The 136,323-nt window shown below is 48.3% G+C and overlaps 3 protein-coding genes across 10 annotated transcripts; 2 read left to right on the plus strand and 1 right to left on the minus strand.

The window, feature by feature from the left end:
• The first annotated feature begins 1,011 nt into the window (after window positions 1–1,011).
• ATOH8 (atonal bHLH transcription factor 8) lies at window positions 1,012–34,937 on the plus strand. 2 transcript variants are annotated; one of them, XM_061211085.1, is made up of 3 exons: window positions 1,012–1,896; window positions 11,150–11,341; window positions 34,044–34,937. In XM_061211085.1, exons 1-3 carry the CDS (start codon window positions 1,141–1,143, stop codon window positions 34,047–34,049), a joined length of 954 nt encoding a protein of 317 aa, XP_061067068.1. In that variant the 5' UTR covers window positions 1,012–1,140; the 3' UTR covers window positions 34,050–34,937. The 2 variants fall into 2 exon arrangements, with proteins under 2 accessions (XP_061067068.1, XP_061067069.1); XM_061211086.1 differs by lacking the exon at window positions 34,044–34,937 and having other exon boundaries at window positions 1,012–1,933; window positions 11,150–11,307.
• A 7,158-nt stretch (window positions 34,938–42,095) lies between these two features.
• On the plus strand, window positions 42,096–60,944 carry LOC133105014 (basic proline-rich protein-like). The gene is made up of 6 exons (XM_061210900.1): window positions 42,096–42,108; window positions 42,438–42,520; window positions 57,237–57,342; window positions 57,986–58,044; window positions 59,343–59,371; window positions 59,486–60,944. Exons 1-6 carry the CDS (start codon window positions 42,096–42,098, stop codon window positions 60,942–60,944), a joined length of 1,749 nt encoding a protein of 582 aa, XP_061066883.1.
• A 16,575-nt stretch (window positions 60,945–77,519) lies between these two features.
• ST3GAL5 (ST3 beta-galactoside alpha-2,3-sialyltransferase 5) lies at window positions 77,520–131,764 on the minus strand. Of its 7 annotated transcripts, none has more exons than XM_061210519.1 (7): window positions 131,550–131,764; window positions 102,988–103,111; window positions 99,188–99,299; window positions 88,517–88,860; window positions 84,977–85,163; window positions 83,347–83,505; window positions 77,520–79,370 (listed from the first exon to the last, which is right to left on the minus strand). In XM_061210519.1, exons 1-7 carry the CDS (start codon window positions 131,638–131,640, stop codon window positions 79,122–79,124), a joined length of 1,266 nt encoding a protein of 421 aa, XP_061066502.1. In that variant the 5' UTR covers window positions 131,641–131,764; the 3' UTR covers window positions 77,520–79,121. The 7 variants fall into 7 exon arrangements, with proteins under 7 accessions (XP_061066502.1, XP_061066503.1, XP_061066505.1 ...); XM_061210520.1 differs by lacking the exon at window positions 131,550–131,764 and adding an exon at window positions 131,013–131,088; XM_061210522.1 differs by lacking the exon at window positions 83,347–83,505.
• Window positions 131,765–136,323: the final 4,559 nt, after the last annotated feature.

The following is a 136,323-nucleotide window of genomic DNA, read 5'->3' on the forward strand; positions in this document are numbered from 1 at the left end:
CCTCTGTTATTAATAATAATAATAACCAAAGCTTCCATTTGACCGGTACCCCCTCTGTGCCTGGGGCTGAATTCCCCACAGCAACGTAGCGGGCAACCTGGGGCGAGGTGACTTGAGATTCTCCCACATGCTGCGTCTAAACTCAAAGCTTCCACGCTGCTCGGCCTCTTTAACTCGCTGCGTGCCCGTGGGAAAGCCCACTCCTTTTCAGAGCCTCAGTTTGCCTGGCGCTTAGGCCTTCTCTCTGCTCCAGCAAGTGACCCGAGCGGATGGGGCTGCGGTGCAGGGGGAGTGAAGGTCTCGGGCAACCCCAGAGCCTTTCCCTTCCCTCGTCTACCTACCCCCATCCCCACCCCACAGGAGAAGTCGCCATTCTGTTTCTTTCTCGATTGGCAAGGTGGGGTGGAGGGCTGGACGTGGAGGTGCTGGGTGCGGAAGGCGACGCTGCGTCACCGAGAGGTCAGCAAGGCCAGGGAGACAAGGCCCGGCTCTGATCTGGGGAAGGGCCGAAGGGCCCAGAAGGCACGTGCTCGGGAGCGGACTGTCCTCTGGGGAAAGAGAAGCGCCCCGGACTTGAGGAGGGGGCGGGGAGGGAGAGTCAGAGGACGCAGGTTCTGGGCAGAAGGGATGGGGGTGGGGGGAGGTGGAGAGGACGCGGACAAAGGAGGCGGCCGGCAGCCCAGCTGTTTTGAAAAATGCTTCCTGTTTCTTTAAAGGCGCTCGCGGCTCGGGCGGCCGGGGCTGGGGAGGCGGCGGCGGGAGCTGCCTCCTCTCCGGGCGGCGGCGCTGACTGATCTAGCGAATTGGGCTTCTGTGTAAACTGAGGCTAAACAAACACAGATGGAGCGCAGCGGGCGTTCTCCAGAAATGCTGGCACGGCGGCAGCGACTTCAGATGACACTCTGAGCGCTCCGGGAACGGACAGCCCGGCGGCTTCGCGGAGCCGGCGGCGCAGCTGCCCCGGACGAGGGGGAGAAAGGGAGGGAGGGAGGGAGGGAGCGAGCAGGGGGAGAGCTGGAGACTCCGAGGCGCTGAGCGCCGCGGCCGCCTGGGCAGAGCCGGCGCGCAGCGTGTAGAGCGAGCGCGGCGGGCGCGCTTCCCGGGCAGCCCCACGCCCCTGCCTTGCGCGCTGCCCGCGCCATGAAGCACATCCCGGTTCTCGAGGACGGGCCGTGGAAGACAGTGTGCGTGAAGGAGCTGAACGGCCTCAAGAAGCTCAAGAGGAAAGGCAAGGAGCCGGCGCGGCGCGCGAACGGCTATAAAACTTTCCGATTGGACTTGGAAGCGCCCGAGCAAGGCGCCGCCGCTACCAACGGGCTGCGGGACAGGACCCAGCGGCTGCAGCCGGTCCCGGCCCCGGTGCCAGCCCGGGTGGCGCCGGCCGTTCCCTCAGGTGGGGGCGCGGACACGGCCGGGGAGCGCGGGGGCGCCCGGGCTCCGGAGGTCTTGGACGCGCGGAAACGCGGCTTCGCCCTGGGCGCAGTGGGGCCGGGACTCCCCACGCCGCCGCCACCGCCGCCGCCTCCAGCGCCCCAGGGCCAGGTACCTGGGGGTCCCGAGGCACAGCCTTTCCGGGAGCCCGGCCTACGTCCCCGCATCTTGCTGTGCGCACCGCCAGCACGCCCCACGCCGTCGGCGGCCCCTGCTCCCCCGGAGCCCTCAGTGCGCCCGGCTCCCCCCACGCGCCCTGGGGAAAGTTCTTACTCGTCAATTTCACACGTAATTTACAATAACCACCCGGATTCCTCCGCGTCGCCTAGGAAACGGCCGGGCGAAGCTACAGCTGCCTCCTCCGAGATCAAAGCCCTGCAGCAGACCCGGAGGCTCCTGGCGAACGCCAGGGAGCGGACGAGGGTGCACACCATCAGCGCAGCCTTCGAGGCGCTCAGGAAGCAGGTACCGGCTCCCAGCCACACACCCTCACCGCGCCCGGGTATGACTGCGGGAGTGGGTGGGTAAGTGGCGGGGGGACTTTAGGGAGGATGAGGGCGTGGGTAAGCAGCAAGTTGTCCCCGCCCGGTCGGCCCCAGGGCCCAGACAGGTTTGGGTCCTCCTGGGGCAGTGACCTTTGCCACAGCGTTGGTACGGCTCTTAGTTTGCAAAGTGGGGGTGAAGGTTCGAGATCTCTGGCTCGGGCACGCCCTGGTTACAGCCACCCCCATCCCCCCTGGGGTGACCCTGTCTGCGCGTCTGCCTTCACCCCTCATAGTTCACTTTTATGGCAGCGAATATTTGTCTCCCGAGTCCCTTGGGCGCGGTGGGGAGTGGAGAGGGGCAATGTGGGAATCTGTCTCCGGCGGGGAAAGGGGGAAGACCCTTACCCTTCCGGCAATTTGGCGTGGTCTTGGAGGCCCGGAATGCTGCGGAGGGGTGGTCCTGGTTTTGCCAGAACATAAGGGTCCCTCACTCCGCGGGAACCTGTCAGTCCCTCCTCAGCCCCCACCTCCCAGCAGGGGTGCCCCCGAACTCAGGTTGCTTCTGCGCTCTGCACCCCTCGCTCCTGGTGTCCTTAAGGACCCGGGGTACAAGCCTGAGCCCCCTCTGCAAGGGTGGCCTCAGGAATTGGCTGGAGAGAGCCTTCCCAGGAGATCCCCTCCACTGCTGCCCTTCGCCGCCCGCCGCGTGCTGAAGCAGGCAGGTCTGCTGAGGGGACTGATTGGTCGGGGAATCTTCAGAAACTAGTTCTGGGGTGGTTAGGGGCTTCTTAGTTTGGGGCAGGTGGGGGCTGTCCTCACCAGACACTGTCTTCTGGGGCCGATGGGAAAGAATATTTGTGCAAGAATTACCCATAGTGGGGAGTGGCAGTTTTACAATTCCACTTAGACAAGATTGAGACTGCCCTGGGATTCTAGGCTGCTCATTTTCACAGAGCGGAGATCTAAGAAGAGTGTGGTAAGTGCCCCCTGCCCCCACCCCACACAGGGCATGGGGAAGGGTTGGGGGGGGTGGATGTGACTGGTTTGAATGGTCAGGATTTTTGCTTGCTCTGCAGCTGACTTCCTGTGTGACTTCAGGAAAGTTACTCACCCTCTCTGGGCTTTAGCCAACAACAAAGGATTTCAGAAAACATGATCTTCTTTTTGGATCACACTCTCTCCTCTTCCTCCTGTGGGTGGGGCAGGGAAGGTGCCTGTGTCCATCCATGGGAAGGGAATTAAACTCCTGGGGAAAAGAGTTTCTATGACTTTTGAGCCAAAGTGTCACATTTGGGCTTGAGTAAGATGATTGGTCAATGAGGTAGAGTGGAGTGGAGGAGTCAGATAACTGTCATAGACAGTTGGGACCTTGGGCAGTGGGCCCAGTGGAGAATTCAGTTTCACCCTCAGGCAGTGGCTCTGTGTCAGAGGGTGGCAGCCTGGAGGGCATCCTGCTACCTACCGCCCAGGATGGAAGGATGAGATAGCAGAGAGATGACTGTCCACCTGCTCACCTTGCAGCTAGGGCAACCCCTCTCAGATTGGGGAGGCCACGTGCCCAGAGCATCACAGCTGGTGAGAGGAAGGGCAGGGCTGGCACCTAGGTCCTTTAACTGACAGTTCAGGGTCCTTTTTACTCCTCCAGCTGCCTCTTTCAGTTCCGAGAAAGTATTCACGGTCTCTGTGTGTTCAACTACATCTCATTTGTCCAGTGGCTTTAACTTCTTTCAGTAATAAATTCCATCTTATTTGATCTTAACATCCCTGTCGGTTGAATTAGCTTTCCATTTAATGGAATGGAAAACTGGAGCCTGGAGAAAGAAGGAAGGAAACGCTTCCAAGATCACCTAGTGGGTTAGGGAAGATGACAGAAGTTTCTGGAATGTCTGCCTGGCCAAATGCTTCTCACAGTGTCAGCTGTATCAGCGCTGTGGGCCCTGCACTCGCGGTGTTGTTAAGTCGGAAGGTGGGCGTACACATGGCTGACTCTCTGAGATGAGATTGTTAATCGTGGTTTCCTTTCACTTTTGTCCTTCTTGTGTGGAAATTCTATATAAGTGGGACAAATTCAGGGAGAAAGTGTGCACACACACACACAGGTACACACAGCTGTACCTATACACACGATCAGTACACGTGCCCAAGAGCACACACAAATGCGTGATCAGAAGCGCCTGCTCCGGTTTGTTCCCCCCCTTGCCCAGTCCATCTGTCCCTTCCCCAAAAAGGCTGCGGGTGGGCACCGGTCTATTGTCTGGGAGGGAAAGAAATATCGCTAGGGCACACTCACCATGTCCACATCACAGCCCCCATCCGATGGGGAAAGTCCTGTGTCTCAGAGGCGCTCCTTCCTCCTCTGGACCTCAGTATCCCACCTGTAGAAAGTGCGCACGTGAATACACACACACACTCGTGTGCGTATGTGTGTGTGTGCCCCTATCCAGGCAGGCTGTGACTCTGGATCTAGGCTTAGGCTTGACTGTCTGAAATGGACCCTGGGAAAGGAGGGTGAGGAAGAAGGACGGTTTTTCCTGAAATGAGGCCATGGCTGTTGCAGCACCGAGGTCAGTTCTGGGACTGTGGCTCTGGTCTGGGGCTTCATTTCTCTGAGCAGCTTCCCGGTACGGCGAAAAGAGCACTGGGCAGGGAGTCCGGAGGCCGGAGTTTGAGTTATACCTCTGCTGTATGCTTTCTGTGTGACCGTGGACAAGTCACTTTCCCTCTCTGAGCCTCAGTTGCTAAAGTTGGAAAATGATGATAATGCTTACCTCATACACCGCTTCTCTGCAGAGAGCGAATGAAGAAAGGAATGGGGGCCGTAGGAGGAATGAACATTTCTTGAACGTCTGCAACGTCCTCAGTGCTGGGCAAAGGCCTTGACCGATGTAGAAATAAGAATTCTGTAATCATTTTAATAATAATCATAGAAACTGCCATTTATCAGATGCTTCCTTTGTACTGGGTTGTGTGCTAAGCGTGTTATGCGTATTAGTTCATTTAATGAAGTAGGTATTGTTCCCACCCCCCATCCCCCCACCCTCATTCCCACCCCTGTTTCACGGATAGTGAGGCCGAGGTTCAGGGAACTTCTGTAAGTTGGTGGAGGTCTCGCAGCCTTTGGCCACCGCATGAGGCCTCCTGGGTTTTGCACTGCATGCCTCCCCGGCCTGCCATTCACCAGGCTTCAGGGTGCCGGCGCCCTCCCGGACGTGGTGCAGTCACAGCCTGCGTGGCTGTGTGCCGCTGTCATTGCAGAGCCTGGATTGAATCGGAGTCAGCGAGTCGCTCCAGGGCCCAGGCTCCTAACGGCCCCGCTCTTCAGCCTGGTGACCACCCCGGAGCTGTCCACCCCCAGCATGGGGGAAGCCAGACAGTCTTCTGTGTTGTCCAACCCATCGTGCTCTCAAGCAGGAAGGGAATGGGGTGGGGGGCTGCTTGGCCATGAGAAGTGCAGGTGGGGGAGAGGGAGGCCCCCTGGCAGTGGGGCCAGGGGGTGCGTGTGCGGGGCAGATGGTCAGGCCGCAGCACGTGCCACCAGCCCAGCTGCTCGGGGCCCTCCCCGCCGTCTCACGTGAAGGCCATGTGTGCATAGCTGGGCCTGGCCCATGTGCAGGTCTGCTCCGGGCTGGGTGGGAGAGGGTCCAAGGGAAAGCCTGGCCTTGCTGGGCGGGTGAGGGGAGGGGCCAGAGCTGTGGGCCTCGGCCTCCCCCGCAGAACCTTCTGGTTCACAGGCTGTGCTCACCCTCGGGGCATCTGGTGTGTGTGCCGATTTGTGCAGATTTCCTCTCTCCCCAAGAAGCATGAAGCCCCTCAGCATTGATGGAGGAATGGCAGCCTAGCCAGGCAGAGGCCTGGGGCAGCAAGGAGGAGCCCTCAGGACCTGCTGAAGTGCCAAACCAGTGGCCCCCTCCTCTGCTGCCCCTGGAGTGTCCCAGGGAATCCTCAACAAGTGAACCCAGGATGGCCCAGGAGGGGGCATGAGGATGGCACCCCCAGCCCAGCACCTCCCTCAGTCTCAGACCCCATAGGATGCCAGGGGCCCATGGCCCCACTGCAACCTGTACCCCCCTCCTCAGGGAATGGGGGACGGGCCTGCTTGCATCCAGATGGGAGAGGGGTGACAGAAGCCTCTCTCCTGCCCCCTCGCATCCACAGTCACCAGGACAGCAGCTTGTTGAGCCTCATTGCACTGGGCGAAGTGCCTTACCTGGCCCTGTTGTCATGCTGCCTTCCCATTTCACAGATGGGGATGCTTACAGAGGTGGAGTGAGTGACCAGGATTTGTCCCGTCTGGCCCTGGGCCATGGCTCTTAACTACTCAGACCCAGGTTCTCAGGGTCCAGCCTCGTTGCTGTGTAGCAGGTTGGGATTTTGTTTAAATAGAACTTGACAAGGACCTTGAACAGCTCTGTGTAGAGCGGCTTCACCCCAGGGAGCCAGCACTCACTGACACGAGCTGATTAGAGAAAAATTTCAGATGGAATGAAGTGCTCGGCTGTGTGCTGGGGATGCAGTGATGTTGGAGCTCTGCGGGTCCAAGAGTCTCGGTGGGCATCTTGGGCTGGGTCTGAAGGGTGGGTAGGAGTTGGCACAGAGGCAAGAGGGCGGAGGGCTTCCAGGCCTCCCCTGCATTGGCTGGTTGGCTCCTGGCTTTGCTTCTCTGTAGCGCCTCCCTACATCTGCCCATGGCGATTCCATTCTGAGGTAGCAGGTATTCTGATGCCCATTTCATTGGTGAGGAAACTGAGGTCCCCTAAGGTTGTGGACCTAAGATCACGTGGATGGCCTGGAGTAGAATCCCAGGCCAGTGCCCTTCCTGCTTTTTCCCGCTTGCTGGAGCCAGGAGAGGGTCCAGCTTGGGGTAGGTGGGATGGAATCTTTTAGGGGCACGTGGGACCTGGTGAAAAATCCCCATACTGCACCTGCTTCTCTGAAGCATAACAATTCTTGTGGGGTGAGCGTGAGGCAGGTCCTTTTACTTTACAGGAAGTTTTGCTGCCTGTCAGTAGCTGGAGCCGAGTGGCCCTGCTGCCTCCTTTGGCTTCTGTCCTCTGCCCAGGCTGAGCAGATGACTGCTGTGTGGTCCCCGGCGGGTGGTGGGATGGCTGGGCTCTGGGCCTCACTGTGGATGCTCAGAGAGGTAATGCACCAAGGCTGGGGTCCCATGGAGTCCAGAACTCTCCATCCCCTGCTCAGAAGCGTGGGCTGCCCACCTCCCCACCATAGGCTATAGATGCTCATCCATCCCCCCAAGCCGTTGCTTCTGGCTGATTGGAAAGAGCCCAGCTAAGGTGTGAGTTCAAAACCCAGCTCATCTTTCATCAGTTGAGAGATACAGGAAGTTCTTACACTCCCTGGGCATCAAATGCTTCTCTGTAAAGTGGAAGTCGTCATTTCTACCTCATGGTGCTGTTTAAAGATGAATTATATTCACAACACCCAGCCCTCTGCCTGGCCTTAGTAGATCACAAGAAACAGCAAGGGGATGGCCTGGTTCCAGCAGTCATCCAGGGTACCCAGGCATTATTCCCACTCTCCAGATAAGAAAACTGAGGCTCAGAGAGGTGAAGCTACCTGTCCAAAGTCACCCCGCTGTTTGGAATTCAGACCAGCTCTTTCTGCCTTACCTTGACCTCCTAGAATCAGATCCTCATAGGCCAGGGTGCCTCTGAGCTGGGCTTTCGGGGGCCCAGCTGCTGCATCCTGGGCCGTGGGCACCAGGATCATCTGGAATTAGCCAGGTGAGCTGAGGAGCACACCCTGGGGAGCGGGAGGAGGTAGAGTGAACTGGCAGAAGGCGCCCTTGGTGTCCCATATATGGCCACCGCTGGTGGTGGGAGTTTGGAGAGCCCGGTGGCCAAGCTCCTGGTGGGAGCTTGGAGAGCCCGCCTTCCTCGGGCGATAAACACACGAGCTTCTGGCTCCAACCGGGTCTTAGCTGAGTGACCTGGGGCCCAATATGTCACCTCTCTGTTTCCTCATGTGCAGATGGGGTAACAATCTTTATTTGGGGGAAAGTTTCAATGGGCTAAAACTACCTGTAAATAGTGACCACGGTGCCAGGTAAACAACCAGAGTTCAATAGATGGGTTTTTTTCTTTAAACTCCACAGTTGCTTCTTAATTTATTTAATTAATTTATTTATTTTTGGCTGCGTTGGGTCTCCGTTGCAGCGTGACGTAGGGCTTTCTCTAGTTGCGGCGAGCGGGGACCACTCTTCGCTGCGGTGCACGGGCCTCTCATTGCGGTGGTTTCTCCCGCTGCGGAGCATGGGCTCCAGGCACGCGGGGTTCAGTAGTTGTGGCGCACGGGCTTAGTTGCTCCATGGCATGTGGGATCTTCCCGGACCAGGGCTCGAACCCATGTCTCCTGCATTGGCAGGCGGATTCTTAACCACTGCACCACCAGGGAAGCCCCCTCAATAGATGATTTTCTTGTTAGACCTGGACTTTGACACAAGCAGTGGGACAGAGTGACAAATCTGGGGCACAACTGGCTCAGAACTTGGCACGGGAGCCCCTAGGTCGGCCTTGACCTCATCTGTTGCTCTGTGGTCCCGCAATGACCCTGGATCCCCATGTGCAGATCCCTTGCAAGATCCCTGCTCCCTGCTGGGCCCAGGGCTCAAAGAGCTGGGTAACTCCCAGCATGGCCTCTGGGTAACAGCACACTAGAGCCTGTGTCACAGAGCCACGCCCGGTGTCCAGAGCCTCCACCAGGAGGGCACTCCCTCCCTGGGTGCAGGGGAGGCAGAGGTGCTAGGCTGGCCCCTGAGACCCCTGCTCCTGCCCCAGGGAACCTTTCTGTCCCACAGACCTTGTTTATTTGTTCAGGCTGATAAAGCAGGATTCTCTGGACTCTGGATGAGAACAGGCAAAGTGCATTGTTCTGCAGGCTTTTCTCAGATGGGTTTGGAGCTGTGGCCAGGGCTGGGAGGGGGAAGGGGAATGCACAGGAGTTGGTGGTCCCTGTGTCACCTCCCTGCCCCTCCCTGTGTTTCCTGGCCTGGTGAAGGGCAACTCCTTGGCTGCTAGAGGATTTTGAAAGGTGACAGCAAACCTCACCTCGGGCTTGTGGTCTCAGGACCCCCAGGGGGTGGGGGAATGATCAGGCAATATGTCCTGGCTCCAGATCTCCTGCTTCTCACCCTCTCTGGAGCCCCTCTTTGGAGACCCTCTGCAACACCCACCGTAATAATGTCACTGACGTGTATCAGGCCTTACTCTGTGCAGCGCATATGCCATCTCCTTTAGTCCTTACCACGCTGTGTGGTCAGTCCTGTTAGCAATATGACAAGGACACCAAGGCTCAGAACGGTTATGTCTCTTGCCCAGGGTTTGTAGCTAGAGCCAGGAGTTAGCCCAGGTGACCAGAAGGTGTACGAGCTTCACCTCTGCACCAAATAACTAAATCTTTATCCTCAGAGAATTTTGGGAATTCCCTGGCGGTCCAGTGGTTAGGACTCCATGCTTCCACTGTAGGGGGCGCGGGTTCAATCTCAGGTCCGGGAACTAAGATCCTACAAGCTGAGCGGCATGGCCAAAAAAAAAAATAAAAGAGAGAGAGAGAGAACAGTTTTTGAACCCAGTTCTAAACCTTCTGGAGTCACCTGATAGATATGGAGGGAGAGCATTCATTTGTTCATTCATTCCCTCAGTCAACAAACCCTTTGGAGGCCGGTGATGGGCAGGACCTGGGCTAGGCTCTGCATACAGAGGCTTTCCCCTGACAGCTCACACAGAGACTGACCATTAAATGAGTCACAGTAATCAGGAGTTAAGGACAGATGGCGGGCTATTAGAGCACCGTCAAGGGGAGGCAGCCCTAGTCCCCGGGGTAGGGTTGGGTGGAAGGTCAGGGGAAGCTCCTGGAAGAAGTGAGCTTTAACGTGAGATCAAGATGTTGACGCGTTTAGGGTCCTCATCTGAAGCGGCTCTCTTGATTATGCTTTCTGGAGCACAGCGCTGCTGACGTTTTGGGCTGGGTCATTCTTTGTTGTGGAGGCATCGTAGGATCCTGAGCATCGTAGGATGTTTAGCAGCATCCCTGGCCTCTGCCCACTACAGGCCAGTAGCCCCTCCCCGCCTGCTCCCTGGTGGTGACGATCAAGAATGTCTGCAGACATTGCCAGCTGCCCCTTAGGGACAACATTGTCCCTGGTTGAGAACCACTGGTCCAGAACAGTGCCCGGCATACTTGTTGAGTGGTCCCTGCAAGGCGCCCCACTCTCTGTGGGCTGAGGGTTAGTACCAGGTATCCGTGGTGGGGATGGATGCTGCATGTAGATCCTGGAGAGCCATAGAGAGGAGGATGCCACAGCCTGGGTTGCAGTGTACGTTTGGGCCATTTAGGTGAACGACGCATCAGAGCAGCTCTACTGGTTAGCGCCTGTCAGGTGGATTTTGTGGTGATGTCCCCGTGTTACGACACAGAACTCTGCTGCAGTCTTTGTAGCTTTTTGCTCAAGCAGCAGGAGCATTGGTGGACAATGTTAGAGACTCCATCGCTTCACCCATACAAATCCCTGTGCCATTAGTGAGTGTCTAGTTGGTGATGAATGTCAAGGCTGTCAAGTCTGGTTGGGGCTGTCCTGTTGCAATGCCCAGCAGCACCCCAGGTCCAGAGGGCAGAAAGAAAAAGAGAAAAGCAAAAGAAAGCCAATCAGGTGTGGGCCCCCCAGCTGAACACTGGCACTTTGCTTCTGGTCTGTTCCCAGAGTCCCAGGCGCCTAACTCTGCTCTGATGTTATAACATCACTCTTGAGTGTAAGTTCTCTGATGGCAGACCCGAGTTATTATTTGTTGTCAGACCCCAAGTGCCCAGCAAGACAAGTGCCACTGAATGAGTAAACAGACCCTCAGAGCTAAAAAACCTCTGTTCTCTCTGAGAGATTCCTTCTCAGGGAGGGAGGGTGGTGGAGCTCTGTCCTGGGGGAACTCGGTGTGCTTCGTGCTCACTGACATTCGGGCAAGAGCTGAGTCTCGATTTCTTCGCCTGTGACATGGGAATGTGGATGCCTCCCAAGGTTGTGAGTGTGGAAACAGCGGGTGCTTAGAACAGGGAATAAAATCGGGGTTGAGGGATTAGATGGGCCACCTCTGCCGCCCTGCAGTCCCCTGTCCGGCGGTGCAGATGTCAGTGTGAGGGGCCCTACACCTGCCTGGCTGAGGTGCCCCCGGGCCGTTCTCAGCAGAGACCCTGGCAGCCCCTCCTGACGCCTTCTCACCCTCCAGGTGCCATGTTACTCATATGGGCAGAAGCTGTCCAAGCTGGCCATCCTGAGGATCGCCTGTAACTACATCCTGTCCCTGGCGCGGCTGGCCGACCTCGACTACAGTGCCGACCATAGCAACCTCAGCTTCTCCGAATGTGTGCAGCGCTGCACCCGCACCCTGCAGGCCGAGGGCCGTGCCAAGAAACGCAAGGTACGTGCCAGCCACGCAGGCAGCAGCCTCCTGGGAAGACAGAGAGGTGGGGACAGGAACTTGGGGAGCCCCTCACTCCCCCAGGCTTCCAAAGGGACCGGTGAGCTCGGCCTTTAGGAGCTTTGCTGGGGTTCGTGCCAGCTTCAGGGCTCCTCAGGCCCCTGGGATTGTGTGTGACTCTACTCCTGGTAATGGGGCTGCTGGGGACCTGGGACAGTCACCCTGGGCCTGCGTTTGTTCATCACTCAAATGAGGAGGACAGCTTACCTCTGAAGCTCTTTCTGGCCTTACATGCTCTTAGGATGAATCCCCCATGCGACCCCTGATTGATGTCATATCAGGGTGAGATCTCCTGAACTGGTAACAGCCCAAGAGAGCCCTTCGGTGTGTTTTGGTAATGTGACTTGGCCTGTGGGTTACCTGAGGCCACGCATTAAGGCAAGTGATATTCATTCATTCATTCATTCATTCTGAAGAGATTTACTGAGCCCCAGCCATGTGCCACGCTTGCCGGACAGGGGTATAAAAATGATAAACATATGGTCGCAGCACCCCTGCAGCTCACAGGATGCTCAGAGACCCTCTTGCCTGTGGATAAGGGCAGAAGAGTGTAGGAAAGGAGGCCCTGGAGGCCTGTGCTGGGGCAGGGGAAGGCCAGGCGGAGAAGGGACAGGTTACCTCTCCTGCCCAAGGGAGTTTGAAAGGTCATCTTTGTGTAAGTGGTGTTTGAGCTGGCATCAGCAGGACAACCAGGAGGTCACCGGGCAGTGAAGCAGGAACAATATCTGAGGCAGAGGGAACAGCCTGTACAAAGCCTGATGTGTTTGGAGAAATACGGGCAGGAGGAAAGGTGTCGGGCACAGCTATGCTTCCCAGATGGCCTAGGCTTCCAGCATTTCCAGTTGGGGGTCATTGCCAGGCAGTGCAGAGCAAGGCTTATGGCAACCCTCTGGATCTCTGTGCCCACGAGGCTAGAGGGAGAGAGACAGAGGGTGGGACCCAGTCTGCATCCATGAAGAGGGTAGAGGTGGTTAGAGATGCCTGACTCCCCTGGGCATCCAGGGATGGGGAGCGGGAGGGAGCCAAGTGACTCTGGCATCCTCCATTCATTCCTTCCTACCACCTCCTCCTTCCTTCCTGGCCGGCCCCTCCTCACATCCCTGACATTCCTCCCCCAGCCCCCCCTTTCAAGGAGGCCCCTCTCTGGGTTCTCCAGGTTTCCCAGGGGCCCCTTCAAGAGGCTTCCAGCCAGGGAGGCCCTCTGTGGACTCTCCTGCCCACAGCAGGGAGGGCCCCGGCATGTCCCCACTGCCAGCCACTGCCGCTGCTGCGGTGATGGCACGTTGGGATCCTGGGAGTGATTTAATGTGGACCAATTAGATGAAATCGTCATCAAGTGGGTGAGAGAGGAAGCGCCACTGGCTGCTCACAGGGCGGCTTTCCTCTGGAAAGTGACACGGGTAAATTAAGGGCGTGATTGATGGCTCCATGCAGCGCTCTGTGACAAAGGAGGGTTGTAAACTCTCGGTGAACTTCCCCTGGCATTCGGTGGTGGTCGGTCGGAGGTGTGGATGGGCAGGGTGGGCAGGCGCCATTTCCCCTGTCTCTGCCCCTCATCCCCCCCTCCCCAAGTCCTCCCGTCAGCCACCGAAGGCCAGAGTGCTGGGCCCCCCTCCTTCCCTGTTCTTTGATTGGAGCAAGTGCCCTGGGCTGGGGAGGAAACTAGATGCTTGGGAGGTGAGGGAAGAAGAGGGGTGGTGGGGTGACGAAGCCCAACAGAGACGAGCTTTTGGCTTCCCCTGAAATCACATCAAATCTAAGACACCTTAGAGACCATCTGGTCCAGCCTCCCCATTGTCCAGATTGGGAGACTGAGGTGTTAGATTGTGGGTAAGAGCATCAAACAGCCCTGAGTTCAAGGCCTGGCTCACCACCTACTAGCTGTATCATTTTGGACCCATTTCTTAACCTCTTCTTGCCTCAGTTTTCTCCTCAATAAACAGGGATGGTGGAAACATCAGAGATTTCCAAGGCCCTTTCTAGTCTGACTCTACAAGCAGAGGTCCTGCCTCACCTCTGAAGGGCAAGGGGCCACTTGCATCCTGTAGCCCCTCCTGCCGAGCGGGCTGTCCTGAGGCTGCCATCTCCCGAGGACCATGCCTGGACAACCACCATTGCCCAGAGGACTTAGAGGGAGGGATGGGACAGGGTCTTGGAGCTGCTGGGACATCTGAGGCCTTTTGGGCCCTGTAACTGCCCTGGTAGATGATTGGCAGATCACAGCACCACCCCACTCCTGGTGTGTGTGCCTTCCTGCATCTGTCCCCATGCAGGTAGGTGAGTTTCAGGGTGCCCTCAGGGATGGTCTTCAGTGACCCGCCCAGTGGCCCTGAGTGCCTGGGATAGGCCACCATTTTGTTAACCAGAACCAAGGGAGCTGGTGTCCCTGGAGACGCATTCCTTCATTTGTTCATACATTCATTCATTCAGTGTTTATCGAGCACTGGCAGTGAGTTCCGTGTTGGGCAATCCCATCCTGAGCACATGGGCACTGTGATGGGTATTTGCGATGGGGAGGGCTTGGCCCTCCCTAGTCCCTGTAGACAGGGCAGGTGGATGTGAGGCTGAAATCAAGCCCCTGTTGCCCCTCCCCTGCAGCCATTCAGGGCAGCCTGAGGGTTTGGGGATGGGAGTGAATCAGGCTTACATTCTAATAAAGGATAAAGAAAGGAAGAAACTAGAAAATATGCTGATGTAAGTGACCAGCTGAAAGGAAGTCCTCCATAAATGATCATCACCAATGCCACTGAGGGCGATCTGAGCTGTCCCAGAGAGCGTGGCTCTCTCACAGTTCATGTGCCCCAGAGGCTGGGCGACCCTTTTCCAGAACACCTCCTTGACAGATTGTACTCAGTGTCCCCTGATGAGCAAGCTGCCTTGTCCCTCCAGACCTGTGTTAAGAATGGGATTTAAAGTGATCTTTACTTACCCTCTAGGCCCCAGGCACATCCTTTTGCCCATCTCAGCCCTTCCTTGCTGGGGGTGGGGACCCATATCCCTTGACGGGTGAGTCCTCTATATCTGGGCCTCACAGGAAGTGACTTTGAGGGTCCAGGGTCCGTTTGGAAGCCCTGGTCGTGCAGAGAGGCCCGTCGGAGGCTGCCAAGCAGAGAGACAGGTGGGAGGAGTGGAAGGGCTCTGCAGATCTCAGCTCGAGCTCCGGCTGCAGCCGGAGATAATGCACATTAAGCACCTGGCTCTGGGCCATGTTTCCGCAGCTCCTGTTTTTAAAGCAGCAACTCCTGGGAGCTTCTGAGGAGGAGAAGGAAAAGCAGCAGAACTGTTCCACACCCGGGCAGGGTGGGCATTGCCGGACCTGTGGGATAGGAGAGGACCAATTTCCCACAATCTAGGGCACTGCCTTCCAGTGAATAATAATAATAATAATAATAATAACAGCAGCAGCAGCTACTAACACTGATGGCATAGCTTAAGCCCTGGCGATAAATGGCCAGTAAGTTCCTGCCCCCAGGTTTCTCACAGGCCCCGGGGTGGCGGTGCGGGGGAGAGAGAAGTCCATTACGGTGCGCTGAGCTAAGGGCCCTACCAGACGCCTGGGCACCGATTGGCGACCCCGGGGCTGTGACTGTAGCCGTGTGTGCCAGCTGGGCAGGGAAGGCTGGCTCTGCAAGGCCAGAGGCTGCTCCTCACCCTGTGGGTGGTCCAGTGCCAGAGGAGGCACTGAGGCTGGCGTAGCCCGACCGCGTCTTCTCTCTTCCTGCTGCTTTCTGGGTAGGGGAGGCTTTTCGTGGTGATGGCAGGTTCGAGGGTAGTCGGACTCCTGTTGGGAAGAACATCTTGGGTGCAGACTTCTGTATTTTTGGTGCTGGGGGCGAGCTGAGGTGGCACATTGGTTTTGGGTTGGGGGGGTCAGTGGGAGCCGAGAGGGTTCTGTCTGGGTGGCTGAAACCAGGCCTCGGACAGGACCTGGTGGCACCTGCTCTTTCTGTGGTCTGTTCTGGAGCCCCAGAGTATGTGAGGCAGAGTCTCCAGCACCTGCTCTGGCTGGATCCAGCCCCTTGTGGGCAGGGTCTCCTGCATCCCCAGAGTCCCCAGTGAGGGACACTGTCCTGTCTCTGTCCCCACCTGCCACGTACACAGTCACCCCCATTGGGGCTTTGGTCTCCACTTCTGTAAGGTGAGTTGACCCCAGAAGTGATTTCTAAGGCCCCTTCTGGTCAGACTTTCCGAACTGAGGTCACCTCAGCTCCTTTTTCTGTCTAAATGACAAAAGGCGTTTACTCTCCCTTCCCCTCTGCCCATCACGGGCATTTCACACAGATCTGAAAGTTGCTTATAGAGACTGTTGGGACCCCAGTGCAGTGCACCCGTAGAATACTGATACTACCTGACGTTCTTAGAGCCTGGATCCCATGCCAGGCGTGGTGCTGGGTGCTTAGTACTTCTGACATATCACCCCGTTGACTCCTCCCGCCACCCCTTCAAGGTGGATCCTGATGTTGTCCCAGGAACCATGAATCTGAGGCTCAGAGGCCCGAGGAACTGGCCAGTAGGAGAGGTGCCCGGGGCTCCTACCATTTCCCTGTCCGGCCCCCCGCATGGAAATGTGGTGGTGAGAGGAGGTCCTGTTTCCACATCCTCCAAGCCATGTTACTGAGTTAAATACCATGTGCTTTCAAAGCCCATGGAGTCCGTCTATGCTGGGAAAGAAGGGGGGGTGGGTGGGAAACCACCATCAAATTCCCTTCTCGTCATAAAAATGGATGCAATTTATTTTTTCTGGCATTCCAATTACATAGACGTTTGTCGCCAGCTGTTTGTTCTAACACGGAGTGTTCTCTCAGCTGTGGTTTCTCCTCTCACAGTTGACACCGTTAGTCCACACGGCTGGCAGGGACTGGGGTGGAGGGGTCGTGGGCTGGGGAGCCCCCCAGGTTAGCTTGGAGCTGCCTTCTTTGGAACACAGAACTTGGCCCTCTGCTGTTCCCCGGGTGGTCCCGAGGTGGGGGAGAGACTGGGGCGCCGCTTTCCCCTCTCCTTTCACACTGTTTTCACCTCCTCCTCCTCTCCCCTCCCGACACGCACTCCCAGACCCCACCCTTCTCCCCGCCACGCTGTGTATGAATGAAAACTTGGGGTCTCGGACAGTGAGAAAGAACCAACCTCTCATGCTCAGAAAGTCAGAGACGTGAAAAGTCCCCTCTGATGCTCTAACCTCCAGGGCACCTCTTCGAGCCAGGGTGCCCCGCTGGAAACCCCTTCAGAGGCTTGGTGCTATAGGTGGGTGTTGAGTTGAGAGAACCCTACAATTCCTTTCAATTCTCTCTGGTGCTGTCATTTAACTTTAAGGCACATACAACAGGGAGACCCTTGGCAAGACCATGAGATAGGGCAAGTGTAGGCTTTGGTGCTGGAGACCTGGGTTTGAATCATGGCACTGGTACTTCCTACCCATGTGACCTTGGGTGTGTTACCTAACTTCTCTGATCCCCCGTTCTCTCGTGTGTAAAGTGTGAGCTTGTAAACCTTCCTTGCCACCTTGCTGGAAGGATTAAAGGAGATCCAGTATGAGAAAGGGCTGGCCTTTTCTCAGTGCCAGAAGGGAAATCTCATGAATTTACAGCCACGAGGTAACAACTTCATATGGAATCCCAGGAAGGATCACCTCAGGAAAGGGCAGTGCCTGGAATGGATGAATGACCAGACAAAAGGCAGATAAGGGCAGATAGTTCTGAATGGGGGACTCCTGTTTGTCCAGCATTCAGGGCAAACCCCCTGGCCCTGCATCCTTAAAGGGGGGCGAGCACCTAGCCAGCCCAGAAATCCCTGGGCTTTCAAAGTTCACGGATTCATACCAAAGAACATGCATGACGTGTGGTTGTACATGGTAATAATGCTAATAAACAGACTCTCACCAACAATCGCGCTGACCGAGTGGGGAGTGCCCATTGCGTGCCGAGCACCTCCCATACTTTATCTCTACCCTTTATGCTAACCCCACAAGTTAGCACCACTTCCCCATTGCACGGAGGGGAAACTGAGGCCAAGAGAAGGGCAGTAACTTGCCCAAGGCCGTGCAGCGAGGAAGTGGTGGAGCTGCTTTGAGCACGTGTCTCTTTGGTTCTAAACTCCGAGCTCTTCAGCTGCGCCCGGGCCCTGAAGCTCACATACCGCCCAGCAGGGTGGCCTGCGCCCGGGGACCCCCAGCAAATGCGGGTGCAGGGCCTTGTCAGGAGCAGGAGCTCTTATGTAAGCAGCCGGGCTGCGGCGCTTGCAGGCTCCATTTAGCCGCGGGGAGCCAACAGCCCGCTGGGGGTGGCAAGGGGTGGGCCGGGCCGGTGTGTGGGGGGGTGTCAGCAGCCCCCCGCCCCCAGTGCCGCCGCCAGCGAGGCCTGACACCGGGTTAAGTCGCCCTGGCGGCCTCTGGCTGCAGCTGGGAGCGCGCCTGGTTCCCATTCGGGCGCTGTGGTTTTGATTAGCTGTTCCACAAGGCAGGCCTGGTGGCGAGGCCCTGGGAGCTCCGCTGGAACAGAGGGTCCCCCGCCCGGCCGCCGCGGCCCCCCCTCCTGGCAGCCCCAGACTCCAGATGTTCCGAGCGCTCGCTGGGAAGGCCTGCTGGCGCCACGGAGGGCAGAGGGCAGGGAAAGCACGCGAGCTGGAAGCCCAAGCACTCAGTCACCGCAGGCCCTGGCAGCCCGCCCAGCGCTCTGCTGGCACATTCCCCAGCTCTCCCCTGGCCATCTGTTCCCAAAAAACCCTTTCAGAGCCTCATCATCACTCAGGATACAACAGCACAAGCAGCTGGTTTGGAGGCAGCAGGGAAAACCGTGCAAAAGGTCCTTTGTGAGAGAGGAAACTCGCTTATGAATAACAGGGCTGGACGCCGTAAAAGTTGGCGGCTGGAATCCGTGTTTCTCAGGCGCCGCTGTTTTCTCTCGACTCTTTATCTGTGCTCTTTATTTGGTTTCCCCTTGTTTTCTTTTAATGGTGTTTCTTCCCCTTCTTGCACCAGTTGTGACTTTTCTTCCTCCTCTAAGGTGCCTGAAGGCCACCTAATTAGGTATCCTGGACGCTGCCGAACCGTTTTTTTCTTTGCAAAGCTCTTAAAATGGGAGATGGTTAGGAGTGACTGTTTTCATAAAACCTGGGCTGGAGGAGACGGGGCAGAAAGAAGGTGCCCGGGAGGGCACAGTGTGGGCAGGGCAGCAGAAAGTCGTCAACCCGGGGAAGGGTCGGGGGCAGAGAGAGTGCAGAGACCACCATCAACTCATCAGAAGGCAGCACGGAGACGCTCTGGGAGAGCAGTGGCATTAATGAAACGCTCAGCGCTTGGCGCCTCAGCTGATTGCAGTATGACAGGAAGCCTTTTTTAAGAACCGCCGCCACCGCCAGAAACTTCTGGGAGATGTCTGCCTGGAATCTGGGCACCTCCTGGGAGCAGTCACCGGGTGGCCTGAGTGGGGCCCTTAGGGTGTGCTGGGGCAGGGCTGGCAGCTGGGAGGCCAGCATTGGCGGGGGTGGGGAGGGGAGGGCAAGGCCTGGCCACCTTCCTCACACCCCCTGGACCCCTGAGGGGGAGCTGAGAGTCAGGCCCAGGGCTGCCAGGTAGGGGTGAGGAGAGGGACACCTCCCAAGTGTCAGATGGGGGTGACCTCATGGGGGGTCACGGGGCAGGGGCAGGGGACTGGGGGCTTCCCCTTTCCTTTCTCAGTTCCGGCACCCCTTTTTCACTGCCTGCCCCAACACCGTCCCATGAGACCCAGAAGCTCGGCTGCCTCTCACCCCAGCAGTGGAAAAAGCCTGTCTTCCACATCGCTATGGGTGGCCAGTCCTCACAAGCTGAGGCTCGGGCTTCGGAGGGCGTTTCATCTGCGCTCTACTCAGGCCCCGTACTTCACTCCTTTCTCCTCTCTTCCCAGTTTTGGTTGGAGAGGGGGCAGCTCTGGCAGGACAAAATATATATAAGTTTATCACAGTTTCAGGGCCATTAATCTCCCCGTCTGAAGGGCTGGGCATGGGCCAAGATTTCCCCTCCCTGCTAAGGCCTTGGTGGGCAGCTACCTAGTCTGGACTCTGAGGCTGGTCTCGGCTCTGCCCAGGAGGCTGCGTAGCTGGGTGGCCTTGCTCAAGTGTCGTATCTGGGAGATGCCAGCCTGACTGCCCACCTATCCAGGGGTCAGTGGCACAAAGGATGTGAAACTGTTTTGTGAACTCTGTCCTCCCTCCCGTGTCCCCTGCCTGAGAAATTGGTCCCCGTGGAGCCAAAGGTGAGGAGGGCCTGGGGAAGGAGGAGTGGCCGCTGGCCCCAGGCCCCTGGTGATGATGTGGGGTCCGACCAGTGACCATAACTTGCTTTCCAGCCCTGGGGCTTCCAGAGGAGCAGTGGGAGGAGATGTCTGGACAGGACTGACTGAACTGGTGAGGAGAAATGCTCTTCCCGGCGAGGCCCTGCCCTGCCTTGGATGTAGCATGTGGATGAAGTGCTCAGTGCTGTGGCAGCCACTGTGCAGTCATGAGGTAAAGACCAAGAAAGAAGCCCGAAGCCTTAGCATCACCAGAGCCTCAAGGATGAGGAGGGAGGGCGGGGCTGCCCTCCCACTGGAGTGACCAGGCCTGTCCTGCCCACTGCCCAGCCTTGAGCCCCTGCTCCTGGCACAGTGGATCGCCTGGCACAGGGGGCGCCAGCAGGCCCTGGTCGTCCTTTTTCTACCTGCCCCTGCAGACCGGAGGCTGGTTCTAGGGGAAAGTATAAATCCCTACCTTCTTGACCTCCTAGTATAAATGTTTCTAGAGGGCGAAGGCACCTGCCTTCAAGGTGCTTAGTTCTCTGCCCAGACTTCATGGCCACCTGGGGCCTGGCCCTGCTGCCCAGCTGCTCCCTGGCTCAGTTCATGCCCACCTGAGCCCCTCCCAGCAGCTCTGCTGAAAGCCAGGTCTGACTGCCTCACTGCCCTGCTCAGGACCCCTCAGGGGCTCTCCACAGGCCAAGGGTAGAGGCCAGACTCCCTTACAGGGCACCTGCCCCTCCCCCTAAGTGACCTGGCTCCAGCTGGTCACTCCCAGTGTCCCAATTTACACTCCAGCAACGTGGAACTCCTCGCCCAGAGGGGCTATTTTTGGCCTCTGTGCTCATGCCGTCCCTTCTGCCTGGAATGCCCTTCTACCATGTCTGTCTGGCTAAGTCCTGCTCATTCTGGAAGGCTTAGCTCCTCCTGGAAGCCCTCCCTGACCCCTACCCCAGCCTCCACCTCAGGGCCCCATAGCATGGCCACCTCCCTGCCCTTACCATAGGGGTGTGTAGAGTCTAATTCAGGAGAGCATCCTATGATACAGTATGAAGTAATGACATAGTATGTGATACTCTATTATGTGATATTTTAGAGCTCATTTTATGTCATTATATTATATTTTTAGGTGATATGTTACCTGATAAATTATGTGATATTAAAACTCTATACTACATTACATTATGTCACACAATGTGTGTTTAGTACACCTCTCTAGCTAGACTGTCAACCCTTTCATCTTTGTGTCCCAGCTCCTGGCACAGAGGAAGCTGCCAAATAATGCACAGCATTCCTTCCACGAAAATCCACACACGCTGGGGCTGAATATTCCTGAGCTGAAGGCAAAGACTCTAGGGAAGAGTGAACTAGGGGCTTTAGGACACAGACAGGGAAGTGCCCCTGGGCTCCCCCAGGCTCCTGTTTGGGGAGTTTGGGCTCTTGTTGCCTTGAATCAGTGCAGAAAGCTTTGCATTTCAGATCACAGAAACCCCTCTAGCAGCAGCTTAAACTAACAGGGCTTCTGTTTCTTACAGTTAGGAAAGGTGACGTGAGGAGACTTGCCTGGCTCCAAGGCTCTGGTGATGCTAAGGCTTTGGGCTTCTTTCTTGGTCTTTACCTCATGACTGCACAGTGGCTGCCACAGCACCGAGCACTTCATCCACACACTACATCCAAGGCAGGGCAGGGCCTCGCCGGGAAGAGCGTTTCTCCTCACCAGTTCAGTCAGTCCTGTCCAGACATCCCCTACCTGCCCTGAAAGAAGGGATGCTCTCCCTGAAACCGAGGAGGACATTGGGGCCTCTCATCTGGGAGGACAGCAGGGTAAACAGCCACGTGGCTCATCCCTGGAAAGTTGACCCTGATTTTTGACAGAGTGGTTTTCTTCCCAACGGGGCTGACCAATGTCATAACCTCAACCACAGTGTCAGAACCCCATCTCTGCGAGTTTGCCTACTCCTCCCCCCAGCCCCGCAAAGTGAGGGCCAGTAGCCCTGTTTTCAGTTGACAGCACTGAGGTTCAGAGAACCTAGGTGACTAGGCCAGGCCACTGGTGACCTGGTCCCTCTGCACAGTGCTTTTCAGTTTGCAGAGCCTTCTCATGCCTCTTGTCCTCTTGAGTTTTGCAGTGACCTCCTGAGATCCACATCACTAACCATGGGAGCTAGGTGAGGAGGCTGGGACCCAGGGGGATGAAGTCACTCAGTGCCACACAGCTGGGTGGGGCCGGGCAGGACCTAGGCTCATCCAGCCCCGTGAAACAAGCGCTCCTGAATCTAGACCATCACTGCCCTCTGTTCTCCCAAGGTGAGGGGGTCTAGCAGTGACGCGGGTCTGTCTCAGCACAGCCACTCCTGAGCCCTGTCAGCTCGGGCACTTGCCTTCTCCAAGCTTCGCTTTCCTCATGAGACATGGATAGAAATGTCCATGGGTGAGGAGGGTTCAAGGAAATGATGGCCATGAAAGGGCCATGTCAACTGGATGCACTACGCAGTCACTGGGGCTCCTGGAGGGCACTGCTGTCCATCCGGAAGGTGGGCAGAGGGACCTTGAGTGTCCCCTCCCCACCCAGGGGCTTAGACTGGGTGGACTTGACTCTGTTGCCAGGCAGCAGACACCGAGTCTGTCCTTCTGCCCTGTGTGTGTGTGTGTGTGTGTGTGTGTGTGTGTGTGTGTGCACGGGTTTGTTGGGGCATCTGTAGGCACTGTCTGCCAGGATCAGATGGAGGGCCTCCCACATGGTGGACTGAGTGTCTGGCACTGGGGAGGTGCCCGGAGGCCTTCAAGGGTTTCAGAACTTCTCCTCTCCCCCAGGGGTCAGGATCCACTTTGGCCACCCACCCCCTCCACGTATACACGCAGTGGTGCTTCATTTATTCAACAGAAGCAGAAAAAGATGAATTAAGCTTGAAGGACGCAGTACATCTATTTAAGAATAAACAGTTTTGAGTGTTTACTATGTGCCAGGCATTGTTTTAGGTGCTGGGTCACTTTGGAGAACAAAACAAAGGCCCCACCCTTTGGAACTCAGGCTAAATGACACAAAGGCCAGGCAGGAAAGCTCACGGGAGAGCCCTGCAGGACCTTCCTCGGAGCCCACCGTGCTTAGCTCTGCACACAGTTCTTACAAGCCTGACTCCCGGGAGGCTCAGGTCGGAGCAGCTGAGCAGAAGCGACCAGGAGGCCAGCTCCTGGAGCAGGTGCAGTGACAGCCCCCAGAACCGCAGCCAGTGGCCTGATGGCGTGGGAAGGAACAGAGAACAAAAAGAGCAACACCAGGGGCTCAGAGGAGCCAAGAGGCTTGGAGCCATTTAGTGTCGGGCTAAAGGGCCCCAGAAGCCTCAAGGACCTGGGGAGTCTTCTGTAGACTGACGTTCCCGGGCTTGACCTTGAGTTGTCAAGAGGAAGCTGAAGTACATCCAGTAGCGTCTGACGGAGAATGCAGGGAAGTGCATCAATTATTGGGAACTGGGACCTGTCCAAGCTGTTTGGGCACAGAAAACACACGGCTTCCTTTCTCTAGGGAAACTCGCTCCTGCTCAGGGGCTTGTTCTCCTGCGGGGGCAGCGCTGGGCGGGTCGTTGTCCTTGTCTGTTTTGCTCACTGCGGGGGGCCCCCCATGCTCCGAATGGAGCCCGGCACGGTCTGAACACTCAGTACATGTTTGCCGAATGAATGGAAGCGTGAAAGCCCGAGCAAGTGAGGTGTTCCTAGCTGTCTTCCACACTATCTATCTCATGGGCAGCTAACACCTCTCTGCCGTGTCCCCAGTGGGGCCCTGGCCACCTGATGGGGAGACACAGTTCCTGCCTTGATGAGCTGACATGCAAATGGGGGGAGACCCCCCCCCACACACATACATACACACGTGTGTGTACTGACACGTGGCTGCCTAACCCTGAGTGCTTGGCTTCGCAGCCTTTGTGATCGTTAATCCTCTCTTCAACCTCAGACGGTAGACTACTGTTATTACCACTTTATAGGTGGAGAAGCCGAGGCACAGAGAGGTTAAGTAACTGCTCAAAGTCACACGGCTGGTGGAACGGGGAAGTCAGGATCCAAACAGAGGCTGTCTGACGCCATAGCCGGCCCGTTTAACCACTGCGCTGCACTGCGTCAGTGAGGGTGCTTGTGCGTCAGGGAATGTGTGTACGTGCATTTAAGTGTGTGTGTGGGTGAAAGATCCGTTTCTCTTCCCAGTACTTTTGTGGTGTCACTGACGGTCACAGTGGTGGTGAGTAAAGAGCCCTGATCAGAGATGTCCTACCCTTTCCCGAATCCCACGGTAGCTCCAGAATCTAGCTATGAGGGGCTTAGGGACAATGGGAGGGGCTTGCACACTGTTTTTTCGGAAATCATTTGGTTATTTGGGCTGTCCAGGGGCCTCGTGGCCTCTCCCAGCCACCCCATTATTGCCCCCACTGATCCTGAAATAATCCACAGCTAGACTCTTACTGGGGATCTCCTGAAGACATGCTGCGGGCTTTGCAAAGGCTTGTGGGCCAGCACTTTGAGCATGAATTGGCTTGTCTGGTTGGTTCCCCATCACTCTTGCTGTAGCTTTGCTACAAGGATTGGGAGGGGAGGGGAGGGACTTCCCTGGTGGTCCAGTGGCTAAGGCTCCGCGCTCCTAATGCAGGGGGCCTAGGTTCGATCCGTGGTCAGGGAACTAGATCCCACGTGCCACAACTAAGAGTTCGCATGCTGCAGCTAAAGATCCCGCATGCCGCAGCGAAGATCCTGCATGCCACAGCTAAGACCCGATGCAGCCAAAATAAATTAAAAAAAAAAAAAAGGATTGGGGAGAGGGGAGGCACGGAGGTATGCAGAAGCATGATGGGGGCCCCAGGGACCCCTGACACTGTGGTTGGGGGTGTGTGTATACGTGTAGTGTTGGCGGGGTGGGGGAGCGTGTGTGAGGGTCATGAGTCGGGGCCCGAGGGACGCTTCCAGGGAGCAGGGCCTTCCTCACCTGGCTGGGCCACCTGTCTGCCCAGCTGTCTGCTGCCCTCCAGCCCGGGTGCCTTCTCTGGCTATGGCGCGAGGGCAGGAGCTCCTTGAACTTCTGGGGTCTGGAAGGGTAGCGTGCAGCGAAGTGGAATTGGCTGGACAACCTCACAGGATGGGGAGCAGATGGGAAGCTGCAGCAGCTGGGCCTCAGGCCTCACCCAGGCCAGCTCGGCCCTTGTTGTGCCCTGTACTGTGGGCGGGGTGAGGTGGGGACTCAGAAAGGCAGATAGGCTGACAGACGTGGAGAGAGAAGCAGAGGGGAGACCAAGAGAGAGCTGGCACAGAGAGACGGGAGCACGGAGAGAGAAGCAGAGATTGTCAGCCTGCAGCCCGAGAAGGGTTGGCACGGCGGCGCCTGGGGTCTCCGTGCCTGTCCCCTGCAGGCGCGGGTTCTCCCTCTGAGCTCTGGTCCGGCTCTGCGAGCGCCGGGCCTCCCACCTTCCCTTAGGCCCCAGGGGATGAAGGCTGAGATTTTCTTAGAACCAAGAGAGGTGGCAGCTGGGGGGATGGCTTGAGGACTTTCTAGTCCCGATTGCCAGTGAAGAAGCTGAATCCTCTAGGGGCTGAGGGGTCTGCCTTGCTCTGCTGCATCCTAGCGTGTGACCTAGGGCCTCCATTTCCCCATCTGCAAAATGGAAGCAGCGACAACACCTCCCAAGGACTGTACAACCGCACGTGCAAAGGAGTGTGTTGGGCTCCGGACGAGGCCGCCCTCAGCCCATTCGCCGACTTCTGTCCCCAGGCCTGGGAGGACAGGGAGCCGAGGATGACCTGGCCCCCTGTCTCAGGAGCTCGTGGTGGAGCTGTGTGGGCTGAGCAAGTGGGCGATGGCAGTTGCACCAACCATAACTCGAGCACAGAGGGGTACAGGAGGAGTCGGTATGAAGTGCTTGGAGGCTTCAGAGGGGAAACACATTTCCCCAGACTGCAGTGAGGTGGGTCTCGGGGCAGGCAGCTGGACCGGAGCCCCCGTTGTCCTGGACTGGGGACACAGCTGGCAGAACCCTGCCGTCCTGGAGCCTCCGTTCCCGTGGGCGGAAGTAACTCCGAGCAAGGCTGTACTGGAACAGAGGGGACGCCTGGGGCTGGACGGGGCTCTCTTAGTGCTGGCCCGGGTGCCTGGGTCCCAGCTCCAGCTCCAGCATCTTAGCACAGGAGGGGTCCCCAGTGTTACTCAGTGGTTGCTTCCTACCGCTAGGGAAGTTCTTCTGTATGTCCTTGACTGACCCTGAGGTTTGAACATAAATGTTGGCCTCAGTCAGCGAGCGGTTTAGACTGCTGGACCCGCCGTTCCTCCTGACCTGGGCCGGCAGGGCAGGACGTCCTCCTAGCATCACAGGCAGCTATCTGCACCCTGTAGCCGGGAGCCCCTGGCAATCGTATTCACTTCTCTGATGAGTGGCCTGGAGGGACACAACGGGGGTGGGGGGGCAGGGGGAAGAGGTGACTTGACAGCATTTACCAGGATAGCATTTTGGTGGTTTCTGCTTTGCCCTGGGGTTAGACTGTAAGCTGCTGCAGGGCAGGGCCTCCAACCCCGATGCCTGTCACAGAGCTGACAGGAGGAACTCAATAAATCTTTGATGACTAAATGAATTTTTCCCCCAGTTCATGGTCCCCAGGCGGATTCTCCTGGCTCACAAGGGGCTCTGGCTATAACTTTGCAACTCTTAGATCCTGGCACCTTGAGAGCCCTCCCAGCCTGGACAAAGTGTGGTCGTTGATTCACACCGTGTTCCCGCCCTCAGCAAAGAGCAGCCAGCCCCAACTGCTCATAAATTTCCTGCCTGTCACCCGTGGCGCCCAGGCCAGGCGAGGCGGGAGGCGCTGGAGGTGGGCTGGTCCATACCTGCTTCCAGTTGCCTGGGAAGTTTGGAGGCCAGAAGCCCAGGCCTATGCTTGTGCCCAGAATAACCTCAGCAGAGCCTGGCCCTTGGAGATGTGGAAGCAGATCTGCCAGATGCAAAGATGTATGGGCTGGAGTGTTGGAGAAAACACAAACACCAGCTTGCCGTGCAGTTTGCACAAGCTGATTTCACTCCCATGAAATCCAACATAGGTCTGCCTACGCATAGGAAAAGCATGTGGATGGATGGACCTAGAGATGATCATACTAAGTGAAGCAAGTCAGACAGAGAAAGACAAATACCATATGCTATCACTTATCGGTAGAATCTTAAAAATGATACAAACGAATTTATTTACACAACAAAAACAGACTCAAAGGCGTAGAAAACAAACTTATGGTTACCGAAGGGGAAAAAGGTGGGAAGGGATAAATTAGGAGTTTGGAATTAACAGATACTCACTACTATATATAGAAGAGATAAACAGCGAGGACCTACTGTATAGCACAGGGAACTATATTCAATGTCTTGTAATAACCTATAATCGAAAAGAATCTAAAAAGAATATATATATATGTACATATATATGTATATATATAACGAAATCACTTTGCTGTACACTTGAAACCAACACAGCATTGTATATCAACTAGGAAAAAAAAAAAAAGGAAAAGTATGTGGAACAGCAATCATCCAGCACTATCATGGTTTCTCTCAGTGGGGAGATGGAGGTGATTTAAATGGTTTTCTTCTGTTCACTCTTCTGTATTTTCTAACTTTTCTATAATTAACATATACTACTTATGCGTTTACAAAAATTTTAACAGTTTTTTTTATTATAAATTTATTTATTTATTCATTTTTGGCTGCGTTGTGTCTTTGTTGCTGTGCGCGGGCTTTCTCTAGTTGCTGCGAGTGGGGACGACTCTTCGTTGCGGTGCGCGGGCTTCTCATTGCGGTGGCTTCTCTTGTTGTGGAGCACGGGCTCTAGGTGCGCGGGCTTCAGTAGTTGTGGCATGCAGGCTCAGTAGCTGTGGCTCATGGGCTTAGTTGCTCCGCCGCATGTGGGATCCTCCTGGACCAGGGCTCGAACCCCTGTCCCCTGCGTTGGCAAGCGGATTCTTAACCACTGCGCCACCAGGGAAGTCCCAAAAACTTTAACATTTTTATTGAGATTATAGTTTACCCATTTAAAGTGTACAGTTCAATGATTTTTTAGTTTTTTCACTAAAATGTGGCCATCACCACAGCCAACGTTAGAGCATTTTCATCAGCCCCCAAAGAAACCCCATATGCTTTAGCAGTCTCCTTCTCCCTCCCAGCCCTAGGCAACCACTAGTCTATGGATTTCCCTGTTCTGGACATTTCATGTGAATGGAATCATGTAATACGTGGGCTTTTGTGTCTGGCTCCTTTCACCTAGCATACTGTTTTCAAGGTTCATCCAAGTTCTGTCATGTGTCAGTACTTCATTCCTTTTTATGGCTGAATAATATTCCATTGTATGAATATACCATACTTTGGTTATTCATTCATCATGGATGTGACTTAAGTAATTTAAAAGTTGTGCTTATTTTTTAAAAAAAATTCATCTAAAGCAGATTGGTCAAGATGACAGTTGGTTCCATATGACTATTTCTGGTTACTTCTTTTGAAACTTTTCAGCCTATGATGCCATTTTATGTTTTCAAACACCAGTGAATCACACCAAGGACCCAGCTCTTTGCAGGAATGGGAGCTGGTGCTTACACTGTGTACCAGGCCCTGCTGGGAGTGTGGCTCTCTTGTCCCATTGATTCTTTGCAACTGAGCTAGAAAGTGGATACTATTACTGTGCTCATTTTATTTTTTTAATTTTTACTGGAGTATAGTTGATTTGCAATGTTGTGTTAGTTTCAGGTGTACAGAAAAGTGAATCAGTTATACATATACATATATCCACTTTTTTTCAGATTCTTTTCCCATATAGGTCATTACAGAGGATTGAGTAGAGTTCCCTGTGCTGTACAGTAGGTCCTTATTAGTTACCTATTTTATATATAATAGGTGTACATGTCAATCCCGATCTCACAGTTTATCCCTCCCCTGTGCTCATTTTAAAGATGAGTAAACTGAGGCTTTGAGAGATCAACCAGCCTGCCCAGGGCCCCAGAGTCCCACTGACTTTGGGGCCAAGATGAACCCTAGTGGTCAGCATTTAGAACCAAACCCTGTCTAGCCCATATATTGGTGTACATAAAAGTGAAAGGTAAAATAATGCCTGATAGTGTGGGTCTTGAAAAATACTTCTCCCATGCCCTCCCTGCTTGTCTTTCATATTTTAGTTTTAAAGTAACTTTGCAATCTGACTGCTCCTTTTAGGACAAACCATAAAAAACAAAAACCTCAGGATTTCAATCCCATTTGACATCTTTTTCTGCACCTAGAAGGCTGTATACAAATTGCTTAAATACAGAAAGATGTATGATTTGAAAACAGTCAAAAATGGTTAAATAGGTGAAGTGACTGAAAATGAACTTTAAAGGTAAAATAACTTATAGGCAGAAATAATCGTTTTTTTAAATGCCCCCAAAGTGATAAAATTACCCTGCAGCACACAGAAGTGATGAGGAGAGGAAACCAATCCACTTAAAGCCAGGGACAAACTTAGTAAGCAGAGGAGGTATAATTAGAAATTTAAAAACTGGAAGTGAACAAAAGCAGAAAGATACAACATTGTTCCTGGGTTCACAACAATTACCAAAAGTTCCCCTAAAGCATAGGCACAGTTACAAAAATGCTCAGTGTTACATTTGAAATAGGAAGCATATCTGGTGGCACTTAAATGCTACAGTAAATAAAATGCCTGGTAACTGGAAATATTTATTCACATGTCCAATAAATAACAAATATTTATTGAGGTGCTACTGTGTGTCCAGACTGTTCTAGGCTCTGGGGCTACAGCAGCGAACAAAACGACCATGACCCTGCCATTGTGGACCTGACATTCTGACCACAAATGAGTGAGCAGATAAAAAGATGATTTCTGGGAATTCCTTGGCGGTCCAGTGGTTAGGACTCTGCGCTTTCACTGCCGAGGGTGCGGTTTGATCCCTGGTTGGGGAACTAAGATCCTGAATGCCATGCTGTGGCCAAAAAAAAAAAAAAAAGATGATTTCTGAATGTTATAAACCCAGACACTTTGTCACCCTGACCAAATCACTTCAATCGGACCCAGCACGTCAGACCTGCTGAAAGGGACCTGGGAGGCATCATGTCTAGTCATTTTCAAAGTTTATATTAGTGAGCAGCATGACCTGTGTTTAAAGGGCATCATTTAACACAGATGTGTAGAGGGGCCATGCTGCAGGGGGTTCCTCAGGACGGTGAGAGCCTTACCCAGCCATAATCAGAGTCTTGGCCGCAGTGGGAACACCACCCACAAAAGGCCAGAGCCAGAGGGGATGCAAGAGGCCCTTTCAAGCTGTGCTTCTCACATGGACCCGAGCAGGATGTTGCCAGGAGTTACATGAGAAGGGGGTCTGTGGTGTGGTTGTCACAGTGGGGAGTATGTCCAGCCCTCTCCCACGTATTTGCAGTTGTGCTTGCATGTGTGTGTACACACACACACGTCCACACCTACACCTACATACACGCGCGTGCGCGCACACACACACATACCCCACCTCTTCTGAAGGGACGGCATAGGTAGGTTTGTCTGCTGTCTCTCAGCCACACCAGATTGGTCTAGGGGAAGAAATCTGACTGAGGCTGGACCAACTGACTGCCTTCACTGGGCGTTTGGGGTTGGGATGCTGAGAGATTGGGCCAATGGGCAGACAGGCATGAAAGAAGCAGAGCCTGGAAGTGGCTGAGTGATGTTGCTGGCAGGCACCTGGAGGGAAGGGCCATAGATTGCCCCTACTGAGGTTCACAAGCTTTCCTGAGACTTTCCCCCGGCCCCTCTGAAATGCCCTTGTGCAGCCTTAAGTAACGGGAAGAGTAGAGTGAGTTTCTACTCCTCACAATGCAGTTGCAGTCACACAATCAAATGGGTTGGGAAAACACTGGGTAAGTAAAGCCACACGAATTTCTTTACTGTAGGACTTTTCCGAGACTTTAATATGTTCATATACACAGTGACTTTCCAAGGTAGGGCCAAGGTCTGTGATGTTTCCCAAACTCATGGGATATACCTCACCTGGCTAGTATTCTGAAGAGCACCCTTTGGGGGGTGCTAATCCATGTACGTGTACTTGCCGTACAGGTGAAGGAATTAAAGCACAGAGAGGGAGAGTCAGTTCCCCAAGGTCACACAGTTGGTTAATTGCAAAAAGGGTCGTGGCACCTAAGGCCTCCCAGTGTTCTTCCCACCACGCTCCAGTTGACATAAGGCTTCCTTGGACGGATGATGCACGTGCTGGGATTCCTGGACCAAGGTGGGTGGTGGGAACGCAGGTCCCGTGTAGACGTTAGGGAAAGGGTGGGGTTGAGAATTGAAGGTCAGGCCTTGGCGAGAGAAACCCCTGTCTCCCTTGCTCTTGGGTGGTAGCCATGGCTTCAGTGGAGTCTGAGAGCCGACTGAGGGCTTGGGGCTGGGCCCGGCCAGGCGGCCGCCTTTACAGGGCAGCCAGTGGGATGGCTTCAGCTGCCCCAGCCTTCCGTGCCTTCCCTGACCGCAGGCAGACTGAACAAGGGAGGAACTCCGGGCCAGTCCTCGGCAGGGCCCGCCCAGGCAGCCAGCGCCGGGATGACGCGGCTGTAAATCACCCCGTGGACCACAGACCCAGTGCCATCCCCACGGGTTTCCTTTCCGCTTCTTAATCCTCCTCCTCAGACTCGGTAACAAAAAGCAGATTCCTGCTGGGGCCAGCCACGCACCATGGGCTCGGAGAATGTGAGCCTGGATTCACCACATCAAGATGCTCCCTCCTCTCACTTTTCCTTTTCCCCTTCTTAGCCTCTATTAGCTGGAAGACTCTCCCTCCTCCTGGCTGGGCTCCCTCGCCCTCCCTGGACCCCACTTCCAGCCTTGCCCCGGCCTCGCACCTTGGCTGCCTGCCCAGCGCCGCCCAGGCCTGAGGCTCACTAGGGCCTGTGGTTAGCAGCCCCTCCAGCCTCGTGGTTTGGCTCCAGCCGGCTCCCCGAGCCTCCCTTTCAGCAGGAGCAGGCTCTGTGTGGTAGAATAAACACTGCCGATCTGGATTCAAATCGTGCTGCTGCCAACTCGCAGCACTTACCTCCGAGCTGGGGATGTGAGGAGCTCCCTGGCATGTCAGAGGTGCCTGACAGATGTTTTGCTTCAAAAATAAGTGCTTAGCTGTTTGTTCAGGGTTGTTGCAGGAAACAGGAGAGAAGGATTTGGAACTGCGTTATTAGGGGTGTGCTGTGCCCAGTTAACGGATGGCTGTTATCCTCCTGCGTGTTCTGGGTGCACTGGGAACCCCTGAAGAGCCTCCCCACCAGCTCTGACCTCCCCCAAAGCTAAAGCCCCGGCAGCCCCAGGACCTTTTCGCATCTCCTGTCCCTTCCTGTAGCAAATCACGCCCTCCGGTCAGTTTTCTCACGAGCAACACCAAGTTCAGCTGCCAGAGTGAAGTTTCCGAAAGTCAGGACTGCAAGGAACTGAAAGACGGTCTAACCTGGGGGTTTTCCAGCTTGCCCCGTAGCGCCTGGGTTCTCACAGCCATCCCAGGCTGCACGTTGGAAGGAATGCTGTAGACTCTGGGCTCCCCTCTCTCTGTGTCCCCTGTTCTCTCCCGATCCAAATAGACTAGAACCATGTTCATCTGTTTTCTGTGTTAGAATTCCCAGGTCAGACTTCATTTCTACTACAGCTGAGGACACTGACCTCTTATAGATGAAGACACTGTCATTTTATAGATGGGAACACTGAGGCCCAGCTGGTGGGGTGATGGGCTGCACCTACAGTCAGCCTCTTGGCTGCTGGTGTAGTGTCTTGTCTGAAGGGTGTAGGGCAGGGGTCCCCAACCTTTTTGGCACCAGGGCCCGGTTTCGTGGAAGACAGTTTTTCCATGGACCATGGGGGAGGGGATGGTTCAGGAGGTGTTGTGAGCGATGGAGAGCGGCAGATGAAGCTTCCCTCGCTTGCCGCTCACCTCCTGCTGTGCAGCCTGGTTCCTAACAGGCCGCAGACCGGTACAGGGGTCCCGGGGGTTGGGGACCCCTGGTGTAGGGAGAAGGAGGTAAGGATGCCATTCCCGTGGGGGACAGGGCTGACTCTGATATCCCTCAGAGGTGTGACCTGGGGGATTGTGGTGTCAGGACCAGGGGTCCCTGAGCTTCCTCTACAAACCCGCCCATCCCCCAAACCAACAAAATCAGCAGTGGCTCTGAAATGCAGCAAGGTAGGGGTGGGGAGTAAGGGAACAGTGTGGGCTCTGGCAGCAGCCAGTCCGGGGTCCAGATGCTGGCTCCATCCCTTATTGAACCTTTCAAGATTCAGTCCCTGCCTGGGCCGTACGAGTCCCTCCCGAGTCCCTCCGCGGGCAGCTGCGAGGACTGAGTAAGAGGAGGTGCCATGGGTGCCGGCACCTGGTACAGGTCGGCCTTCTGGAGTCAGGACCAGTAGGGGCTACTTCTGACCATTGGTTGTTTTTCATTTGTTTGTTTTTTGGCTTTTTAAAAAATTTTATTTGTTTAATTTTTATTTTTGGCTGCGTTGCGACTTTGTTGCTGCACACGGGCTTTCTCTAGTTGTGGCGAGCAGGGGCTACTCTTCGCTGCGGTGCGCGGGCTTCTCATTGCGGTGGCTTCTCTTGTTGTGGATTCTCATTGCGGTGGCTTCTCTTGTTGCGGAGCACGGGCCCTAGGCACGTGGGCTTCAGTAGTTGTGGCACGTGGGCTCTAGGCTCGTGGGCTTCAGTAGTTGTGGCGCACGGGCTTAGCTGCTCCGCGGCATGTGGTATCTTCCGGGACCAGGGCTCGAACCCGTGTCCTCTGCATTGGTAGGCGGATCCATAACCACTGCGCCACCGGGGAAGCCCTTCTTTTTGTTTGTTTGCTTGTTTATTGAGGTATAGCTGATTTACAATATTATATTAATTTCAGGTATATAATATAGGGATTCAAAATTTTTATAGATTATATTCCATTTAAAGTTATTATAAAATATTGGCTATAATCCCTGTGCTATACAATATATCCTTTTAGCTTATCTATTTTATTTTATTTTTTGTTTGTTTCTTTATTTTTATTTTTTAAAAACATTTATTTATTTATTTATTTGGCTGTGCCGGGTCTTAGCTGCTGTTTCTTTATTTTTTTAGTTTATTTTTTTATATTGGAGTATATTTGATTTACAATGTTGTGTTAGTTTCAGGTGTACAGCAACGTGATTCAGTTTTATATATAGATATATAGAGATATCTATTCTTTTTCAGATTCTTTTCCCATATAGGTTATTACAGAGTATTGAGTCGAGTTCCTGGTGCTCTACAGTAGGTCCTTGTTGATTATCTATTTTATATATAGTAGTGTGTATATGTTAATCCCAACCTCCTAATTTATCCCTCTCCTCCCATTGGTTGTTTCTTTCAGGAGTGACCGGCCATGGGCTCGTCCAAGGACGCTGCTGTGGGCCCTCTTTCCAGTCAAGCTTGAGGAGAAGGTGAGCTCGCCAAGTCCAGCCTTGTCGTCCTCTCTAAGTTGCCACCGGATGCTCAGACCACCACCAGGACAGGAGCTTGCCTGCCCCCCTCTCGCCCTCCCCCCGCCCCAACCACTCCACAGTGACTTTGCACTTTGCTCTCTGCCTGGTGGGACGGGGAGAGCAAAGCCTTCCCCTTGCCCGGGCCTGAGGCCCACCGTCTGGCTGCAGAAATTCATTGCCAAAGATTCGACAGAGACACTGAACAAAATGGGGTGAGAAGACCCCATAGTGAAAAGCCACACTGTTGCTCTGTGATGTTTGCTCCTCCTGTTGCCCGGGTCCCATCTCACGCCAAAGAACGAGTCAGCAGTTCCACTAGGAACTCGTGGAAAGGATGGACGTTTGGTGACTGTTGGAAGCGCTTGACCCTCTGACCTGGAACTCCCTTTCTACAGCTGGGCCCCAAGCTGGCTGGACGCAGATAAGCCTTCTGGGGGCTGTGATAGGGAGGCTGGGGGCGCCTGTGGGGAGTGAGATCTGAGATCCCGGCCCCCCTCTCCTTGCCGCTGGCTGCCCAGGCCTCTGACCCTGATTTTCCCATGTTCCCTGGGCCCAGGCTCCTTCTTGGGCCCTAAGCATCATGAGAAGTGAGTGGTGGGGTGGGGGGCAATACTGACCACCCATACCTCACCCCAGGGACTTGCCCCAAGGTGACCCCCAGCCGGTCCAGCCAGCCGCTCCTTGCCAGGGGCCCGCCCTCCGGACTGGGCACACAAGGTGGCGCCCTGCCTGGGGGCCGGCGGTCTGTGATGGTTGTGCAGGGGGGCAGAGGGAGGAAGGGGCCAGGGGAATGGGCCAGTATGTGGGGAGGCGGGCATGTTCAAAGTCAAGGCCTGCTCCTTCCCTGTGCTCACAAGGCCAACGCTGTTCACATCTGTGCTTAACCATCTGCTTCAAATTGAAGTAAAAGCCCCAACATGTAAAGAAAACACTTGCTTGTGTTGATGGGCTCTGTGGGTGACCAGGACTTTGGCCGGTCAGCTGGAGAGGGTTGTGGGGGGAGGGAGAGGTTGAGAACCCTTCAGGAAGTGAGCAGTGTGTGTGTGTGTGTGTGTGTGTGTGTGTAAGGGGGTGGGGCCCTCGCCATGGCCTCGGCCTGGACTAGTGACCAGGAGGCCAGGTCAGGAACATGTGAGGAGCGTTCTCGGCTTCGTGCCTCATTTACTCCATACTGTGAGTTTATAAGGTGGGGACTGAATTTTTAATCCCATTGTACAGATGAGGAACCTGAGGCGGGGAGGAGACAGGGCCAGTCAGTGACAGAAACAGTTCTCACATCAGGGCGGCCTCACTCCACTGCCTGTGCGCTTAGCGCCTCTCCAGCCCCATAGGCCAGCTCCTGCCCGAAGTCTTTGTGTGGCCTTGGCCTAAGATGGGGCAATAATGGCTCAGTGGGGATGGGGGAGCGTTAATAAGAGAAGAACTAGGAAAGGACTGTCAGGGCAGAGGGCTGTGTAGGAGGGGCAGGGCTGCCCAAGGAGAGGGGAGGTGATGAGGGAAGGAGGCTGTGCCCTTGCAGAATACACACCTGTCCCATGGTTCCGCCCAGTGTCGTCCTCTCTTGTCTACTCCCGGGCTCCTGGGCTGGGGCTGCAGTGTCTGCACCTCCTCTTGCACCAGTGTTTCCCAGACATGGCTCTGGCCAGGGACCGAGCTATGCGGGCTGGTCCTGGATCTGGGGCAGAAGCAGGGGCCACAGGCTGCTCATGGAGCTCCTCAGACCAACAGTGCCCTGGAAACAGGCCAGGCAGAGTGGGCTTGGAGTGGGGCAGGGGGAGGTGGTCCGTCACCCCAGGCCTCTAGGCACAGATGACAGACTCACTCTGGTGTCCCTCTGAGCCTCTGAGTAACACTGGTGGCATTTCCTAGGGAAGCAGGAAATGTGGACCAACCTGCAGCAAACTTGTTGACATAAAAGGACCCTGTTACTAACGGTTTGGGGAGATACCCCCATCCTGCTGACAAGGGAGCAGACCCGTGGCCTTTCTACCCAGAAACAATAATGGTCTCTACTCCCCACCCCTCTCCTACTCATGGCCTTCATTACGTACTTCCCTTCCATTCTGAAGCATCTATTGATCACCAGCCGCATAGCAGACTCTAAGCTGGGTATCAGGAATAGAGAGATGGACCCCACGCAGTGTCTTCACGGAGCTCAGAGTTCTGAACAGAAGATGGGACGGACAGATAGACAAGCAAATAACTGTGATACAGTTGGATGACTAAGGTGTTGTTGGGAGTTTCGGGAAAGAAAAAGGTAACTCTCCCTGGGGAGGTATCATGAAGGGCTTTCCTAGAAAGGAGCTATGTGAGTTGGGTCATGAAGGATGAATAGAAGTTTTCTGAGCAGAGGAAAGGAAGAAGGACTTTTACGCAGAGAAGTATTCAGCCCTCGAAAGACATTGGAATCACCTGAGGAGATTTTTAAATACTGACATAAAGTATTAATACCAAAGTTCCATCTCTAGAAATTCTGCTATATTGGCCTGGAGTGTGGTCTGGGCATTTGGGATTTTTAAAAGCTCCCCAAGTGATTCCAATGTGCAGGCAAGGTTGAGAGCTACTGGTTGAAGTGGGCTGAGATCTCTGACAAAAAAGTGATTTAGAATCACTGATATGGGATACAGGCTGTGCCAAAAATGTACAGGGATATGTGTGTGTGTGTGTGTGTGTGTGTGTGTGCGCGTATACAAATAGACAAGCTAATAATTGTGATACCGTCAGATGACCGCATGAATGTACGCACACAGGTATGTGTGTATATGAGTGATTGAAAGTCCATGCTTTTCTTTCCTTTTCCAGCTTCTCTCCCAATACAGCAGCTTGGGTTCTTGTGCACACACATGTACACACACACACTCCTTCTTGTGTGCATATGCACACCCAGATACCCACTGCGTACATTCCCAGGGAAGGGGAATCCATTTCACATGGATTCAGATTTCATCGGCAGCCTTCTCAACAGTTTGTGTAAACAACCGTGCAAGAAGGCCCTCACCAAAATAAAAGTTATGAAGAGCCACCCTCATGGGGCCTTGACAGCGCCTGTCCTGGTCCAGCCGAGGGTGTGGTCACAGGGCCCCGGCAGATTTGTTTGCACACACACCCTCTGTGCTCCGTTGTTTGCTCTGGGTCCTGGCTCCACATGCCGGGGATGGCTCATCAGCCACCAGCCACAGAGGGAGGGTGTCCCTGTTGGAGGCCACATGTGTACACACGTGTCTGCACCTCTGGTGCATGCCTGGCTCCTGCAGCATGCTTGCTTCCTGCTCTCCAAAGGACAAACCCACAAAGAATGGCTCTGCGAGTCGGAGATCTCCCCAGCTCAAGGCTGAGCCCTCCAAGACTCTTCAAAAACTCCATGCACACGGGCTGCCCGCTGCTTCCTGGTTCCGGCCTCGGACAATGCCAGAAGAGAGGTGTAAATTCTGGGCAGGGCCTTCTACGCGTCCCTGGGCCCCTTTTTGGTCTCACAGCGTGGCCAGGGCCCCGGTGGATTCTGTCTCCCCACACTGTCCTTCCTTCCGTCCCCATGGCCCACCGCGCTGTCCTGGACCTCTTCCTTCCCCTGCCCCCCTCCACCTCACCTTGTCCTGTGCTGTCCTATTTCTTTTCCTGATCCCTCCCACGCATCTCCCCTTCCTTCCAAGCCAGTGAGAGGCAGGAGCCGGCAGGTCTCAGGGGCTGGGAACTGGGTAGCAGAGCCGTGAGCAGGGACTGTGTAGGGAGCTGAGGTGCAGACAGGGCTCCTTTGTGCCCGAGATACAGGGCAGAGACCTGGGTACTGCTAATTAGGCTGAGCCGTACTGTAAGGCAGCCAGGGCAGGCCTGCTAGGGGGCTGGAGCAGGGGTTGCACTTGCCTCCCACCTTCCACGCTGCTTCCTGGGCTAAAAGGGACTGTTGCCAACAGCCCGGCTGACAAATAGCCTGGCCTTCTCAAAGCAAGACTCAGACATCTCCAAGTGTTTCCTTCAGCGGATTTGTGTTGCCATTCTCCCTCTGTCTCTCTGCCACCTGCACAGCTGCCTTCTGTATCCAGGCTCCAGGAGGACGGGGAGGCATGGAAGAGACCCTGCCTAGGCGAGGGGTGGAGAGGAGGGGGCGGCTGGCTTCGCCCTTTGCCCCAGGGTCCTCACCTTCCCACGGGTCCCCTCTGGTCCCCTGGACCCCAGACAAGCTATGCCTGCCTCCCTGAAGCCAGGCACTCCAAGGAACTTGGATTTATAAATAACAACTTTGTTTTACGGCTATGCGGGCATGTGTCTAATCTCCAGATGGCGCTATGAATTCCTAGAGGGCAAAGATTAGGTCAAATACATCTCCAAATCCTTGAAAAGGCCTGGCAAAATGTATATGTTGGTTTCTTTGTTGAATGAATGGATAAAAATGAAAAATATGGTAAGTCACGCATGTATTTTCTTCCTTCCACAAGTAACTACCAAGCGGCTAATTTATTCAAGACCCTGAGAGACTCGGACACAGGCCTTTGCCAAGGCTTCAAAGAGGCTCAAAGGGAGAAGGTCCAGAGCAGAGTGGAGCCCAGGCTTGGGGTTTTTTGCTCTTTCTGTGGCTGAGCCTTTGAGAACTGCGCTCCAGCAAAGAGGAGCGCTTCATAGCACCTGCACCTGGCATGCAGTAGGTGCTGAATAAACATTTATTGAAGGTGTGTGGATGAATGAATGAACGCTGCCCCACCCTCATGCCCCTCCTCAGACATCTCTAATCAATGGTGGCTCTTTTTCTCCCTGGTCCCTGAAGCTGCCTGAGTTCAGGACAGTGCTTCAGGCAGTCACTATTAATCCATTGAAGAGATGTGCTCTCTTGGCCATCTTGGTCTCAGGGCCATCCTGGAGTAAGTGGTAGGTGGGGACACCCTCAGACCAGCCTCCTGGGGCACCATCAGGATGATATGACTGAGGGTATGTTAGGAGGTCGCCTTCCTTATGCCCATAGGGCTATGCGGCCACCTCCTGGCTGGCCTCCCGCTTTCTGATCTGTTCCCTGCTGCCCCTCCCTCCTGCTGATGGAGGTGTGTCCTGAAGTTCCTGCCCTGGGCCCATCGCCTCCAGGCAAAGTCCAGACTTGTCATGGATGGTCACATCCCCTCCTCCAGTGACTCCAATGCCTCCCCAGACTCAGTGACCCCCAGTTTGGGCATCTAAGGATGCTGGCTGAATCCCATCCCCAGGTGTTAATAGCCCCTCTTTCTTAATCATGTCTCAGTTCCCTTTCTTCTGGCTGCCCACAAAACAAGATTCTTTCTGGACCCTCGTGTTTACTGCAATGGAAAGAGTTCCTGTTTAATCTAACTTTCCTCTGTATTGCATCCACCCAGGCCCCTGGTTCCCTAGGGGAAATCTAGGTTTCTCAATCCCAGAACCTGCGCAGGTGGAGAGGCCCTGCTTAACCCAACAGCAATGGCCTGGGTACATGTCCTCCTATCCTAAGGACTCGTCTTTCCTGTTCATATATATTAATCAGAACATCACTTTGCCGCCCCATCTTCATTGAGAAGCCAGCATTGCCCCAGATCTCTGAGGATTCTTGAGGGGCTTACATCCCCATGGTTATCTCTGCTTTGATCTAATTATCTCTCTCTCAATCGCCTCCTATGGCTGATCCCTTCTCTTTACTCTGCTTTAGAGGGAACACAGCCACCATCCCTTGATTTCCCCAAAACATCACTCACACAAGGCAGTTGTGTATAGAGGAATTATTTTTCTCCTTCCTGATGATTTTAAAAAATGTTTACACTCACAGAAAACCAAATAAGACCTTGCCTTTTTCTTCCCAATTTATTTAGCTGATTTCATGTATTTTTGACAGGTTCATCATGTTTCCGGCAGTTATAAATATTTTCCCCTCTGGCTTCACTCTCTGACACTACATTTCTGGGCTGTGACTCACCGAAGTTGTCCCACAGCTGGGGATTGAATCCAGTCTTTTTTCTTCAATTTAACATCTCCCTACCCAACCCCAGGTCACCACCAAATCCCAGCCTGAAAACAGGAGACTATAAAATACGATGCCCAGTGGAAAGGTCACAGGCAAATATGACAGCTGGCCAGGCCTCTCACCCACACTCAGCTGAGTAGGCATCCAGGGTCTTGCCTCTGGGAGGAGAGATGCATGACCTGGAGAGAGGCACATTCCTTTCCCCAGGCTCTCCTATAACCAAGGGCAGCTGACTGGTAATACCATGGGGAGGAGGGGACAGGACAGAGCCTGCCCCCTCGCCCAAGAGGCAAGCAGGGCCCTGAACTTAGCCCCGTGCCAAGCCCATACCCCAAACCACATTCAAAGCCATCTGGCCCACAGACAACATGCGTTCCTCCTCCGGGATTTCATTTCCATCCCCACAACCAGAAGTTTCTAGAGAATTTTCCTCTTGCAGGCACACATATGCATGCAACTCACACACTTTTTTTTTTTTTTTAATAAAGAACTCAAAATCCTTCCAAGTCCCAGGAAATAAATTTCTATTTTTGGAGAAGAAAATAGAGCAAAAAAATCAAGATTCGGGTACGCTTTGGGATAGCTATGCTATGCTTTATTTTCTAAATAAAAATCAGGACAAAGGGTTTGATGAATATTTTAGTGCCTCTTTCAGGTGTGAGAGGCAGCCTAGGAAGTCAAATGTTGTAACTTCGGGGGCAGCTCTAAGATTAATAGGGGGACTTCCCTGGTGGGGCAGGGGTTAAGAATCCATCTACCAATGCAGGGGACATGGGTTCCATCCCTGGTCCGGGAAGATCCCACATGCTGCGGAGCAACTAAGCCCGTGCGCAACAACTACTGAGCCCACGTGCTGCAACTACTGAAGCCCGTGCGCCTAGAGCCCGTGCTCCGCAACAAGAGAAGGCACCACAATGAGAAGCCCGCGCACTGCAACAAAGAGTAGCCCCGGCTCGCCGCAACTAGAGAAAGCCTGCGCACAGCAACGAAGACACAACGCAGCCAAAAATAAATTAAAAAAAAAAAAAAAGATGAATAGGCTTTCTAAGAACAAAGTGTTCAGTGATCCTCTCCACTGGGAACCATAGCTAATATTTCCCCTTCATAAAGGCTCTGAAAAGTCCTGCACAAGGAAAACCCATTTAAATTTTTTTTAATTTATTTTTTATTGAGTGAAAGATTCTTTAAATTCTATAGTGCTTTACAATTTTCAGAAGTTTTACACACATGATTTCATATAATCCCATAACAACCCTTTTAAAAAAATATATTTAATTAAAAATTATTTATTTAAAAAATTTTTAAATTAAAAAATTGTTTTATTAAAAAAAATTTAATCCCCTACCCCTGTACTGCCCCTCCCTTTAAATTTGAGGACACAGTGTCTCCCAAAGTTGTTTGAGCACTTACTCTTTAAAAAAATTTTTTTATCGTGGTAAAATGTATAACATAATATTTATCATTTAAATCATTTTAAGTACACAATTCTGTGGCATTAAATATAGTCACAATGTTGTGTAACCATCACCACTATCTATACCCCAAACTGTTTCATCATCCCCAACAAAAACTCTGTACCCATTCAACAATAACTCCCCCTTTCCTGCCTCTACCACTACACCCCTGGTAAACTCAATTCCACTTTCCGTCTCTATGAATTTGCCTATTCTTAGTACCTCATATAAGTGGAATCATACAATATTTGTCCTTCTGTGTCTGGCTTATTTCACTAAGCATAAGATTTTCAAGGTCTATCCATGCTGAAGCGTGTATCAGAACTTCATTCTTTTTTTATGGCTGAATAATGTTCCGTTGTATGTGTGTGCTACATTTGGTTTACCCATTCATCTGTTGATGCAAGGCATTTATTCTTTATTTCATGCCCCAATCTCTCGCTGGACACCATGTGGGGAGGTCCACGGAACACAGTTTGGGGACTGCTGCTTAATGGGGGTTTTGGATAGGCCAGGATTTCCTTACCCACATGGCGGCCCCAGGTACTGCCAGAGGCGCTCTGATCGGCTCAGTCTCGAAGCTGAAGGCAGAGGCTAAAGCCCCAAGAGGTGAAGCTGTCTGGGAGGGACCCGGGAGGGGTGATCAGTGATCAGTGCTGGGGGAAAGCCAGGAAGAGCTCTGTCCTCCAACCCTCACAGGATGGTGGCTGTGCTGAGCAGACCTGCTGGGATGACTGACAGCTCCGTGCTGGTGACATCTGTCAGGGCGGCCTCCCTTGGCTTTGATGACAGGACTGGACCAGAGCCAAGCCTGAGGGAGGCCCCAGTCCCCTTTTGGCAGCCTCACAGGTGCACCCTGTCCTGCTCCTCAGGGAGCTGGACGGACTGTTCCAAACCACTGCCCCTCCCTGCCCTTCCCGTCAGCACTTCCCACGGGCAGACCTGCTGGGGCAAAGTGAGTGCCCTCTGGGCTCACCCTCCTCCAGAGGGCCTTCTGCTGTGCATTCTTCTCCCAAGCGCAGGGATCTGGGAAACGCAAGGGAGGAAACACCCAGAGCCAAGCCCCTTGTGACTGGGGGAGAACGCGGTCCTCTGGGAACCTGGGGGCCTGGGGTCCAGCTTGGCCAGACCTACAACTCCCCGTGTGACCCGTCTTGAGTAGACAAGTAGACAGTGGCTCTGTGACCTCCAAGGTCCCTCGCAGCTGATTTCCATCCTGGGTTCCACACTGCCTTGTCCTGCCTGCATGCCTCAGTTCAAGGCTCAGATTACAGCTCCCCACGTGGGCTCTCCCACCACCCGGAGCCTGAGGTTCTTCCTCCGTCTTGCTAGAACAGCTGTATTTCTCCTGAGGGATTACCTTTTGAACCAGAGAATTATTTGAAGGAGCAGATACCTTCCAGAGTTGTTAAACCAAAACCAACAGAGCATCTTTAGAGAAATTACAAATAAACAAGTGGTCATCCTTCTAATCTGGGTACAGGTCACCTCCCCAGACCCCCAGACTCCTGACCTGCTGCCTCAATGAAAGGTCCTTTAACCTTTGTCCAAACTCCACATGCCTTGGGCCTCTCAGGACGCCCACTTTCCCCCTTCTGGCACTGTTGCTTGCCTCTCCATCTATCTTTCTGGCTTGGTTGTGGGCTCCTGGAGGACAGAGGGTAGGTCTATCTGTCTACACATTGCAGGACAGTCCTAGGCCCTGTGGCCTCGATGTACAGCTCTGCTGGCCTGGGCTGGGAGGGCTCCTGGGGTTTCTTTGCCCTGGTGAGGGGCTGCAGGGTGAGCCCAGAGGGTCCTGCCCATCCCACTTCAGCCCAGGTTGTCCTGCAGAGCCCAACAGAGATTCAGGCAAGGGAGAAAGTATTAAACAGGATGAGTGTCCTCAGCATGAAATAAATAAGGAGCGGGAGCCAGACGGAGCACACAGGGAGTGGAACCCTGGGAGTACCTGAGCTTCCCCAGCCCGAAGGTATTCGGAGGATTGAAGTGAAATTGACTTGCCCACAGGCCGAGGTGCAGGGTGTTCGTCCCGCCCAGGGCTTGTCTGCCCCTCCCTCTAGGTCCTGAGCCCACTGAGACCCACCTTCTCACAGACCTCTAGCCCCCTCTCCCACCTGGGCCAGGCTGTTCCCAGAGTCTTCCCCGCTCACAGAGCCTGCTGCTGCTGGGAGCCAGGCCTCTGCTCTGCTCCCTCCTCTGCCCATTGGCTTCTGATGTCTCCTCCTTTCCCCTCCCCAGCCTCCTTTCCTCAGTACACGGATTCAGGTGGCAGCCACATTTCCCAGGCACCCCCTGGCCTGCAGTTTGTCACAGGTGCCAGGGGCCCTGATGCTGGTTCTCAGCCTTGCTGCTCACTGGCTGTGTGACCCAGGGCAAATGCCTCCCCTCTCTGAGCCTCAGTTTCTCCATTTGTAAAATATGTGGTTTGAGGACATGACGACTAAAGCCTCTTCTAGCTATATAGTTCTCTCTCTCCAGAAAATATCACTCAGCACCAGACTGAGTTAAAAATCTGTTTCATTTCTATTTTAAATTCGCCATTTTCAGCCTGCCCTGCCCCACCAGGCATCACCCACAGCAGGAAGGAAGAGGCATTTCATTCCATCTGCTTTTCTCACTCAGGACTGGCCTCCGCTGGCCTGGCCTCTCCCCAGGCACCCGGGCTCCTCCCAGGGCTGTGGCCTTCCTCTGGCCGGGCTCTCCGTCAGGGACTCATTTCCTCCTTCAGACCTGAGCACTTTTCCGAGGAGCCAGTGCCTGTCCTGGCGGCCTGGATGCTTCCTTAGAGGCAGGACCTGGATCAGGCCCCGCCCGGCAGCTTGGCAAGCACCGACTTGCTGTTGATGGGACTTAATTAACGCGGGGATCCGCTTTCCTCCCAGCCCTGGGTGAGAGGCGCCCTTCTCGGAGCTCAAGGACACAGGGCACTCCATTGTTCTCTGGAGCCGGCCAGCTGCCCCTGCAGCCCCTCATCAGGCTGCTCAGCTGCTGCCTCCTGATCCCCTCTGCTCTCGCTGTTCTTTCCACTTCCCTTCCTGAGGGGCTTGTACAAGTGCCCACCCTCAGTGACCGAAGTCCTCCGCCGGGGCTGGACCAGCCCGTCTCCTTCAGGATGTTGGTCCTTAGTCCTCATCAGACTTGACCTGTCGGCCAGCACATTTGACGCAGCCCATCCGCCCTCCCTGAAATGGAGCCCCGTCTCCCTGGGTTACTCCCTACCTCTCTGGTTGCTCCTCCTCAGCCTCCTTTGCTTGTTGGGATGCCCTGCGGCCCAGTCCTCAGTTCCCACAATCTCGCCCTCCTCCTTCCCTCAGGGCTGCATGCCCTTTGTAGGCTGTTGACTTCCAAATTCCTATCTGCATCCCAGAGACGGCTAGATCCCTCTCAGAGTAAAACCAAGTCCTTGCAGTGGCCTCCAAGGCCTGTACCACCTGTACCTCTATCTGGTTCTTGGACACACCAGATCCAGTCTGCCTCTTGGCCTTTGCATCGTCTGTTCCCCCACCTGGAATGCTCCACTCCTGAATATCCCCATGACTTGTTCCCTCCTCTTCTTCAGTTCTTTGATCAGATGCCACCTTCTCAGTGAGGCCTTTCATGATCACTCTGTTTCAGAGTGCAACCCTCTTCCCCCCACCCCACATACTCCACTTCCCCTAGCATTCTCTCTGTCTTTCTTCCCTGTTTTATTTTTCTCCATGCTATGTCTTTTAAATGTATCTGGTTTTTAAATTGATTCCTCCCTCTGCAAGATAAACTTGATGGGATCGGGGATGTGTGTTTGTTTTATTCATTGTATTCCTAGTGCCTGGTACGTGGTAGTTAATCAACAAATGTTTGTTGAACAAATAGGTGGGTGTTTCAGTAGATGTCCTAGTACATGTATCTTCATGTTCTGGGTTTTTTACTTCTGTAGAGGAGATCCTGGAAGTGAGGTTGTTCTAACAAATGTACATGTAGATTTATTTTTAATTTTCATAATCAACTCTAGATTACTTTCCCAAGAGGCTGTAGCAATTCATGCCCATTGCCCTGCTTGTGCTGGATGTTCTGGCTCTTGAATGTGTGATGTCAGCGTGCTGGAGGAGGGGGAAGGCATCTCCTTGTTTTAATTTTCATTTTCCTGACTGATTAAAGAAGAACATCCTTCTTATTTATTGACCTCATGAATTTTTATTTCTATGAATTGTCTCTTTTATAGTCTTTGCTCCCCTTTTTTTTTGTTGTTGCTGTGGGGAGAGGTTTACCTTTTCTAATGAGTTTGTAGAGGGAATCCTCATTTCTTAAAAGAAAATCCTATACAATTCTGATACTTATGGAGGTTCTGGAGCGATTGGTCTAGAGTGAGCATCTTCCTGGTTTGCCATTTCCTGACATGCTCTGGGGTCCCCTGTGCATTTTGGAATTAAAGACGTTTTAAAGTTTTTTTCTTGTTCATTCTTTGTCTCTTCTACAATGTACTTGTGTTAGTTAAAAAAAAGAAAAAGATACTAAAAAAGAATCATAGGAAAATCCTTGTGCTGTATTGCCAAGTGGAAAAAACATTTACAATTAGGATGTACTTTTTGATGACAGCTACATAAAAAGGCTCTCTGTATATAGAAACTCTAGCAGTGAATCAGCCAAAGTGAAAAGGGGGGGATTATGGATAATTTTTCCCTACTATGGGAGACAGGCAAGTGGGGGAAGAGGGGGTGGTGCTGAATCCCAGCAGAGAAGGATAAGCTGTTGGAATCACGGCACTTGGCCTACACTCTCCTCTGGGCCTTGGCAGACATCACCAATCAATCACTTCAGTGGTTCCTCCTAAGCCCAGACTTAGCCTTAGAACCTCTCTCAATCCAGGAGTCCAGGGAGCTGCTAGTCATAGGTCAGAGCTGGCAGGCAAGATTAAACCCATTCACCCATCCTTGCCCTGGCAGGAGGCAGTGCAGTCAGCACCAGCACCGCAGAGACCTCTCTTGCTGGGGCAGTAGCATGCTCCCCGGCAGCCTCCTGGTTGCATCAGGGCTGCCAGTTGGCTGCGTCTCCCCAGAAGTGCCCTGGCTGAGTTTCCAGCAGTCTTTTCAACCTGCATTGGCTCCCATCACTAATACCAAGCATCAGTTTCTGAAATCTCTTTTCCTCTTGTTCCCTAGGGCTCGTTGGAACTGGGAACACTGTCTTCAGCCTGGATGCTTAGACTGTGACTTTGCCCAGACCCTGGCACATCTCCTCAGGCACCACACCTTGGCTGCTCCCACTTTTGGTCTGACTCTCTGTTCTGACTTTTATTCTCATGGCATGCCCCCCACCACTGATCTCATGGTCTCAGCTGCGATTTCGTGCCCTGGTACTACGTCCACTGGCACATCCTCACTGTCTAACCAGACCCCTGGCCCTGCCCTTCCTGCTGCCCTGTGCTTGGCTTGCCTCTGAACTGACAGATTCTCCAGCAAGACTCATGGCAGGACACCCAGGAATTTCTCACCGACATTCTTTTTAGACCAGCTTGGGGAGGTGGGTTGATTAGAAAGGATAGGAAGAAATATTGTTTATGTCTTTTCTATTTTGGGGAAAAATAGTAAATGATATAGAAAAATGACAGAAATGTATGAAAAAACTGCCAGTAATTCAGCCACCTGGAGATAAACACAATTATTGTGCTGGCGAACATTCTTCCAATCACCTCTCAGCCTCCGCACCCATTGAGATCTGCGTATATCAATCGTCTTAAATGGCATCATGCTGTTATTCAACCTGCGTTTTTCACTCGTCCATATGTCATGAGCATTTTCAAGGATGCCAATGATGAGAAACATAGTTTCCCTTGCCTAGAATGTAAATTATATTCCACAGGGTCCTTTTTTCAGCTGGCATATCTGCATTTTTGCTTCTTTGGAGGCAGAAACTTTACTCATGCTCCATTTCCCTCCCATAGTAGCAGACCGCCCACTGGGTGTCCAGCCACTACCACAAAGACAATACATCCCAGCTCCCCTTAGACTGTTTGGTCATGTGACTGAGTTCTAGCCAATGGGGGGTGAGCAGAAGAGGAATATGTACAATTTTTTGGATGTGTCCTGTGGTGGTTTTACACATGTTCATAAATTCTTTGACACTCCTTTCATTAAGGTGAAGCCTAATTCCCCTCTGCTTAGGTTTACGCTGTGCTTAGTGACTTGCTTTTTTTTTTTTCTGAATTTTTTTAATTGAATGAAAGATTCTTTAAATTCTATAGTGCTTTAAAATTTTCAAAAGTTTCACACACATGATTTCATATAATCCCATAATAACCCTATTTTCTCCCACCTCATATTGCCCCTCCCCCATCCCTCTCCCCACTGGTAACCACTAGTTTGTTCTCTATATCTGTAAGTCTGCTTCCTTTTTGTTATACTCACTAGTTTGTTATATTTTTTAGATTCCACATATAAGTGATGTCATACAATATTTATGTCTTCCTGTATCTGACTTATGCCACATTAGCATCACGCCCTCCAAGTCCATCCATGTTGCTGCATGCAAATGGCAATATTTTGTTCTTTTTTATGGCTGAGTGGTATTCCATTGTATATATACGCCACAGCTTCTTTACCCACTCATCTGTTGATGGACACTTGGGTTGCTTCCACAGACAATTGGTTGCTTCCGACTGCTTCCTTGGCAATTGTAAATAATGCTGCTATGAACATTGGGGTGCAGGTATCTTTTCAAATTAGTGACTTGCTTCTAATGGATAGAATATGGCAGAAGTCATTGTGTGTGATGTGCAAGGTTAGGGCAAGGAAGCAGTTGGCTTCCTCCTTGCTTTCTCTTGTAATAAGCATGACGGGGTAGCCAATTGCCATGTCATGAGGACAATCAAGAAGCCCCTATGGAGTGGCCCACATGGCAAGGGCTTGAGGCTTCTTGCCAACAGCCACATGACGGAGACATTTTGGAAGCAAATCCTCAAGCCTCAGTCTAGCTGGCATTCAGATGATCACAGTCTTGGCTGACATCTTGACTGCAACCTCTGAACTCCTGACTTGCTGAAACTGAGATAATAAATGTGTACTGCTTGAAGTAACTAAGTTCTGGGGTAATCTGTTAGGCAGCCACAGATAACACATGCTCTTAAGAGGATGGGTGGGCCTTTGGTTCCCCTTCGCCCTCTCTCTGTATGGAAGGTGGGTGTGGGGTGTGCCATCCTGGATCTTTCAGATGAGGGCAACATGCTAAGGATGGAGGAGCAACAACATAGACAGGGTGTGGGCCCTTGATGGCTTCATAGAGCAAAATCACCATAATAACTCACTCTTCTATCTGACAGGGAAGTAAACATCTGTGTTAATAAGGTCAGAGCTTCCCCACCAATGTTGGGCTTCCCTGGTGTGTGGGTTACAGGTGTGTGAAGCTACTGATTGCCTAGAGCCATCCCTGGGCCAGTGGAGCTATATAATTGTCGTCATTTTCCCTGTGTGCCAGAATGGGAATACAATTTGGGAAGCTTTGGATCTCGGTCACAACAGCCAAATTTTATCCTAATGAAGACTCTCTGCAAAGTGAGCTTTTGCTTAGTAGTTTGACACGCGCTTCTCTCCTTGATAAGGCCCCTGGGTGGTCATGTCCTGAAGGGGTCAGTCAGATCTTGGCAGGTGAGGCTGGTGGGTGCTATAGGTGGTTCGGCTTTCCCCAGGTGCAAGAAGCCCCAGCGTGATGGTCACTCCCCCTGCCTGCGCAGAGGTCTAGCTCAGCAAACTGAACGACCTCCCCTCCCCAGCCTCAGAGAACCGCTTGGGTTGTCTTGGGCTCCTCCTCCCTGCCCCCTGAGCTGCCTCCACGCCCCAACTTACCTTCTCCTCGGGCTCTGCCCGCCTCAGGAACAGAGGTGGCAGCAGAGCTGAGGTGGATGCCTTCCGTCTTCTCATAGGCTGTTTAATAAAGTCGTTTCTCCCTGATGACGGTCATGGGTCACACATGACCCATGAACCAAGCCTCACTTGGACAGAATTCTATTAAGCGGGTTGGGCCAGGGGCTTTCCTGATTTCCCCACTCAGAACAGCAGAGTCTGAATTTTTATAGCTTGGTAAGGTTCCCCTGATCCAGGGCATCAGCTGAAGGGTCCTTGCTTTTGTTTAAACTCAGGACGATATGAAGTCAACAAAAGGATTCGTTTTCGCATGAATGACCTCACATTGTGACATGAGAATGCATTTTACGACACGGCTTATACAAACATAGACTCAAATCTATGTGACTATAAATACTCCACAGTGCACTCTGGTGTCACTGCCCAGAGGTTTCTCACTAATGACCAGAAGGAACCCTGAGGAGTGTGGCGGGGAGATGACACCGGCTTCGACAGGGTGGGCTCCTCTCCTGTAAAGCCCCGCTGCCCCCTTCCACCTTCCACACCCTCCACACCCTCCACTTCGTGCCAACCCGACACTGCTGGTCTTGGGACTGGGTGTTTTCTTGTTTCTGGACCCTTATTTTCAAATTAGTCTTATTATCTGCTAAGGTGATTTCACAAAGTTCACTTTAAGCATTAAGGGATTTTTTTCCCTCTTTTTGGAGGGAGATTATTTATTTGTGGATTAACAAAAATTTACCATTTTAACGATTTCTAAGCATACAATTCAGTGGCATTAAATACATTCACAGTGTACCATCACCACCATCCATCTCCAGAATTCCTTTTATCACCCCAAATGGAAACTCAGAACCCATTAACAATAACTCCCAATTTCCCCCTTCCCCAGCCCCTGGTAACCCTATTCTACTGTCTGTCTCCATGACATTGCCTATTCTAGATACCTTATATATGTGGGATCAGACATTATTTGTCCTTCGTGTCTGGCTTATTTCACTTAGCCTAATGTCTTCAAGGTTCATCTATGTTGTAGCATGTACTGGAGTTTCATTCCTTCTTATGGCTGAGGATTGTTTTTAATCAATAGATTTTCATCAAGGATTGATGTTTCCAATACATTCTGCCAAATTCCCGCAGACCTTTATTAAACCTGGAATCAGCTTTTCTCTTTCCTATGTCCTTGTTCTCTTTATCCTTGACATGGCATCTGACATCTGACAGAGTCTGGGCAAGGTGTTTCATTCTGTTCTCTTGGATGAGAAGAGGGCTCCCAGGTTGGCGTTTGTTCTGGGAACAGATGCCCTGTGGAGTGGCCTCTCTCTCTGGTGACAGCTCAGGAACACTCACTGTTACATTCCACTCCCATGTTCTGTAAGCCTGGCTAACATCATGCTTTGGTTTTTCAATGTGGCTTCACATTGCTTATTTGATTTAACCTAAACTCCGTGATGTAGGCTGGGCGTCAGTAACCCTTTTTCACTCTGAGGAAACTCAGGCCTAGGGAGGTGATGGCTCTTGCCTGCCCAGGAGTTCAGTGGCATCCCAGAGACTGGATGAGGGCACCCAAGTCGAGGAATTCTTCTATTACTTCGTCAGGCGTCTTGAAGGCAGCAAATGCTTCAGGCTCCCTTCTTGCATCGTCCTTCCTCCTGCTGCCTTGAGGGGGTTGGATGGAATGATAGGGTTTGGAGAGCATGGAAAAATGGGGAAGAATGAACAGCTCTTTCCATCCCTCAGCTTGTGGCAAAGCCAACCTTCTTTTGAGCTACAATTAGGGCTGAGTCTGGCGCCCTCAAGAGGCAAGGGTGGGAAGGTGGCAAAATGCGTTGTATCACCTGGGGACTTAGGGCTAAAGCTACGGGGCTGGGAACCTTCTCCTTACTTGTGCAGCCTTCCTACAGGAAGTGCCAGTAACTGCAGCGTTTTTTGAGAATAAATGTTTCATGCACATGGTTCAAATATTATGCGATACAAAGAGAATGCAGGAAAGAATCTCTTCTCACTGCTGTCACCAGCACCCAGTTCCTCTATTAGAGGCATCAATATTTGCTACTTTTTTTTTTTTAACATCTTTATTGGAGTATAATTGCTTTACAATGGTGTGTTAGTTTCTGCTTTATAACAAAGTGAATCGGTTATACATATACATATATCCCCATATCTCTTCCCTCTTATGTCTCTCTCCCTCCCATCCTCCCTATCCCACACCTCTAGGTGGTCACAAAGCACAGAGCTGATCTCCTTGTGCTATGCGGCTGCTTCCCACTAGCTATCTATTTTACATTTGGTAGTGTATATATGTCCATGCCACTCTCACTTTGTCCCAGCTTACCCTTCCCCTTCCCGTATCCTCAAGTCCATTCTCTACTTTTGTATATCTTTCCTGAGAAAAGTTATATATACCTGCAAGTACATATATACATATATACACATACATATATATGTGTGAATGTGTGTGCATGTATATATATGCATATATATTCTTTTTTCACAAATAATATACTTTTTTTTCACAAATAACAGCATATTATACATACTGCTCTGTGTCTCGCCCTTCTCCTCACCCCCGCAATATATAATATTAATAGCGATGAACGTTTATTAAGTGCTTACCATGTACTGGGTACTGTCCTAAGAACTTGATACCTATTAATTGTCTTAATTCATTTCATCTTCACAATAACCCCATGAGGTAACATTATAATTTTTTCAACCTTCCTCATAATGAAAACCATGCAAATTAAAACAACACTGAGATAGTATTTTTCATTCATCGTGCTATTAAAGATCAAAAAGCTTGCTAACACACCATGTGGGAAAGGGTGTGGGGAAATTGACAGTCCATAGACTGCTGGCAAGCAATTAAGTGATATCATTCAAAATTATAAAGGCACATAATTTTGGCTCAGCAATTCCACTTCTAGGAATTTTCCCTGCAGATACACTTCACCAATGCTGAATGACTTGGGCACAAATTATTCATGTAGCATTGTTTGTAACAGCAAAAGTTTGGAAATAATTTAAATGCGCATCAATAGGGACTAAGTACTTATGATATATTGCCATCCATTCATTGAAATATTAGGTTGTGATTTTTTTTTTTTTTTTGCTGCGCGCAGGCTTTTCTCTAGTTGCGGCAAGCAGGGGCTACTCTTCGTTGCGGTGCTTGGGCTTCTCATTTCAGTGGCTTCTCTTGTTGCGGAGCATGGGCTCTAGGCTCACAGGCTTCAGTAGTTGCAGTACGCGGGCTCAGTAGTTGCAGCACGCAGGCTCAGTAGTTGTGGTGCATGGGCTTAGTTGCTCTGCGGCATGTGGGATCATCCCTGACCAGGAATTGAACCCGTGTCCCCTGCATTGGCAGGCGGATTCTTAACCACTGTGCCACCAGGGAAGTCCTTAGGTTGTGATTTTAAAAATGAGCAAACTCCTTATGCATAGAGGTGGGATGCTTTCAAAGATGGAGAGCGTCTTAGTCTGTTGGGGCTGCTACAACAAGATACCACAAACTGGGTAGATTACAAACAACAGAAATTTATTTCTCACAGTTCTAGAAGCTGAGACTTTCAAGATCAAGAAACCAGCAGATTCACTGTCTGGTGAGAGCCAGCTTACTGGTTCATGGATGTCCGTCTTTTCCCTGTGTTCTCACATGGCAGAAGGGACTAGAGAGCTCTCTGGGCCTCTTTTATAAGGACACTAATCCCATTCACGAGGGCTCCACTCTCATGACCTAATCACCTCCCAAAGCCCCCACCTCCAAATACCATCACATTGGGGATTAGGTTTCAACAATTAAATTTGGGGCGGAAGGGGCACAAACATTCAGTCTATAGCAGAGAGGCAGTGCAACATAATGGTTAAGAATCCAGATGTGAGCCAGGCTCCCTAGGTTTTCCTTTTGGCTCTGCTGCTTATCAACTGTGCAAACTTAGACTGTTACTTTACCTCTCTACACCTCTGGTCTCCTCATCTGAAAAATGGCGTTTGTAATACCAACTTTAGATACCCCCAGCCAACACAAAAACAAGTGGCAAATAAGTGCTTATGATTATATGCCTCAGGGATTTGTGGGTGTTTGTTATACAGCATGATTGTGCTAATAGCTAACTGATACAAGCACATGGTAGGTGCTCAATAAATATTGCTTAATAGGAAACTAAGTAAGCCCTTTCCTTATAATGGGAATTCACAGGTTACCTGAAGAGTGGCTCCATATAGGACCCAAAGAGAAAGCTCACAGTTAACATCCAAAGTATAACCAAAACACTGGGGTTTTATTTATTCAACAGGCTGTGTTTTGAGTACTAGCCATTCTGGAAGCTAAAGCACATACAAATAGAATAAGGATTGACCCTTGTCCTCAGAGCTGACAATCTCTGGAAGGAAAGATTTGCAAACAAGTAATTACAAGGTGAAGTACACTTGCTATAATAAAGGTGTGGACAAAGAGTGCCAAGGAGGGTAACAGCACATCCACCCACGGTGGATGTGGGGTGACAGAGGTGGTGGCTTAGGAAGGGGATGGTGCCTGGTGAGGAGGCAAGGGATTTAAAGCTGCAAAGGTAAGCTGAATCCAGGGTGGGAAGGGCCTTGAGGGCCTGGGAAGGGAACCTGAATGTCATTCTTAGGGTCCGAGAGAAGGTGGTAGGATCTGGGGGCAGAGCAGTGCCACGTTCAGGTTTGTGTTTTGGGGAGATAACTCTGGAGTTGATGTGAAAGGTGCAAAAAGCTCCTGCTGCAGAGCCCCAGATGTGGGGCACTTAAATCTTACCTCCTGCTGCAGTCAGAATTGATCGGGGACAACTTCTGGGGACAGGATTGATCTGGGGCCATACAACCCCGGGTGAGGAAAGAGGAGAATCACAGGCGTTGATAACCAGAAAAAGTCTTTTCTTCCAACTCCCCTGCTAGGAACTGTACCAGTTAGGAAAGTATTTGGCTGCAAGTAGCAGGAAGCCTGGTTATAGAAGTTTAAACACACAGGGGAATCTTTTTCTCATAACAAGAAATCAAGAAGAGGCTGTTATAACATTGTTGTTGTAGCTCAACGACTCTGAGATTTCCTTTGGCCTTTTCTTATTTATTTATTTAACTGAAGTATAGTTGATTTACAATGTTTCAGGTGTACAGCAAAGTGATTCAGTTAAATATACATATATATATATTTTTCAGATTGTTTTCCATTATAGGTTATTACAAGATATTGAATATAGTTCACTGTGCTATAGAGTAGGTCCTTGTTGTTCATCTATTTTATGTATAGTAGAGTGTATCTGTTAATTCCAAATTCCTAATTTATCACTCCCTGCCCCCTTTCCCCTTTGGTAGCCATAAGTTTGTTTTCTATGCCTGTGAGTCTGTTTCTGTTTTGTAAATAAGTTCATCTGTATCGTTTTTTTAGATTCCACATATACGTGATATCATATGGTACTTGTCTTTGTCTGACTTACTTCACTTAGTATGATAATCTCTAGGTCCATCCATATTGCTGTAAATGGCAATATTTCATTCTTTTTTATGGCAGAGTAATATTCCATTGCATGTATATGCCACATCTTCTTTATCCATTCATCGGTTGATGGACACTTGGGTTGCTTTCATGTCTTGGCTATTGTAAATAGTGCTGCTATGAACATTGGGGTACATGTATCTTTTCAAGTTAGAGTTTTCATCTTTTCTGGATATATGCCCAGGAGTAGGATTGCTGGATCATATGGTAGTTCTATTATTTTATTTATTTATTTTTAACATCTTTATTGGAGTATAATTGCTTTACAATGGTGTGTTAGTTTCTGCTTTATAACAAAGTGAATCAGCTATACGTATACATATATCCCCATATCCCCTCCCTCTTGCATCTCTCTCCCACCCTCCCTATCCCACTCCTCTAGGTGGACACAAAGCACTGAGCTGATCTCCCTGTGCTAGGCAGCTGCTTCCCACTAGCTATCTATTTTACATCTGGTAGTGTATATATGTCCATGCCATCCTCTCACTTCGTCCCAGCTTAGCCTTCCCTGTCCCTGTGTCCTCAAGTCCATTCTCTACGCCTGTGTCTTTATTCCTGTCCTGCCCCTAGGTTCTTCATAACCATTTAAAAAAAATTTTAGATTCCATATATATGTGTTAGCATATGGTATTTGTTTTTCTCTTTCTGACTTACTTCACTCTGTATGACAGACTGCATACTGTTCTCCATAGTGGCTGCACCAATTTACCTTCCCACCAACAGTGTAGGAGGGTTTCTTTGGCCTTTTCTTCATGGTCTTCGATGGTTGCTACAACTCTAGGTATCATGCCCACATTCAAAAGAAAACAGAGACAAAAAAGATGAAAAGAAAGGGGCCATGCCAGCTGAATCCATCCCCTTTTATCAGGAAAGCAGAAGCTTCTGGGCTTAATGCTGTGAAACCCACTGTGTCTCCCCATTTCCATTTCAGACACTCACCTCAGTGGGTCGCAGTTTATCCCTACCCCCCTTACAGGGGCCATTAGAAGTAGATCCAGCCCCTGTGTCTGGGGTAGTGATTGGTGCTCAGCAGAGTGGGGAGGGGCCCCTGGGCCATCTGACACAGCATCATTGCTGAATTCACTGTGGGCCTTTTCTGAGCTGAGCAGGTGCAGGGGGCCTGGGGACAGCTGCTGCTTGGAGCCTGGAGTCCTCGTAGCAGAGAGTACTAGCAGCAATATGCTCTAGGGGCTGTGTTGTCCATATAACTCTATGGTTGGTCTCCTCTCCTGGCAAGTCCATAGTGAGGGGAGTGAGGGGCTCTCAGTCCATCTTGGTGGCTGTATCAGTCAGGAGAGGCTGAGTCATGCTGTGGTAACAAGTGGCCTGAAAAGTGTAATGGTTTAAACACAAAGTTTATATCCTTTTCATTCTGAATGTCCATCATGAGTCCACTGCGGGCTCTGTTCCATTTCTCCGCCCTCCGGAATGCAGGCTAATGGATGGCCACCATTTTGAACTTGCTGGTTGCCGGGACAAAGGGAAAGGAAAGATCTGGAGGGTCTTGAAATGGCATTTAAATGCTCTGATTTGGGAGAGACTCATGTAATTTCTACTCACAACTCACTGGCGAGGACCGACCCAACCACAGAGGGGCGCCCGAGGAGTGATTCCCACCCTGCGCCCGGAAAAGAGAGAGTGGGAAAGGGATAGTAAGCAGCACTCATGCTGAACATAGTAATTTGGGGAAAGTCGTCTCATTTCTCCAGGCTTCCTTTACTTTATCTAAAAGTGGCACTCTAAGGCAGAAACTGGGTACGGTCAAAACGGCTCTTATAATCCCTTTAGCCATTGGTTATCCACAGACAAAGGAATGAACCTCAACTTAACCCCATGCCTTATACAAAAATCAACTCAAAATGGATTGTAGACGTAAATGGGCTTAAACACAAAACTATAAAACTTGGAAAAGCATAGGAGAAAAATCTTTGGGATCTAAACCCAGGCCTGATCCACAAAAGGAAAAATGGATAAACTGGGCCTCATTAAAATGAAAAACTTTCCTCTGCAGAAGTCCCTGGTTAAGAGCCTCAAAGACAAATGCACACGAGGGAATTGCAGAGCGGTGATTGTGGAGGGCAGGCTGAACACCTCCACGCGTGGAGACCTGGGTGACCTGGGCTGTGTCCACAAAGGTTGCTGTGCTCAGGGTGTGAGTGACCCCTGGAAGGCCTGTGACCAGTCCCCCGAGCGTGGGGGTCCTGGGGTGTCCCTTCCTGGCCCTGAGACACATTCCTCCCCTTACTGCCTGGCTGTGCGGGGTCACAGCCCCCGGCAGAGGGGGCCAGGCCTCCCTTCCTCAGAGAGCACCTTGTCTACAGTGCAGACTGCTCACAGGCTCCTCGGACCCCAAGATGCTGGAGCTGGGGCCGGGGCCGGGGCTGGGGCCGGGGCCCGAGACAGAGCCCCATCAGCCCCTTTTTACAGGTGAGGGAATTGAGGCCCGGAGAGGGCGAATGAGCTGTGTAGACTCACACAGCCAGTTAGGGAAGGAGACTGAGTAATTTCAGACAGTGGCAGAGATGCCGGGGGCAGGTTTAAAAGCGGGGACTGGACAAGCCTCCCACCTCCCGGGGTGCAGCCTGGACCAGTCCCCCCCAGTCACGGGGGAGCCCTCCCCACCTCCTATGAAGTGAAAGAGGTTCCCAGCTCACCCTTTCTTCCTCCAGGCCAGGGGGGAGCACAGGGTCACGCGGTCCGGCCCTCGCCTCCCCCCATCAGTGCCCCAGGCTGGGGGTGAGGGGTTGCTGGGGGTAGGCTAGGTGGCCCGGGCTTGGGCATGGGCGCCCTCTGCCCCCCGGGGCCTCCTGTGGGCGCCCCATCCCTGTGTGGGCTGCTCTGACTCCGTGCCGGGAGCCGAGCTTAGGCAAACCACGCCGCACTGGACGCCATTCAAGCTTTTACAGGCCCTCAAATTGGGGCTGGAGCCGGAGAGGAAATACTAAAATCCTGTGTACACAACTTCTGTCTGTGCGCGCCCAGGCTCCAGGAGAATCAGGCACGGCTGCGAGGGACACGTTTGTACTGTTTTAAGGGCTCCACGCCTTTCCCCCTGCTCTGCTTTGAACAGGCAGCACTGATGTGTCGCCTAAAACCGAGATTCCTGGATGTGGGCCCCGGGACGTGTCTGTAGGGGTTGAGGGGGGACACTGAACTTTTCTCCTACCCCATCCAAGACCCACAAAGCTGCGTTCAGAATCCTGGGATCCATGAACCACAGGGCACAGCCCAGGCCCCTTCGCTGGCAGAAAGATGCAGCCAGAGGAGACGGCAGCTTAGAGGTCCCTAGAGCCAGGCAGTCCTGGGTGGGAGATTGGCTCAGCACTTTGCAGCTCTGTGACTGTGGGCAAGGACACCCCCCTTCCCCCATCTGTAAAATGGGTGTGATAATGGTAAGATGATGGTATCCCTGAGGTTTCCTGTGAAGATTAAAGAGATGATGTAGTTAGGGAAACATCTCAGAGTCTGGTACATTATACTTGCTCCCCAAATGGTAGCCGTTGTTATTATTTATATGAGGTAATAGTAAAAGCACCCTTATGAGCTAGGCACTCGCTAAGTGCTGCATGCAGTTTAATTCACTTCATCCTCACAGTAGCCCCATGAAGTAGTACTTTAACCACACCCTAGGTGAGAAACTAGAACACCAACGAACGGAATGACTTACCCAAGGTCACACAGCTAGTGATTGGCTGGGTTGGGATTTGAACCCAGGCAGTCTGCTTCAGAGTCTTAGGTGCTTTGCTGCCGCTCTGAACTGCTGGTCAGCTGTATGTGCCCATGGTGTCCTCATCCTGACACGAAGCTCCCCACACTTGGCCCCTGCCCACCTTCCCAGTTTCATCCCTGCTGAATGCCCTCAAGCACTCCTATGCAGCCACCACGCGTCTCCCTGGTTCTGAGCCTGTGCGCCTCCTCCCACCTCTCGGCCAGGGCTCAGCCCCTCTCCTAGCCAAAGCTCTGTCTGCTCACCATCTGTGCGTTAGGTCCTCCCAGGCTACCCTGGCCAGAGAGGCTCCCTCCCTCTCTGAGCTGCCCCAACACTCCCATCCCCCCACCTTCAGGTCTCCCATGCCCTTGACCTTGGGTTGTGGATGTGTTCATCTTCCTCATCTGGTCCCTCATCAAGACCCCTGCATGTCTGACCCAGTTTCTTGTGCAGATAGGACCTCGCATTTGGGGGAATTGAATTTTCACTGATGGTAAATCTGGGCTGATTGGCGACATCACACTGGTGACCTGTGTGAGGGAAACAGAAGAGGGGCTCAAACCAGCTTGCTCAGAGGAGGTGGGAGACAAGGTGGGCACCAGCCCCACATTGCTAACATCTGCCACCGGCCCAGGAATCAGCCAGGACAGTGAGAGTGCGGCCTGGGCTCCCCTGCCCACCCCTGCCTCTACTTCCCCCTTAATTGTCCTGTCATCAGGGTTTCCCAGGAGCCCTGGTCGGTCTCAGGTAAGGACGGACACCTCACAGGGGTCTGAGCTCATTCTGGCTGGGCTGCCCCAAACACGCGGCCTGCAAAGGGCGTCTGTTCTCCAGGCCTGTCTGTGCTCCACGTGACACCAGCCGCAGCTTGAGCACAACGCAGCTTCTAGCCCTCCCGCCGGGCGGCGAGACCCACGCACCCTCCCGCCGGGCGGCGAGACCCACGCACCCTCCCGCCGGGCGGCGAGACCCACGCACCCTCCCGCCGGGCGGCTGGACCCACGCACCCTCCCGCCGGGCGGCTGGACCCACGCACCCTCCCGCCGGGCGGCTGGACCCACGCACCCTCCCGCCGGGCGGCGAGACCCACGCACCCTCCCGCCGGGCGGCGAGACCCACGCACCCTCCCGCCGGGCGGCCGGACCCACGCACCCTCCCGCCGGGCGGCCGGACCCACGCACCCTCCCGCCGGGCGGCGAGACCCACGCACCCTCCCGCCGGGCGGCCGGACCCACGCACCCTCCCGCCGGGCGGCGAGACCCACGCACCCTCCCGCCGGGCGGCCGGACCCACGCACCCTCCCGCCGGGCGGCGAGACCCACGCACCCTCCCGCCGGGCGGCCGGACCCACGCACCCTCCCGCCGGGCGGCCGGACCCACGCACCCTCCCGCCGGGCGGCGAGACCCACGCACCCTCCCGCCGGGCGGCTGGACCCACGCACCCTCCCGCCGGGCGGCTGGACCCACGCACCCTCCCGCCGGGCGGCGAGACCCACGCACCCTCCCGCCGGGCGGCGAGACCCACGCACCCTCCCGCCGGGCGGCCGGACCCACGCACCCTCCCGCCGGGCGGCGAGACCCACGCACCCTCCCGCCGGGCGGCGAGACCCACGCACCCTCCCGCCGGGCGGCGAGACCCACGCACCCTCCCGCCGGGCGGCCGGACCCACGCACCCTCCCGCCGGGCGGCGAGACCCACGCACCCTCCCGCCGGGCGGCGAGACCCACGCACCCTCCCGCCGGGCGGCCGGACCCACGCACCCTCCCGCCGGGCGGCGAGACCCACGCACCCTCCCGCCGGGCGGCCGGACCCACGCACCCTCCCGCCGGGCGGCGAGACCCACGCACCCTCCCGCCGGGCGGCGAGACCCACGCACCCTCCCGCCGGGCGGCGAGACCCACGCACCCTCCCGCCGGGCGGCTGGACCCACGCACCCTCCCGCCGGGCGGCGAGACCCACGCACCCTCCCGCCGGGCGGCTAGACCCACGCACCCTCCCGCCGGGCGGCGAGACCCACGCACCCTCCCGCCGGGCGGCCGGACCCACGCACCCTCCCGCCGGGCGGCCGGACCCACGCACCCTCCCGCCGGGCGGCGAGACCCACGCACCCTCCCGCCGGGCGGCGAGACCCACGCACCCTCCCGCCGGGCGGCTAGACCCACGCACCCTCCCGCCGGGCGGCGAGACCCACGCACCCTCCCACGCTACTTCCCCCAAACAGCCGAGGCCTCGGCGCCCACGTTCAAGAGACTCAACCGTGTTGTGAAAATCACGTGGCCTTTGGAATCTGGAGGTCTGGGTTTCAGTGCAGTTCCATGAGGTCTTGGGCAAGTCACTTCGCCTATCCTGAGCCTCAGTTTCCCCATGGGGGTGATGTTCTCTATCTCGTTTCCTCGAGATTAAGTGACAGCAGGAGTATGAGAGGGCCTGGCACCCTGTGGGAACAGAAGTGTTGGTGGGGTTAAGTGGAGTCACACAGGTGGGGTGACCTGGACCCGCCAGACAGTCTGGGACCTGGGCCTGAGTGGATCACCCTGTGACCCGGTCCCAGCTGTGAGACTGCTCCCCTGAAAGGAGGATGGATGCTGGACAGCACATCTGCTCCGTACAGCCCTGGGGGCTGGCGGCCTCCCTGAGCCACCCATCCCGCAGGCTGAAGCAGGAACAGTCTGCACGGCATGGCAGCGCCCTCTGCTGGCCAGGCTGGGCTGGCACTGGCTGCGCCTCAGCACAGGGTGATGATGACCCTAAAACCAGCCTCGGGCAGGGCCTCCACACCCCTGTACTGGGCAGGCAGGCCAGGCCCCGGCCCAGGAGGGACCCTGGTAGGTGGGAAGCCCATTCCCATTTTACAGATGAGAAAACTGAGGATCAGAGAAGTGAAGTAAACTGCTGTTGAATGGTCGAGCCAGACCCACCCCGCAGTGCTCTTCCTCCTACTCCAGATAGAGTCATTTTGTGTGAATATAACAGAACAGGCATACTGGAAACAGTGCCCTTCTTTATTTCATTAAAATCAAATTAGACCTGGGTGGGGGAGAGATAAATTAGGAGGTTAGGATTAACATATACACACTACTATATATAAAATAGATAGCCAACAAGGACCTATTATATAGCACAGGGAACTCTACTCAATATTTTGTAATAACCTATAAGGGAAAAGAATCTGAGAAAGAATATATATATATATTCATATATAACTGAATCACTGTGCTGTACACCTGAAACTAACAGGACACTGTAAATCCACTATACTTCAATTAAAAAAAAAAATCAAATTAGACCTGACGCCACCTTGCCAGGGCTGCAGAAAAATTCATTGTTACTTGCTTTTGGAAGTGGGAGTGGGGCTCCTCTCCCCTAGGCCCATGCAAGGACCCAGGAGCCTAACATGATGCCAGAAAAGGGGGGAGTGAGGGGGAGGGAAAATCTTCAGTATGTTGGGGCCACTGTGAGAGCTTCATGTCTAAGCCTCCAGGAGGCTCTGCTGCTTCCTTGCCAAGATCGGCAACCCTGGGGCCTGGGCCCATGCCCACATGCTCCCCGGGCGCTCCACACAGCGCAGCCCTGCCACCTGAGGTCCTGTCTCTTCCTGGTGAACACTGCTACTCTGGGTCACCGCATTCTCCCCAAACTACCTCTTTCTCTTCTCCCCAAACCCCCAGCCCAATCCCTTTAAATTACTCAAGATCCTGAAAATAAAAGTAGGAAAAGTAGGTTGAATAAGGGGAGGAAAGTAGATCAAGAACAAAGGGTAAATGATTATCTCGAGAAAAGTTCCTTCCCCTCTAAACTCTGCGGGGCAGCAACTTGTGCCTATGGGAAAATGCTATGTCCTTGGAATGACCTTCTTGCTGCAGCTGAAGCCAATAAGACATGGCTCAGACAGTGAGCAGGTTGGTTGAATCCAACTGAAGAAAGCCTGGGAGAGGGGTTGGTCATGAGGAATGGAACATGTTAACTCATGTCCCAACTAAACCGATAAAAGCTTAAAAAGAGGTTATGGAAAACTGGGTAAGGGGATAAATATCCAGGGAGCTTGGGTTGCAAAGCCATTCCTATCTGAAAGGGATGGACTTGGGGCCCCTGTTGTCATCTCAAGTATACGAAGGGCCTGGCGGGTCCAAACTGCGGCCCTCTGGACTCCGCAGTTCCCAGATCCACAATAGCGTCTTGAAGTTCTGACCAAAAAACATCCACTGCTTGGCCATAAACTACCAGCTTAGTGTCACCAGTTCCCTGAGGGTGGTGCCCATAGCCTGCTAGAGATGGTGCATCTGCTTCCTCAAGGGCCCTTTTCCAATCTGGGTAAGTTAAGGTTTAAACATGAAGATGATGAAACAAATTAAGCCCTAAGGATCAAACTATCATGTTAAGTTTAGAAGTAACCTGTCTATAGTGGTTTCTTTAAAATATTGTAATAGTTAAGAGACTCTAGCACATTAAAGACTGACAGATTAACTTGACGCGTTTTAAATATGTAATAGAATTTAGACTTGTGACTTTCAGTTGGAGGGGGAAAGAAAATTTAACTCCATTTTTGGGAATATTATGAGATTTTAAAGAAAACTGGTGCTTCACTATATTAATACATTTTATTTCTTAGGCTTATAAGAATTTATTACTTGGAGATATTTTGCTTGGTCAGGCAACCGAAGTGCTTACAAAGGAAATGTAATATATTAAATTTATGATTGCAGTTCAAAGTGTTTAGGGGAATTTAATTAATTAAGTTTGTAAATGATTTTTCAAAGGAGCTTAGGGTCTTCAAGTTGAGTTAATAGATCATTAATCAAAGAGAATCGAAGGTCACTAGTCTTATCTTGCCATATTTATAAACAGAATAACAAGATTTGTAAACTGAACATAACTGCTTAAGGATAACTAGGTTATTTCTATGTTATGAAGGGAACATTAATTTAAAATCTAAGTAACTCTAAGTAGTCCTTTCTGGACTGCCCGCAGATTTAAAAAAATAATTCACAGGAATAGCTATTAATGCTAATAGCTAATATTTATGGAGGGCTTTACACGGACGATCTCATTCCATCTTCCATTCTATATGAGACCCTAGGAGGTCAGGAACTTGCTCAAGGCCACACATCTAGGAAGCTGTACAGGTTGGACTTGAGTTGGCTCTTCTACTCCAGAGGCTGCGGTATTATTTTTTGGAGGAGAAATTCTGCATTCTCCCTTTTTCTTTTCTTTTTTTTTTTGGCCTTGCCGCACAGCATATGGGATCTTAGTCCTCCAACCAGGGATCAAACCCATACCCCCTGCAGTGGAAGCTCAGAGTCTTAACACCTGGACCACCAGGGAAGTCCCCAGAAGCTACAGTATTAACCACAGTGCTGAATGATCTTTGGGGCCTGGGTTTCCAGGGTCTGCACCGAGGTCCCTGGAGAATGGCTACACTTCCCTAACTTATACCAGTGAATGCGAGCTTGTCAGGGCCCCGTCTGCCCAGCTGCTTTGGTGCTCAGCAGAAATAGGGAAGGGACTTTTTTTTTTTTGACATCTATTAATTTTTTTAAAAAATAAATTTATTTATTTATTTGCTTTTATTTTGGCTGTATTGGGTCTTCTTTGCTGTGCACGGGCTTTCTCTAGCTGTGGCGAGCGGGGGCTACTCTTCGTTGCGGTGCACGGGCTTCTCATTGTCGTGGCTTCTCTTGTTGCAGAGCACGGGCTCTAGGTGCGCTGGCATCAGTAGTTGTGGCTTGCAGGCTCAGCAGCTGTGGCTCGCGGGCTCTAGAGTGCAGGCTCAGTAGTTGTGGCGCACGGACTTAGTTGCTCTGCGGCATGTGGGATCTTCCCAGGCCAGGGATCGAACCCGTGTCCTGCATTGACAGGCGGATTCTTAACCACTGCACCACCAGGGAAGCCCTATTAATTTTTTTATACATATACTTTGTCTCATTTTCCCTTAAAATGTACATCTTCAGGATTTTTTAAAAAATATTGAGCTATAGTTGATGTACAATATGTTTCAGGTGTACAACACAGTGATTCACAATTTTTAAAGGTTATACTCCTTTTACAGTTATTATAAAATATTGGCTATATTCCTTGCATTGTACAGTATATCCCTGTGGCTTATTTATTTTATACATAGTAGTTTATACCTCTTAACTCCTTACCCCTATCCTACCCCTCCTTGAGGAAGGGACTTCTGAGTGGCTAATCTGAACACCAAAGTACCATTTGTGGAACTGCCATATACTTGTGTCCTGTAAACACAGAACTTCTGACAACAGCCATGGCCTTGTGACAGGTGTGAACCAGGAGCTATGCACATTTTCTTCCTTGTTGTATACATTAATCCTTTCCCCTTGCTGTCCCTCTCCTAATGACTTACATAAGAAATGGTGGTGTTTAACATTACAGCATCGTTTCTAGGTAACAGAAAATTCAGGTGGGATTGGTGATAGAACTAGAAGATAAATTAACCTTGCCGAGAGATGGAGGCAGAGACTAGTGGGACTTGGTGTCTAAAATTTTGTAAAGAGAGTGAGTGTGTCCACATCTGTATGAGTGACAGTTGCATTCTGCTAGGCAGCAGTGTGAGGGTGTAGTGATCCCTGTCACTCAGGAGTTTAAATATGGGTTGTTATGGATGCTGAGGAGCAAAGGGATGGGCTGTGCTGGGTCACGTCTGCTGTCTCCTGATTGCTTGTCTAACCATCCTCTCCACTGAAGGATTTGGAAATCTGAAAGCCGTGTTCCCTGACTCTCTACCTGTGAGGTTCTGCTGATGAGAGGCAATGGTGGAAGACTGGAAGGGGGAGACGGGTAAAGCCTTTTTAGGGGTGGGGGCTTCTGATAGCAGCTCTCCCGGTAGCAGTGGTAGCAGTGGTGGCAGCGGTGGCAGCGGTGGCAGCGGTGGCGGTACCCGGTAACACTGCTGCCCTTTTGCTTCCTGCAGGTACGAATCTGTAGGTAGTCTGAACCTCCACTTTTGTTCCTCCAGCAATTCCAACCCCTTTATCACTAATGCTCTGTGTTCAATCCCCTCTGTTTAAAATGTTTATGGTGCTTTCCATTTTGTTGATTGGACTGAAACAGATCTCATTCTCTTGTTTGCTTTTTGTGCTCAGCTCTTTGATTTGAAGATAATCCATCTTGTAGCATCTACACCAGGTCTGTCGCCTCTAACTGCTGCGTAGTGCTTCATGGGGTGTGCATGGACCACACTGGACCTATCTCCTCCTCCAGGGTGGACACCCAGATTGCGCCCCCAACATGCTGTGATAAATATTCTTATACATATTTCCTTTTTAGACCTGTGTGAGAAGTTATCTGCAATTAAGACATATACCCAGGACTGAAATTGCTTTGTCATAGATCATAGGTATGTCCATACTACATTTGACTAAGTATTATAAGATCATGATCCTGAATAGCCACACCTCCCCAAAATATAAGATAATGCTACGTATACTATTCTGTAATTAAATTTCTCCCACTTTAGGTCAGACAAAAATTCAAGTAATTCCAACGAGGGAAAAATTTTTTTAAATTAAGGTGCAAATTATAATCAGTTCTACTGAAACAGAAACAGTGTTTCGGATAACAGCTTCTAGAACGAGACTGCAAATTCCAGCTTCACCATGCACTAGCTGTGTGACTTTGGGACAGTTGCTTAACTTCCCTGTGCCTCGTTTTACCCATTTGTAAAATGGAGATGATAATAGTACCTACCTTATTAGGAGGTTGTGAGAATTAAATGAGATAGCACACATAAAGTGTTCAGAATACTGCTGTTGGCTATTATTGTTGAACATTTAGGTAATATCCAATTTTTTTGCTATTTCTCGACAATGCTGCAATGAAGTTCAAGATTTTTTATTATTACCCTTGCTGTTGTAAAAAACACATAGCATTAAATTTATCATTAATAAACTCACATCTTACTAAGTGAAATAAGTCAGACAAAGATAAATATCACATGATATGACTTATATGTGGAATCTAAAAAAAAATGATACAAATGAACTTATTTACAAAACAGAAATAGACTCACAGACATAGAAAACAAGCTTATGGTTGGTTACCAAAGGGGAAAGTGTGGGGGGAGTGATAAATTAGGAGTTTGGGATTAACATATACACACTACTATCATATAAAATAGATAAACAGCAAGGACCTACTGTATAGCACAGGGAACTATACTCAATATTTTGTAATAACCTATAAGGGAAAAGAATCTGAAAAAGAATATATATATATATATATAACTGAATCACTTTGCTGTATACCTGACACTAACACAACATTATAAATCAACTATACTTCAATTTAAAAAAATTTTTTAAATTTATCATTAAAGTGTGGGATTCTTAGACTGCCTGACTATTGCACTGGAGTTCTGGCAGCAAATGCCAGCCTGAATTTAGCAACCTTTTGTCTTGGGACACCTGGGTCTTTTTAGAGTAACAGGATGTCTCCACACCGTTTGCCCCACTGCTGCATGATCAAGGCCTGTGGCTGGGAGAGCCCTTCCTGAGGTTCCCTGATTTCTGCAGAGCCAAGATCCTTACCAGGGCCTTCCTGAGCCCTGGGGTTGGTGAGACAGGGCACTAACCTCCGGTTAGGCAGTGGAGCATCTGTACAAGGTTGTGTGCCATGAAGGGATAGAACTGATTCAAATTCCACAGCTCTACCATCTATGTGATCTTATGCAAGTGATGTCACATCTTTGGACCTCTGTTACCTCATCTGTAAAATGAATCCTGGCCTCGAGACTCATCAGCAGTGTGGTTTGGGTAAGTCATCTTTTCCCCTGGGGTCTTAGTTTTCCCATCTGTGAAGTGGGGTATCATCGCCTTTATAGGTTTACTGTAAGGATTAGGGATAATGTTTGCAAAGTGCCTGGCACAGTGCCTGGCGGAGATTCTGTGGCCGGTAGACAGTTTCAATACTGGAGATTCTGTCTGCTTGACCCTATAAAGCAGTGAAATGCTCTGGAAATTCTGACTCGTTGGCATCCAACCTGCGCATCGAACATAAGGTCCCCAAAGCCCTCTCATGCTTATGCTCCAGGGTCTCTCTGAGTTTGTAAACCCTCTTTCTGGATGCCCTGTGGGAATATTAGGCAGCCTTCTGTCCCTGGTACTGGGGCCACAGCCTCAGGATCCCTTCTGAAACCTCTTCCTTCTCCTCTGTCCCTATCTCCATCCCATCTTTATTTTCCACACTCCAAAGGCAACCTTTTTCCTTTCCAACATGAATGGATGAAGACATTTCATATACATACATTCCCAAGGGCACCCCGGGAGGGGGCTGTCTCTACTTCCCCACCTCTTATTTATAACTCAAAACAGCAAATCAGGGGGACCCCAGTTTTAGCTCTGAAATCTTGGAAGTCGTTGCTCCCATCCTTACAACAGGAGAAAAGCTGAACAAACTGACAGATCAAGGAGACAGAAAATCAGTAATTACATAGTTGAGCTAAAGAGCACCATCAGTTGTTTGGATCTAATTGACACTTATAGACTACTTACCCAACAAGAGCAGAATACACATTCTACTCAAGCTCACACAGAACACTCACCAAGTGTTTGTGTCTTCCCCAAATTCATATGTTGATGCCCTAACTCCCAGCGTGGCTGTATTTGGAGATGGGGCCTCTGAGGTAGTAGTTAAGGTTACAATGAGATCATAACGGTGGGGCCCTGATCCAACACAATTAGTGTCCTTATAAGGAGAGACATCATGTGAGCACAGAGCGAGAAGGCAGCCATCTGCAGGCCCAGGGGAAAGCCCACACCAGACACCTACTGGCAACTCCCTCTAACTTGCAGTTCCAGTTTCCAGAACTGTGAGAAAATAAATTTCCATTGTTTATGAAACTGTGCCCCATAGAATTAACAGAAGCTGATAACAGAAATTCTTGAACTTGTCTTACATAACAACAGATAAAGGAACAACTTGTTAAAAGTCCTTTGCTTGTAAACTGCCTTCGTTGATTAAGTTCACTTTAGTTTTTTTCTTTCTTTTTTCCCCCCTCTCTTTAATTACATACCTTCCCAGCTTCACACAGCCCAGCTGTTCTACAGGAACTTGGAGTCAGCTCCTATTCAGTGCAAGCCGGCTGGCGGATGACCAGGACCATGAACCCTAGACCTGGCCTGTGCAGATGTCCAACCAACAGCCTTTTGACATCAGAGGGCCAGAAAACTCCACCCTCAGATCATGCTAAACACATGAATATGCAGAAGCATGTAACCCAGATGCACCTTCCCAAACACCAATTACCTCATCTTTTTCCCCTACCTCCAATCACCTTTCCCCATGCCTAAGGCCACCCTGCTAATCCTATAAGTACCCCAATGCCCTCACCTTCCTTTCTTTTGTTGTTCATGGCTTTGTTGTCATATCTAAAAAGTCAATGACAAATCCAAGGTCATAAAGATTTACCCTTATGTTTCCTGCTAAGTTTTGTTTTGTTTTGTTTTTTATAGTTTTAGCTCTTATATTTAGGCCATTGATCCATTTAGAATTAGTTTTTTGTATGTGGTGTGAGATAGGGATCCAACTTCATTCTTTTGCTTGTGGAAATCTAGTTGTCCCAACAGCATTTATTGGGGAGACTGCTCTTTCCCCATTGAAAGGACTTGGAACCCTTGTTGAAAATCTGTATAGCACAGGGAGCTTTACTCAGTATCCTGTAATAACCTATATGGGAAAAGAATCTGAAAAAGAATGGATTAAAAAAAAAAAAGAAAAAAATCAATTGGCTGTCAATGTATGAGTTTATTTCTAGACTTTCAATTCTTTACCATTGGTCTATATAACTATCCTTATGCCAGTACCACACTGTTTTGATTAATGTCACTTTACGGTAAGTTGTGAAATTCAGAAGTGTGAATCTTCCAAATTTTTTTTTCTTTTTCTAGATTACTTTGGCTACTTGTGTTTTCTTGCATGTCCATATGAATTTTAGGGTCATCTTATCCATTACTGCAAATCAGGCATTTGGGATTCTGATAGAGATTGCACTGAATCTGCAGATCAGTTTGGGAGGAGTGTTGCCATCTTAGTGATTTTAAGTTTTTCGATCTATGAACAGGGGATGTCTTTCCCCTTATTTAGGTCTTCTTTAATTTTCCAACAGTGCTTGGTAGTTTTCAGACTGAGTTTTGCACTTCTTTTGTTAAAAGTATACTTTTATATTCATAAGTATTTTATTCTTTTTTATACTATTGTAAATAGAATTGTTTTTGTAATTTCATTTTTGGTGTGCTCAAAGCTATTATACAGAAATATGATTGATTTTTATATGTCGATCTTGTATTCTGCAAACTTGCTGAACTCATTTATTACTTTAATCATTTTCAGTGGATTCCTTAGGATTTTCTATGTACAAGATTTTGTTATCTGAAAACAGAGACTGTTGTAATTGTTCCTTTCCAATCTGGGTGAATGATATTTCATTTTCTTGCCTAGTTGCCCTGTCTAGAATCTCCAGTTTGGGGGAAAGCATTTAGTCTTTCACCATTAAGTGAAAACCCATTAGCTGTGGGCCTTTTGTAGATGTCCTTTATCCAGTTAAGAAATTTCCCTTCTATTCTTAATTTGTTGAGTGTTTTTTTTACCATGAAATGGTATTGGATTTTGTCAAATGATTCCCCTGCCCCCATCTAGTGAGATGATCATGTGAATTTTGTTTTTTATTCTATTGATATAGTATATTACAAAAAGTGTTTTTTCCAAGTTAAACCAACCTTGCTTTCCTGGGATAAACCCCTGGTCATGGTGTATAATTCTATTAATAGAGTGCTGGATTAGATTTGATAGCATTTTGTTGAGGATTTTTGCATCTATACTCATAAGAGATATTGCTCTATAGTTTTCTTTTCTTGTGATGTCTTTTCTGGTTTTGATATCAGGGTAATACTGGCCTCACAGAATGAGTTGGGAAGTGTTCTCTTCTGTGTTTTGGAAGCGTTTGTGAAAAATTGGTATTGATTCTTTAAATGTTTGGTAGAATTCACCAATGAAGCCATCTAGGCCTGGGCTATCCTTTGTGGGAAGTTTATTGATTAATTATTAACTTGATCTCTTTACTTGTTATAGGTCTATTCAGATTTTTTTTTCTTGAATTAGTTTCAGTAGTTTATGTCTTTCTAGGAGTTTTTCCTCTTTATCTATTATCTAATTTGTTGGAATTCAGTTGCTCATACTAGCCGCTTATGATTTTTTTCTATAAGGAAGGTCAGTAGTAATGTACCCTTGTTTATTTTTTAATTTAGTAATTTAAGTATTCTAATTTTTCTTGATCAATGTAGCCAAAGGTTTGTCAATTTTGTTGATCTTTTCAAAGAACCAGCTTTTTGTTTTGTTGATCCTATAATTTTTCTAGTCTCCATTTCATTATTTCTATGCTAATCCTTGTAATTTCTCTCCTCCTTCTTGCTTTGGGTTTAGTTGACTCTTCTTTTTTCCAGTGTCTCAAGGTGGAAGGTTAGGTTGTTGACTTGATATCTTTTTTTTTTAAGCTTTATTTATTTATTTATTTTGGCCGCACCACATGGCATGCGGTATCCTAGTTCCCCGACCAGGGATTGAACCCACGCCCCCTGCAGTGGAAATGCAGAGTCCTAACCATTGGACCACCAGGGAAGTCCTGAGATTTTCTTTTTTAATGTGGGCATTTACAGCTATAAATTTCTTTCTAAGGACTGCTTAACTGCATCCCACAATTTCTGGTACATTGTGTTTTTTATTTTCATTAATTTCAAAGTATTTTCTAATTTCTCATAAATTTTTTCTTTGACTCTTTGGCTACTCAGTTGTGTGTCATTTAATTTCCACATCCTTGTGAATTTCCCTAATTTATTTCTTTGACTAACTTCTAATTTTACTGCATTGTGATTGGATAACATTCTTTGCATCATTTCAATCCTTTTAAGTTTATTAAGGTTTGTTTTATATACATTGGATAGAACAACTGGGCAGAAGGTCAACAAGGAAATAAGTGACTTGAACAACACTCTACGCAAACTAGGCCAAGCAGGACATTTTCTAGAACAATGGCCAATTAACCACTGGACCACCAGGGAAGTCCCAGCATGTATGTTTAAACGTATCAGTATCTCCAGTGGATGTGTATTATTTGTACCATAAAGAAAAAATACAAGTAGTGTTTCTTCCTGATGGCGGGTCTAGGAGTCAGGAGTTGTGGTGGGCAGGGACCAGCAAATCAAGGAAGTGTCAAGGCCAAGCTGGGCTCTGCAGGGTCTATAGGAGCTCCACTGCCTCCCAGAGCCTCACTCTCCCAAACCGTCCACTTAACAAGGGACAAACTTGGATGTAAGAGGCGTTGCAAAGGCAGAATCCACCTGACCTTCCACCTGAAACTGGAGGACTCTGGGTCATGGTACCTGTGAGATGCTGCCTATCAGAAACTCAGTCGTTCAGTGGAAGAGCCCTGGAATTTTTGGCATTTGGAGTCTGAGGTCCAGGCTAGCTGGGGAGGAGGCAGTGTCCTGAAGGAGGAGGACATGCTGGGCTGTGGCTCTGGAGACTTGACAGCGAGGCCCCACCGCAGACCTGGCTGTGGGAGTCAAGAGAGGCTGTATCAAAGTGTGACCCATGGGAGTGGATGACCCTCCAGGGAGAAATTACAACGGGAAGGGGAAAAGAGGATCAAGGCCAGAGGCTTGGGAGGAGGAAGGGGAACCCAAAGAGAAGTGGTCAGAGATGGTGCAGGAAGGAGGGAATTAGCCCAGCCGAAGAGGAGGCCTGACATGCAGAGGAATGTGTCCCACCGGCCACCCTGGGGGCTGCTTGGAAGCCCAGGGCTATGAGAGCCGCGCACGCACCGCAAAACACTAGGCGGCGCTGTGGCCCATTCTAACAGCCACTCCTTTTCGAGTCGGGGTTTTCTTCTTTTTAAAGAGAAATTAATGTGTGCTCCCCCCCTCCCATTTCCTGTTTAACAGATGAGAAGCCCAGAGAGGGACTGTGGTTCTCCCCAAAGCATACAGGGGTGTCATAGCCGAGGTAGGGCCACCTTGCCCACCAGGCCCAGCCCTCCAGCACCACCCACTTTTTAGTCTTGCCAACAGTGAAATCACCTTCCTTGCTTTTCCCATCCTTTCTGTTTCCGGTTCCCCATCCACCCCACCCCCATTCTCCTTCCACCTGCAGCCACAGAGATGTGTTTCAGTATAAACTGAATCAAGTTGCTCTCCCAGTAACACCCTATAGTGGCTCCAGATTGCTTTTTACCCTGACATTCACCTTAGCCTGGCCTGCAGGGCTTCATGCCTCTAGAAGCTTCACCCTGAGCCTATGTATACTTGCCTTTTAGGTTTGTTCTGATAAAGCTGGTCATGCTGTGTCACCTCCACCAATCTCTTCGCTCTGCTTCCCCACTCCTCCTCTCTCCTCTAACTACCCCCTTGGTCTCAGGCTGACTTCCCTGGCATCCTCCCCATGCTCCACAGTGCCCTCCCCTGTGCTCTAATGCCTGCGTTGTCATGTTCATGTCTTTAATGTTTTTTTCCCCTCTAGACTGAACTCCAGGGCAGTAGGACAGGGTCCATTTTGTCTGCAGCCTGTCTATCAGGGTCCAGCCGTGGCTCTAGGAAGGCTATCGCACTAAGGGTGACCATGCTGGCAGAGCAGGAGAGGAGCTAGCACCAGGTGTCACAGGGCAGGATCTTTGGGGCAGGCCCACTGAGTACTAACGTATAGCCAAGAGCATCTGTCTGGAACCGTGGGCAGACCATCAGCTGTTCTCAGCGTTTGAACAAATGGTGTTCCATAAAGAATGGTTAGCCAGAGCCACAGAATCGAGCCGGCAGAAGGGGCCCCCACTGTTGGTCTCACTTTTGTATTCTAGGAGCTGGTATATTTTAGTGTTTTTAAAAATAGAACAATCAGGGTTTCAGTTCCAAGTTTTGGAGAAGGTGGGGCTGCATCTGGAGCAGGTAGGAATCAGCATGGCCTTTGTTCTCACCTGGTCAGACCTCTCCCAGAGTTGAGGCCAACAGACCCTTGAGCCAGAAAATAACAATAACGTGGAGGCACCCACAAAGCTGGTGGTGGACCAGCGCCCCGCCATGCTGTTGCTGTGGACATTACCAACTTTGGGCTGTTGGACAATAGGACCAACATGTCAAAATATTTCCCTCTCCTTTCGCTCTTACGACAAAGCTGTAGCAGTGGGTGTTAATAGAGCTTTTGGATTTCCCCAGTGCATAGGCCAGCTGCAGGGCTACTGAAACCCAAGTTTGTTATGCAAAGGAGGTCATACACAGAGACTTCAAAAAGCCTGAAGAAATGAAAAATGATCTAAATAAGCTTTTCTTCTTTCTATTTCATAACTCAATGTTAAATGATATTTAAAATCCTGTTATCTTTTTTCAGGAGTATTCAAAATTGGACAATAGAAATTAGACAGTCCTTTGTTTCTGCAGGAAGTTTTGACACAAGGCTGTGGTTTTTAAATCTGGCGCCTAGCTCCAGGCCAGAATCTCCTCAGTTGTCAGCCTAATTTTGCAAACTTCCTAAAGAGGAAGGATTCTTTCTAGTTGGAGAGAAGCTAAATCAATGTTTAGTACAGGATGTGAACAGGGGGTGGGGTGGGCAGAGAAAAGGGAGAGGGGAAGAAAATCAGGACTGGCTCTTTATAGAGAAAGGTTTGGGGAAAATTCTGGAGTGACTTTGAAGTAGCTTCAGGCTGAGATGTAAGTGGTCAGGAGAACCCCTTCTGAAAGTTACTCCAACTGTCTTGGCATAAATACTTTAAAAAACACAAAATAGGTCACTAGGAATAAGTCTATAAAGCAATGAGTATGGTGATTATACTGTTTAAAGTCAAAATCAGGATATTTGACCAGCTAATTGGACAGTATAATTGGAACTGAGACTGCCCACCCCTTCCAGATGAGGGGCGCCAGGCTGGCGTGCATGAACCCTAAATGCTCAGCTGTGAAGCAAGAGGTCGACCAGATGTTTCCTGATTCCTGGTCCTGCTTCCGGATCATGAGTGGTGGTGATGTTGGGAGAATAGGAGAGGTTAGTAAGAGAACAGAGGGTCTGTCCCTCTGACTTCTCCAGGATCACAGTGCACACCGTGTTCTTAAATTTAGGTCAACTTAGAGAAAAGTGACATAGATGAGCCACAGGCGACACAGAGAGGGAAAGGCCGCTGCTGGGACATTCCACTCAACTTTTAATTTTAGGACAAGACTTTCGGTTTACACTGGAATCTATAGTTTTACTGTTTGGAGTGTGTGTGTGTGTACGTATGTTTTTTTTGAGTCTTCCTCTTCATACTAAATATCACACTGGAAGAGGAAGCAGCTCTAGAACAAAACCTCATAGTCAGAAGGTATTTTGTCCACCATTTATTTTATTATTTATTTATTTATTTATTTGTTGGCCACACTGTGTGACTTGTGGGATCTTAGTTCCCCCACCAGGGATTGAACCTGCGCCCTCAGGAGTGAAAGCGCGGAGTCCCAACCACTGGACCGCCAGGGAATTCCATCATTGTCTTTAACGTCGTTTTTCTTGAAACTGATTTTCTTCGATAAATCAAAAAAATATAAGCCAGGTAACAGAGAACAGGGTGGAAATACATTGCTCCTTTAGAAGTTACAAGTTTTTAGCGTACAAACAGTTATTGCTGTTATGACATATCTACTGAATAGTCAGTTTCTTACTGTACATTTTCTGAACGTTCACTTTGTTAATATTTCCAGCTACACAAAGGCTGTAATGGCTACATCTGCCCAATCTTGGATGGCTGCCTGACACCAGAGCAAAACTTGACATCTCACTTCTGCCAGACAGAAGGAAACTTATAAACCTGTCATGCTTCTGACATGTCTTATTGACACAGCTCATGGGAAAAATCTGCTTTTAAAAAAGTCATAACTAAATTTCACAGCATGTAATTTATTCTCATTTCACCACAGCCCCGCTGAGTGGCTACTTTTCCTGTCTGTGGAATGGGTTGGAATTTAATATTGGGAACTAGTCAAATCGAATCATTTGGATAATGAAAGTCCAACTACAAAGACTGCGGTTTCCTTTCGGGGAACACTACTTTCTTGTCAAAATTTGAATGTGCGTATGAATGAATGGTTCTCCTCAATTTACTTCAGTTTTATGTTGTGTCAGTTGTAGGTAAATACAGATAAACACCTTGTTCTGTGAACACAAAAACAGGCTAAAATGGCATTGGGATGTAAGAAAGAAGAGAAAAAGACAGAAGTTTGGGCCAGGGTGCCTGGTCCTCCAGGGAAGGGCAGGGGGTGCGCTATGTACTGGGTCTTTTCCCCTGTTGTCTGCACTTTAGTCTGAGAGCTGAGGGTATGGTCATCTGGGCGGCCTTCAGGGAGGGTCAGCGTCTGGGAAGACAGTGTCAGTCCCACGGGCAGCAACACAGAGTCCTTTGTTTGAGGGAAGCATTTTGTCACCATGTGCATGAATGGAAGGCAGGCCCAGCGTCGCACAGTTCCTGCTTGCTACACAAGCGTTCTAAAAGCTCACTTCATTCTAAGGGGAATTCTGCTAAATCACAGAACTAGTCCTTTCCTTCTTTCTCAATGGACTTGACTGAAGTGCACCAAAGAAAGGAAGAAAAAATAACCCACACTTGGATGCCGTAAACCTGCCAAGGAGAATAGATCCCATTTCAAAATCTTCCTATGATGCTGGTCTAAAAGTTTCTCCTAAGACAGAAATAAGGCAAATGTAACAATCCCTTTGATATCAAGTCCCGAAGCACTGGAGTTAGAATGTAGTTAAAATAAAGAGGTCCTTGGTTTCAGAAATCTTTAATACCCTGGGGAGACTAGGGTGTGACTACTGCTTGTTTTCTTTTACAATCAGCCCATGTCTGCACACAAACCAGATTGACCGTTGCCGGTCAAGAGGTCATAGCTCAACAGGAACAGTCCAAAAAGTGGGCTTGACAACTCATTTTAACTAATGGGTCCACAGATGATGAGACCCGCCCCTGCCCCCAAATTTGTGAGAATAGACATGGCCAATGCCTTATTAGTACATTGTTGGGAAATTTAAAAACAACAACAACACCGTGACACAAAAGTATCAGTGAAGAAGGCAAGGTAACACCTAGAGAAATGAAGTTGTTCAGAAGATCCCAATTTAGCTTTGCCTAGAAACACGACACATGTCATCAGGAGATACTCATCCTGGTCCCCAAAACATTCTTCTACGGCCAGCCTAGGTTTCTGGAGAGAATAAGCTCTCTGTAGGAAAAAACAAAAAACTAAAACTCACTGAAATTTTCTGTGGCTCCAAGTTCTAGTGAGAAGTATGTTAAAGTACAGAACACGTGGAAGTCATCCTAAGTTGCCTCAAAACCAATGATTCCATCCACGTAAGAGCATGTGTGCCTACAAGGCTGCACAAAGTTGGAAGCGTGATGGAGGAAACTCAGTTACTGGAGACCAACCTTGTGACACCCTGGGGCACCTGGAGGTCTGTTCCCAGAAAAGCAGGTGGAGACACAGCCCTGAAGCAAAGAAGTAACTTCTAATGAAAACTGCCGAAGTGCTTAAAGTTCTCAAAGATGGTCTCTGGTCAACTCTGACTGGTGGACACCATGAAAGGTCTTTTTGAAAAAAATACGCCTTTTTATTCACTTAGGGCACTTACTGCCTGCCAGTAATTAAACGTTGAGAGGCATGGGCAAAGCAACGTAAAAATGAAAAAAAAAAAAAAAAAAAAAGACACACAGAGGAGGAGGGGAGGGATGAGGCCAGGTCTGGTATTTGTTGAAAGCTGAGAAAGTGCTGGACTGGCTACTTCCCAGCAGCTGTGCAAGGCAGGGGAAACGAGACCACGCGCACCCGTGAGGGGATGCACTGGGAAAGCTTTCCAAGTGTTAGACCCTGGCTGCTTCTTGTCTTTTTTAATAAGCATTTGGGCTTCTCTAAGTAGCCCCTGAGGGATGAGGGGGTGGAGGTGTGTGGTGCAGGCCTGGTCCCGCCTGAATCACAGGACAGCTGTGGACCATTTTCCTGAGTCTCAATATTCAGAGCTAAGTCTCACCATTTAACAGGTAGGAATTTTAAAGCATTTTTTCCTAAACAGTGTCTTACAGAGTAGAAAGCAAAATCCATAGAAAATTTTAAGAAAAGACATAAAACCAGAGAAATCCTATTTTGCTACGCAGGCTGCTCTGAGCTTGACCCCAGAACCCTGGAGATCCAAGGGACTCATTCAGAGCTATGACCTGGCTCCTTGCCCCGCATATGCCGAGGAGCTGGCAGATGTGGGAGCCATCGGCCTGGCCTGGGAGTCAGAGCTGCACCGGGGCTGTGGGAGAAATAGAATTGCGGGAGGGGCAGCAGCAGCGGCCAGCGGAGGAGACCCCTTCATCCTCCAGCCCTCCTCACGGGCATCTGCAGTGAGGTCCTGCCTAGCAGTGGCATCCAAGAAGGACATTTTAGGTAGACTTATAAACTTATTTTCTGGAAAAAAAAAAAAAAGCACTCAAATTAACTAGACCGTAAGAGTTCCTCAAAAGCTTTTATTCTTTTTTGTTTTGACCAGCACACTGCCTGGTACACAATGCCAAGGAGGCATTCAAAAAAAACGTTTTTTCTTAAATAGGCAATTTATAACACTGGGAGGACTTCATTTCAGTGTTTCAGAAAACATGACTATTCCTGGAAAGAGTTTATTCCTCTACGACTCTGGAGAACACAGGTTTTGTCCTAATTTTTATAAGCCACCTCAGACAGACAGTGGAATAATCTGGATTAACATTTAAGTGTTTGGAAGGGCAGTTAAAAACTCTCAAGAAATCCAAGAGTTGTCCTAATTGCGGGGAAGACCGTAGCTTCTACCGCCTGGGGCAGCTTTGCAGTACTCGGAGGACACAGAAAATGTCTCTGTGTCCCTCCTTGACCTGGGACCTGCAGGACAGCTTCCCTGCTTGATTCCTACAAGTCTTCCTGCAGAAGGCAGATCAATGGAGAGGGACGGTGAACTTCTCCGACCGGCCCAGGCCTCATGCAGCAGCATGGCCCAACCAGCCCCAGTGGTTTAGCTACCCAGCACGTCACCCTGGAAGTGCTTCCGACATCTGTCCCACCAAACAGACTAACAGAGCACCAGAATCAGGCATTCAGGGCTGTCATCAAAGGAGTCGCCTCCCTTCTTCCACTTAATGACCTGGGATTCTATGTGCAGTAGACATGAACAGAGTTTTTACAAATTAAATAACTTTCTTAAAATACAATAAAACATCATTACATACAATTCTCTTTGGAAAGTCTTTCCCATTCTCAAAATTAACTTACAAAATTTTGTGCAAAAACACTGGCTTCAAATAAATAGGGAAAAAAAGTGGGAAGAGCGGAACTTTTTGTATTGTTTTTTAAATTAAAAGTTAAAAAACACCAGCTGCACTTCAAAGTTCTTGCAGGACGCATCAAGAAGGCTGTGAAAAACAGCCCTCCGGGTCAGAACTGCATTTTCAAGTGAGGTTTTCTGGTTTCAAAATTCACAATGGATGCCTCCGCTGAGATCCCTCACCACGCCCTCTCTGACCAGCTTCAGGAGGAACCCGGTCTCTGTGGTCACATTGTGCATGGTCTGAAAGTTCATGGCAGCCATACAGAGATTGTCAAAGTAGTGCAAAGGTGTTCTGGGTTGGCTGAGGTCATAGCCAAAGCCCGCCAAACTGACTTCATCGCACAGATGCGTGGCTAAGACAACGGCAATGACACCAATCGTGGGGACGTTCTGGAAAGGAGAAAAGCCAAAAAAAAAAAAAAGGTCTTAGCACAAGTCACTGCTTTACAGGTACGCTACATGCCATGCAAAGTGATGAAAGTGGCAATGGAGGCTGCAATTTTATACGTCACCCAATTTCAAATATCACCCAATTCTAAAGTCTGACTTGCCATCCAAGTCAGGAATCTAGACTCTAAATCATGGTCTGTGATGTGAATTCTTTTAACACACCAGCAAGAGGCAGCCTGGCAGGTCCTGTTGCACCAAGCTGAAAGGTGTTCTTTCTAAAACTTCCACCCACCGGTCCTGCACAGGATGACCGTAATAGCAAGACTAACCCATTTCCTCTCTCATGTGACAAATGTCTACAAGGTCTGCTCTGGGACAAGTGGCCACAGCCCTTCTCCGGACATGGTTTGGGAACCCGTCCTGTCCTGGCTGGCTCCTGTACAGCCTCTGCCTGAGAACACAGCGGACTCAGCTCCCGCTGGTGAAGACTGTCTTCACCCCGTACTTGTGAAGACAGTCTTACTTCACCCCTACTTGCCTTTCTGGCAAATAACACCCCCAGGCCATTTTCACATGTCCTGCTGCTTTCACAGTTTCTGCTCACTCTCTGTTCAGGCAAGTACATTTTTCGGCTCAAATTACGGGCTTTCACATTTGTTTTTTCCAAAATGTACCCTTGCTGACTTTGGCCTAGAATGCCAAATGTCCAAAATTTTGGATTCTGACTGTATCACCACTCCCTCTTCACGTCCAACATCTTGCCACTTGTAAATCTGGAATTGGTTCTCTGGATCTCCCTCACAGACTTGGGTAAAGACAGCACACAGGGCGGCAGACAGGAAGACAGAAAGCCCTGCAATGCCTAAGCCCTCCTTGGAGGCTGCTGCCCATCTACTACTTGATATTCTTTTGTATCGTCTTTCATGTGCAAATATACCTCCTTGGTTCATCTCAGCCGAGTCTGTGACTTCCATAAACAACTCTCCTTTTCTGTAAACTGGAACAACAGTGAACCTTTCAGAGTTCAGAGATTAAGGTGGGATTAGGGAACTTCCAGGGAACCCACCATTCGATAAAAACTGCTTCCTGCTCCGCAGTGTGTCGTGTCTACCTCTCAAAGCCAGCCTCCCTTATTAAAAAGGAACTCTACGGTCATTTTACATGTTTGGAAATAAAAACCAAGGGAAATTGACCCTAAAGAAGCCAGCCTCCTGTTTGGGTTTAGGACTCTAAGGCAGTGTGTCCTGTCTTCTCCACCTGCGGCCAGCTCGGCACACAGCACCTTAGGAGTACCCATCAGTGTTTGTGGAGGAATATAGGGGTAATGCTTGGAGAGAAACTCAGAAACTATCAAAAACTCCCCAGAGCATGTTATCTCCAGAACACGTCCCCCAAGAGCAGCCCTCACTGACCAACAGGCTTCTCTGTCTGCTGGGAGGGCAGATGCATGAGGGAGTTTCTGACAATGCAATTTTAGATCAGAAGCCATCTTTCAAGTTACTGTTTTTATCCAAAAGAAGAATACCATTTTGACAATGATAAAAAATAAGCAAATATTCAATTCAAATGATAAATTATAAAGTAGAATGTAAAAGACTCCTATAGACTCACTCTCCAGAGAAGGGCATTCTTCACAGTTTGGTGATTCTTTCCAAGCTTTTTCCTATGCAACTATATATACATTTTTAGTTTTTAAACAAAAACGGGATTAAATAAACGTTCTGTAACTTGATTTTCTTGCTTAATACATTGTGGAGGTGTTTTCACATCCATTAGTTTTTCTTCATCCTCAACAGTCACACGATATTGCATCGACTATACCATAGTGTTTAAACAGTTCTCTAATGATGAATGTTTACGCTGTTTTTAGTCCTTTGCTATCAATGCTATGATGAACATCCTAGAATAGCCTTGCAGATTTTCTCCAATTTCCTTATAATAAAATTTTTAGAGTCAAATTGCGGAGTCAAAGACTATTCATATTTTAAAGTGATATATGTATTGCCAAACCACCCTCCAGAAAAAGTGCCAACTTATAATTCTGCCTACATTCCTGCCAAACAAGGACATTATCAAGCTTTCAAATCTCTGCTAAGAAAACAGGCAAAAAATGTCACTGTGGCTCTAATTCGCTTTTACTTGATTACTGGTGAAGATGAACATTTTATCATGTATTCCTGGGCTGTATTAATTTCTTTTGTGAAATGTCTGTTCATATCCTTTCCTCATTTCTTTATTGGCTCATCTTTTTCTTTTTGATTTAATAAGATCTCTTAATGCTTTGAGAATACTTACTCTGTAATTTCTATGATAAATTTTCCCCCACTAACTTTGTTTCTGATACCCTTTGCCATTCAGCAATTTCGTATTTCACGTAATTAAATCTGTCCATTTTCCAAAGGTTATTTTTAAAATAAAATCGACCTGCAAACCAACAAATGAGCATCTGCCTGTGTTTAAAATAATACTATGGAATCTAATAAAGAAACAGGGCAGTTTAAAAGATACATAAATCTAAGTGCATTTATAGTGAAACCTCTTTATAACTTAGTTTAAGAATCTTGCCGAAGTATGTTGTCTTTTTAAAAAAATTGTTTTGTTAAAAGTGATGCCAACAGGTTAAAAGCTATAAGCCCACATTCCGGAGGAACCCATGTGCTGCTCTGTGTGGGAGAGCCCAGCTAAAGCCAATCAGAGACCCGACAGTCACTGGTCGGGGGTAGGGCTGCTCTCCTATGAGAGGCAAAACGCATCATGGGTTCAGGACACGTTCCTACAATGGGCAGAAACTACATGGCCCTCCTGGGCTCCCCATGGATGGAGAGGCCAGAGCCCTGGAGGAAAACGGCAGACTGCAAAGGGAACAGCTTCTACTATGTGAACCATTTCACCCGAGCTGGGTGTTCAAGCCTGAAGCTGGAGCCAGAGTTGGATTTAGCTCTTACTGATCGCAGTGAAGAACTAGGTTTTTGTTTTTAAGGAGACTATTCAGGTTATTTGTTTTCCTTAACAAGCACAGAATTCTTCCTTTAAAATTTACACAGTTGTGTTAAAGCATCTTTTTAATTAGAATTTGATTCAAAGGGCAAATAGAAGACCCTGCTCATCTGCCTATGGGATGAGGACCCCTGAGTCTAGCTCTGTGTTTGCAAATTGCACCCTGGACCAGCCCCATCTCCTAGGAGGTATCTCAGGCCCCCAGTGTGGGTAGCAGTCCCCACGTTTCAAAATTCCTTGCTTTTCCTTGTATATAAATGTTTTTGCTTAAACGATTTCCACTGCTTTTAAAAAAGTTTTATTTAAAGACACAGGTTTAGCTATTCAGATCATGAAGAAACAGGTAATAAAGGCATCTCCCCCCAGTAGCAACACAGGCTAATTGCAGGTAAAGAATCTATTGCAGTGAACAGCCTATAGCACCAAGGTTCTCAAAGCAGGCTGAAAAATAAAAATCACCCAGAGAACTTTGAAAATCCCAATGTACAGACCACAACACAGACAGATTAAATCAGAACGTCTGGGGTGGGATCCAGGCATCAACTGAAAAGCACTGCTCTAGAGGATTGCTTATTTACTATCACCTATAAAGTGATGATAAACGTCAATTTTCACCCAAGTGGCCTGTACAGTTAAAATGTAAAGAACTTTTTGACCACCGAAGTTCCTTTCAGTGTCCTGCAGCTGATTATATGGAGTCCTGGAGTAAGAATACCTTAAATAATATCTCAGTGACCGAAGTGCTAACGTGCTGACTATACTAATGAGATGAGCCACCGGGAGTGGGGGGGACTAAACAGTGGGGAGCCCTAAGGTGAAGATGTAGAGAGGGAAAAACACATGGAACATCTAATCCATGACTAGGTTTCATCCCTGGAAGATGCTTCTGGGTATACAGCTGAGCCTAAATGAACATTGTATAGGTGCCTCCTTTCCAACATAGAGAAGAACAGTTAAGTTTCAGTAGCGACAAAAATACCTTATCTCGGCCCCAGAACCTTGACTGAGGCTCTGAGTATTGAAGGATGTCAAAGGCAGTCTCTTTGATAATAACTGGATTCAAAATCCTGAACTGTTTTGGCTGTAATGGGATTTTTTCCGCCACCTGCTTCCAAAAGAAGAGTCGCACCCAAAACGGCTAAGGAAAGAAAGCAAGCAATCATTAGGGGGATTTAATAAAGTTATCTTATCAGTGGAGGGGGGAGAGTACATCCCCTGCTAATGAGGCCAGAACCGTGGGTGTGGCACCTTGTGAGTTTGTGTGCTGCATTCTGTGGCAAAGTCACAGATCTATGCAAATCCAGTACCTCAACTCAGACAAGCAGCTCTAAGGATCTGATTTATGAAGGTGGCACTGGACAAGGAAAGGAACTGCAGAAGCAGCTCTTTATTGATTTGGGGAAGAAATTGTTCAGGTAATGACCTGAGATAGTCAGCCTTTTTAGGATCCAAAGCCACCATTTTGCCCAGGGAAAACCAAGCAAATAGATCCAATTCAAGGGTATGAAGTGTTCTGGGTGCCCCGCCTGTGCTCAGGCCCCCACCATGCACCCCCTTCTCCACTTACTCCACTTCCTAGTCCTGTGATGTCTCTTGGTAACTGACTGTAAGTCATTTCATATGTGCTTCATCTTTCAACTAGAGCAACTACCCAAGAGAAAATCCAGAGGACCACAATAACCTGTACGGAATTGAGCTTTGGAGATACAAATTCTCCAGCACATGAAGCTTCTGTGAAAAGTCTGATACGTCCTGTTAAGTTTACAGTCAGCTGGTTTGTGCAAGTGCATATAAACGCACACACACTGCTTAACAGCTGACCTCTGGAATTTATTTCAACATAATGTGGGGGGGTTGGGGGACTATAAAGTAAGGTGATGGATTATTGTAAAGACAAAGAAAAGGAATATGACCAAGTTGGGGCCATCTCCTCCACATCTGCCCCTCTGGAACGCTGTGAATTGACTCCAACGAGAACACCACCAGGGGCTTCCCCGGTGGCGCACTGCATAAGACGCCGTGCTCCCCATGCAGGGGGCCCGGGTTCAATCCCTGGTCAGGGAACTAGATCCCACAGGCATGCCGCAACTAAGAGTTTGCATGCCGCAACTAAGGAGCCCGCCTGCCACAACTAACACCCAGCGCAGCCAAATAAATAAATAAACATTAAAAAAAGAAGAAAAAAAAAGAACACCACCAATCAAAGCATTTTTGGAGAATCTCTTTGAAAATACTCTTCAGAGAATTTATGTGTATTCTTCTGAATAGCCTCAATAATGGTTTATATTCATGCACATAAATCTAATTTCTGAAAATAGTCGGAAGCCATGTAAATTCAAGTCTGGTGAATGAGGTGGGTGGTCAACCTCAATAATAGCCATTTTGGTCCCAAGCTTGTTATTTCCACTAAGTAATGATCCCAGTTTCCACATGTGACTCAGTCAAGTTCTGAAAGCAATTTCCAGGGGAAGTTCTGAGGGGTTTCTACAAAGGGAGTGTTTATTTGAAAGCATGTGTGTTAGTTTAAAAATAAAAACCTGTTAATTCCAATCAGAGACCCCTTTGCTTTTTACGAAGGCATATCTGATAGCTGAACTTCTAGTGCTTACCAGGGTTTCATTTTTGACCATCGCCTGAAGCCAGTTGAAGTCAACACTCTTAAATAAAACGGCAACAAACAAGTCATTGGAATAATATTCAAGGTCAGACAGTGGCGCACCCTCTGGATAAGTCATCCTTATAGTAGTTTTATTTCCAACATGCTCTGAATATCCTTCAACCGGTGCACTGTTTAACCTATTTAAGTAAAAAGGACAAAGATAAACTGACATTAACCACTTTAACACATGCCAAATTCCTGCAGCGTGTTTTCCACATTTTTTTAGGACTGGGAACGAGGGTGTGGCACCCCTCCCAGCAGCCCTGTCATCCCTCAGCTCTGCCCTTTCCAGGTACTTGATGAACGCAGTCTTCAGTCTGCAAGAGACTCCCATACCCAATCTCTGAATGACAAGCAATGCCATCTAGTCCTGCCACTTTAAGCCAACCCAAACACATTACACTCTGGGCACTAGTAATGTTTCCTTGAAAGCTTCCCATTGTGCTTAGATATTAGTGGTTCTTGCCAGAATTTCAGAAAGGTAATCAGAAAAGAAAACCTAAAAACCGGGGCAAGGCAGACACAAACCATAGTCATATAGACAGGGTTGGGCCAAGTGCAACCTGGTCTTAAATTAAAGCAGGAATTTGGGGCACTCAGAACTGTTAGATCAATGAAGGCTTTGCCAGGGTGGATGCTCTGGGGAAAATGCTAAGAATTCTTCCCAAAGCAGTACCACTCACACAGGTACACAGTTTTGAAATCTCAAAAAAAGTCTGTTTGGTTCTTTCCCTGTATTATCACACCTGTATAAACCTTTCTTTTCTGTTCCACTGCCACTTCCCCACTTCCTCTTCCAGATCTCAGACACCTAACTCCTGGATTATTAAAAGCTATTATTAGACATGACAACTAAATGCACAGCATGATCCTGGACGAGGTATTTTCTTTTTCTCTTCCTTTCTTTCTATTTTATTATTTATTTATTTATTTATTTTTGGCTGCGTTTTTTTGGTCTTCATTGCAGCGCACAGGCTTTCTCTAGTTGTGGCGAGCGGGGGCTACTCTTCGTTGCGGTGCGCGGGCTTCTCATTGTGGTGGCTTCTCTTGCTGTGGAGCACGGGCTCTAGGTGCGCGGGCTTCAGTAGCTGTGGCACGTGGGCTCAGCAGTTGTGGCGCACGGCCTTAGTTGCTCCACGGCATGTGGGATCTTCCCGGACCAGGGCTCGAACCTGTGTCCCCTGCCTTGGAGGCGGATTCTTAACCACTGCGCCACCAGGGAAGCCCTCTTTTCCTTTCTTTTTAAATAATGGACACAACTGGAATAACTGGTGAAGTCTGAATAAGGACTGTAGCTAAGGTCTGTACTGCATCAGTGTTAATTCCCTAATTCTGAATATCGTCATGCGGTTCTATAAGAGAATGTCCTTGTTGTTAGGAAATGCACACTGAAGTATTTAGGGGTAAAGAAGGAGTTTGAGATTTGCAACTAACTCTCAAAGGGTTCAGAAAAGAATAATAGTATATAAAGAGAGAAAATTATAAAGCCAGTGTGATACAGCGTTTTCAACTGAGGAATCTGGGAAAAGGGTGAATGGGAGTTCTTTGTACTACTCTTGCAACTTTCCTGTTAAGTTCAGAATTGCTTTAAACCTAAAAGTTACCCCAGGGGGGAGAGATAAATTGGGAGATTAGGATTGACATATACACACTACGATATATAAAACAGGTAACTAATAGGGACCGACTGTAGAGCACAGGGAACTCTACTCAATACTCTGTAATGACCTATATGGGAAAAGAATCTAAAAAAGAGTGGAAACTATCACGGCACTGTAAATCAACTACACTCCAATAAAAATTAATTTTAAAAATAAATAAATAACATAAAAGTTACCCCAAAAAAGTTTTTCAACTGATCTCCATCATAATCAGGCTAAGTCCCCTTCCTTGGTCCCCAGTGCTCTGTGGCCCCCAGTGCCTGTGCCTGAAGTCCATGCTGTCCAGTCTGGCCCCACCATCACTGGGCATCGAGCCACCTGCCCAGCCCCCTTTCCCTCTCCCAGGCCCTCGTTCCTTCTTCCAGGTAAGGTTCCCCACCCAGATCTCCTGCCCACCTCCTTCCTAAAGGGCTAAATCCCACCATTCTTCAAGGTCAGCTCAAGGCCGCCCTTCTCTTCCACTGCATCTCTCCTCTGGACCGGAGTGCGCACCCCGGTTTCTTACCTCTTCTCCTCCCGTGTATTGGTCGTGCACCATTAGAAGGGCATGTGGGGTCCTGTCTGCCTCCCCCGGTGCCGCCGGTGCACAGCTGCTCACACAGAGTCAGGGTGAGGTTCTGGAAGCCTCAAAACCCTGCATGTGGAATGCTAGGCTCTGGCCTGGACCCTGTGCCCCACAGTGTCTCTGTGTCCTCATGCCTGACCCTGGCTAAGGGGATGGCTTCACCATGGAACGAGAACATCCAGAGCACGTGACAGTGTCTGGCACACAGGAAGCACCCAGAGAAAGGAAGCAGTTACCTGAGGAGGTAACCAACGTCCACAACCCCCGAGGCCCCAAACCCACTCCCACACCCTCACTTCACACCTTTCGCCTTAAAACGTGGTTCTTACTTGTTTCTTCTATCTCTTGGCCCTTACAAAAGTCTGGTTCTTTCCTACAAACATCTTACACCCCGTGCCCTTTCCTCCTTAGCTTCCTACACATTCTCCAAAAATAGCTGCTAACATGTACTGAGCATCTACCCCAAGTCTGACACTGTTCCAAGTGCTTTACATCTAGATGTTAACTCATTTTGTTTTCACAGTAACCCTATAAGGTCTGTGCCATCACTGCCCCCATTTACAGATGAGGAAATGGAGGCACAGGACAGCAAGGAAACTTGCCCGAGATCACAGCTACTGGGGATAAAGGCATTATGTGAATATAGCACCACTTTACGGCTCAAAATATCTGAGATGGATCTTGTCATCCTCCCTCACTAGCCAGAGATTTTCCTCAACTACTCTGTCTCTGACAGCGGTCCCACTAACGTCTCAGATCCCAGACTAGAAATCTTGGTGTCCCCTGACATGACTGTCAAACTATCAGAAACTCCTGTAATTTAGGATGATTGCCTATTGCCTGTTATGTGGCTTTCAAACATCTCTGTGTGCTTTCTGGTCCCAGCCGGTGCCACCTTCCAGGGCTCACCCACCCCAAGCCCTGATCCCAGAAGCCAGGCGTCCCACTGACTCAAGCTCCCTGCACTGCATCCTCCTCTGGGCCCTGCCTAGCACAGCCTCCCACCTTTGCTGGCTTATCTGAATCTACCCATCCTTCCAACCTTCACCTCCTCTGAAAGGGTTTTTACCAAAATTAGGGTCAGTACTGCACAGTTTGGGGCATCCCATCCTTTCATGTCTTTGTTTCAACTTCTCAAACAGTGAGTCCCCTGAAGGCAGGGACATGTAGGGCTGCCTGGGTCCCTCCTGTTTTTGGTGCTTCCCTGACCCACAGCAGAGAACTGAAGTCCAGAGGGGAGAGGATGGTCTGAAAGCCAACGTACCTTATCACAACATCGAACTGGTTCAGGGCCTGGCCCAGCTCTAGTCCGTGGAGGATTCCACCACTTCCAATGACCACACAACGCCTGCAGCTCTTGGCTTTCAAGTGTGCAGGAAAGTCATGCTCGGGCAAGAGTTCCAAGAGGGTCTGGACTTTCTCGGAGAACTTCCGGAATCCGAAAGGAGGGTCGTACTTGTACTCGGCCTCGCTCCCTGTGGGGGCCTTCGTCACGAAAGGTGGCAGGTCCGAGCTGTACCTGTGCCTGAAGAGCTGCACCATCGACCTCTTGGCAAACTGGGGCCGGCATTCCTTCTGCAGGACTTGCTGGGCATATTGCTGGGCTCTCTGGAACGAAGCACACAGACCTGAGTGTCAAAGGCTCTCAGGCATCAGAAATATACTCTGACAGGTGACACTTTGTCCTGAGATGTTTGATGTACCTCCCTTGTGGATGACTGTCTTGTAACACAAAACATCTGCTTTAGGGGGCTTCCCTGGTGGCGCAGTGGTTAAGAATCCACCTGCCGATGCAGGGGACACGGATTCGAGCCCTGGTCCGGGAAGATCCCACATGCCGCGGAGCAACTAAGCCCGTGCACCACAACTACTGATCCTGTGCTCTAGAGTCCTTGATCCACAACTACTGAGCCCACGCGCCACAACTACTGAGCCCATGCGCCACAACTACTGAAGCCCGCGCGCCTATAGCCCGTGCTCTGCAACCAGAGAAGCCACCGCAATGAGAAGCCCTCAAACCGCAATGAAGAGTAGCCCCCCTCTAGCCCGCGCGCAGCAACAAAGACCCAACGCAGCCAAAAGCAAATAAATAAAATAAATAAATTTTAAAAAACAACAACAACAAAAATCTGGTTTAAAGAGTTAATTTATGCTAGAAACTTGAGGGGGAAACCTGGGAGAATCACATGACAAGGAGACAAACTCAACAAGGATATTTATTTCATGGCACAAGTAAAACAGGAAGGACCCCCACCTCCTACCCTCCCAGCCTAAGCTGTTCAAATAAATTTGGGGTGTTCAAATAAATTTTGAACAAATTTTCAAATAAATTTTGAATAAATTTTGAGGTGTTTATTTTAAGCTGTTCAAATAAATTTGAAGTGTTTAAGATTTCATGTTTCATAAAATCCTGACATGGGAATTCCCTGGTGGTCCAGTGGTTAGGACTCTGTGCTTCCAATGCCGAAGGCCTGGGTTCGATCTCTGGTCGGGGAACTAAGATCCCACAAATCGCATGGTGCAGCCACACACACACAAAAAATCCTTACGTGTGCTACAACATGGATGAACCTTGAGGACATTATACTCAGTGAAATAAGCCAGCCACAAAAGGCAAATACTGTAGGACTCCATTTATAGACAGCATCTAACAGTCAAATTCACAGAAATAGGAAGAACAGTAGTTACCAGGGGCTGGGGGAGAGGGGAAATGGGGAACTGCTGTTTAATGGGTAGAGTTTCAGTTCTGCAAGATGAAAATATTCCAGAAATCTGTTTCACAACAATGTGAATATACTTAACAGGGCCAAACTATGCATTTAAAAATAATGAAGACGGTAAATTTTATGTGGGTTTTTTTTTTAAACACAATTAAAAAAAAAAAGATTTCCAGGGACTTTACTGGCAGTCCTGTGGTTAAGACTCCGAGCTCCCAATGCAGGGGGCACGGGTTTAACCCCTGGTCAGGGAACTAAGATCCCACATGCTGTGCAGCACAGCCGAAAGAGAAAAAGATTTCTTATTTCAGGTTCCTATCTAGTTGGATGAGAAACAGGCTTATTTATCAGATGGAGTAATGAGCTTCACACAGTCTGGAATGGGAACCAGGTGTAACCTGCAACGGCGTCCGGTCAACAAAGAAGTTGCCTTGGTTTTGTATACCATCTTCCCTGCACGTTAATATTTTGCATCGACAAGAAATGACTGTTGAAGGCCAAGTACGCTAGCCCGGCTGAACACAGCAAGACACGGAGAAACGAGGAACAGACACCCACTTGCCCCACAGTCTGCCCCTGGGCTCATTCTGGCCAAATGCTGCCTCGGGACCATCTGGCAGCATCACTGTGCCTTCTGTCCTCATCGCCACATGCAGCAGTCTTGGCCCTACCTCATCCCTCCTCCCACCAAGCTGCGTGTGTGTGTGTGTGTGTGTGTGTGTGTGTGTTCCTCTATTTTATTTGCTGGGATATTTATTTTCAGGATTGAATATGTCTTTTGAACTGTGTCAGTACTATTATGAGGATTATTATTGCCATATACAGTTTTAAATGTTTGTCTCAACTATGTTTTTCCTCAAAGTCTTGTCTGATGTTTGCATAATAAGATTATTGTAGAAATAATAATCTTACTGCAGGAGAACCCCACTCCCTTTTCTTTAAATTACAGCTTCAAAAAGTTCTTAGTACTGGGAAGAGCACGCTGTCTACATCTTAAGAATCTGGCCCCATGTCTGAAGAAGGGAATGGATTTTCTTTGAGCCTCAGAAGATGCCGCAGACACGACGTAAGGTCACTGAGGTCACCGGCACGACACCTAGCACACCTCGCAAGATGGTCCTGAGTGTCTTCGCTTTGAGGGTTCCAGGTGGCACACCCAGGAAGAGGGCTGAGCTGGCAGGCTCATGTCGCCTGATCACCTCCCAAACCCCTACAATCCCAGCCTCTGCCCAGAGAGCAGGTGACAAACACCACCACTGATACATATTCTGATACACCACTGATACCTCGCGAATTAGCAGCTTCGCGAGGAATCGGAGGGAAAGCTAAGCAAGGAATCGGTCGTAACGCAGAACAGCCCCTGCGTGGAGGGCTCGTCCTGACCAGGCCTCCAGGTTGGTGACACTCTGCACCTACAGGCACTTAATGCCCAACTGGGGGGCAGGGCAAGCAGAGGAGCCACATGTACTATCCATACTTGTCTCTACACCCCGGGCCTGAGGGTTGTGAACAAGTTTTTAGAGAACAAAAGGTCTAATTCTTCACCATGGAAGGACATCCCAAGCATCTTGTTTTACAAATCTCCTGGGAGAGAAATGAACATCCGAGAAGTGCCAAGAGACGGAAGCTTAGTGACTGAGTCAGGACTGGAAAGAGAGTTTAGGTGATGGAGCCGGACACTGGAGCACGACTCTTGGGCACCAAATTTTCTAGTTTCATTTGGAAGGAGTGAAATTTCATTCCATTTCCATTCTGGCAAAGAGTTCCATCTCAGGCTTCAAACTTAATTTTCTAGACTGTGACCAGAGCATCTTCTGATGGTGACCCCTCCCGTCCCTCAGCAGGTGCAATAAATCAATCCCAGTGACAATGTTCTAAATGCCACTGGAAATGGCCAAAGCCACAGCAATTCCTTTTCTTCTCTTGTTTCAACTTGTTTAAACATGTAACACACCCCAGAAGTGTCTCAGCCTCCCTCCTTCCTCTTCCAGGTTTCAAAGCTCAGAAGAAAAATGCCTCGGGAGGAAAGCTCGCCTCGTGGAGCTGCGGTCAAGACCGCAAGCATCTCGACCTTCCTCTTCTCCACTGCAGACAATGCCAAACCTGGGAGCCAGAGCAGCTGGCGAGGAAGGACGCAGTGGGGTCCAGATGGCATCCATCCCGGGTGAGGACCACTGGGAACCAGAGGACTGGTGACTTCCTCAAAGATACGGGAACCCCCTCTTCTCCCAAATCGAGGCATGGACACAAGAGCTTCATTTTTTGAAAGGCTTCAAGGCTGAGCTTGCTGGCTGCCCACAATTGAGAATAAACAGACATCAGGCAGTTTCAGTTGTCACTGATGTGGCGATGTGCCATGGAAAACCACAATGTGAGAATTCCCTGAAGGATATTAAAAAATGAATTTTCCTCAGTAAAAATCTCCATTTTCATTTCTACCCCATAATTTTTAGGACAATCCTTCTCAGAAATATAGGTAAGTGGCATAATTCTTAGTAAAAGGCAATGTTTTCTTTTATTTATTGATTTAAACCCAGGACAGGGCACAGCATTTGGGATGAAGGAGAGTTTGGGGCCTGGAGCTGACTGGACCTGGGTAGGAGCCCAACTCCACCACGGACCACATGAACTGAGGGTATGAGTTATGCAATGACACTTTCATTTCCACGTTTGTAAACTCTGGTTTAACTTCCATGAGTTAGCTGTCTATAACTTTTACTTGGTTAAAAGCAGAAAAATCTGAATAAACACAGTTTATTCAGTTATTCTCACAGAGAGAATGGCACAGTAAAATCTCAACCGGTCAATGGTCGCGTCAGGCTGGTAGTTGAGGGTGGCGATTGACCACAGAAGGGGTGAGCGGGAACTAACTTGTGTGATGAAATGTTCTAAACAGGATTGTGGTGATGGTGGTGTCACTATAAATTTACTAACACTCCTCCAACTGGATGCTTAAAAGGTGAAAGTCTTATGGTATGTATGTTTTATCACAATACACGGTTAAGAAGAAAACAATCAGGCGATCTGGATCTAGACCCAGTTTCAGATCTCTTTACCAGTAGTGTAAACTTGGTTAAAGCATGAACTTTAAGGCTTTTCAAGGCTTCAGTTTCCTCAGCTCTGTGAGACCACTAAAGGATGGTCTGGGAAAAGCAAGAGCGGCACCCAGGAGAGAAAGGGATCGATCTGGAAGTGTGAGTGTCTGGACTGATTTAACTCAGCCCAGGGTTACTCTGCTTTTTTTTTTTTTTTTTTTTTTTGGCCACACTGCGCTGCTTGCAGGATCTTAGTTCCCCAACCTAGGATCGAACCCGTGCCCCCTGCATTGGGAACGCGGAGTCTTAACCACTGGGCCGCCAGGGAAGTCCTACTCTGCTTACTTTGGATACGTGAGTGTAGGTCTATGGAGTCACAGTGAAGACGTAAACTTGGCCATGATGAACCACATGGCCCAGGAGGCAGTCTCCAGGGTGATGTGTGGTCTTTAGTTCCTGAGGGATGGCCAAGTTCAAACTGGTGCTACCACGAGGTCTGAACCTAAATTGATGTGAATGTGCTCTTGTCTCTCTTCACACATCTTTTAAGTGCAATTTCACATCTGCACCATACTCAAACTGTCCAAGCATCCCTGCAGAGACCACTGTTCGTCTTTTTTCACAAATGGCACATTCAGGGACATCTTTAAATAGAAAATAGAAAACCCACAGCAAACATGGCCACACTTCCACTGTATACATACAGGCAGAATGCAACCAGATGTTCAGAGTCCAACAAGGTTGTTGACCTTGCAAGTTGTTGAATGTCGTCAACAAAGCTCACAGGGCCCCACTCTCACGACTCTGAGACCCTCTTCTGCTAATACACAGCCGCAATCATTCAGATTTGTCCAAACTCTCTTGGTAGTAAGGATCAGTCTCCACCAAAGCCTGGAGACAGGGTTTTCTTTGTAGAGAGCTCATACTGAACACCATCTCCCAGCCCTTCACACCAGCCGGCTTCCTGGCTATTTCCTCTATTCTGGGGACTTGAGAGAGGATTTCTCTTCTTGTATAGGGATGTGTGACCAGATATCAAAGTTAGGAACCGCTCAGTGTGGCATTCAAGGCCTCTCACGCTCTGGTCCTGTCTCATTTTCAGTCTCATATCCTGCTACTCCCCACCCCAAATCCTCAGCAGTATCTACTCTTGCTGTTCCTCTACTTTGCAAAGCCCGCTGAGACATGTGCTGTCTGCACACACTGTCACGACCATTGTGAAAAGTAGGGCAATTTGACAGAGTCAATACTGCTAAAAAGCTACATTTTTTAAAAAAAGTCTCAAGTAATAGAATAAAAGACACCCCTCATTCCATCACGGTTACAGCAGGCTTTCACTTTCTACTTTATTAATTTCTGAACGGAGACTTGCACAAACCTGTTTGACTTAACTGTGCCCCCATTCCTCCTTTTTTCCGCACCATTACGGGGGACTTTCTAATTGGAAAAAATAATGATCTTTTAGAAGTCTTTCAGAAATGGGTTGATGTGGTGGTCACCGTGGGCTACCTCCTGGGTCTCCATTTCCTGCTCCTTCCTCTTCGGGAACCGTAGCGTCCTTCATTCAGGCAGCCGTCACCCCTTCTCCACGCAGGCAGTGGGGCTTGGGCGGCTGATCCCACTCATCAGGTCCTTCCATCCCCCCATCAGGGACGAGTCAGGAATCCTTACTGGAGCCAGTTGGGACAGGGCACTAGCACCCATGAGAGGCTGTTACTGGCCCACAGCAGTGAACTTAGGTTTAAAACTGGTCCCACCAGCCTAAAGGGGGGGACTCACATGCCATGGTTTAGGGGGAAAGAGAAGGGAGAGTCTGTTTACTGGGGGGTACGAAGAGCTGAATAGGAGGTATCTGCCCTATTCCTCAAAGGGATATTAAACTTAATGTACATGACTGAGAGTCCTCAAAGAATTGCCTGTTAAAATTTAACTGTAGATTTTCTGTACAATCTGGAGTTCAAAGACGAGACACCGTGCTGAGGTTTGAGTAATATCTCTCCTCCCTCTGGAGTTCAATACATATAAGTACGTATTCGTTAATGTAAAATGTTATCCCACAATTCCTATCTCCCAAGGGCTTGTCTGGAGGACAAGTGGGAAAGACAAAACAGTTAAAGTACCACAGTGGTATCTGTCAGGATTAAGGTATGAGGGGGCTCCTAGAAGACAAGAGAGAAGGATGATCGGAGAAGGATCTTAGAAAAAGTAACCCCTGAGCTGAGATTTGATGTAAAAGATGAATAATAGAGAGGCAAAGGAAGGGCTCCAGGCAGAGAAGAAAGAATGCAGCAAATACAAACTATTACAGAGAGAATGGATAAACAACAACAACGTCCTACTGTAAAGCACAGGGAACTATATTCAATATCCTGTGATAAACCATAATGGAAAATACGAAAAAGAATATATGGGTGTGTGTGTGTGTGTGTATATAAAATATATAAAACTGAATCACTTTGCCATACAGCAGAAATTAACACAACATTGTAAATCAACTCTACTTCAATAAAATAAATTAAAAAAAAAAAACAACACAGCAAACACAGAGAAAAGTCTTCAACAAAGATGCTGGGACAACTGGAAAGCCACAAGCAAAAGAATGAAGCTGGACCCTGACTTCACACCATATATAAAAAGTAGCTCCAAAATGGATCAAAGGCCTACATTTAAAAGCTACAACTAGAAAACTTTTAGAAGAAAACATTAGGCAATGGTTTCTTAGATATGACATCAAAAGCACAAGGAACAAAATGAAAAGTAGATAAACTGGACTTCATCAAAATTAGAAACTTGTGTGCTAAAAATGATACCATCAAAAAAAGTAAAAAGACCACCCACAGAATGGGAAGAAAATAGTTGCAAATCATATATCTGATAAGGAACTGGTATCCAGAATATACAGAGAACACTTAACTCAATAATAAAAAGACAAGCCAATTAAAAATTGGGCAAAGAATTTAAATAGACATTTCTCCTTAGAAGACCTACAAATGGCCAATGAGTACATGAAAAGATGGTCAACATTGTTAGTTATCAGATCAAAACCATAATGAGGAAGAAGGAAGCTCACCAAGGACCTGTGAGGGGGTTCGTGTGCCTGATACAGGCAGGGCTGCGATGGTAGCGGTGACAAAGGCGGGCTGAAGAGATTGGCAGGAACCAAGTCATGAAGAGCCCTACAGGCCAGACTAAAGAGTGTAGATAATCTCCTGAAGGTAAAGGAGAGAAACCAAAGAGTTTGAAGCAAGGAAGCAACATGTCAGATTCAGTTATTAGAAATACTACTTCCGCCATAATTAGCATGCCTGAATGCAGAAAGGCGGGTAAGGAGACACTGAACTGGGGCAATGGTGAGAACAGAGGATTTCAAGGGCAACCCTGGATCATTATTCCTTTTTCCAGAATCCTAGAAACTAAATATTTTTATAAGCACAGCCCCGCTTCTCAAATAACATACTTTAGATGGGACAATGAAATGCTTACACAAACATTCATAATACCAGATGGAATCTGGTAAGTTTCAGAGGCGCTTCAAAGACCACTGAGGTTCAGTTTGAACGTCACTGAGTGGGGACTAGTGGTGTCACGTGCCTGCATTCAGAACAGGAAAAACCCAGGTTACGAAACCAGCCTACACTTTCCAGCCAGGTACTAGACGATTGCAGTGAACCACGGAATTTCAGGGCTGGAAGGGTTCAGAAGGCCCTTGAGCCACCAACTGTCTGATGCCTGAGTTCTACCCCAAAATAGTTATCCTGGCTTTGGTCAAAGACCTCCAGAGATTCGCCACAAAGGCAGCTCATTTTTTCCATCTTTGGATGTCGTGGACCATCAAACCCTTCTCCTTTCAGCTTGGCTGTCACCCTTGATCCAAAGTTCTTCCAGTGAGGCCACCTGGGCAGCCTGACTCTCCCCCGGGCCAGGCCTCTGGCTTGTTGGCAGCAGCTGCCATGTGTCCTGCACTGGTCTTCTCTATGCAAATGTTCCCATCCCTTCAAAGGTTCCTCGGGGACAAGGTCTAGAATCTCTTCTCTGGTCCTTCTCAGAAATCACTAGGGAGTTCCCTGGCGATCCAGTGGTTAGGGCTTGGCGCTTTCACTGCTGGGGCCCGGGTTCAATCCCTGGTTGAGGAACTAAGATCCTGCAAGCCACGAGGTGTGGCCAAAAAAATTTTTAAAGTCACTAGAATTCCTTAGGGGAAACTTAAAGAGCCATAATGACCAGAGCACTTGTCTGAACACGGCAGGTTTGAGCAGACCACCAGTGGCCTATTAATGTAGCTAAAAAGAAAACAGCTGTAGGCAGCCACAGTACAGTGGATGCAGACAGCGCTGGCCAGGCACGAAAACCACTAAGTTGATTTCACCCAAGGTGTTACCAAACCACATCTCCATCCATCTCACAAGTACACACAGTGCTCTACTCTTGCACAGAGAGCTCACATCTCTCCTCAATTAACCCAGACTCGAGAGCAATGATCTCTGTTGTTGGTCAGAAGGTCAACGGCCTGATGAATGAAATGGACAGGACAGAGGGGACGCACAGAGAATGTGGAGAAGTGTAGCAAAGGGACGAGTTCACAGATACCAGTAATCGTATATCACAGTATCAAGTGTCAGCATTTCAGGGTTTTTCCAGGAGACAAAAAACAGAGACAGGATGTCTGCAAAGTTTATCCAAGCGAGCTGTGGAAGGCCTTGGCATTGAAAGGGATTTGGGAATGTCTGCAAGGCCAGCCATTCAGGAGGGAAAGCCCGAGCGGATGATGCGGGACCACATCCTGCTCCAGCAGAGCAGAGGGGCTAATGCTGCCGAGATGAACTGAGTCGGCCAACATCTGAGGGACAGAAACAGCAGGGGAGGAAGGCCCCGTGATCAGCAAGACCCCTGAGACACGAGGGTTCTGCACAGGCCAAGCTGTGCATTTATTAACTACAATACACTCTTTTCATTTACATGTTTATATCTGTCTGTACTATGAAAAATGTGAGGTACTTCAAAGCATATACAGAATAGAAACACGTGAATAAAAATCAGGACTAGAAAAGGAGCTTTGTGCATACTATCTTACTGGACTTTGATGACCACCCCATTGCACAGACGTTGTTATCTAGACCTCACAGCTGAGGAAACTGGGACTCCAAACGATTCAGTCACTTGCCTCAGGTCTCATTGTTACGAAGTGGCATTTAGATTTGAATCCAGGTCAGAAGTTTAAGCTCTCTCCTCTGCATCATGCTACCTATAACTTCTGGCTTCCTCTCTGTGGACGCTCCCTACCCCAGCAGCAAGCAGAGTCATCAGGAGACTGGACTCTGAAACCACACTGCTGGGTCCAAGCCTCCACACCACCACTTACTTGCTGAGGTAACCTTAGACAGGTTACTTAAGGTTCCTCCCTATCCTCATCTATGAGCTGGGGGTAATAACACTAGCTGTATCCCCAGGACTGTTACGAGGGTTAAATGAGTTTCTATTGCTAAAGCATTCTCAGAACAGCTACACAGTATATATTAAACTAGATTAACTAAACTAGTTAACTAAACTAGGTGTGAACTTGGGCCAGCAACTTAACCTCCCAGGCCATCATCTGTAAGATGCAGAGAACCCTGGGATATCTCTCAGTCATGATGATCACTAAATGAGATAATACATGTAAAGCACCCATACATGTCGCTTATCATTATTACCATGCTACTTTATTTAAAATCATCTGTCTTTGGTCCAAGGCTGAACAGTATCAGATAATTTATAACTCAAACAGTGAAATCAGGATTTAATATGTCAATTGATTAAAAAAATAAATACACATTGAAGGAAAAATCTTGAAATACAATGTGAAATCATTAAAACGAAAAATAAAACACAGAAATGACAAATGATACTAAAAGAATTTCTTCCTGATCTGCTTTAAGAACATGTATGCTGGCAGCATCATGGTGTATTAATTCCATGACAGGTGCCCTACAGGGTCAAATGGAACTCACCTCACCCTACGACTTCAGTAAATGGGGGAAGAACAGTGAGTGTTAGGTGGGTGTTTTGAAGTGCTAAGGTTAAGTGTTTTCCCTTCTGTTTATAACTTTCATGAACATTTGTTTATAACACGTGAGAGACAATATTACTATTTAAGCGTACACTTGGAAATATTCTAATTGAAACCACACTGATGGAATATCTAACCTTTATGCGGTTGGGGTCCACATAATGCATTTTTTTCGTGTCACATTCTTCAGTAGTATAATTTAACTTGAGGATATAAAGGATCCACACTCCAAACACAAGCAATGTACACCTAGAAAAAAAAATCAATTACGTATAATGATGTCGTCATGTGATAATCAAGAGAGATCATGTGAAATAACTGAAAACCTAACCCAAATAGAGTCTGCCTGCCACACAGCATAAAAGTACAGTCTTTAAGATCTCTTAAGGCAGCATTTCTTATTTTTCTAACAAGATAAATTAGTCATTTATGACTGTCTTTGTTACAAGCAAATATAGAAAAAACTTATTTCTGCAAAGGTACCACAATAAAATCCGAATCACAATATAGATTACTGGACTTAAAAAAAAAACTAAGTAATAAATTTTGAACTATAGAATCTCAGCTTCAATTTTTTGCCACTTTAAAATAGTCAGTCCTGAAGATGGTTATTTTGAGACTTTAGTCTGCCATCTTCTCAGATGCCTGGCTTTCGGAATAAAGTCATATTCCTTGCCTCAATTAAAAAAAAAAAAAAAAAGTCAGTCCTGGGACTTCCCTGGTGGCGCAGTGGTTAAGATTCTGCGCTCCCAATGCAGGGGGCCCAGGTTCGATCCCTGGTCAGGGAACTAGATCTCACATGCATGCTGCATTAAGAGTTCACTCTACAACTAAGGGGCCCACGTGCCACAACTGAGGAGCCCGTGAGCCACAACTAAGGAGCCCGCCTGCCGCAACGAAGACCCGGTGCAACCAAATAAATAAATAAATAAATAAATAAAATATTTTAAAAAATAGTAAAATAAAATAGTCCTTCAAATACTGTAAGATTCCGCTTATTTGAGGTACGTAGAGTAGTGAAAATCGGGACAGAAAGTAGAATGGTGGTTGCCAGGGGCCAGAGGAAGGGGGGCTGGGCTTAGTGTTAATGGGTATAAAGGATCAAGCTTTTCAAGGTGACAAGAGCTCTGGAGGTGGATGGTGTGACGGTTGCACAACAATGTGAATGTACTTAATACCACTGAACTTGTACACTTAGAAATGGTTAGGATGGTAAATTCTATGTTACGTTATTTTACCACAATAAAAATAATAGGAGAAAATACAGTGAGTTCTTAAAAAAAAAAAGGAAAACAAAATAAACAATCTACTTATTATTCTTCTAAACAATTCTACTCAGAAATGAGGCTGAGTTAAGACAGTACCACCAGTCACCTTTAAGACCACCTATGAAAACTATTTTTAAAGATCTGATAAATTCAAATTATTCTACAGTTTAAAACACATGCGTGCACACACACACACACACACACACACACTAGGAGAAAAGAACTGAGTCTAGTCCTGGTTCTAGAAATCTCATTTTTAATTAGCTCCCCAAGTGATACTGGCAAAATAAAGGTTAAAAAAAAGTTTAAGTCAAGTTTAAGAACCAGTACTTTAAATAAGTTGTGTTATTGAAAAAACGAAGTCAAGGAATAACCTTAAGGGGAAAATATATTCTAAAGAAAAGGGCAGTTTAAAAACTATAGCATCTAGGGCTTCCCTGGTGGCACGAATATGGTTACGAATCCACCTGCCAACGCAGGGGACACGGGTTCAAGCCCTGGTCCAGGAAGATCCCGCATGCCGCGGAGCAACTAAGCCCCTGAGCCACAACTACTGACCCTGTGTGCCACAATTACTGAAGCCCACGTGCCTAGAGCCCGTGCTCCACCATAAGGGAAGCCACTGCAATGAGAAGCCCACGCACCTTAACAAAGAGTAGCCCCCGCTCGCCGCAACTAGAGAAAGCCTGCATGCAGCAACGAAGACCCAACGCAGCCATAAATAAATAAATAAATAAATTTTTAAAAATTAAAAAAAAAAAATATATAGCATTTTGCATAGTATACCATACACAATAGATGCTAAATAGTTCTTAATATTTGAGGATTATGTTGCAAGAAAGTATTGCTAGGAAGTGTTTTCAAGACTTCTTGATTCTCATTTCAATAGACTCTACCATGAAAACCTGGACAAGCATCTTAATTCTTCCCTGGGATCAAATACAACGCTAAGTAAATGGGATGCAACCATCTGCATAAAAAAGAGAGGGTCGGGGGAGGGGAATACACACACACACTATTTCTTATACACACAAGACTGCTAATGTTGGTCATCTTTAAGTGGAAAGAGGAAGTGTGGGGAGCAGGGATGAGAAGATGTTTTACTGAGTACCTTTAATATCTTCTGAATCTTGTGAATGCAGGGTGACCTATTCTTTTCTCCAGCCCCAGAAAAGGTATTATATTCAGTGCATTAATAATTCCCTTATTTTGGGGACTTCCCTGGTGGCCCAGGGGTTGGGAGTCTGCCTGCCAATGCAGGGGACACGGGTTTGGGCCCTGGTCCGGGAGGATCCCACGTGCCGCGGAGCGGCTAGGCCCATGTGCCGCAACTACTGAGCCTGTGCTCTGGAGCCCGCGAGGCACAACTACTGAGCCTGCGTGCCACAACTGCTGAAGCCTACGCGCTTGGAGCCCGTGCTCCGCAACAAGAGAGGCCGCCGCGATGAGAGGCCCGTGTACCACAACGAAGACCCAACACAGACAAAAATAAGTAAATAAAATAAATTAAAAAAAAAAAATTCCCTTAGTTTGATTATAAAAGAAAAAAAAGGGGGAATTCCCTGGTGGTCCAGTGGTTAGGACTCTGAGCTTTAAATGTAGGGAGCACGGGTTCAATCCCTGGTCGGGGAACGATGATCCCGCAAGCCGTGCAGCGTGGCCAGAAAAGAAAAACAAAAAGGAAGGAAGAAAAAGTTAAAAGCAGGCCCAGAATCTACAGCACAGATTCTGTTGTTCTGTAATTCCTGGTTGCAAGTCTGTCTCAGCCACACTGTAAGCAGCACGGGGCCCAGGTCTATCTCCCATGTGGCCAGCACCCAGCCTGGTGCCAGGCATATGGGGGCCTCCATAATTACTGGTTGATGACAAAAGGAGATAGAAAATGATCTGAGTGTTTATTAACATACATTTCCTTTCCCACCTTTCTTCTTCTACACCTCCCGAATTAGTTAACATGAGATGGGAGGCTAGATTTCAGGGTTGGATTTCTACCTGTCGGCATGAAAGAAAGGGTAGTTTACCACCTAGTTTGGCTGGTACCAAGTAAAACTGACAAGTTCCTCCTTTAACAATTCTATCTCGGGAGTTCCCTGGTGGTCTAGTGGTTAGGATTTGGCGCTTTCACTGCAGTGGCCTGGGTTCAATCCCCGGTTGGGGAACTGAGATCCCACAAGCCTTGCCGAGTGGCCAAAAATAAATAAATACAATAAAATAAAATATTAAAAAAACAAAAAAACAATTCTATCTCTTATTAGGATGTACGGGTGACCTGGCTGGTACCCCTCTCATCCTTTTTAGTGTTTGATATTCAATGTTATTCAAATGCCTGTAGGGGACTTCAATTAACTGTATTTTTAGATTCACTGGAAATAGCGAAGGCGAAGGGGATAGCCCTCTTGCACTAGGCAGCAGCTGGAAGGGCTGTGCACTGGAAGCTGTGGGGACTGCAGGCTCCCTGGCTGGCGCTGTGCTGCCACCAAGCACAGCCTGATGCACGAGCCCACGGCACCTGTGCTCTGAGCCTTGACTCAGATGTGCCTTTAAATGATCCCTGACCAAGTGTGGCCGCGGATGAGAGCCATCTTCAGGGCTCTCACTGAATTTTTCCCCCAGTTCTACCCAGTTGACCCAAATCAGAGGTGTCTTGCGGCCCGAGGGCTCGTGCTTACTTGAGGATGTCTTTTAACAACAAGCTGGGTCTTCTCATCTTGTTCTGAGCACGGGTGTACCATTGCAGGGAGGGCCGCGAGCAATCGCTTTTCAGTTTCACGCGGTTGTACTCGCTTGGCATTGCTGTGAAGAGAGGAGAGGGCAGGAGAAGGGAAAGAGGAAAGTGAGTTCAGCAGATTACGCTTTTAAAGAGCTTTTTTTTTCTTTTTCCTGGCCTCTCTGCGCAGCTTGCGGGATCTTAGTTCCCCGACCAGGGACTGAACCTGGGCCCTTGGCAGTGAAAGCGCCAAGTCCTAACCACTGGACCGCCAGGAAATTTCCTAAAGAGCTTTGATGTGGTATAGCCATACCATGAAATACTACTCAGCCAAAAAAAGGAGTGACCGACTGATACACGCAACTGGATGAATCTCGGGGCAATTATGCTGAGCCAATACTAAAAGGTTACACATTGCAGGATTCCATTTATATAATATTCTTGAAATGACAAAATTACAGAAATGTAAACAGATTAGTTGTCAGGGGTTAGACAGGGGGTGGTGAGGTGGCTATGGAAGGGCAACAGGAGGGGTCCTTTTGGTGATGGAAATATTCTGTATCGTGACTGTACCCCTGTCAATATCCCAGTTGTGCTATTCTACGGTTTTGCAAGATGCTACCATTGGGGGGAAAGTGAGTAATCTGTGTTATTTCTTACAACTGCATGTGACTCTACAACTATCCCAAAAGTCAAAGTCTAATTTTTGTTGAGTCTTTAACTATTAGAGATACTTATGGAACTATTTACAGATGAAACAGGATAAATGAAATCTGCTTCAAAAAAAACCAGGAAGGGGATAAGTGTTTGTGGGAACAGCTGACACAAGATGAGCTTTAAACTGCTGTCGAATCTGGGCAATGGGTACATGGGGCTCACTATACAATTCTCAAAACTATTTGAAATTTTCTATAATAAATGTTTAAAAAGAAAGCAGTACATTAAAAAATAGAGTAAGAGGGTTACACTAAGAAAAAGAAAACATGGCAATTTAAAAAATTTTTAATGGCAACCTTAAAAGAGGTTTTCTTTAAAAAATACATATGTTCTCTGGTATGCTTGCCTACTTATTCTTTCGAATTAATTTTATTCTCAAATTTTCAATTTTTAAGCAATATTACAAGGGGTATTGTAGTAGAAATCAAAACATCTCCCCTCATATCAGTTTCCCCCTTCCTCTCTCCTCTGGATTTTTAGCTGGGCACATGGCCTCCCAGAATAAAGACTACATTTCCCAGCCACCCTTGGAGCTAAGTACAGCCTTGTGACTAAGTTCTAGTCAATGGGATACAAGCAAAAGTGACCCGGAGAACTTTCAGGGTGCTTTCCTTGGCATACGGCCTTTTCTCCTTTATCCCCCTTCCTGCTGGCTGAAATACTGACACTTGATGAGCCACTTTGGACCACACAGCATGTCACCCAAGGGATGGAGGAGCAACAAGAGAGAAGGGGCCCGGGTCCCTGGACCACCCCAAGGACAGAGCTGCCAATCCACCTTAGACTGCTTGCCTCTGGACTCTTACATGACGGAGAAATAAACCTCCATGTTGTTGAAGCAACTGTTAATTAAATCCCAGCTAATATAGGCACCTATTGCATTATGATATTTACATATTAATTCAAGAAATAATGTATATTATATACACTATTTATTATATATTAATTCAAGAAATAATGTCTTTACTATACTTAGTCTTGAAGCCAGGAGGAAGTTATATCTCATTATTCACTTCATTTCCCCCATTAGTGCTGTGCCATTTTCTTTGGAAAAAAAAATCTTTTATCAAATTGACATCCAAGTATTTGATTTCTTGCTACTGTAAACACTCTCCCTCAACTGCAATTTTAACTGTGTAACACTAGAGTACAAGAATTTTCATAGACGTGCATCACTCCATTTGAGTAGTTTCAAAAAACTGAGCAAAGGGCCTCACTAGTAAACCTCTGCTGAAGAATCTACTGAATTCTTAAAGGAGAAGCGAGATCAACTGAGACCCTGGAAGGTTTTCAATCACCACAACTTCGTGGTTACTTACATGCACAGTCAGCCAAGTGGTGGGTCCTAGGGGGCTGCCTATGACCAGGGCATCTATAAAAAGGAAGTTTCTATGATACCCGTGTTTTTATGACCAGAACGACACTTCACACCCGCGTGGACCTCCCGAGAACAAAGCAGACGGTGGTATTGGAACCGGGATCCCACCCTTGCCCACGGCTGGCGCGCTGGACGGCGCTGTGGGCCCTGGGCTCTACTCTGCCCCCTCTTTCTCATCTGCTCTGCCACTCAGGCTGCAAGCCTGCAAACTGCATTCCCAGATTCTCTCTTGTGCCACCCAGCTTCCTGAGGAACTGTGATTGTGTGCCGTCTGGATGGAAAACTGTTAGGCAAAGGGACGGGGCAGCCTTTCTTATCTCTATGGTTTCTGGTTTCCTGCTGGATACGGACTGGGACATCAGATGACTCTCTCCTGCTACTTTTAGGAAAGTGGAACCAAACAGGAAGAGGCTCTGGAAGTGAGAGGAGGGTCTACAGTCCTGGACTCCTTCCTCTTCTCACCACTACTGCCACACAACACACTCATGCATCATTCAAACGCTCAAAAAAAAAAGAGAGAGAGAGAAACAAAAGAAAAGAAAAAGACAGTTGTGTTTTTGTTTTGTTTTTCCTATCACACTGGAGAGGATCTCAGGAGAGACCCCTAGGCTCAGCTCCTCCACCTGCCACCTGAGAAGTCTGGGGCAACTGACTCTAACCCTTTTTTTTTTTTTCTTTTTTTAAACATCTTTATTGAAGTATAATTGCTTTACAATGGTGTGTTACTTTCTGCTTTATAACAAAGTGAATCAGTTATACATATACATATGTTCCCATATCTCTTCCCTCTTGCATCTCCCTCCCTCCCACCCTCCCTATCCCACCCCTCTAGGTGGTCACAAAGCACCGAGCTGATCTCCCTGTGCTATGCGGCTGCTTCCCACTAGCTATCTATTGTACATTTGGTAGTGTATATATGTCCACGACACTCTCTCACCCTGTCACATCTCACCCCTCCCCCTCCCCATATCCTCAAGTCCATTCTCTAGTAGGTCTGTGTCTTTATTCCCATCTTGCCACTAGGTTCTTCATGACCTTTTTTTTTTTTTTTCCCTTAGATTCCATATATATGTGTTAGCATACTGTATTTCTTTTCCTCTTTCTGACTTACTTCACTCTGTATGACAGACTCTAACTCCATCCACCTCATTACAAATACCTCCATTTCATTTCTTTTTATGGCTGAGTAGTATTCCATTGTATATATGTGCCACATCTTCTTTATCCATTCATCCGATGATGGACACCTAGGTTGCTTCCATGTCCTGGCTATTGTAAACAGAGCTGCAATGAATATTTTGGTACATGACTCTTTCTGAATTATGGTTTTCTCAGGGTATATGCCCAGTAGTGGGATTGCTGGGTCGTATGGTAGTTCTATTTTTAGTTTTTTAAGGAACCTCCATACTGTTCTCCATAGTGGCTGTATCAATTTACATTCCCACCAACAGTGCAAGAGGGTTCCCTTTTCTCCACACCCTCTCCAGCATTTATTGTTTCTAGATTTTTTGATGATGGCCTTTCTGACTGGTGTGAGATGATACCTCATTGTAGTTTTGATTTGCATTTCTCTAATGATTAATGATGTTGAACATTCTTTCATGTGTCTGTTGGCAATCTGTATATCTTCTTTGGAGAAATGTCTATTTAGGTCTTCTGCCCATTTTTGGATTGGGCTGTTTGTTTTTTTGTTATTGAGCTGCATGAGCTGCTTGTAAATCTTGGAGATTAATCCTTTGTCAGTTGCTTCATTTGCAAATATTTTCTCCCATTCTGAGGGTTGTCTTTTGGTCTTGTTTATGGTTTCCTTTGCTGTGCAAAAGCTTTTAAGTTTCATTAGGTCCCATTTGTTTATTTGTGTTTTTATTTCCATTTCTCTAGGAGCTGGGTCAAAAAGGATCTTGCTGTGATTTATGTCATAGAGTGTTCTGCCTATGTTTTCCTCTAAGAGTTTGATAGTGTCTGGCCTTACACTTAGGTCTTTAATCCATTTTGAGTTTATTTTTGTGTATGGTGTCAGGGAGTGTTCTAATTTCATACTTTTACATGTACCTGTCCAATTTTCCCAGCACCACTTATTGAAGAGGCTGTCTTTTCTCCACTGTATATGCTTGCCTCCTTTGTCAAAGATAAGGTGACCATATGTGCGTGGGCTTATCTCTGGGCTTTCTATCCTGTTCCATTGATCTATATTTCTGTTTTTGTGCCAGTACCAAACTGTCTTGATTACTGTAGCTTTGTAATATAGTCTCAAGTCAGGGAGCCTGATTCCTCCAGCTCCATTTTTCGTTCTCAAGATTGCTTTGGCTATTCGGGGTCTTTTGTGTTTCCATACAAATTGTGAAATTTTTTGTTCTAGTTCTGTGAAAAATGCCAGTGGTAGTTTGATAGGGATTGCATTGAATCTGTAGATTGCTTTGGGTAGCAGAGTCATTTTCACAATGTTGATTCTTCCAATCCAAGAATATGGTATATCTCTCCATCTATTTGTATCATCTTTAATTTCTTTCATCAGTGTCCTACAATTTTCTGCATACAGGTCTTTTGTCTCCTTAGGTAGGTTTATTCCTAGATATTTTATTCTTTTTGTTGCAATGGTAAATGGGAGTGTTTTCTTAATTTCAGTTTCAGATTTTTCATCATTAGTATATAGGAATGCAAGAGATTTCTGTGCATTAATTTTGTATCCTGCTACTTTACCAAATTCATTGATTAGCTCTAGTAGTTTTCTGGTAGCATCTTTAGGATTCTCTATGTATAGTATCATGTCATCTGCAAACAGTGACAGCTTTACTTCTTCTTTTCCGATTTGGATTCCTTTTATTTCTTTTTCTTCTCTGATTGCTGTGGCTAACACTTCCAAAACTATGTTGAATAATAGTGGTGAGAGTGGGCAACCTTGTCTTGTTCCTGATCTTAGTGGAAATGGTTTCAGTTTTTCACCATTGAGGACAATGTTGGCTGTGGGTTTGTCATATATGGCCTTTATTATGTTGAGGAAGTTCCCTCTATGCCTACTTTCTCCAGGGCTTTTATCATAAATGGGTGTTGAATTTTGTCAAAAGCTTTCTCTGCATCTATTGAAATGATCATACGGTTTTTCTCCTTCAATTTGTTAATATGATGTATCACGTTGATTGATTTGCGTATATTGAAGAATCCTTGCATTCCTGGAATAAACCCCACTTGATCATGGTGTATAATCCTTTTAATGTGCTGTTGGATTCTGTTTGCTAGTATTTTGTTGAGGATTTTTGCATCTATGTTCATCAGTGATATTGGCCTGTAGTTTTCTTTCTTTGTGACATCTTTGTCTGGTTTTGGTATCAGGGTGATGGTGGCCTCGTAGAATGAGTTGGGGAGTGTTCCTCCCTCTGCAATATTTTGGAAGAGTTTGAGAAGGATAGGTGTTAGCTCTTCTCTAAATGTTTGATAGAATTCGCCTGTGAAGCCATCTGGTCCTGGGCTTTTGTGTGTTGGAAGATTTTTAATCACAGTTTCAATTTCAGTGCTTGTGATTGGTCTGTTCATATTTTCTATTTCTTCCTGGTTCAGTCTCGGCAGGTTGTGCATTTCTAAGAATCTGTCCATTTCTTCCAGGTTGTCCATTTTATTGGCATAGAGTTGCTTGTAGTAATCTCTCATGATCCTTTGTATTTCTGCAGTGTCAGTGGTTACTTCTCCTTTTTCATTTCTAATTCTATTGATTTGAGTCTTCTCCCTTTTTCTCTTGATGAGTCTGGCTAATGGTTTATCAATTTTGTTTATCTTCTCAAAGAACCAGCTTTTAGTTTCATTGATTTTTGCTATTGTTTCTTTCATTTCTTTTTCATTTATTTCTGATCTGATCTTTATGATTTCTTTCCTGCTGCTAGCTTTGGGGATTTTTTGTTCTTCTTTCTCTAATTGCTTTAGGTGCAAGGTTAGGTTGTTTATTCGAGATGTTTCCTGTTTCTTGATGTAGGCTTGTATTGCTATAAACTTCCCTCTTAGAACTGCTTTTGCTGCATCCCATAGGTTTTGGGTCGTCATGTCTCCATTGTCATTTATTTCTAGGTATTTTTTGATTTCCCCTTTGATTTCTTCAGTGATCGCTTCGTTATTAAGTAGTGTATTGTTTAGCCTCCATGTGTTTGTATTTTTTACAGATCTTTTCCTGTAATTGATATCTAGTCTCATAGCGTTGTGGTCAGAAAAGATACTTGATACGATTTCAATTTTTTAAAATTTACCAAGGCATGATTTGTGACCCAAGATATGATCTATCCTGGAGAATGTTCCATGAGCACTTGAGAAAAATGTGTATTCTGTTGTTTTTGGGTGGAATGTCCTATAAATATCAATTAAGTCCATCTTGTTTAATGTATCATTTAAAGCTTGTGTTTCCTTATTTATTTTCATTTTGGATGATCTGTCCATTGGTGAAAGTGGGGTGTTAAAGTCCCCTACTATGATTGTGTTGCTGTCGATTTCCCCTTTTATGGCTGTTAGTATTTGCCTTATGTATTGAGGTGCTCCTATGTTGGGTGCATAAATATTTACAATTGTTATACCTTCCTCTTGGATCGATCCCTTGATCATTATATAGTGTCCTTCTTTGTCTCTTGTAATAGTCTTTATTTTAAAGTCTATTTTGTCTGATATGAGAATTGCTACTCCAGCTTTCTTTTGATTTCCATTTGCATGGAATATCTTTTTCCATCCCCTCACTTTCAGTCTGTATGTGTCTCTAGGTCTGAAGTGGGTCTCTTGTAGACAGCATATATATGGGTCTTGTTTTTGTATCCATTCAGCCAGTCTGTGTCTTTCGGTGGGAGCATTTAATCCATTTACATTTAAGGTAATTATCAATATGTATGTTCCTATTCCTATTTTCTTAAATGTTTTGGGTTTGTTATTGTAGGTGTTTTCCTTCTCTTGTGTTTCTTGCCTAGAGAAGTTCCTTTAGCATTTGTTGTAAAGCTGGTTTGGTGGTGCTGAACTCTCTCAGCTTTTGCTTGTCTGTAAAGGTTTTAATTTCTCCATCAAATCTGAATGAGACCCTTGCTGGGTAGAGTAATCTTGGTTGTAGGTTTTTCTCCTTCATCACTTTAAGTATATCCTGCCACTCCCTTCTGGCTTGCAGAGTTTCTGCTGAAAGATCAGCTGTTAACCTTATGGGGATTCCCTTATGTGTTATTTGTTGTTTTTCCCTTGCTGCTTTTAATATGTTTTCTTTATATTTAATTTTTGATAGTTTGATTAATATGTGTCTTGGTGTGTTTCTCCTTGGATTTATCCTGTATGGGACTCTGTGCTTCCAGGACTTGATTAACTATTTCCTTTCCCATATTAGGGAAGTTTTCAACTATAATCTCTTCAAATATTTTCTCAGTCCCTTTCTTTTTCTCTTCTTCTTCTGGGACCCCTGTAATTCAAATGTTGGTACATTTAATGTTGTCCCAGAGGTCTCTGAGACTCTCCTCAGTTCTTTTCATTCTTTTTTCTTTATTCTGCTCTGCAGTAGTTATTTCCACCATTTTATCTTCCAGGTCACTTATCCGTTCTTCTGCCTCAGTTATTCTGCTATTGATCCCATCTAGAGTATTTTAAATTTCATTTATTGTGCTTTTCATCGTTGCTTGGTTCCTCTTTAGTTCTTCTACGTCCTTGTTAAATGTTTCTTGCATTTTGTCTATTCTATTTCCAAGATTTTGGATCATCCTTACTATCATTATTCTGAATTCTTTTTCAGGTAGACTACCTATTTCCTCTTCATTTGTTAGGTCTGGTGTGTTTTGACCCTGCTCCTTCATCTGCTGTGTGTTTTTCTGTCTTCTCATTTTGCTTATCTTACTGTGTTTGGGGTCTCCTTTTCACAGGCTGCAGGTTCGTAGTTCCCGTTGTTTTTGGTATCTGTCCCCAGTGGCTAAGGTTGGTTCAGTGGGTTGTGTAGGTTTCCTGGTGGAGGGAACTAGTGCCTGTGTTCTGGTGGATGAGGCTGGATCTTGTCTTTCTGGTGGGCACGTCCACGTCTGGTGGTGTGTTTTGGGGTGTCTGTGGCCTTATTATGATTTTAGGCAGCCTCTCTGTTAATGGATGGGGCCGTGTTCCTGTCTTGCTAGTTGTTTGGCATAGGATGTCCAGCACTGTAGCTTGCTGGTCGTTGAGTGAAGCTGGGTCTTGATGTTGAGATGGAGATCTCTGAGAGATTTTCGCCGTTTGGTATTATGTGGAGCTGGGAGGTCTCTTGTGGACCAGTGTCCTGAAGTTGGCTCTCCCACCTCAGAGGCACAGCCCTGATGCCTGGCTGGAGCACCAAGAGCCTTTCATCCTCACGGCTTTCCGGCTGCCCTGCTCCTCAGGCCGGGTCCCCATGGGAGGCGGGGCTGCGTCTGACTCTAACTCTTGTAGCTCAGTTTCCTCATCTGGAAAATGGGTCCAATATTACCTACCTCCCAGGATTCATGTGGGAATGGTGGTTGCACATAAGAAGCACTACCTCAGTGCTGGCTGTTGCTATTGTTACACAGAGAGGGAAGTGACAGGCATTTTATACAACTATCTGACAGGGCTTTAAGACATCTGCATCCTTTAGGCACTCTCATTTCTGGCCACAGGTTTCCGCTCCAGCCCCATCAGGGGCCTATCTTCAGTCCTATCCATGTCCCTTCCTGGGGATCTCTGGAGAGGCAGCATCCTCCCGAAACCCCTCCTGTGCTCACCCTGTCAGGTCCCGCTCAGTCTCTCTCTCCCCAACCCCTTTCTAAACGCCCAGCTTCCTTCACTGGCCTCTCCTCCCCACCATGACGGCCCAGCCGCTCCTTCACTCGGTCTGCGCACCATGCCGGGTGCCTTAGAACCACACTTCCCTCCCGACCTCTGCAATGGTAAACTCCCCCACACACGGTGCAGGACTCCAGGGTCCCGGTTCCCACCCTCAGCACCATTTCCTCCTCGCTCACATATATTCACGACAAGGTTCACCACTTGCCTTTTACTCACCTCCTCAAGGGATCAGACCCCAAATCCATCTCCCTATGCAGGCCTCTCACCCAGCTCAGACCTGTCTAGCTAACGACCTGCCTGCTATCTTCACCTCAAACAAAATCACAAAGCAGAATGTATTCTCACATCATTTGGTAGCTGTACCATCCACTCAGTCATCCAAGCCAAAACCTGTAGGTCGGCCCCAGACTTCTCCCTGGCACCCCCAGGCCCAATCAATCCCCAGGGCCTCTCAATCATACCTTCTTGAACTTCCTGGGCCCACAGGCATTCTCTTAGTGGAGGTCACTTACCCAGACTCCCGTGTCTCAATTTTGTCCCTTCAAAGCCATCTTTCTAAAATATGTATCTGCTTAGTGGCTCCCAGCTCATCTCAGGTGCTATGACTTCAGGTGACAAACTTGTCTGTTACACTCTAGCTACAAAGAAGTACTGTCAGAAGCCTGGATGTGCCACATTGCTGCCTCCGTGCCTTTGTACAGATGCACGCTCAGTCTGGAATCCTGGTGGGAATCCCCCCCAACGATCTGCCTGGTGACGTGTCTCCTTTCATCCTTAAACCCTTCTCCTTTTCTGTGAAGATCCTTTTCAACACCAAAACCGTCCCTGGGCACTTCCCCATCTCTGTTTACTGTTATGAACTGAAACGTTCTGTGTACATTTTGGGTCTCCTCTACCTTTCTGCAAGCACCTGGAGGACTGAGCTGCAGGGCCGGGGCTTTGCTCATCTTTGTAACGCTAACACCTAGGATAGGGCTTGGCACACAGCAGGCCCTTAAGAAACATCCCACATTGAATGGAATGTGCATGACTCACCTATGGTCTGTTATCAAACAAGATAAACTTCCCCCCCCACCCAAGTGTACTTTCCCAATGATATTTAAGATTAAAAGTAAAACTGAATGTTAACAGCAATTCTAAGAGCAAAGAGTAAAGTGTAAACTCTACTGAAACATCTAACAAGTCCAGCAACAGGGAAATTTGTTGGTAAATTATGGTGCAAACCACTTAGAACACTCTGCAGTTGTTAAAGCCTTTGCTACACGAAGTGGAATCTGTGACCACGGCCTCAGCATCAGCTGGGAGCAGGTTAGACACGCAAAGTCTCAGCACTGCCCCCTCCATCTGCTGAATCACAGGATTCATATGAACGTTAAAGTTTGAGAAGCACTCAAAGTATTCGGTTCATACATTTATTGGCACAGAAAGATACTGCAAGAAAAAAGCAGGTTTGTAAAAATGTATGTATATATACCTATAATCATGTTCTAGGGTGCACCTACTCAAGGTAGGAGAATTTGATTTCCCATGAAGTCACTGAATCCTCCTACTTGGGTTGGAATGTCTTCTTCCAATTTAGAAGGGACCATTTGGATTCAACATGACAAAAGGAGGGCCAAGCAGAGTCATCTTCACACACGTGCAGTTGACGTACGGCTGGGTGGCCTTAAGATGCTCCCTCGGAGAACCCGGGGTTTACGTGTTTCTAGTCATGCTCACCTCTGCACCATCTGCCCTGTGTCCATTCATTTCTTTTGTCTTTAATGTGCTGTTTGGTGGAGGACGGGTTGCAATTTAAAGTTCAATTAAAACATTTATCATCATGAGACGTGTTACACATAATTTTTGTCTTTTTAATATACATTTGTCTCTTGTCTTCCCCACCAGAATGTAGATTCCATGAAAGCAGGGGTCTTTGTTTTGCTCACTACTGAGTTCCCAGTGCCTAGGTTGGTAAGGGGCACACAATAGGCAACTAATACATATTTACTGAATAAATGCTCAAGTTTCTTATGAGATTTCAGAGGTGATGCTGGTTTCAGGCATTCCTCCAAGGACGTGTGTTGGCAAGCCATCACCACCTGTCCCGTGGCACCCTCTTGGCTCTGCTTCTCCACTTCCTTCACGGGCAGCTCGTCCCCTACCACCTCCTTCTAAGTGCTAGGGTCCCAAGGCTCATAAATGTGTCCTTCCTTTCATTCAGACTGCCAGAGTAAGAGCCTCCACTAACCCTTTCTATGCAGAAAAGGCCTGGCTTTCAAAATTATATATTTCTACTCACATGTAAAACCGTAACAGGTGCTTCTCAAATGCTTGTATACCTGATGAAGAAATCATTCTTATTAAGACCCTAATGAAGAAATACTAAGGTAAGGTCCAGGCCTTCAGTCCACTTGTAGAACTGGTACTAACATTTTCAAATTAAGAATTAACCATCCAAGATAAGAATACAACAGACGCTGCAAAGCAGTACATGACAAACTGTCAGATTAACTGTACAGCCAATTACTGGTGCAAGAGAGGGTAGGACATTAATATTTATTGGGAGGAATAAGCCTACACACGATATCATTAAATCCGAAAAACACCTTCTTCGGGGACTTCCCTGGTGGTCCAGTGGTTAAGAATCCACCTTCCAATGCAGGGGATGCAGGTTTGATCCCTGGTCAGGGAACTAAGATCCAACATGCCACGGGGCAACTAAGCCTGCGCACCGCAACTACTGAGCCCACCCGCTCTGGAGCCCTCGCACCACAACTATAGAGAAGCCCGCATGCCACAACAAAGATCCCACGTGCCGCAACTAAGACCCGATGCAGCCACATAAATCAATCAATCAATAAATAAATATTAAAAAAACCCAAACACCTACTTTTTTGAATTGCTATCTGCATTTAACCTGCCGAAGGTCACACATAGACAAGTAGGGAGCTGAAATTTCCAACCAACATCTATCCATGGCCAAGTCCACGCCCTTCCACCTGGGGGTACTTAGGAAGGGTAGGTATTGGAATTAGGTGGGTATGCCTGTATGTGAAGGTTTTTTTGGTTTTTTATTTTTTTAACAATAAAGGCACGCCAAAGCACAGATTAGTAGAAACAAAAACCTGAAACTGACAAAGCAGTAAATAAACCGACACAGCTGGAATGGACAATCTGGGAAGATGAGAAGGTACAGCTTAGATATTAACACGACAGCCGAAAGAGCATGCCCTTCAAGGTGGAAGGTGTCTTGAGAAGGACTTCACAGCAAGAGAGAAGGAAGCCTCACCCTAGGCTGTCCGGGGACAGCGGGGCAGGACACTGGACGCTCGGGTGGAAAGGGAGCCTGCGGCCCATCCTGGTGAGGAAGAGGATGGGACGAGGACAGAGATCGATCAAGAAATGATGAAGACTAGCGCCAAAAAGCAGCAGGCAAAGATCAATCTGGGTCCCGGTTACGGAAAGAAATAGGATTGGAAGTCAATTTTTGTAGTTTAGTGATGATGATGTGATGAACTTGAGATGATAAATAACTAGACAAAGATGCCCAGGATGCAGCTGGAAATGCGGCTTGGACTCCCCAGAACGCCCATCCCTCCAGCCAGCCTTTCTCGGCAGGTCCGAGAGTGATTAACTTCTCTCCTGTGAACCTTGACTGGTACAAGTCACACGCCATCCACGGGAAAGTGGAGAAGACAGTCACTCAAATCATGCTTGGATTTTATGTTTTAGATGAAGAACTGTACTTGATAAAGGAGGACAGGAGACAAGACAGAAAGCCTGCCTCAGGGGGAGACGGCTTTGGCATGCGCAGAGATTAAACACCTCCCAGTGCCAAGGATAACACACCCAGCTACCGCAGGAGCAGAGGGGGCTGGGGGAGGAGGGGAGACCCACCCTGTGCACAGAAGGAACAGAACGAACAAAGCAGAGGCCTGGGGAGTTTGGAGAGCGAGTGACTAGGTACAGCTGTGAAAGCATGGCCTGGGGTGTGGGCACAGGCAGGAGTTAAGGGCAACACTGTGGTCTCGTTGGACACCCCAGGGCTGGTGCCACATCTCGGCTGTGAGTGTTGACTGCTGACAGCACACCGCTGCCCCCTTCTCTGAGGATCTGCCCTCTGTCCCCAGCCAACGATTGACTGACAGGGGGACAAAAGGCCTGGGATTACCCTGGAGAGCAATTCAAGCTCCAGAGCTCCCTGGGGGAGCAGCTGAGACCACAATTCCTGTTCCAGGCTCTGCTTCTAGGGAACCTGACCTAAGACAGGTCATTAGGTCAGCAGGGTCAACATATGGATGATGGCAGAAGGTCACGGACGATCACGAGAAGCCCTTGAAGATTTTATTCAGGGGGGTCATGAGATGTGGAGGAGAGTAGCCGGGGAGGCAGCAGGGACGTGGTGGAGGGGGAGAGCCAGAGACGGGGCTGGTCTCGGCAGCAGACCCTGTGCCCCGGTCCCCATGCTGTGGCCAGGTGGGCAGGAAGGGCTTCCAGCTGCAGAAAAGACAGGGCTTGAGGCAGGTCAGATGTGGCAAGCAGGCAGGCAGGAGGAGAACTCGTGTCAGGGAGGTCACAAGGAGGAAGTGTGCCCTTGCAGAGTCCCCAATGCCAGTGGGCCATCAGGCTGATAAATGCCAGCTTGGAGCCCTGGGGAGGGATCTGAGCTGGAGTATCAGTCAGGGGTGCACTTGGTCGCATGTAACAGAAACCTGGGTGCCAGCCAAGGCTTTCAGCCAACTGGGGGTGTCTTTTTTTTTTTTTTCTTCTTTTTTTGGCCATGCCGCGAGGCATGCGGGATCTTAGTTCCCCAACCAGGGATCAAACCCATACCCCTTGCAGCGGATGCTTGAAGTCCTAACCACTAGACCGCCAAGGAATTCCCCGGGCGTGTGTTTTTCTTACAGAACAGGCGCAGTGGCTCTGCAAAGCTGTCCGTGCCCCTGGCTCCCACCAGCCTCTGCTCCAAACTCCGAGCAGGAAGAAGAGGGTTGAGCCAGAGAGGAAGGGGAGGCACCTCCATCAGGAGACGAAAAACTTCCCCGGAAATCCCTGACGGGCTTCCAATTCTATCTTTTTAGCCAGAACTGCATCACGTGACTACCCCCAGCCGCAAAGTTGGCCAGGAACTTTTCACAAACTGGGCAGGCTGCTTCCACACAAAATTAGGATTCTGCCATTAAGGAAGGAGGAGAGAGGGAATCTCTAAATCAGCAGTAGGGCCAGCCACAGCCGAGATAAGGGCCTGGGGCTATTTAGGTAAAGGAACAATTAAGGCTGTTCTAAAGAGATTAGATCTCCAATGGGAAGAGCAAAAGGCAGAGCCTTCTAGGGGTTGGAGAGGTGAGGAAGAAGCACAGAAGTTACTGCTGGAAATCAGAAAAGGAAACCTTAAGTAAAATCTGTGACTCTGCTGTGACAGTTCCAAGCCTGGGTTCCATAACACTCCGGAAATTCAACTATTTAAGAAAGGAGCAAAATAGTTCCTAAACAAAATGCATTTTGGATCGCTTTAACCTAAAAAAGTAATATGTGTGCCCCCACTGTACACAGAAAAAAGGGTGACTTCTAATTTCATCAGTTCCTCCAACATGCTCTGTGGGAATGCCAAAATGAAATGGATTAGGTCCCCGCTTTCTAGAAACCCGAGGTCCAGGGAAATGACAACAGGAACGTAACTCCAACGGCATGGGGAGGCCTGCAGGAAAGGAGGCTGTTCACAAGTGTGGTGCCTGACATCCAGCACAGACACAGACACGGCGTGGCCTCCCCAAAGCCCACCCACAGGTACTATCACAAAAGCCACGGGGCTAGGGCCCAGAAGCTGGGAAGCAGTGGGTCAGAGTGAAGTTCTAAACTAAACTTTCTTCTGCCCCCAGCCAACAGGAAGGAGAAGTGGCGGGGGGAAGATGGTCTAGTTGGAAAAGTTCAAGAGCACAGCAGCCAGGGCCTTACCTGGGGCTCACAGAGTCTTGGTGACCTGTGCTCCGGGTCCACCCAAGCTGACCGGCATCCTCACATAATCTAGGTGGCTAATTTCAAACCAGTTTCAGCCGTGGAACTCTTTTTGTGTTTTAGACAGGAACACTCACTTAGAATCCTAACATATAACACAGAGAAGAGGCATGGAGTTGATCTCTTGCAGGGTTTCTCTGCCTCGGCAGTACTGACATTTGGGGCTGGGTAATTCTTCGTTGTAGGAGGCAAAGAGGCTGTCTTGTGCATTGTGGGATGTTTCACAGCATCCCTGGCCTCTGCCCACTAGATGCTGCGAGCATCTCTGGTCCTCGCCCTCTCTCCCAGTTGTGACAACCAAAAATGTCTTCTGACCCTGCCAAACATCCCCTGGAGGGCAAAATTGCCCCCGACTTTACCCATTGGGATAAAGTCACTATATATATTAAAATCTCAATACTGCTGTATTTTTTAAAGTATTGCAGGTAATTAAACAATGCAAAAACTGAAAATCAAAGACTGTGGGCTAAAAATTGATGTTACTTGACCTTGAGTATCCAATCTTTTTCTAGATTTGGTTTGGGTTGCATAAGCTCACGAAATACCGATTCAGCAAGATACATGGTCGTGTTCTCATGTGTACAATGGAACAGGAACCAACTGGCAGGCACAGCCCTGCATTCACATACCAGCCTGCTGCGGCGGGTTCACAGGTGTGCATGAGGGAGGAAGGACAGCTTTCACTCCTGGATCCACGCAACTCAAGCAGATCACCTTAACCATCTCAGTCCGCGCCCACCAGCAAAGGGTGCAAACCTCTGCTATATGGGACCTTCCTATTTCTGCTGGGTAGGCAGTGTCTCATTTCTATTTTAGGAATGTGAGATTTCACCCATGATGTCAAAACCACAACAAAAGTGCTGGTGAGAGCACTGATGGCTGACATCACGCTCAATCATCTCCCCAAAGCTTCTAATATTTGTTCAATTTAATTGATCAATGCCTCAACCCGTCTCAGCCTGCGGTTCTCCAACCTGACCACGCACAAAAACCACTTGCTGCTGTAACGTATGCAGGTTCCCAGACCTCATCCCCAGAATTTCCCACCTGGCAGGACCAGGTGAGGACACCAAATGTGCATTTTAAGCAAGTTCCCCCGAGTTATGTGGGTATGGCCCTTTAGGAAACCTTGCTCTCCAGCAAGCTTCTCACAGCTGTGATTAACAACAGATTTTAGCCTAAAGATTTTCAGATCCTCCTGCAAACTGCACAAAATTATGAGGACCTGTCTTCTGAGAAAGCAAATAAAAGTGCTGCTCTGCGAATGTGTAGTCTACACTCTACAATTTTGACCACCTACCAAGATGCAAGCAACTGCAAGATGATTCTGAGGTATGCTTTTTAATCTACTTCTAATCAACTGGTATAGCTCCAATGCGGAGAATACATGATGACTATCATTCAATCGCCTGCTTTTTATATGTTTAAAATTGTTAAAGGCAATTAACTGAGCCCTCACAGTACGTAAACATTTTCCAAAATGAGAACATGCCCGGCAACTGCAGATGGTATTTCTCCAAGGTTTTACTGAAGTGACAAAAGATATTGACATCGACTGTTGCAGTGTCAAATCTGGAGCCCTCTCCCCCTCCCCGCACTCTCCTCACTCTCCTCTTCTCTCTGCTTCAGCCTAGCAGGCCTCCTGCTGTTCCTCAAGGGGTGGGGAGGCCATCCCCACTTCCACTTCAGGGTCTTCACTGGTGGTTCCCTCTGCCCCTCTTCCAGAAGGCTCCCTCTCGCACCATCTTTATCCTGGTTTTTATTCAAAAGTCGCCTCCTTGATCACCCTCTGTAGCACTGCATTCTCACCCTAAGCCCTGTGATTCACTTTCCTGCTTTACTTTACCTCATACACTCATTGCGACTCGTACATACTTGCCTACTGTCTGCTCTCCCCACTAAAACATAAGATTCCTAGACTGTCAATGTTGTTCACTGCTGTAACCTCAGAACCTAAAACAGTGCCTAGCATGTAAAAGGCACTTAAATACTTGAACGAATGAACCAATGAATAAATGAATGCACTGGTCAGCAGCCTGCACCCAGATCCCCACAGAAAAGCTAACCCAAACTCAGCAAGATCCTAACAGGAGGCAGATGTGAAGACCAGATCCTTCCATGCGTCCAGATATCACAATCATTGGTTGTTTGTACAGTGTCCAGGGCACACCCGGCATACAGAGAACAGGGACAGGAATCCTTTTTCAAACAAGAATCACTGTGTGTGTATGGTGAGGAAGGGTGAGGAAGGGAGATAAATGATTGTCCCACCCACCACCAAGGAAATAAAAGAGCAACTGCAACATCACTTATATGTGGAATCTATAAAAGCCTAACTCATAGAAACAAAGAGTAGAGTGGTAGTTACCAGGGGCCGGGGGTTGGGAGAAATGGGGAGGTGTCAGTCCCCAGTTATAAGAGTAAGTTCTGGGGATCTAATGCACAGCATGGTGATTATAGTTAATAATACTGTATTGCATACTTGAAAGTTGCTAAGAGAATAGATCTTAAATGTTCTCATTGCAAAAAAAAAAAAAAAAAGATAATTATGTGCAGTAATGGATGTTTTAGCCAAGGCTATGGTGGGAATCATTTTGCAACATACAAGTGTATCAAGTCAACATGCTGTACAACTTAAATTCATACAATGTTATATGTCAATTATATCTCAACAAAGCTGAGGAAAAATCCAATTAAAATAAAAGAGCGACTGGATCTGTTTTGTTTTGTTTTTCAAGAAAAGAGGGAGAAAATAATTAACTGTTTGGCTGTTGCCTGTTTCACGGTGGCCAAGTCACCTCTCTGAGGATGTCTGCTAACATGTAAGAAGCAGGTTGGGTGATAATGAAGTTACACTCTGCCTGGGAAGCCTCTTTCGTAGGACAGCTGGAGGTCTAGTCTCAACCAGGCAAATGTGTGCTTTGGAGCTGGTTGAGCAGATACCTGGGGATGACCAGCAGGAGTGACACCTTCTGGGACAACAGTGGTGGCGACATCAACAGGAAGTTGGAGAAAGAAACTTCCTGTCAGGTGAAACCACACTGAGTGGTGTCTATCCTGTTTTCCACAAAACCAATTCTGAAGAGAGCTCAGTGTTGCTGGAAATGATTCAGTAGCAACCCTGCAAACGGCAGCCACTGAGAGCGCTGGCCTCTGATGCTACACTGGCCGCAGTACCATGACCTGGAGGCTTCTGGGTTTTTAAACTTTATTTCTGGACATAATCTCAAACTTACAGAGAGATTACAAGAAAACTACAAAGAATTCCCCTCACCCAGACTACCCACTTATTACCATTCTACCACATTTGCTTGGTGATTCTATTATATGATGCACATACTACTTTTTTAACCACTTGAAAGTAAGTCGAGGACACAATGACATTCACCCCTAAATATTTTAGTATTTCCTAAAAACAAGGACATTCCCAGACACAACTGCAGCATTATGATAAAAATCAGGAAATTACTGTGGCTTTCATACTGTTCTCTAATTTAAAGACCTCAGACAAATTTCTTTAGCAGTCTCAATAATGGCCTCGGAGCAAAAACAGGATCACATGTGGCATTCAGCTGTCATATCTTTTTAGCCTTCTCTAATCTGAAACAGTTCCTTTATCTTTCATGACCTTGGCATTTTTTGAAAAGTACAGGCTAATTGTTTTGTAGAATGTCCCTCAGTGGAGATTTGTCCGTTTCTTCATGATTCAAGTTATGCATTTTGGGCAGGAATATCACAGAAGTGGTGCTAGTCTGTCTCAGTGCATTTTCTCAGGAGGCACCTGATGTTGCTTTGTCCCATTACTGGTGATGTTAAATCAATGGGTCAAAGTTGTGTAAGGCAAGTTTAACTACTGTCAAGTTACCCTTTTTCCTTTGTAATTAATAAGTAACTTGATGGGAGATACTTAGAGACTAAGTAATTACCCTGCTCCTCATCCAATCTACTGGTTTCAGCACCCAGGATAAGGATAAAATTCTGTGTGAGGTCAAGCAAGGTCAAACTTCAGGAAAAACATCCAGGGCTGGTTGAAGCAGTAGCTGATGAGCAAGAATTAGCATTGAGACTCCTCTATCAGACTTAATTCAAATAACCACAAGGTATGTTCACTCTTCGCTATTAAGAAAAAAACACCTCTAGATTTGCTTTTGAGAGTATTCCATGAGTGCCCATGACTATGCTATTTTCTCTTACGTTGAGTCATGCCTGCTGGACACAGCCGTTCATTTACAAGTGTTCAGTGGCAACACCCAGGTTCAGAGGGCTGACACCTAGCCATCCTCACGTGGAGGCCTGGTTCCCCAGGGGCAATGCTGAGGGGTCAGCTCGGTGATTTCTGGTCCGCTATGGCATGGCACAGGGAGCTATATTTAAAAACAAAACTCCAACTCTCCATTGCCTTACATTAAAGCACAGTCAGGTTTAGGAACTCCTATTTGGATTATTTAAGAAACATTAAAAAAAACACAACAACTCTGTTATCACAAAGTTAGAAACTTCAGAAAGAACATTTTGAAATCACACACCGGTTGTTACACTACAGTGCAGTGATATCCACTGCTAACATTCTGGTCTATATTCCATCTGCCTTTCCTCTTTGCATATGTATATTTTATCAGGTTTGGGATCATATTACCTATACTAGCCTTCTTCAGGCTGGGTCCACTGGAGATTAAGCCTTACAGAAAAGGATCTGAGTGTCTATTTTCTTTTAAGATTTTTTTTTTTTTGACATGGACCATTTTTAAAGTCTTCATTGAATTTGTTACAATATTACTTCTGTTTTATGTTGTGGTTTTTCAGCTGTGAGGCATGTGGGATCTTAGCTCCCTGACCAGGGATCAAACCGGCACCCATTGCCTTGGAAGGTGAAGTCTTAACCACTAGACCGCCAGGGAAGTCCCTGACTGTCTATTTTCTTAATTCTCCCGATGACGGTACATAACCAGGATCACTCCAGAAGCACAGGAGAGAAGTTAATTCATAGTATACAATAGTGACCTTAGCACATTAGGGCTTAATTCTCTTGTAGAGCCCCAGTTGGGGAGGGCTGGTCTGTACTGTTGTATAATTTGTTTTGTTCACCTAATAATCCTTTAAACAGACATTTAATAAGCATACACCAAACACTGGGAATATAAAGAAAACTAAGACACAGCCTTTCTCTTGAAATGAAAAACCCGGCCAGGGAAAGCAAAAAATAGTTAAATACTCAAAATGCCAAATAACAGAGGAACCTGGAGCGCCCCGGGCAAGGGACCACTAGCTCCATCAGACAAAATCAAGGAGGCCTCCCTGAGGAGATGATGTGTAAATGGATCCTTGAGGGATAGGCAAGACCTCAGAGACAGAAAGAAGAGAGAGCAGGCATTCCGGATGGAAGGAAGGGCATGTCAAGATGCCCAGAGAGGGCCGCTCAGGCCAGGTCACAGGGGACCTGGGGGAAAGTGGCAGAAGATGTGACAAAGAAGGAACCAGGCCCTTCCAACTGGCCCCAGAGGAGGAGGCGGCCTTAAGTGGTTCTTAAGCAGGGGGGCGGAGAGCTCACACTGGGATGTAGGAGGCCACGGGACGGAGTGGTCAAGGGGCTGCTGTGACCACCGCAGCCAGGGGTGATGGGGCAGCTGAGCCAGAGCAGGGACGGCGAGATGGGGGCCGACAAGAGCTGTGGAGGAAGAAGAGGCCACGGAACTTGGTGACTGAGCTGGCAGGGGCTGTTCTTGTCGCACCCAGCCAGCCGAGATCCGGCCTGCATAACGAATTCAGGCTGCTAATGGGAGAAAAAAAAGAAAAAAAAAAGCAAAGTATGCAAGAAGGCTACACCAGCTGCCACCATTCCACCATCCACTGAGATGATTTCACGGCCGAGGTGTGGGCACCCATCAAAGAGGAGGAGGCCAGAGGGAATAAGACAGGACACTGGGATAAACTGAGGAAACAGCCCAGAGAACTGCCTGTCCTCCTTGGGCCCCTCCAAGCTCTAACAAAACTACCTTACGTAACAGCTCTCTGGCTCTCTGGCGGTGGGCCTCCACGTGACAGCAAATTAGACATGCAGAATATGCTACAGCAGATCACGTCTGTGGCAACCTCATGAGTGCCATAAATAAAGCAAAATCTAGACGCTACCTTTTACATGGGAGATTTCCCTCTTAATCTAAAGGAAATACAAGTAGTCAGGCTGAATAGAGAATACTTAATAGGAGAAAGTGAAAGTCAGTAGAATGAACAGTTAACAAAAGCAACTCTGGGACCCAATATAAACAAGCTCCAACATGGGGACCTTCCCCCAAACAGGAGTAGAAAGGGAAACACCAGGTATGAGATGATGGAAAAGTGAGTGTGCGAATTCTAAAATAACCAAGATCCCACCCCAAAAAGAAAGGGGAAGGGTATGGGTTCTTAAGGTTTGGGATTATGAAGAGACATCACCAAACAGGACCTTAGCAATATTCCTCAGGGAGCAGCTGGCTGGTCAATGGGGAAGGGAAGGTGGAGGATTCGATAGGCAGTTTACGCACTAATCTGGTACAGTGGCCCCTCAGTATCCGCAGGGAATTGGTTCCAGGACCCCCCCCTACCATATCCATGGATGCTCAAGTCCCTTATATTAAACGGTGCAGTATTTGCATAGAACCTATGCACATCCCCCCGTATACTTTTTTTTTTTTAACTTTGCAGTTTTTTGTGTTTTTTTTAATTATTTATTTATTTATGGCTGTGTTGGGTCTTCATTTCTGTGCGAGGGCTTTCTCTAGTTGCGGCAAGCAGGGGCCACTCTTCATCGGGGTGCGCGGGCCTCTCACTATCGCGGCCTCTCTTGTTGCGGAGCACAGGTTCCAGACACGCCAGGCTCAGTAGTTGTGGCTCACGGGCCCAGTTGCTCCGCGGCATGTGGGATCTTCCCAGACCAGGGCTCGAACCCATGTCCCCTGCATTGGCAGGCAGATTCTCAACCACTGCACCACCAGGGAAGCCCCGGTATACTTTAAATCATCTCTAGATTACTTATAATACCTAACACAATGTAAATGCTATGTATGTAGTTGCCAGCATGCGGCAAACTCAAGTTTTGTTTTTCGGAACTTTCAAGAAAGTTTCCGTTTTGAATATCTTTGATCCGCAGTTGGTTGATATGGAGGGCTGGCTGAATTCAATAACCCTATTTGTCCTACAGAAACAGAAGTACCATACTAGTCATGTAAAACCCCAAATCCATTAGCAGACAGTGGTAATGACCCCAGAAAAGGAACTGGAGCGACAGCGAGTGGGAACAACCTGGAGGCTGACAGGCCCCGGCAGTTGAGAGACTTGAAGGAGAGGGAGCAACCGTAGGAGGCAAAGGAAAGTTTTGTGTGGGTCGCTTTAAGCCCAGAATAAGTTAAGCATGTTTGAGTTCCTAAAACTGACATGTATTTAGGTCTGTAACAGGCACGGCTAAAACATACAGTTGCCTTTTACGCCCCAATCACATGTCCCTTTTACTCTCTGCTCCCAAAAATTTGGGAAACCAGCACTTGGGCAGGCTCCCAAACAGGCGTACTGTCATTCACGTAACCCCGTTTTTAATCAGGCAGGGAGTATGTGCCTGGGGGTAGAGCAAGAAGCAACACAGACACAGCCTCTTCTTCTAAAAGCTCTCATCTCATTTTTAAAATCAGACAAGTAGATCTAACACCAATGTAATTATTTTCCTCATTTTTCTTTTTAACTCACTCTGCATTGGACATGAGGGCAGGGTTAGGAGGTATTTTACATTTGGAGGACGTGTGTTATGTGTGTGTTTGGGAGGGGGCTTAGAAAAGGCTCACCCCCACCCCAGGAAAGAATGGGTAGGACTTGCTGGGGGTGGGGAGACAGGTGCCGCCTCAGCAAGGACAGTAGGCACTGAGGGCAGTTTCTGAAGGTCTAGCCCCAGAGGGAACAACGTACCCAGAGGCTGGGAAAGGAAGCAGGTCATGCCATGGTGGGTTGGAATTTTATCCTAAGATAAAAGAAGCAACTGGGGGTTGGGGTGTGGATTTGAACTGGAACTGGAGTTTGGAGAGACCTCTCTTGAGGCAGGACTGGAGATGGGGAAGTCCTTTTGTGAGGCAGGACCAGTGAGGAGGCTGTCATGGAGACCCAGCAGAGTGACAATGCTGTGCCTGGAAACGCAGGAACCTGGACCAGGGAACAGAGCTGCCTCAGCCACCTCAGATCATCCTCTCAGGAGACCTTCTGAGGGGTGGGGTAGGAATGCCCTATGTGCTGCAAAGACAGGGATGCATTTGCCTCGTCTACCCCCTCCAGGCCAGACTGCCGGAGTCTGGATCCCAGCTCTGTCGCCTAGAGTTTCTTAGTTTCTTAACCTCCCTGAGCTTCAATATCCTCATCTGTAAAATGGGGATAATAATGGTACCAAACTCATATGGCTTTTGTGAAAATTAAAAGAACATATATATATATATACACACACATATACACACACACACATATACGTAACATGTCTAAAACAGGTAAGGACAAAGTGAGTCAGTAGAGCATTTATCTTTATTTCTGTCCTATGTTTTGTAGCACGTGGGTTTGTTGGGAGGGGGTGGTGTATAAGATTTTCAAGAAGAGCCACCCTCTGCCAACCACAAAACGCTCTTAGATTCCCATGACCCTCGATTCACTTGGCAGATAACTGAACCCCACCACTGTTAGCTCTGACTGTCCTGTTTATCACCACAAATCTCAACATTTACAGGAGGCAAAGACACCATAGTCACATGTGGCTGCTGAGTAATTCAAACATGGCCAGACCAAATTGAGATGTGCTCTAATAAAACTATAAGATACACACAAGGCTTTGAAGACTTAGTTTGACCAGAAGAATGTAAAATAGCTCAATAACAATTTTTATATTGATTTCATAATATATTACACATATTGGGTTAACTAAAATATATTATTAAAATTAATTCACCTGTTTGTTTTTTTTTTAAATCCTTCCTTCTAATTCCTTGGATTTATTTTAATTGCTGTGTTCCTAACTTCTTCCTAATTTAGCTGACTAGCTCATTAGTTTTTGACTATTTTCTTGATAATATGAGTAATTAAGACTGTGTATTTCCCTTTAAATACTGATTTAGTCGCATCCCACAAGCCTTACGTGTACAATTCATTCTACAAGTTTTGATATATATATTTTCATTGTTATTACTTCTTTATCATTCAAATCTAAATACTTTCAAATTCAAATTTTTTAATTTTTTAAATTATATTCTTAAATTGATACATAATTTAGTTTCACTGTGTTCAGAGAACTTGGTCAATATGATACTGATTATTTTAAATATGTTAGGACTTACTTTATGACCTGGTATATGTTCGATTTTTGTAAAAGTATAATTAATCTTCACTTGCTGGAACTATGTTTTCTATTTAACCAGTTTGATCAAGCTTATTAATTGTGTTGCTTGTTGAATCAATCCCTTATTGGAAAAAAAAAATCCCTTATTGGTTTTTAGTAAGCTTGTTCTATCAATTACTGAAAGAGATATGCTAAAATCTCTCACTATTACGGCAGGTTTGTCAACTTTTTCTGTCATTCTGTCACTTTTTACTTTATACAGTTTGAAGCTGTGTTATTAGGTGCATAAGAGTTAGAAGGTTTTTTTATCTTCCTGGGAAACTGAAACTTTGATCCACCGGTTTCCTTTTAATTTTTTAAATGTAGCTACTAGAAAAAATTTAATTATATACATGGCTTGGGTTATATTTCCATTGGACAGAGCTGGTCCAGAGGAAGAATAAGCAAGAAAACCAGCTACCAAATCCTGGGTGACTAAGGACTTGACTGCAGAAAATGACAAGCAAAGAGAGGAGAGTACTGGCAGCCCTGTAAAAGTACCACAACTCTGTCCTCCTCTCTTGCTGCTGAAGTCTAGATTGGAAATGAGAACAAGACATTTGTGAAAAGCAGAAAGGAGTTGATGAACTCAATACATATAAGCCTTTAATTACGAGAATGACACCTAGTCTTAAAGGCAGACTTCAGAGGGCTTCCCTGGTGGCGCAGTGGTTAAGAATCTGCCTGCCAATGCAGGGGACACGGGTTCGAGCCCTGGTCTGGGAAGATCCCACATGCCGCAGAGCAACTGAGCCCGTGAGCCACAACTACTGAGCCTGCGCGTCTGGAGCCTGTGCTCCGCAACGGGAGAGGCCGCGACAGTGAGAGGCCCGCGCACCGCAATGAAGAGTGGCCCCCGCTCGCCGCAACTGGAGAAAGCCCTCGCACAGAAACGAAGACCCAACACAGCCAAAAAATAAATATAAATAAATTAATTAATTTTAAAAAAAAAGGCAGACTTCATGTTCAAAACACAACCTACTATTCCATCAAAACAAATTTGTTATTTGTATCAATTTTTCCGTTTTTTTTTTTTGTTTGTTTGTTTTTTATTGAAAGCTTCTTTCTTTCTTTCTTTTTGGCTGTGTTGGGTCTTCGTTTCTGTGTGAGGGCTTTCTCTAGTTGCGGCGAGTGGGGGCCACTCTTCATCGCGGTGTGCGGGCCTCTCACTATCGCGGCCTCTCTTGTTGCGGAGCACAAGCTCCAGACGCGCAGGCTCAGTAACTGTGGCTCACGGGCCCAGTTGCTCCGCGGCATGTGGGATCTTCCCAGACCAGGGTTCGAACCCGTGTCCCCTGCATTAGCAGGCAGACTCTCAACCACTGCGCCACCAGGGAAGCCCTCCCTGTTAAAATTAATCAAATCATACCACCTGATTCCGAACTATTAATTCCAGATATTTAAAACTTGAAAAGGGGAAGAATTCATGGGTATAAGGAGTTGATAAACCATCCAATAACTTAATCCTGGATATTTTTCCACACTCTAAAGGGGAACAAAAATGTCTTGCTGAGTTTGGAAAATCTGTTGAACAGTAGTATATTTATGCCCACTTTTCTAGTATGTATGCTATACTTAGAAAAACAAAGAAAAAGCTGTCCAGGTAAGAAAAGCCTGGTAGTGTCCTTGTACCCCTCTAACCTCGTTTTTCTCCTGCTCCCCTATACATCTTCCTCACTCCCCCCCTGCACATGTGCTCAAGCTGGGTCTCTCTCCCTGGACAGCCTGCGTGTCACCAACCACAGTCATGGATCCCTCCCACACTAGGCCAGTGATTCACCCACTTCTGGATGCCTTTGCTAACTTATATCCTTCATACTGATCCAGCCCTTGCTTCTCCTTCCTCAGCAGTTAGGGAGTTCGTACCATCATTAATGTGCGTATACTCCCAGTTGCTTTAATTCTGCCAAGGCTTCCCAGCTAGACCGAAAACACAGAGCATGCTCTCTGGGAGTGTCTCCACAGGCAATTCAGATTAAATCGATTAAATCCCTCCTCAGGAACTAGCAAGGTGTGGAAAGTGAGGCTTGACCCTCTTCCAAGACTCCCCCTTCTGCCCTCAGCACCTGGATGACTCCCACAGAGGACCCAGAACCTTTTTTACTGTCCCATTCGCCTCCTAAGAGCCAACCTGCTAGATAAACTCCTGCCAAACAGACCAGCAGGGAAAGCAGGGAAGGACTGAAGGAGGCATATCAAAGAACAAAGGGTTTGTTCTTATCCTGCCTTGAATATAGTCTTAAAATTCAATACTATTACTCAGCCATAAAAAAGAACGAAATAATGCCATTTGCAGCAACATGGATAGACCTAGACATTGTCATACTAAGTGAAATAAGTCAGACAGAGAAAGACAAATATATAATATCACTTATATGTGGAATCTAAAAAAATGGTACAAATGAACTTATTTACAAAACAGAAATAGAGTCACAGATGTAGAAAAGAAACTTATGGTTACTAAGGGGGATGGGGGAGGGATAAACTGGGAGACTGGGATTGACATATACACGCTACCGTATATACAACAGATAACTAATAGGGACCTACTGTATAGCACAGCGAACTCTACTCAGTACTCTGTAATGACCTATATGGGAAAAGAATCTAAAAAAGAGTGGATATATGTACATGTATAACTGATACACTTTGCCGTACAGCAGAAATTAATACAACATTGTACATCAACTATACTCCAATAAAAATTAAATTTAAAAAATTCAATACTAATCTATTGTGGTAATATGAAACAATGTGGCTGTCTGCCAAAATTATAAGCATTTTCAAAATAGGTAGTCATAAATGTGCATTTTTAGAATTTCTGCCTCTTGGCCCTCTCCGTCTTCTACAAACACCTTCATGCCTTCCCACCTCACCCATTTCTTTTCTCGCCTAGAGGAAGATACAGCTACTAATCATAACCAAGGTTCATTTCATCTTACAGAAACAGCGGCACTCAGACAACGGACAGACACATGAAAAAGCTAACGACATTCCAGTCACAGGGCTCTGCCAGTTCTCTTCAGTCTCTCCTTGTCCCAGCACTGACTGCAATTTAGGTGATCCCCTGGCTCTACGACTAGAAATTTAAGACATTCTTCTAAACCATCAAGCTTTCAGGATTATGTGAGTGAAACCACAACCCATCCTGACAGTTTTGAGTTTGTGCCCCTTCACTCAACAGACAGGATTCCTCTTCCAGGTTCAGGATAGCGCACTCTTCTGTGGAAGAGGATTACCAAGAGGAGGGCTCCCCTTAACACCAGAGGGCAGGAGATGCGTCTCCTTTCTCTTTGTAATCCCAACACCCAGCACAGTGCGTGGCCTAATGAGCAGGCAAACCGAGGGTGCCAGATGAAGGGTAGCAGGTAAAACCATTTTCCCTTTTAAATGAACAATACCTAATGAAGCAACGTCATAAACATGAATTAAGACATGAGGACATAAATTTGTCTTTCAAGTCAGCTAATGATTCTGCAGGACCCTCTTCATTGGTGAACACATTTTGCAGTCAGAACCACAGAACCAGGGGCCTGAAAGGGGCCTTGGCCATCAGCAGGTCAAGCCTCCCAGTACAGATCAGGAGAGGGAGTCCTACAGGGGGATCAGTGTCCGCCAAGGTCACCCACCTGATGTGGGGTTGGGCAGGACCCCCCGCCTCTTCCTATTCGAAGATGCTCCCCGAAAATCTTGCATTACTTACACACTAAAGGCTCATATGAATGCACGCCCACGTCAAGCCATTGCTTACAATTCAGGAGAAACCAAAGGTCATCAAAACGTGTGGGCTGGCCGCAGAGAGGGAGCAGGGAAGATCACTGGCGAATTTCTACCTGCAGACACCGCACGCCTTCCCGATGGATGCAAAGGTCAGTTTCCGGAGCTGCTAGTCATAGGGTCCCCCAATTCTGTCCCGGGGAAATGAGTTAACTCGGCTCTCCCGGGCTCGGAAGCTTCCAGCAATGAATTAAACCCCAAGTCGATGTGAAAGATTGAGGGGAAAGGGACACCGTGCCTGGACCCCACGTCCCGGCCGTTCACCCCTCCGCCTCCACGGCGTCCACACTTGAGCGGGCCGCGGCGCCTCCCGCCGGTCCACTCCGAGCGAGGCCACGACTCCCAACCCGCGCCCCCGTCAGGCGCGTTTAGGGGAACCGTGCCCTGGGCGCTGCCCGCGGGGGCTTGGGCGGAGTTGCCGGGCCCAGCCACGCGGGGGCAGGGACGGATCTGCGCCGCCGCCCCCGGCCCGCGGGCCCCGCTACGCAGAGGAGGGGGCTGCGCCACGTACCTCGACCGGCAGGTGCCGCCGCCGCCACCGCCGCCTTGGTCCGCGGCTGCAGGGGACGCCGCTCCGCGCCGCCCTCCGCCTTCGTCCGCATATTAGGGAGCGGGCGCCAGCCTGCCACCAGTCCTGGGCCCGGCGCCCCGGCCCGCCCCCTGCGCCTCGCTAGCGCCCATTCAGTCCCAGACCGTCCGCTCCCCAGCTCAGATGCGGAGGAGGGGCGTGGGGCGGGGCCTGGAGTCACGAGGACACGAGAACCAATCAGAGCGCGCGAGGGCCCCAGAGGCTGCCCTGCTCCGCCGACGCTCAATCCTCCACCCTGCGGGGTCAGGGGAGCTGGGCACCCCCAGCCAGACGCCCGTACCTGGAAGCGCGCTTGGCTGTGTGCTGGCCCGGGCGAGGGTCCTGGGCACCCACCGCCCTCTGGATCTCTGCGTGCGGTTAGATGGCGAAGGAACAGAAGGTGTTTATAGGCTGGTTATAGGCTTTTACTGCACAGAGGACTCGTAGATGCGGAGCCGCTGAATGAAGGGGCTTTATGTAGTCACGTGCTTTATGCTCTAGGACGGACCCCCAGGCAATACTGGTTTGGAGTTCCTGGAGCCCTCGACACAATGAGAGCAGCCTGAGTGTGTCTGGGCATTTGCCGAACAGCTTTCTGTTGTTCCACGTATCAGAAAAAATCGAGGGAGCACTAGTTTCACAGATGGGTAATTGAGACCCAGAGAGCAGAAGTGAGTCACCCTAAATCATTAGGGCATTTAGTGGCAGAGCCAGGATCAGAACCTGTGCTTGGAGCGCCCATTTCCATAACTCTGGAGTCCCCCTCGATTCTGGAGCGGAAGTGTCATACAATTTTTTAAAGTGTGAATATTAGTGAATCCCCAAATTCAGGAATTAAGAGGACTTGAAAGCACGGATATGTTATTTCTTTAACACAGGCAGGTGTGTATAATGCGCCTGGGACACTTCTGTGCCGTAGGACTTGTTGACTCTTCAGTAAAGTCAGTGAAGTTGATCTGCTCTCATAATTTCCTTTCGGGTTGGTGAGCACAGAGCATCGCAATCGTGTGCCTGTGATACCGGTTCCAGTTCCCGTTTGAAAAAGAAGATCCTAGACACGGAGCAAAATATATTTGCATACACCGAGAGTCTTGTCACTCTTTTTTGTGCAACAGCTTGCACACGGTTTGTATGTGTTCTTCCCCTGGTGGGGGCAGGGGTGCTGGGGGAAAAAAAAATTGTCATATCTGGGTAACAAAATCAGGAGGGAAATCTCGGAGAGGAAGGGGTGGAAGGACTCTGCCTTCACACCTTTCAAAGGGATTTTGTAGTAAAAATGTTTCTGGATTATTTTAATTTGAAGACACATGAGCATTTTGAAAATGTTGGAGGAAAAGCTGTCACTAGGAGATCTAAATCCAGTGTGTTGGCCAAGGCTGGCCAACAGAGCAGCAGCCTAGCTCTCTGTTGTCTCTGGGGTCAGTGACAGCTGCAAGGAAAATGCTGAGCACCTCACCCCCTCTCTCTTGGAGACCAGCAGAGGCCTGCCTGATTATCAGATACTCTTTACCTCTACTTGCCTCAGCGGCTTTTCCCCTTTTCTCCCAGATACTCCTTGTCCATAAAGCCAGGCCTTGTTTGAAAGTATTTATTTAGAGCAGGAACAGCTGACCTTCCAGTCAATGCACCACTAGCAGAACCATGATGAGGCCTGATCACCACCATTGTCCTCTCCTGGGCAGGACCCTCATCCATCCACCTCCGCAGTTCAGCCAGCCCTGAGGCAGGCATGGCCCAGACACCCTTTATGGCTGGCATGGGGGTCAACAGTACTCTGGCTTGGAAGGTAGTGAGAGAAGCTGACCCACTTGTGCAACAAGACAAGCCGTGCCCTAAACATCCTTTCCACTGCCTGCAGGGTCACCCTTAGTTACTTTTGGCCGTGCCACAGGGCATGCAGGATCTTAGTTCCCCGGCCAGGCATCGAGCCTGTGCCCCCTGCAGTGGAAGCGCGGAGTCTTAACCACTGGACCGCCAGGGGAGTCCCCACCACCCTTAGTTACTGTTCAGGGTTAAGACAGAGATCCCCAAACGGTAGATGAGAATCAGCCACTGGATCTCAAAGCCTCAACTAGAATCTCTTCAAGTCAGTGACTGGTCACAGAAAAGCCTTTGGACCCTGACTAGCAAAATGGTGGGGCTATTTGTGAATCTGGGACAGCACCCATGATTTTGTAATTCGTTAGTTCCTTAGGCTCATTACTTTGGTCATTGGTCATTGGTCATTACATTACTTTTGGTCATTCTCCTAGCAGGCACTGCCCCCAACATCCATCCCATCTTCCCCCTCTGTGATGCAACATACGGTTTAGGTAAGTCTGCCCCACTCTTAGCTCTATGACTGGGCTGCGATTGGTCTAAGTCGGTGGTTCTCAAAGTATGGTCCGCAGACCCTTGGCTGTGGGGGGGGCGGGGGTGGGGAGAGGATCCCTGAGGACCTTTCAGAGTATCTCTGAAGTCAAAATTATTTCATTATAATCTAAGACTTTATTTACCTTTCTCACTGATGGTGCAAAAGCAAAGGTGTGCAAAAGGTGTGCAACTGTAGTAGTATTTTCACCACCACACATTCATGGTAAAAAAAAAACGCGGTTTCATTTAAGAATGTTCTTGATGGAGCAGCAAAAATGTGATTACCTCATTAAAATCTCAATCTCTGGGACTTTCCTGGTGGCGCAGTGGTTAAGAATCCGCCTGCCAATGCAGGGGACACGGATTCGAGCCCTGGTCCGGGAAGACCCCACATGCCGCGGAGCAACTAAGCCCGTGAGCCACAACTACTGAGCCTGCACGCCTAGAACCCATGCTCTGCAACAAGAGAAGCCGCCACAATGATAAGCCCACGCACTGCAATGAAGAGTAACCCCTTCTCACCGCAACTAGAGAAAAGCCACACGCACCAATGAAGACCCAATGCAGCTAAATAAATAATTTAAAAATTATTTAAAAAAATCTCAATCTCTCTTGAGCACACACCTTTTAAATATTTTATATGGCAAAATGGAAACTGCACATAAAACACTTTTCCTGCAAACTGAAGTATGATGGTTGTGTAAGGAGAAGCACTCATGCAATCATTTGAGTTGCAAGCTGAACTAGCTGGTTGGTTTTTGTTTTGTTTTTTTCATGGAACAGGATTGTTGCTTGAGAAAACAGCTGACAGATTATGGTTATTTCAACCTGGGTATTTGGTAGACATTTTCTTGAAAATCAACTAAGAAATCCTGTCTCTTCAAGGACAACAATTGACTACTTGTTGCCAACGGTAAAAAAATTCCAGATTTCAAAAGGGATTTGGAATTTTGGAAAACTTGTATCACCATCAGCTTGACAGCTTGTCAGTATTTCAGGACTTTTCTGATGTGATCAATGATAATATAAATGAAGGTGATTTTTGGATATTGGATAATGTATTGTGTGCCAATATTTGGAAGACCTGCATTTACTCAGTGAATCGATGTTTTCCAAATGGCTAATGCATGATGTTACAAAATCATGTATGGGTAAAAGATCCGTTTTAAATGCAAGGCAGACAATGGGTTTTATTTTATTTTATTTATATTTTAATATAAAACAGATTTTACTTGTTTATTTATTTATTGGCCGAGCTACGTGGTATACGGGAATCTTAGTTCCCCAACCAGGGATTGAACGCCTGCTGCCTGCAGTGGAAGCGCGGAGTCCTAACCACTGGACCGCCAGGGAATTCCCCAGTGGATTTTAATTTAACAGTATGAAAAGTTCATAGATAAGGTTTCAGATTCCACAATGCAACAAACTTTTAAGAAATCACCTCTTGTAGAGTTTTGGTGTACTATCAAAGAAGAATATCCACAATTATCTTAAAAGGCTATTACAATATTCCTCGGTTTTCCAATTACATGTCAATGTGAAGCAGGTTTTCTTCACGTACTTTAACCAAAACAATTTGCAACAGATTGAATGCAGAAGCAGATATGAAAATCCAGCTTAATTCTATTAAGCCAGACTTAAAGAGACTTGCAAATATGTTTTTTAAAAAAGCCATTCTTCTCACCATCTTTTTGTTTTGGAAAACGTAGGCTTTTTTGCCAACATACTAACATGTAATTTTATTATTTTTTATGAATTATTTTATTATTTTTAAAGAATTTAATTTGTTCTTCCAGTTTTATTGAGATATAATTGACATACAGCACTGTATAAATTTAAGATGTACAGCATAATGATTTGACTTACATACATCATGAAATGATTATCATAATAAGCTTAGTGACCACCCATCATCTCATATAGATACAAAATTAAAGAAATAGAAAAAAAAATTATTTCCTCATGGTGAGAACTCTTAAGATTTACTCTCTTAACAGTGTTCATATATAACGTACAACAGTGTTGATTATATTTATCATGTTGTACATTACATCCCTAGTACTTATTTATTTTATATCTGGAAGTTTGTACTTTTTGACTGCTCTCATCCAGTTCACCTCCCCCCCATCCTCTGCGTTGGGTAACCACAAGCCTGATCTCTTTTTCTGTGAGTCTGCTTGTTTATTGTTTGCTTGTTTTTAAAGTATAATCAACCTACAACACTATGTTAGTTCCTATTACACAATATAGTGGTTCAATATTTCTATACATTTCAAAATGATCACCATGATAAGTCCAGTTACAATCTGTCACCGTATAAAGATATTAAATAATTATTGACTATATTCCCCACACTGTACATTTC

This window comes from Eubalaena glacialis, chromosome 14 (genome assembly GCF_028564815.1).
Source record: "Eubalaena glacialis isolate mEubGla1 chromosome 14, mEubGla1.1.hap2.+ XY, whole genome shotgun sequence".
NCBI classification, from domain to species: domain Eukaryota; kingdom Metazoa; phylum Chordata; class Mammalia; order Artiodactyla; family Balaenidae; genus Eubalaena; species Eubalaena glacialis.

Excerpts from the sequence above, each read along its gene's own strand:
- ST3GAL5 (XM_061210519.1), bottom strand. The coding sequence starts at position 131,640 with ATGCGGACGAAGGCGGAGGGCGGCGCGGAGCGGCGTCCCCTGCAGCCG. Across the intron at positions 85,164-88,516 it reads CAGTTCGATGTTGTGATAAG|GTTAAACAGTGCACCGGTTG; the intron begins GTACGTTGGCTT and ends TTACTTAAATAG. Across the intron at positions 79,371-83,346 it reads GGTTCTGGGGCCGAGATAAG|AACGTCCCCACGATTGGTGT; the intron begins GTATTTTTGTCG and ends TCTCCTTTCCAG.
- ATOH8 (XM_061211085.1), top strand. The coding sequence starts at position 1,141 with ATGAAGCACATCCCGGTTCTCGAGGACGGGCCGTGGAAGACAGTGTGC. Across the intron at positions 1,897-11,149 it reads TCGAGGCGCTCAGGAAGCAG|GTGCCATGTTACTCATATGG; the intron begins GTACCGGCTCCC and ends CTCACCCTCCAG.
- LOC133105014 (XM_061210900.1), top strand. Across the intron at positions 58,045-59,342 it reads GTGGGCCCCGGGACGTGTCT|GGTTTCCCAGGAGCCCTGGT; the intron begins GTAGGGGTTGAG and ends TCCTGTCATCAG. Across the intron at positions 59,372-59,485 it reads GGAGCCCTGGTCGGTCTCAG|CCGCAGCTTGAGCACAACGC; the intron begins GTAAGGACGGAC and ends ACGTGACACCAG.